Below are 138,454 nucleotides of genomic sequence, written 5' to 3'. Positions count from 1 at the left end.
TTAGAAATTGAACCTTTATAACATATATTTCTGATCTCTCACCTTAACATATAATCTGCTTGTGATAAATAAGATTTCAACTTTACTCCATAAAAGATATTTTTTCACACCACTTCTGCTAATGCTGTTAGTTCTTAATATGTATCTTAACCTTATATAGCTTATAAGAATAGGAAGTTTCATAAATTTTCATAAGTTCTAAATGGTTTTTAATTAGTTCCCCTAATTTAAATTTTATTTATTTTTATTTAATGCTTGACTTTAAAAGGATCATTATTATTATTACATTATTTCAGGGCTTGCAGCGATAGTGTCTTGTTTATTTATTTATTTATTTTTTGTTTTTTTAACTTAAATAAATCTAATCCTTATGCCCAAAATAAATCTAATCCTTATTCAATTAATATTCTTTAATTAGCCCATATTAGTCTTAAAACAAATTCATGACTAATTAAACTATTAATCAATTATCATGTTTCTGTATTGGATGTCCTTGTTAATTCCTAATATCCTTTTTCTTTTTTTGTCCATTACACCTTAATAAACCCATTATTATAAACTATATGAATCCTATACTAATTCTTCTTTACATTATAAAAATAAAGCTTACCTTTTATGTGTCTTCAAAATAGTATTATTATATGTATCAGCTTAAATTTTAAAATCATCTTTTAAAATAATTCAAAATAGTTTTCCTGAGCCCAATATATATAATATTCTTAGACTTTACACCTTATCTATAGCCTCTGAATTCAATATTGACATTACTTCATGTTTTTTGTATAAACTAATTACATTACATTTTATTATTATTAACATACTTCTTATTATTAAAATATTGTTTAAACTAATATTGATATCTGTAAAACAATATTGATGCTCTATTCAGACTAAAGAAAAAGCCCTGTTTGACCTATATACTTAGGTTTTAATTCCTCAACATTTTGATAGTAGTAAAAAAAACCCAACCTATAATCCCAAACATACAACCAGCTCGCTTTCCAACTCCACCACCATTTCGTACTGGAATCTCTATGCTAATAGAACCTACGACGAAGCTCCAAACTGACTGAAATTTGTCTCTAACTCCCTTTAAAAATTACGATTTTTAACTCTCATTTCTGTTATCGATCTAAACTTTTAATCTCACGTTTAAACACTGCTGTGTTTCTTTCAATTTTTTCCTAAAAACCTAACGAATTTGACCAGCATGATGTACTGCTGCCGGTTCTCCCTCTCCCTCCCTATTGTATTCTATCTCTCTCTCTCTCTCTCTCTGAATCACCACTTCTTCCACCATTTCCTCTTCGACTCGCGTGCGAATCCCAAACATATAACCAGCTCGCTTTCCAACTCCACCACCATTTCGTACTGGAATCTCTATGCTAATAGAACCCACGACGAAGCTCCATTAGCCCGCGGTACGCCCGCCCTCCCACCCCCTCCACCAGTACCGGAAGTCTTTTTAGATCATCTTCCGCGAACACTGCCTGTGACCTTATACCCCCCTCTTATCGACCTTATAGTGCATAAAGATTGGGTAGTATATGAAGGTTGTAGGTATTGTTTTTGTTTATGAACTCTGCCAAATGCAAGCTTTCTTTTCAGGTTCACGACACTGCTTACCCCCATCCCAGGGTCACACGGGCCCACTCCTCCCACACTGTCAGGATTGGCACTCTCAACATCGGCACGCTGAAAGGTAGGTCTGGTGAGATTGTTGAGATGCTTGAATGGCGACACGTAGATCTGTGCTGCATCCAAGAAGTAAGATGGAGAGGAGGTTCTGCGAGGTTCCTCACAGGCAAAGAACACAGGTACAAGTTTTTCTGGGCAGGGAACACTGACGGAGTCGGGGGCGTAGGAATACTTCTAGCAGAGAAATGGGTGGATAAGGTAATCGAGGTAGTTAGAGTATGTGACAGAGTACTTAAGATTAGACTAGTGCTTCATCATAGGCTAGCTACTGACATCTCAGCCTATGCCCCTCAACCGGGGCTCCCAGATGGGCTGAAAGACCAATTCTATGACACCCTCTTGCAAACTACCTCGTCGACAAGAGACAGAGACCTTCTCTTTGTGGCTGGTGACTTCACTGGTCATGTCGGACGTCGTGCTGGAGGCTTCCATGGTATACATGGGGGCTATGGCTTCGGTTCCCGCAACGAGGAGGGAACCAGACTGCTGGAGTTCTGTGATGCAACCGATCTTATGGTTTGCAATACCAACTTCAGGAAACCTGCCTGTCACCTAGTCACCTACCAATCCAGCAGACACTCTAGCCAAATCGACTACGTCCTCGCCAGAACTAGAGAAAGAGGGAGACTTATAAATGCCAAAACCCTCCCTGGCAAAGAATGTACACCCCAGCACAGATTAGTAGTTAGCGACTTCGAGATCAAGGCAATATGGGTGCCCAGAAGTAGACCGGCCTGGAGGAGAAGGGTATGGAAACTTAAAGACCCTGCAAATGGACAGAGATTTAGAGACAAGTTACTTGAAGCATTTGACGAAATAGAAGGGGATATAGCATCATACAACGTGGAAGACAATTGGAGATTTCTGCGGGACAACCTGTTGAGAGCCACAGACCAGATCTGTGGCTGGTGTAAAGTCCCTTCTCGACCCAGAGTAACGTGGTGGTGGAAAAAGGATGTAGACGGGGCTATTAGACAAAAGAAACAGGCTTGGAAGGACTGGAAGAACGGTGGTAGCAGGGAATTGTACCAATCTGCCAGAAGGGAAGCTAGGCGACAGGTTTATTTAGCCAGAGGGGAAGCAGATAAGAAAATATTTGCCAATGTTCTGCGCCGTGAGCACCAAAGACTCGAGGTATTTCGTGTTGCAAGACAGTGTAGGAGAGAGAATAGTGATGTTGTAGGAGAGAAATGTGTTCGCATGGATAATGGTACGCTTGCACTAAATGAGGCTGCAAAGAAAGAGGTCTGGAGATGCCACTACGATAGATTGCTTAATAAAGAGAATGAATGGGAGAAAGAGAGCCTGCCGTATGTCGACCCAACAGAGGGACCAGCTATCCGAGTTGACAGTACTAGGGTAGATAAAGCAATTAAGAGTATAAAGACAGGGAAAGCCCCCGGTCCATCAGGAATCACTGCAGAGATGCTCAAAATATCTGGCAGTGTTGGCTACAGCCTAGTCACCAGGTGATACACGAAGGAGTCATACCCAATGACTGGTGTAGCAGCACCATAGTCAACTGCTACAAAGGTAAAGGTGACGCTTTAGACACTAATAATTACAGAGGCATCAAGCTGTTAGATCAGGTTATGAAAGTTACGGAGAGGGTCATAGCCCAACTAATTAGGGAGCAAATCAATTTAGATGAGATGCAGTTTGGGTTCGTGCCAGGTAAAAGCACCACTGATGCCATATTTCTAGTGAGACAGCTGCAGGAGAAATATCTAGCCAAGGATAAACCTCTGTACCTGGCCTTCGTTGACATGGAGAAAGCCTTTGACAGGGTCCCCCGATCCCTTATCTGGTGGTCAATGAGGAAACTTGGGATAGAAGAATGGTTAGTGAGAGCTGTGCGAGCCATGTACAGAGATGCTGTCAGTAAGGTGAAGGTTGGAAATGAGTACAGTAATGAATTCCGGGTAGAGGTAGGGGTCCACCAAGGTTCCGTCCTCAGCCCCCTCCTATTTATCATAGTCCTCCAGGCGATCACAGAGGAATTCAAGACAGGTTGCCCCTGGGAGCTCCTCTATGCTGATGACCTTGCACTAATTGCGCAGTCACTATCAGAACTAGAGGAGAAGTTTAAGGTGTGGAAGCAAGGACTAGAATCGAAGGGCCTTAGAGTCAACCTAGCAAAAACCAAAATCCTAATAAGTAGGAAGGTAAATAAAACACAAACCCCTTCAGGTAGATGGCCCTGCTCAGTATGCAGTAAAGGAGTAGGTAGTAACTCTATAAGATGTACCCAGTGCAAGCTATGGACACATAAGAGGTGCAGCAATATCAAAGGCAGATTAACTACAAAGTTAGTTTTTGTATGTGGCAGATGTTCAGGTGCAATAAACACTGTAAACAAACAGGAAACAACTTCTATCTCATTCCAGGGAGAAAAACTAGAGGTAGTTGATAGCTTCCACTATCTGGGTGACCAAATTAGTAGTGGGGGTGGGTGCGCTGAAAGTGTAACTGCTAGAATAAGAATAGCCTGGGCAAAGTTTAGAGAGCTCTTACCTCTGCTGGCGACAAAGGGATTCTCACTCGGGGTAAAAGGCAGACTGTATGACGCATGTGTACGAACAGCCATGCTACATGGCAGTGAAACATGGGCTGTGACTGCTGAGGACATGCGTAAGCTCGCAAGGAATGAAGCCAGTATGCTCCGCTGGATGTGTAATGTAAATGTGCATACCCATCAGAGTGTAAGTATCTTGAGAGAAAAGCTGAACATAAGAAGCGTCAGTAGTGGTGTGCAAGAGAGACGATTGTGCTGGTTTGGATATGTGGTGAGAATGAATGAGGATAGCTGCGTGAAAAAGTGCCACTCCCTAACAGTTGAGGGAACCCGTGGAAGAGGTAGGCCCAGGAAGACTTGGGCTGAGGTGGTGAGGCAAGACCTTCGAACATTGGGCCTCACCGAGGCGATGACTACTGACCGAGACCTTTGGAAATGTGCTGTGCGTGAGAAGACCTGGCAAGCCAAGTGAGATCGTTGCCAGTGCCCCTGGACTGGCTCTTGTGCGGGTGGCACATAAGATGTACCATCCTGAGCGTGACCGTTGCCAGTACCGCCTGACAGGCCTTGTAGGGTTTTCGAGCGAGATCGTTGCCAGTGCCCCTGGACTGGCTCTTGTGCGGGTGGCACATAAAAGACACCATTTCGAGTGTGGCCGTTTTCGTGCGGGTGACACGTAAAAGCACCCACTACACTCTCTGAGTGGTTGGCATTATGAAGGGCATCCAGCTGTAGAAACTCTGCCAAATTAGATTGGAGCCTGGTGTAGCCATCCGGTTGCACCAGTCCTCAGTCAAATCGTCCAACCCATGCTAGCATGGAAAGCGGACGTTAAACGATGATGATGATAATAGTGTTGCCACTCTGACCAGAGAAACCTTTATAACCATATCCTTTATAACCATATCCATGTATAATGCTTACACCTTCCCTTTCCTTAGAAGTGATTGTCCCTTATACTATAACTACTAGAAAAGAGACAATAAAATCAGAGACAGTTAGAATTTCTGCTTAGAACCAATTACTAGCCTGCTAGCCTTGGCTATGTCAAGATGGATTTTTATGTATTCTTCTTCCCACTTGGATTTGAAATGTTGCCACAATTATAATATGTCTATTCTACTGTAATTTTCTACATTTTCGTGCAGCTGAAGATTGCTCTACATATTGCATTTAATGTAATGCTCGCATTACTTAAATAACTGGAGTAGCATGAAACGTGCGTACTGCAATCATCTTTGAAATCCGTGTTGCTTATTTTGATTTTTTGATTACCTCGTTTTTGGAATGGTTTTTGTATAATACCATATCATACTATATTCTGGTGCCTAAACATAAGTACCTTATTCAATTTTGAATCTAAATTTAAACCTTTTACATATATATATATATATATATATATATATATATACATACATACCGTCATCTCAGCCTATGCCCCTCAACCGGGGCTACTGGATGAGCTGAAAGACCAATTCTATGACACCCTCTTGCAAACTACCTCGTCGACGAGTGTCAGGGACCTTCTCTTTGTGGCTGGTGACTTCAATGGTCATGTTGGACATCATGCTGGAGGCTTCCATGGCATACATGGAGGCTATGGCTTCGGTTCCCACAATGAGGAGGGAACCAGACTGCTGGAGTTCTGTGATGCAACCGATCTTGTGGTTTGCAATACCAACTTCAGGAAACCTGCCTGTCACCTACCGATCCGACAGACACTCTAGACAAATCGACTACATCCTCACCAGAAACAGGGAAAGAGGGCGGCTTATAAATGCCAAAACCTTCCGTGGTGAAGAATGTACCCCTCAACACAGATTAGTAGTTAGCAACTTCGGGATCAAGGCAAAATGGGTGCCCAGAAGTAGACTGGCTTGGAGGAGAAGGGTTTGGAAGCTTAAAGATCCTGCAAATGGACGGAGATTTAGAGACATGTTACTCGAAGCATTTGACGAAATAGAAGGGGATATAGCATCATACAACGTGGAAGACAATTGGAGATTTCTGCGGGACAACCTGCTGAGAGCCACCGACCAGATCTGTGGCTGGTGTAAAGTCCCCTCTCAACCCAGACTAACGTGGTGGTGGAACAAGGAGGTAGAAAGAAACAAGCTTGAAAGGATTGGAAGAACGGTGGTAGCAGGGAATTGTACCAGACTGCCAGAAGGGAAGCTAGGAGACAGGTTTATTTAGCCAAAGGAGAAGCAGATCAGAAAAAATTTGCTAATGTGATAAGAATAAAAAATGATAATAACAAGAAGATACTGATGATAAAAATAACTAAAAAAAATAAAACTGTTATTCTATTTATTTAAAATTTTCAAAATTTGGCCCATTTTCATTAGAAATTGTCAATATTTTGATAATAAATCGATAAATGATAAGTAAAAACTTATTTGTTACTCATCATAAATGAATATTTCAAATTTGAAAAACAAACACTCATAACATTTTTTTTTTAAACTTCATCACTTGAGATTGATACCATGAAATTCCTCAGGTTGAGCTCTATCATTTAAGCTTAATTAAAATATAGTTTGTTTTTACAATAAAAAAGTTAATCATACTTAAATCCAATTTTTTGCCTTATATTTTTTCATATTTTACCTCACACCTTTTTTAATACAAATTTTTATTGCATGGGACCAAAACTATGAAATTCCTCATGCTTTCTTCTATCATTGAAGCTAAGATAAATATATTTTGCTTTTAAAATAAAAAAATTATTTAGAGCTAAACTTGATTGGAAGCATCACTTACTCTCCTATAACATTGCTACAAATTTTGATGTAAATTGCTGCCTTAAGAATATTATTCAACTACTACCATAGTTGAATGATATTCATATATGATATTTGTATATATATATATATTTATCAACATGCATATGTTGTAGTGGGATAACAGGCAGGCTATCAAAACAGATAGATTTTGTAAGGTGCAAGTGTCCCAGAGCAATGAGCATGAGTAGAAAAATGAAAATTAAGATATTAAAGACTTTACTGCCTTGTTTGACCACAAGATTTTATGTTCTTGGATTACAAACGCATCATCACTTAGCATCTGTACTCTATGCTGGCAGGAGTTGGGGCAGAGTTTGATAGGATTCAACAGGTCAGAGGAATATGTGGAGCTCCAATGTCCATTTTGGCATAGGTTTTATGGTTGGATGCTCTTCCTAATGTCAACTACTTTACAAAGTCACTGGATGCTTTTTCATATCACCTGTTCCTGTGAGATTGCCAAGCAGCTCACAAGTTAAGACCACCTTGAATGAAGGGAGTGTAGTATTGAGGGAGATGGCTTTTGCCAAGTGTTGAGAGATAAGAATGATAAAGAGACTGGAATTGATGTCTTGCTGTTGATGAGATACATGGCCACTCCAATTGAAAATGGAGAGAGGAAAACTGACTATGAGGTGTAAAGACATACCTTCAAGGTACAAAAGAGTGAATATGAGGGGAATAGAGATAGAGGATCAGGTAAATTTGCAAGAGTGTGAGGTGAGCAACAGATAGTTAGAGGTAGGGAATATAGGGATATAGGTGATGTAATGAATGGCAAAGAGGGGAGGGGGAAGGTTCAGTAGTGAATATCAGTTTTGAAGAAGGTGAACGAAATAGGAGTCAGGAAGGAGGTGATAAGTAGTAATACAAAAGTGGGGATGAAAAGCTGCATTGTAATAAAACTGTATAGACAAGATATAGGGAGATGGTGGGAAGTGCAGGAGAGAGTGAAGGCGGTTCATTCACAAGGGCAAGGATTAGAGGTAGGAGGGAATAAACAAGAAAGTGAAGGGCAAGGGCAGTGGGGTTAATGACTGATATGAAATGATGATCAATAATGTATAGAATGATACTAAACATGCTAAGTGGCTTCAAGGAGAGGAAGGAACTGGTAGCATAAAAATGTAGGGGACAAAATATGTGCACCTCTGCTCTCTTATATTTGCAGCAGCTGAGGTGCTGTGGTTAGAAGGGTCATGGAGGGATGTGTATCAGAAAGATGGGTTGTGAGTACAGCTTAAATGCATCGTCCAGCGTCAAGACAAAACATGCTTTTAGGACCTCATTTTTGCCAGGTTGGGCTAGTTTTCTCAAGCATGAATTACCAGTCTTCTCTCTTTTGTCCCATACCGTCCTCAGTTTTCCATCCATGTTTAGTGATTGACACTTTATGCAGCTGTTTTCATCTGTGCATATCACATACCCATACCAACACAGTTTTAAGAATCAAATCTGATACCTTCTTATGCCCAGTTTTTTTTCTCACATTTTTACTTTCTTGTATATGCACACTGTCAGTACACATCCAATAGAGCATACTATTTTCATTTCTTTCTAACATTCATATGTCCTTTGCATTCATGACCCAGACTACACTACAGAATCAAATAATTAAGATGCAAAAGATAAGACTTCAGTCTTATCTTTTGCATCTTAATATCTGAGTGTGTGTGTGTGTTGACATAAGTATAAGTGTGTCAATGGATGTCTCAGTATATCTTTATATGGGTATATGTGCATGAATGTAGATATGTCTGTGTATGACATATGTATGTGGGTAGTTACAGTTGCAGATGTACATATTTGTGTTGTTAAATATAGTTAGATATATGTATAGGAATATGTGTGGGTGAACAAATATGTTTGCTTATAAATGCATATGTGGGGTTGGTGTGTGTGTGTGTGTATCATTATCATCGTTTAACATCCGCTTTCCATGCTAGCATGGGTTGGACGATTTGACTGAGGACTGGCAAGCCAGAAGGCTGCACCAGGCTCCAATCTGATTTGGCAGTTTCTACAGCTGGATGCCCTTCCTAACGCCAACCACTCCGAGAGTGTAGTGGATGCTTTTATGTGCCACCAGCGTGAGGGCCAGTCAGGAGGTACTGGCAACGGCCACGCTCAAAATGGTGTTTTTTACGTGCCACCTGCATGGGAGCCAGTTCAGCGGCACTGGCAACGACCTCGCTCGAATGATTTTCTAATGTGCTACCAGCACAAGTGCTAGAAGGTAATGCTGGTAACGATTACACTCAAATGGTGCCATTTACGGGCCACTAGCACGGAAGCCAGACAGCTGCTCTGGCAATGAACACGCTCGGACAGTGCTGTTAGTGCTCCACTGGTGCAGGTGCCAGTCAACGAGTATGGTTCAATTACGATTTCGATTTCACTTGCCCCAACAGGTCTTCGCAAGCAGAGTTTAGTGTCCAAAGAAAGAGAGATTGGCATGGGTACCAGTCGTCGGGTTCGGTTGGATTTTGATTTCAGATTTCAAATTCCAAATTCACTTGCCTCAACAAGTCTTCGCAAGCAGAGTTTTTAGTGTCCAATGAAGTAAAGATACGAATAAGTGAGCTGGCTACACTTCTGGCAGAGGTCACAGATTATGTTCTCACTTGGCTTGCCGGGTCTTCTCATATACTGCATATTTCCAAAGGTCCCGGTCACTAGTCATTGGCTTGGTGAGGCCTAAAGATCGGAGGTCGTGCCTCACGACCTCATCCCAGGTCTTCCTGAGTCTACCTCTTCCACAGGTACTCTCAACTGCTAGGGTGTGGCACTTTTTCACACAGCTATCCTCGTCCATTCTTGCCACATGACCATACCAGCGCAACCATCTCTCTTGCACACAACTGATGCCTCTTAGGTTCAACTTTTCTCTCAAGGTACTTACACTCTGTCTAGTATGCACACTGACATTACACATCCATCGGAGCATACTGACTTCATTCCTTGTGAGCTTACGTATGTCTTCAACAGTCAGGGCCCATGTTTCACTGCCATGTAGCATGGCTGTTCGTACGCATGCATCATATAGTCTGCCTTTTACTCTGATTGAGAGGCCCTTTGTCACCAACAGAGGTAAGAGGTATCTGAACTTTGCCCAGGCTATTCTTATTCTAGCAGCTACACTTTCAGTGCACCCTCCCCCGCTACTAACTTGGTCACCTAGGTAGCGAAAGCTATCAACTACTTCTAGTTTTTCTCCCTGGAATGTGGCAGAGGTTGTTTTCTGCGCATTTACAGTGTTTATTGCTCCTGAGCATCTGCCACACACAAAAACTATCTTCCCAGTTAGCCTTCCTCTGATATTGCCACACCTCTTATGTGTCCATAGCTTACACTGGGTACATCTTATGGAGTTTCTACCTACGCCTTTTCTACAGATCAAGCAGGGCCATATACCTGAAAGGTTTTGTGTTTTGTCTACCTTCCTACTTATTAAGACTTTGTGTATCTATATACAGTTTATATAGAATATGCTGATAAGCAAGTATGAATATTCGTGTGTGTATATTGTATGTGAGTATATATATATATGTATGTGTGTGTGTACATTTATGAATTTGCTAAATCATTTGTTACATGAAAATGTAAAGGTGAGCTTAGGTCAACTTGAATGTCCGATTGTTTTTGTTCTATCCTGATTGCATGGTTTTATTTAACTGCATTTCATTACCAGTGTATAACATATTTGATTCATTTACTTATTTCTATATTTTTTTTATTCGTTGCAAGTCACCTTATTGCTTATATGAGAAGCATCCTACAATATAAACCAGCTCTTCACATAGACAAGTAACACACTACAACTACCAAAATGTATTCTAATTGAAATAAGAGAAATGGAGATGAAACTCATCCACTCCTACAATGCACCACAACTGTTTGTACAGTATCTCACCCGTGAGGCACCCTTGCACAATGGGTTGAAATGATTGTAGTGAATGATAAAGAATCTTCAGAATTCCATTTTTCCACTCATGATATATAAACTCTACAGACATGACAGAATTTCTGAAGTAAATCCAGTAGCTTATATCTGCGTACTGCTAATGAAATTAGATAGCCGAATATTATGAATGAAATTTAAACAGCATACTATAAGATGTATACCCATATACAAAATTATCTATAAATGTGAAATTTTGTCTGACCAGGACCTGTGTATCTCAGTCTACATTTGCTTTACATAGACATATTATGCCTTTTTGGAATTAGGATGATCCTGGGATTGAAATCTGCTCTTCATTTGATTCTTCAACATCCATCATCATCATCATTTAGTGTCCGTTGTCCATGTTGGCATGGGTTGGACAGTTTGACCAGGGCTGGCAAGCTGGAAGGCTGCACCTGACTCCAGTCTGATTTGGCGTGGTTTCTATGGCTGGACGCTCTTCCTAATGTCAACCACACTAAGAGAGTAATGGGTGCTTTCACGTGCCACTAACACGGATGCCATTTGTATGACATTGGTATCTGCCACAACTGTGATTTTACTTGGCTTGATGGCTCTTCTTCTCAAGCATGACATAATCCCAAAGGTCTGTCATTGTCTCCATGAAGCCCAACACCGGTCATATGAGGGAGGCCTCAGTGTAGTTGCTTGATATGCTAGAAACAACAATCAATTCTCTCTCTAACCATGCATCTCATGTCTTATAAATGAAAGAACACATTGGACAATAAAGTCCAGCATATATAAAAATATGGAAATTATGATTCTAAAATATAATTTTTTCCAAAATTTCTATTTTTGAAACCTACTTTCTCCAGCTTTCAGAACAACACCTCTACCTGATGGAAATCAGGAATGCATCAGCCCCACTGCTACTGAAATATTAACTTTTTTTTGCTCCCACTCATCACTCTTTATGCATGTGAAAGCAATGTTCAGTTTGCATCCATATAATCTTGTTCTCTATGCTATGGTGGAGATAAGTTTAAAAGTTTCAAATCATGATAATTTTTTTAAACACGAAATTCATCCACCCCTTTTTCAATTCTCACAGACCCATCTAAGGATGTGGGATGGGTTAATGAAACACACATTTAAAATTTTTTTGAAATTATGGTTATTGCACTTTTCTTCCAATCCTCCCATCATGCAAATATGCTCCAGTTTGACAACAATTTTAATTTATTGTTCAGCTTCAAGGTGGCAAGCTGGGTGGAATTGTTAATATGTCAAACAAAATGCTTTGTGGCATTTCTTTCAGCTTTATGTTCTGAGTTCAAATTCTGCCAAGGTTGACTTTGCTTTTTATCCTTTCAGGATTGATGAAATAAGTTCTAGTTGAGCACTGGAGTTGATGTAAACCACTAACTCCACTCCCACCAAATTTTTGCTAATGCAATAGTTCTCAAGATGACAAAGCCATACCTAAGCTCCTTTATTAATGAGAAAAGGAAATACAGTTCTTTCTTTGCAATGGTATTTATTGGACAAGTTTTAAACATTTTAAATATTCCTATTCTTTATTTTTGAACATGGCAAATTACCTAGCTCCTTTTCAGCCTTCATAATACCCCAGAGGATTCCCTTTCCTACTTGAAAAATGCTGCTATAATGTATCAATTCGAATGGAATCATAATTGAAAATAAAGAAACAAGCCAGCTGGAATCCTTTTAGCCAAATGCAGGAATTAATTGCAAGTCTATGAGAATTTGTATTTAGGAAAATTTATGAAATTTTAATTTTACTAATTCACATTAAATTAGTTTTAGTTTGAAGGTTTAAACAGTGTTTTCTTGTTGGTTTTGAGAGACAATGTCAGACATTTAAAACTTGTCCAAACTATGGCAAAGAAAGGAGACGTATATTGCAACAAATTTCAATTTCTCACCTTATTAATAAAGATTTTGCATTATAGTAAAATAGCATGATCTGTCACATGCTTCCATAGTAGAAGAAAGAAATATTGGGTGGTGCTAATGTAATGTTTCTCAAATGTAGGGTGCCCTCACTTAGGTGGATCTGTGAAGATTGAAATCGGGACAGACAAATTGTCAAAAAAAAAAACATCACAAAGAGTTAAAACTTGTCCATTATAGCAAAAAAGAATTATAGATACAAACTCTATTTCACCTTCTCATTAACAGAGGGGGCAAAAAAATTATCTAATATTTCAGTGGTGGTAGTTGGTGGGGAACAGGAATAATTGTACTGATGCATTCTCAATAAGTGTCTGGCAGATGTTGTCCTGAAAACTGGTGATGGGTGATTTAAAAATGTGTATGTTTGGAAAAAATTACTCTTCACAATCACAATGTCTATATAAAAAATTTTTTTTATTATAAACAGATGCAGTTGTGGCTGTGTGGTAAGAAGCTTGCTTCCCAACCATATAGTTCTGGCACCTTGGGATTGACCAAAGCTTTGTGAGTGGATTTGGTAGACAGAAACTGAAAAGAAGCCTGTTCTTTACAATATATATATATATATATATATATATGTATGTATGTATGTATGTATGCATGCATGCATATACGTACGTACGTATGTGTCTTTGTGTCTGTGTTTGTCCACACCACCAGTGCTTGACAACCGATATTGGTGTGTTTATGTTCCTATAACTTAACGTTTTGGCAAAAGAACTGATAAGTAACAGGCTTACAAAGAATAAGTCCTGGGATTGATTTGTTCAACTAAAAGGCAGTGCTCCAGTATGGCCACAATCAAATGATTGAAACAAGTAAAAGAATATTGGCTAATTTTTGTCCTCTTATAAAACATTAAAAATTTGGGTGTTATTTCTAGCATGCAGAACAACCACATTGAAAGCTACTTAGTGTTGTTGGATTAGCAGGATTTCATGCATGTGGAAATGAATACTGGTTGTGAGTGTGGGGATTGCAAATATCAGAATAGGAAAATGGGGGGGGGGGGGGGGTTAATTAAAAATGTTTCTTTCAGAATCGAAATGTGGAAGTGGATGGTTGATTGAAATTTTGAAAAGCTGTTTTGGGTGCAATTGTTTTCTCTTCGTTTTTGGAAACGGGAATCCAAGAAATTGTTGGAAAAGACAAAAAAAGGTTCAGAGTGAGTAGGAGTGGTTGTGTAGTCAGTAGCTTGCTTACAAACCACATGGTTCCGATTTCAGTCCTACTGCATGGCACCTTGGGCAAGTGTTTTCTAGTTTAGCCTCAGGCTGACCAAAGCCTTGTGAGTGGATTTGGTAGACGGAAACTGAAAGAAGCCCATCGTATATATGTATGCATGCATGTATGTGTGTGCGTATATGTTTGTGTGTCTGTGTTTGTCCCCCCAACATCGCCTGACAACCGATGCTGGTGTGTTTACGTCCCCGTAACTTAGAGGTTCGGCAAAAGAGACTGATAGAATAAGTACTGTAGGCTTACAAATAATAAGTCCTGGGGTTGATTAGCTCGACTAAAGGCAGTGCTCCAGCATGGCCACAGTCAAATGACTGACCGATTTTGTTGCCTCACGGCTTCCAGAAAAATAGATATTTAATGAAATTTTCTACTAATACGCTTCAGATGTAATTTGTGAAAATTTTGTGGTATGATGTCAGCGACTGGGGAGCTGACCGCTGACCGGAACCGGGAGCTGACCGGAAGAGGGCGAGGGGCAGTGTGTAGATTACGTTTATATGGGAATTTGAAATTTAAAAAAAATTGTAGGCTCGTACACATACATACACACTGGCCAATCACATACATCTACAAAATGAAACTTGAAATTTTGAAAAAAATTGGGATGTGTGTCTGTATGTGTCTGAGACCACCATTTTTTCTCTTGTATATTAAATTCTGCTATAATCATAATCTACACCGCCTGAAAGATATTTGTAGAAAATTTAAGGTTAATGTTTACTTTAACTCCCGGTCATCAAAACAAACCAAAAAAATCAGTCTAATAGGTTTTAAAAAAATGTGTAGTAAACGAATATGAAAACAACAATTTATGGGATAGGACTTTCGGAAAATTCACACGATCCGATTTTTCCCTCATAACTGTCAGGAAAATCAATATTTATTAGTGAAATTTTATCGAAATACCTTTCAAACGGCATAAATTATGATTATAAAGAAATTTGTGGGGAAAATGTTTTCCGAAGGGGTGGGGAGAGGATCTTGGGAAAATTCATACGGTCTGATTTTTCCCTCCTTTCAAGAATATGGGTATCTTTTAATGAAAGTTTATACAAATACTTTTCAAACGGCATAGATTATGATTATAAAGAAATTTATGGGGAAAATGTTTTCCATGAGGCGGGAGAGGAAAGTTTCGAAAAACGGAGTTTCAGATCAGAAAGACCACATCTGAAAAAAAATTTCCCAAAATTTTTGTAGTTAGAGTAGGGTTAGGGTTAGATGCTATAACAAAAATTTGAAAATTTATGATTTTTTTTTCAACCCCGGCCCTGTTTATAATGTAAAATACTGGAGAGCCTGAGGTCATTTCTGGCATTTATCCATAGTGATTTTTTAAAAGTAGTTATGTAAAAGATAATGAATTTTAAAAAGCATACTTTTCTGTTAGAAAATGTTTTTTCTTACATATACATACGGTCTCGCTTAATTAAGGTGGGGGTAAAAATTTAAATCATTCTTTTTTTGTTGATGCCTATATTCCACCAACGAAGCACGCGTTTGGTCCATTAGTATTAATCATTAAGGGGAGAGGAGACTAAAAAAAAATCGTAAATTTTTCAAACTGTTTTTTCATAAAAAGATGCTCCCCGTCATTTCGAAGGCTGTGGTGAAAAATAGTTGGAAAAATTCCCGTCAAAACGGAGAAATTCCATGTGGTTTTCTTGATCCGAAACTGCTCTCCCCACCACCTTGGAAAAAATTTTCCCCCCACAAATTTCTTTATAATCGTAATCTATGCCGTTTGAAAAGTATTTGTATAAACTTTCTTTAATATTATAGGCGTAGGAGTGGCTTGCTTACGAACCACATTGGTCCGGGTTCAGTCTCACTGCGTGGCACCTTGGGCAAGTGTCTTCTACCATAACGTCGGGCCGACCAAAGCCTTGTGAGTGAATTTAGTAGACGGAAACTGAAAGAAGCCCGTCGTATATATGTATGTGTGTGTCTGCGTTTGTCCCCCGCCTCCCCCAACATCGCTTTACAACCGATGCTGGTGTGTTTACGTCCCCGTAACTTAGCGGTTCGGCAAAAGAGACCGATAGAATAAGTACTAGGCTTACAAAGAAAAGTCCTGGGGTCGATTTGCTCGACTAAACGCGGTGCTCCAGCATGGCCACAGTCAAATAACTGAAACAAGTAAAAGAGTATATCTATTTTCCTGAACGTTATGAGGGAAAAAATCGGATCGTGTGAATTTTCCGAAAGTCCTCTCCCCATCCCACCCCCGTTCGTTTGCGCAAATTTTTGTTTTCATATTCGTTTTCTACACATTTTTTTTTCTATTTTTACACCTATTACACTTTTCTTTTCGTTTTGGTGACATTAACCAAATAGGTTCAATTTAATTAAAAATACCAATTTTTCTGAAAGACTACTCATATGAATTTTCAGAAATTTCCCACCCCACCACGGGATAAGTTTTTCCACATTAAATTCCAATACAATCGTAATCTACACCACCATCTGAAGCGTACTTATAGATAATTTCATTAGAAAATACAATCTTCTGGAAGATACAAGGAAATAAAACACTAACTTTTAACTGCTTGAAACAAATCTCACTCTACTATCTTACAAAGGAAGAACACATTGGTTAATGTAATCCTAAAAGAGAAGAAAGGATGGTCACAAATGGAAAACATTTCATATGAGAACAATTCAAACACGAAAGAGTTAGACAATGTATAACTATATACACTTGAGTACTTCCGGTTCACTCGCATTCGATCTTTTTGTAATTCAATCCTTTTACTTGAGTAGTCGACGGTTTCTGTTAATCTGAATAAAATTATATCCCTGTGTATCTTTCTCTCCTTCTGTCAACTATTATTCTCTCATGTGTTTCTCTCTTTTCTCTATCCTTTGCTTCTCTGTCCTTTCTTAACCTTATTTGTTTCGTTTGTCTCACTTTGCATACGCTTCCTGTGATGATAGGTCCGCAGACCAATTTTCTCACAGTTTATGTCCAGCTTTACCGGTGAGTTAAATATTTGCTATTAACTGATAACGCGCACACACACATAGCGAAAACAAAACCGAAAAGGTGACAAATAGAGTAATAAAAATTTTAGCGAAATATAGAATATAAATATGTTTATATTATATCAGCTTACATATAGGTTTTGAAGTAAAACAAAAGAGAGCTCCGAACAAGAGTGTGTGTGTAAGCTTTTTTGATCGGCAGAAGTTACGAAGTGGCTAAAGGACCGCATGAGGCGTGCATAGCACTTACCAAACTTAGAAGCCATGCTCAATACTCTCAGTCCTTGTCACTTTATAACTTCTGCCGCTTATGTCTGTATGTCTATCTGTAATTCAGTTTTATTTCAAGATATTTTGCCAATAAAGAAAGAGCCAGTTTCTAACCTGGATCCAAGGTTCTCCTTCATTGGAATTTCAACATTAACAGGGTATTTGTGTACGTATGTATGTATATGTACAGATTTGTATGTTTTGTTTAATGTATGTATCTGCATGTCTCGACATGCTCATATATACTTAAATGATAAACTTCTGAGGAAGAGGTAAAAGACATGGACCGCACCCGCTTTCGTTTTTTTTTTTTTTTTTCATCATCTACAGAAACCCACTTTTTCGACTGCGGAGATTCTGACCCGAGCAAAAAAAAATGATGCAATAGGTGTACAATAACATATAGTAAATGAATATGAAAAAAAATATGCGTGCTGGCGAACGTGGGGCAGCGGAGAAGACTCGGAAAATTCACATCGGTAATGTTCCGAGTCCTCTCACCATTTCCCCGTCCGTCGGCAAATTTTTTTTTCTTCATATTCGTTTACTACACATTATTTTATACCTAGTACCTAGTGCGGACTCGGATAATTCACACGATCCAGTAACCCCACTTCAACACCTGAAAACAACATGTAGTAAACGAATATGAAAAAAAAAAAAAAAAGGCACTATCATGCTATTTAGCTGTCAGAAGTGAAAGTGCTCACTGCTAGTGAAGTATCTGTCTGTCTGCCGGAGCGAGCTATATATCTGTCTGTCTCTCTCTCTCTCTATCTATCTATCTATTACTCGAAAGTTCGCGCGTCCGCGCTAGCTAGTCGTGAGTGGTCGATCCTATTATTTTTAAACTTCAAACTTCATTTGTTTTCTATTTTGATAAATTCTCTCTGTTGAAAATTATATTTTTATATTTTAAATAATTTGCAATTTCAGGAAATATGTTTTTATATTAAATTTGTGTTTTCTACTCACGACTAGCTAGCGCGGATGCGCGAACTTTCGAGTAATAGATAGATAGATAGAGAGAGAGACAGACAGACAGACATATAGCTCGCTCCGGTCAGTCATGGTATTAGCTGTCAGTAGCCAAAGAATCGACAGGCCAGCAACAGGCATGCAGGCAGACAGACAGATACTTCACTAGCAGTGAGCACTTTCACTTCTGACAGCTAATAGCATGATAGTGCCAAAAAAAAAATAACCGAAAGCGGGTGCGGTCCATGTCCTTTACATCCGCCAACTTCAGAAAAGTTTTACAGATTTTTACAGTTCAGGTGATGGCTTGGACCTGTAGTCGTCGAATCAGCTTTCTCCTTTCTGGTTTTGAGAAGCCCATTTTCTCAAAATTGGTACATAGGCAGTGTGTTACATATCCTAGTGCCCTAGTAATTACAGGTATAAGCCTGAATTTGTAATCTGGATAGAGTAGCTGTAGATATCTCAATAATTCAGTGTTCTCTTTTCCACTGATCTTCAACTTTGTTTACATCCACAAGGCTGCTGATTTCTACAACTGTACACAGTTTGTCTTCTCTGTACCAAATCATTATGTCAGGTCTATTGTGCTTACCTTTTATTGAGGTTTTCACTGGGACATACACACATTCGAACTAACACTGTCAACCATGCTTGTTGACAGTTCACTCAATTCTTATTTATTGTAATTGATTAGTCCACCTTCCGTCATGTGGGTGGGGGGGTCAGTATTCTCACATAACATCTCACATTTTTGAGAATTTAGCTCCACTCAGAACTTAATATCTTTTGGGTTTAGGGTCTATTTTAAATACTTCTATTCATTCTTTTTTCTCTTACTTGAACACAATCTGTTTAGGTGTTGGTACATCAAATGCATCATAAAAGACTTCCATTTGAATTTCGCTTCTTGCGAATGTTTCCTCTGTAAACCGTTTTATATGATGATTTATATGTCTCTTATGTTCGTAGCAGTGACATTTTACCAAAAATAACACTTTCCCAATCTGTTTAGTAATTACTCCATCTTCCTTCATTTCTTTACCGTTTTTATGCATTTTAAAGAATGTTGAACATTGACTTGTCTTAGCAAACATTAATTCCCCAGGTGACATTCCAGATGGAGTATTAGGATTTGGTGTCACTCGATATGCCTTCAAAAACTGTTGAAGTGTTAGGTCATCCATTATTTTGTTGTTTTGTTTTCATTAAAGCACTCTTAAATGTATTTACAAAACACTCCACTTGTCCATTTGACCTAAGATGATATGGGAGAGTGGTCACATGTATTTCAGGCCACTTAAACACTGTCTACCACAAGGTAATGTGAACCGTTAAGTGGACCACGGAATATCTGTTTTTTGGCCATGGTTCCCATTTTGTGGTAGGTGATTTTGCTGCTAGAGCACAGCCTTTGCATACTTTCACTAGTTCTTCAATCTCTTGGTCCATTCTTGGCCAATACACATAGCTTCTCATCACCAATTTCTTTCTTGAAATCCCCAGGTGACCAATGTGAAATTCTTTTAGTATTCGTTTTTGTAGTGTGGTTGGCACTACGACTCTTTGTGAGTACATTAGCACATTGTCAAAAATTGAGAACTGGTTTGAATTCATGTTGCACTCTGCAAAATGCATACTTTTATTTCTTTTTTCAACACTCAGAGTTCCTTTCATTTTTTTTTTTTTTAATTAATTCATCATTTTCCACTTTTAGTTTGATTTCTTCTAATGTAAAAGGTAATTCTCGTACAACATTACATAAAGTATTTAAAAGTTTTTTTCCTCCTTGCTGCAATCACAGTACCTTCAAACGGTTCAGTATTTTTTTATCAATCTTGATAAACAATCAGTGTGTTGTAATTTCTTAGATGGTATAAACTCCATCTTAAAATTGTAATTTAGTAATATAGTACCCCAGCATTGCAACCTATTAGCAGTATGGGTAGGGATTCCTTTCTTTGACCCATATATAAATAATGGATGATGGTCAGTCTGTACTTGAAAACTTCTACTGTGTAAGAATCTATGAAATTTTTTTACTGCAGAAATAATTGCTAGATCCTCTTTTTCAATTTGGCTGTAACTTTTCTCTGTTGGTTGCAGAAAATGCAAGACATAGGCAACAGCCTTCATGTTACCATATTTATACTTATGTAGAACTAGCAGTAATACCCATCATTGATTGGGTAATTACTTTTACTCAGGAACCACTTTCAAAGTATCATTATATATATATAATTTACTTCTCCTGTATGTGTGTATTTTATAAGAGAAAAATGTGTAACAATTGATGTAGAAAAAGGATCAATTTCTTGAATGAACTTCTGTTTGTTTATTATATGACACTAATAAGTGACTTGTATGTGTTATTTTATTTATCAATATACTAATGGCAATTATATGATACAGTTAATTTAAATAGGTAATTTACTCATTCTTGAATGTAATGATAGTAATGGCAAATTAAGTTGCATTAAGAGTGAATATTTCTTTATAAACAATATTTTTTGTTTTATTTCAGGGTGCATAAGCAAAAAGATTTGCTTTTGCTCCCACATGTGATGCCTCTACATAAGTTGGCCATGTGAAAAACATGGTTCAAGTTGCAATCCAGCAATTTTTAATGTTTGACCCTGACATTTATTAATGCTCAAGGCAAAAGAAATTTGGATAGGAAACTGTAACCACTTAAGTTGGAATGGGACTCTAGATGGTATAACTGGTATGCAAGGAATGAAGATGGTGTCACCTTTACCACAACTAGTGAGAATATTTGTCTCAATGCAGTTCCTCATAAGTTTGTGCTCTATTAGTCTTGTACCATTGCATAATTTTGGTTGAGACAGATTATGCAGTAGCATAATAGGAGTCCCTTTTTGTCAGGTGAAGACAACGAGGAGCTGTACCTGGTGGTTCTAGTGAGTACCCCGAAGGGGTAGTTAACACTCTCCTGATCATCAACAACACTATCAATTGAGTTACAAGTGAATACTTTTCCTGGATGTTTATTCAATAGCATATTATTAATGCTATTTACAGCAACATTTTTTGAAACCAGGATAGCTTGCCCACAGATCCAATCTGTATTGTTGTAATTATGAAGAAGATTTGGAAAGATTTCACCAAACCATCAACAGAATCAGCTGTATTACAAATTGGATTGAGTGTAAGAAACTGTTCTTCCTCAATTGCAACTCCCCCTTCACCAAGTTTCAAAAGCTACTCTGCAAATAGTTCAGCTGATTGATCTCTTGAAATCTTCAATCTCATATTTGTTGAAAGTTGAAGTGTTTTCACATGATGCCATAATACAGAAGACTTTATTGAAACATTGAGCTCATTCACTTTTGTTCCTCTTGGAACCTCATTGCCTTTTGACTGATCTTTCATTAACAATGTTGTCTTTCCCTCTACAATTGATTCTGGAACTGTACCATTATTATTATTATTATTAAAGGTAGTAAGCTGGTAGAACTGTTAACATATCAAATAAAATGCTTAATGGCATTTTTTCTATCTTCATGTTTTGAGCCCAATTCCACCAAAGCTGATTTTGCCTTTGTAATAATTTTGTGTGTTAGCTAAAATTGTTGCACATTCAATTTATAATTTCCAGTCATAACAAGTCTGTGCAATTTGTTTCTTTATGAGGTAACCAGTTTGTAACCGATGCTGTGTTATAGATACATTGGTGATTGATATAAATGACAAGAATTAGTTAATAGTTAAAATGACCTTTATTTACTGTTACTGTATAGAACAACTGCTTTGATTTGTTGTTGCGTAAAGATTAGCAGAAGTTCTGTTTTTATTTGTGTAGGTTGCCATGGTCATTTGTAGGTTACTGCTATGTAGCTGAAGGAAAGAGGAGAGAGAGAGAGAGAATTTATCTCTCTGGGTTGTTGAGTAGAGATAGTGAGAAATGCATGTTACCTTGGTAACAGCCATGAGTAAAGTAAGACAGACACATCTCTCTCTGACAGTGATGAGGAAATAAGGTAGGAATGTACTCAGCCAATTGCTTAGTAAAATAAAGGTATGTTAAAACTCCAGGTAGCCATTTTGCAAAGTTGAATATACACAGCACTAAAGTAGAAACAGACAACTGAGATGCCATTAAAATATCTATTGAGACAACTGATCATTAAAAGATGGATTTAATAAGCACAAACATTTATTTGTCAATCCTGATTAAAAATATGCAATGGTGTCAGAATCGACATGGTTCTTGTAGAAGACAAATACTCATGAATTCAAAATTACCTGGTTAATTGTAAATACTGCATGACCATCCAGGAAGAGTAGTTTCATTTCAGCTAGAAATTAAAAACTTCTGACTTAAGGTAGTACCAGTTTGAACAAAACAATGGAATTGTTAGTACCTTGTATACACCGAGTTATGTTTCTTTTGAGTGAATACCAGCCTCCTTGCTCAAGGAATAAATGTTTTGGAGTAAAATTAATACACACAGATATGTTGTTTTCAAGATATTACTTTTTTGAAATTATGATTTTCTTAAATATTTAGAATATTGCTTAAAATTATACTGAAACAGCAACACAATTTCATGAGGACAGTTCTAGAGTGTTCTTTTAAGACATTTGGAATATTTCCATGAGAGCCAAATATGAAATGAAATGAGCTTCAACCAGACGTTTTTGCATGTGTTGCTTTGCATGGTTTTTTTCCAAAGTTATATAGATAAGCATTTTCTTCATAGCTTTCATATATTTCCAAATATATATATTCAATAAACAGATATTTCTAAGGAAAAGCAGGCTCAGATTATTAGCTAAATGATTGTAAATGTGAAACTCAGAGTATTGGAATTAAGAACCTTTCATTTGGCAAGAAAGAGTTGCATGAATGTGTGTGCCAAATGAGATTAATTTTTATACTTATTTTCACTTTAAATAAGTACTAAAACTATAATTGTAAGTATCTTGCACAACAAAATGTACAATCTCATCATTGAAAAGATCTGTAAAATATTCACTTTCCTTTGTATCCAGCATGAGCATAAATCCATTTGAGATTTCCACCCAGATTGTGGTAGTGAAATGAATGTACTAATGGAGAAAAATCTGCATTTTTTGATTGAGAGCTAGTTGAAGCATCACTTTCTTCTGTGCTATCTAGAGCATTATCATCATCTACCTCATCTGATGATGAAAGAAAGTCAGGTGAAATTTCTTCATGGCTGTATAAATTTTCCACTTGTGACTTGATTTTTCCTTTTACTAAGGGTCACTTAAGCATATTTGTTGAAGTAGATGCTTGGATATCAACTGATGATGGCTGTATCCATGTTAAATTTTTGAAACATCACTTGATGAATTTTGCTGTTTAAAAGTTAAAGAACATTCTACATTTAAGTAATAAGTTCTGTAATTTATTGTTTCTAGGTGAATCATCAGAATCAACAGAAATATGTATACATGTGTGTGTGTGTGTGTGTAAATATGTACTAGTTATTAGTGATAAAAAGTAGTGTTAGTACTGAATAGCAATCTTTATACCCAACTTAATGTGGATATACTTTAAGTACACCATAAAATGGCAGTATTCTTCCTGAGAAATCATTTCATATAGACATACAGGGGTTGGACAAAATAATGGAAACACCTTAAAATTTCAAACAAATTTATTTTAATATGGGATAGGACCACTTTTGGCAATAATTACAGCTTGAATTCTACTAGGTATTGACTCGTATGGAAGTTTGAATTGTTTCCAAAGGAATTTTTGTCCATTCTTCAGCTAAAACAGTCTCCAGTTCTTGTAGTGATGATGGTGGAGGATATTGACTCTTTACTTGTTTTTCTAAAATGCACCATAAATTAGAAAATTACTATTTTTAAATCTCACAACGAGAGATGTTCAGCAACAGTACTTTGGAGTAAAGATTGTTTGCCAACATAACATGGCAGTCCTGGTTTAGGACGATTGTTGCTGTAATTTAGCCCTAGGAGACATCGTCTCCAGCTGCCTATATGACATGATCTGTGTACTTATATTTTCGAACAAGGGAATCTAGCATCCCAACTCAGCTCAAAACAATATCTGTGTATCTAATAATAAATAAAAAATCAAACACTAATAATAAATCAAAAAACATAAAAATAAATAAGATTCTGTTGGTTTTATAGATATTTCAAAATTATAATGCTAGGTGTATCCGGAAATCGCGATACACAAATCTTGTTTTGAGCTGAGTGGGGGTACTAGATTCCCTTGTTCAAAAATATAAGGACACAGATCGTGTTGTATAGCCAGCTGGAGATGATGTCTCCCAGAGCTAAATTACAGCAACATTCGTCCTAAACCAGGACTGCCATGTTATGTTGGCAAACAATCTTTACTCCAATGCACCATAAATAATCAATAATATTGAGATCTGGTTGACTGTGGTGGCCAGATAAGATGTTCAACTTCACTAGAATGTTCCTCATGCCATTCAGTAACAACTTTAGCTGTGTGAATTGGTGCATTATTATCCTGAAAGATTGTGTTTCCCTCCGGAAACAGTTCCTTAACCATAGAATGAATTCAATCAGATAAACTGCTTAAATAGTCTTCACTATTAATTCTGCCCTGAAGGGAAACCACTGGGCCAGCGGATTTCCACGATATAGCCCCCCCCCCCCAGATAGTCACAGATCATCCTCCATGTTTAACAGTTGGAAGAAGGCAGTCTGGATCAAATGCTTTTTTTAGCTGTCTTCACACATATACTCGGCCGGTGGTCGGAAATATGGTAAAGGATGACTCGTCCAAGAAAATAACATTCTCCCACTGCTCTAGGGACCAATTCTGTAGGTCCACTCTAATGCTTTGCAATGTTTGTTTTTGAAAGTAGTGGTTTTCTGGTTGCAGCTCTCCCGTGAAATCCAGCTTTGTGAAGCTTTTGGTGAACAGTTTTTGTGGAAACTGTGTTCTCAAGGTGGTCATTAAACTCTGCAGTAATTTTGGGAGCTGTACTTTTGTGATCCTTTCTAACAATTCGCGTGAGATTCCAACGGTCCTTATCTGAAAGTTTTGGTTTTCTTCTGGAGTTTTGTTTTGACAAGGAGGTTTTTCCCTCTTTCTCAAAGGCTCTCATTACTTTTGAGACAGTACTTCTTGATACACCAAATATTTTGGATGTTTTTGTTACACTAGCACCTGCCATATGAGCACCAACAATTTGACCTCTTTGAAAGTCCGAGAGATTGGTCATTTTAATGAATTTTAATTACCTTTTCTGATGATATCTGTAAAGAAACAGCAATTTTAGCAAAACATATTAAGCAACACTAATAATAAATCAAAAAACATAAAAATAAATAAGCCTTTGATGATTTTATAGATATTTTTAAATTATGAGGCTATGATGCTAGGTGTTTCCATTATTTTGACCAACCCCTGTATAGCTTAAAAGGCTCAGAATATCAGCAGCAGACATAAACTGTCCAGAATTGGTAGTGGAACTGCTTGATCATGTGGTTTTGTCCATTGCTGATATTATGTGCTTTTTAGCACTATATGTCTATACGATATGCTTTCTCAAGATAAATACTGCAGTTTTATGGCATTCTTAAAGTGTATCCATGTTAATTGGATATAAAGTTTGCTATATATATATATATATATATATATATATATACATATATATATATATATATATATATATATATATATATATATATATATATACATATCGGATATATTATCAACAAGCCATATAATTTTCATAATGCTGTTTTTCTTAGATGGTGACAAGCAAAGCCATAGAATGTCAACATTCACACATGCCAACACGCACACATATACCTGTATTTATACACAGACATGCTCTCTCTCTCTCTTTCTTTCTCTGTCTCTTTGTTTCACTCTCTCTCACTTACACCTCTACACATACATGCACACTGGGCTCCCATATCCAATTCTTCTCATTACATTGATCATCTTGATGATATAATAAAAGTTATGTGCCCAAGATGCTGTAAAGTAGGCATGAAGACAAACATCCCCCCAACTATATATATATATGTATTTATGTGTGTTTATATATCTTCTGCTATATGAATTTGAGTGTATATGGTTACATATGTGTGTTTAGCCTAAAAAGGCTCTGAAACAGTGCCTAGAGAAAAATGGTATTTGAAATCTGTGACCCACAAACAATGTTATTCATAAATAATAATAAAAAAATATAATTTGCTCTGAGAAATATCTCAACTATTAGATTGACAACTCCCCCACTCTCTGTCATCAACAATCTATCTCTATATTTATCATACTCTTTGACACTCTCAGTATATATATTCTCATGCTTGGCTTCCATTTTGTTTGAAACCCCTAATGTTTACTTTCATTTTATGACATAGTATGCCCAAATCCTGTTTTCTAATTGTGTAAAAATGATCAAACTTTAAACCTCTGACATTTTTCTAAAATTTTTCTGGAATAAATGAATCACAAACTTGGATTCAGAATGAAAAAATACATCAATGTACCAAATTTGAAAATTTTCACTTAATTATAAAATTTCAGAATCTGTGACAACAATAGATAAACTCTTTCACCCTCCATTTGACTGTTTCTTTCATTTTCTCTTAGTGAACTTTCTCTCTCTCTATAAAAGTGTACTACTCAAACTGAGTGTGTATGCAATTTGAAAAAGGTATGTACAAGATAATTCATTTTAATAACATACTTTTCTGTTAGTAAATGTGATTTCTCTTACACACACATGAACTTGTTTGATGCAGGGTGGAGTTAAAGATTTAAATAACAATTTTTTTTTGTTATTATTCCTTAAATCCCAGCAATTGACTACTGCATTGCTATTCCATTAAATGTGTTTATGGGGTGAAAAATATTGTAAAACATCAATACATATCAGACTGACAAATAAACAGGGAAGGTACCAGGTGGTCGTGGGATGTGAGAGAAACAACAGCTAAATTTTCCTTAAATCACCTTTGTCTGAAAATTATTTTCAAATTATAAACAGAAACAAATTGCAGATTTGGACAGTGGTAGCAGGGAATTGTATCAGACTGCCAGAAAGGAAGCTAGGTGACAGGTTTATTTAGCCAGAGGGGAAGCAGATATGAAAAAGTTTGCCAATGTTCTGCGCCGTGAGGACCAAAGACTTAAGGTATTTTGTGTTGCAAGACAGTGTGTGAGAGAGAATAGTGATGTCGTAGGAGAGAAATGTGTTCACATGGATGATGGTACGCTTGCACTAAATGAGGCTGCAAAGAAAGAGGTCTGGAGATGCCACTATGATAGATTGCTTAATAAAGAGAATGAATGGGAGAAAGAGAGTCTGCCGTATGTCGACCCAACAGAGGGACCAGCTATCCTAATTGACAGTACCATGGTAGATAAAGCAATTAAGAGTATGAAGACAGGGAAGGCCCCCGCCCATCAGGAATCACTGCAGAGATACTCAAAATATCTGGCAGTGTCGGTTATAGCCTAGTCACACCCGTATTGTTAACCAGGTGATACCCAAAGGAGTCATACCCAATGACTGGTGTAGCAGCACCATAGTCAACTGCTATAAAGGTAAAGGTGACGCTTTAGATACAAATAATTACAGAGGTATCAAGCTTTTAGATCAGGTAATGAAAGTCACGGAGAGGGTCATAGCCCAACTAATTAGGGAGCGGGTCAGTTTAGATGAGATGCAGTTTGGGTTCATGCCTGAGAAAAACACCACTGATGCTATATTTCTGGTAAGACAGCTTCAGGAGAAATACCTAGCTAAAGATAAACCTCTGTACCTGGCTTTCATTGACATGGAGAAAGCCTTTGACAGGGCCCCCAATCCCTTATCTGGTGGTCAATGAGGAAACTTGGGATAGAAGAATGGTTAGTGAGAGCTGTGCGAGCTATGTACAGAGATGCTGTCAGTAAGGTGAGGGTTGGCAATGAGTACAGTAACGAATTCCGGGTAGAGGTAGGGGTCCACCAAGGTTCTGTCCTCAGTTCCTTCCTATTTATCATAGTCCTCCAGGCTATAACAGAGGAATTCAAGACAGGATGCCCCTGGGAACTCCTCTATGCTGATGACCTTGCACTAATTGCTGAGTCACTATCATAACTAGAAGAGAAGTTTCAGGTGTGGAAGGAAGGACTAGAATCGAAGGGCCTTAGAATCAACCTAGCTAAAACTAAAGTCCTAATAAGTAGGAAGGTAGAAAAATCACAAATACCTTCAGGTAGATGGCCCTGCTCGATCTGTAGAAAAGGCGTAGGTAGAAACTCTATAAGATGCACCCAGTGCAAGCTATGGGCACATAAGAGGTGCAGCAATATCAAAGGAAGGTTAACTAGGAAGTTAGTTTTTGTATGTAGCAGATGTTCAGGAGCTATAAACACTGTAAATGTGCAGAAAACAACTTCTGCCACATTCCAGAGAGAAAAACTAGAAACGGTTGATAGCTTACACTATCTAGGTGACCAAGCTAGTAGTGGGAGAGGGTGCGCTGAAAGTGTAGCTGCTAGAATTAGAATAGCCTGGGCAAAGTTCAGAGAGCTCTTACCTCTGCTGGTGACAAAGGGCCTCTCTCTCAGAGTAAAAGGCAGACAGTACGAACAGCCACGCTTCATGGCAGTGAAACATGGGCCGTGACTGTTGAAGACATGCATAGGCTCGCATGGAATGAAGCCAGTATGCTCCGATGGATGTGTAATGTCAGTGTGCATACTAGATAGAGTGTAAGCACCTTGAGAGAAAAGTTGAACCTAAGAAGCATCAGTTGTGGTGTGCAAGAGAGACAATTGCGTTGGTATGGTCATGTGGCGAGAATGGACGAGGATAGCTGTGTGAAAAAGTGCCACACCCTAGCAGTTGAGGGAACCTATGGAAGAGGTAGGCAAGACCTTCGAACATTGGGCCTCACCGAGGCGATGACTTCCGACCGAGACCTTTGGAAATATGCTGTGCGTGAGAAGACCCGGCAAGCCAAGTGAGACCTATATCCAAGGCCTCTGCCAGGGGTGTAACCAGCCCACTTATGCGTACCTTTCATTCATTGGACACTAAACTCCGCTTGTGAAGACCTGTTGAGGCAAGTGAAATTGAAATCGAACTAAATTCGACGACTGGCACCCATGCCAACGTCGTCTCCTTCTTTGGACATGAAACTCAGCTTGCAACGACCTGTTGGGGCAAGCGAAAGCGAAATCGTGATGTCACCTGTACCCAGCGTCGCCTTTCTGGCACTTGTGCCAGCGGTATGTGTAAGGACTCTCAAGCGAAATTGTTGCCAGTGCCCCTGGACTGGCTCTTGTGCGGGTGGCACATAAAATACACCGTCTTGAGCGTGACCGTTGCCAGTACCGCCTGACTGGCCTTCATGCTGGTGGCACGTAAAAGCACCCACTACACTCTCAGAGCGGTTGGCATTAGGAAGGGCATCCAGCTGTAGAAACTCTGCCAAATCAGATTGGAGCCTGGTGTAGCCATCAGGTTTCACCAGTCCTCAATCAAATCGTCCAACCCATGCTAGCATGGAAAGCGGACATTAAACGATGATGATCTGTATTTTAAAACAATGATTTAACATTTTCAGCTCGGCTGGTACATATTTTGTACCAGTCAAAAATTTTACAACCTATGTGATGCAGTATAGTACTGCTCCGGTTTTTCTGGTAAGTATGTAGCACCAGATGTATGATTGGATTGTATGACACTAATGACAGCTCAAAAGGCCATTATCAACTTGAGAAACAGTTCTTCAGAAAAAATTCAGGGATGAAAGGGTAAAAAAAAAGCAGAAATTTTAGGATTCATTTTTAATGAAAATGTTTTTTAAATTTCATTATTGTTTTAAAATTTATTTCATTTTCTGTTTGAAAATGAAGGATATGGCGACTGTAATTGTGATTGCCGATTTTCAAATTCATATTTTTTAACCTTCAATGCTTCTATCATTTTTAAGCGAGAGAATGGGTGTTTGAAAAATTCATAAATTTTCAAACATTGATTTCATGTTTATATTGCACTTGGCGACGACTCATCTGACATTCTGGTTGGAAGCACATAGCTTCTTTACTGATGGCGGTAAATAGTTTTGGTCAGTTTAATGGTGAAAAAACAAAACAAAGAAAAACCCTTTTCTTAGTGGAAAAGAAGAGTTGCTTCCCCTTGTTCAAGTCCCACCTTGGCTGAAGTAGATCAGCTGTGTTTACATACGTTTTTTCTCTTCTCCAATCCACAGTATCTTTTTTTTTACACTAGATGCACAGTTGAAGGAAACCCATAGATTATGTCTATTGAATTATCTTCTATGGAACTGTGTGAAATGCTTATCTACTAATCTAAGGAAGACCCTTCCCACTCAGATTTTGTAAAACTCTTTACAATGCTTTCTTTTGTGAATGTTAAGTCCTGGTATAAAGGTGATGCAGTCCTTAAACCCGCTGGCTTCCAAAGCTTTGTTTTAATAGGGGTCCACTGTCAAAAACGTCTTTTCAAGTTTCATTTTTTTTTTCACCACCAAACTAATCAAGACTATGCTTATCTCCATCTGTAAAGAGGCTGTGTGCTCTCAGCCAGCATGTCAGATGAATCTTCAATATTGCTAATTGCAATAGTAGGTATCAAACCAATGATGACTTTCTGACTGGTTTTATGCTGTAACCAAGAATGTACTACTCAACTATGTAAAAGTACAACTGCTCAAAATTTCTTTTAGGAAAGTTGAATTTTCTCCGTTTTAACAGGAATTTTTCAAAATGTTTTTTTTACCACACCCCTGATGATGGAAAAATGTTTCAGAAAATTTATGGATACATGTCCCCACTTCCAGTCTGATTTTGTCCAATTTTTTGTGTGCTATGCACTTAAAAACAATGGGAGAAGCTTTTCAGTAAAACAAAATATTTTTGGGAAAGTTTTTTATAATTTCAAAATATTGGAGAGCCTGAGATCATTGCTGGGATTTATTCACAGTGATTTAGAAAGGTATGTAAAAGATAATGTATTTTAACAGCTTATTTTTCTGTTAGTAAATGTTTCTTTTTCCACACACACACACACACACACCGAAATAATAAGTCTTGGGGGTTAATCTGTTTGACTAAAGACGGTGCTCCAGCACGGCTGCAGTCAAATGACTGAAACAAGTAAAAGAATATTATAATAAATTCTTTTACATACCATTTTTAAATCACTCTCTTGCCCTAATGAAATTCCTTACATACATGCTCACACATACACACACACATGCACTCATGAGCAATAGACATATATGGAGAATGAGAGAGTGTGGTAAATATATATATATAGAGGGGAAGTGTACAACAAAGCAAAAAATGAAAGATAGACAAATAAAAAGAAAGATCTTTTCTTTATTATCTCAAAATTTGAAATTTCAAAATTAAGTGAAAATTTTCAAATTTGATATATTGATATAATTTTTCATGCTGAATCCAATTTTGGGATTCATTTATTTCAGAAAAATTTTAGTAAATTGTTACAGAATTTTTAAGTTTGATCATTTTTACCCAATCAGAAAAGAGGATTTGAAAGCTAGCATTTTCTGTGTGATAGCTGTGTATCATAAAATGAAAGTAAACATTACGTGACAAAGTTTTTAAAAAAATGAAAGTGATTACATTATGTGAAGAGAGAGAGGGAGAGATAGTACATATACAGACAGAGAATGATAAAGAGTTTGGTAAATATATAGAGAGAGGGGAAGGTGTAAAAGAGAGAGAACCTGATGGTAACAGATAGAGATTGGAAATTTGTTGATCTAAAAGTTGAATTATTACTCATATAGCAAATTGTGTTTTTTTATTATTATTTAAGAAAAACCTCCTTGGGATACAGATTTTGAAAATCAAATCCGTTTTTCTCAAGGATGCACTGTTTCAGAGCCTGTTGAGTCTAAATACACATACATATGCACACTTTCATTTATATGTTAGATATGAGTTTGTGTGTGTATATATATATATATATATATATATATATATATATATATATATATATATATATATATAGTTTTAGGGAAAATAACCAATTTTCAAGAACTCATCGATGAAAATCCACTATCACATATAGAAAAATTAATAATTAAAAGCACAATAAATGAGTATAATATAAAGTAAAGTAAATATCATAAGATAAATATAATAAAAAGATTACACGTGTTTCATAACCAATTTTCAAATAGAAAAGAAATTTAAATCGATTAAAATCAATTGAAATTATCTAAAATAAGTTCTATTCAAAAATATAGCTACTCGTCAGATCGTAAGTAGAACAATAATTAGATATATATCTCAACCAACAATAAGTACCAAATGAATTAATATGATATACTTATTATATAAAGATAGAAAAATTATTTTAAAAATATCATAATATCAAAATAATAACCATTCAATAATCATCCCTTCATCCATAATAATAACATGTATATTATATACAAAAAACATCTTACCTAAATTATCATTGTTTTAAATTATCATTGTTTTAAATACAAGTTGAACGAAGTTTAAGTTTAAAATAATAATGAAGATAAAATTAGTACATATTTAACCGGTGTAATAGTTAAAGCTATACTATTTAAAGCTAAAGACGTTTATTTAATTATGATTAAAGATCAATTGAATAATAGAAAAATACAAGATTATTTATTTCTACAAACGTAATAATAAAAAATATGAATGAAAAAATTATGAATGGAAAAAATTATGAATGAAAAAATTAGGAAAGAAAAAATTATTAAGAATAAAAGGTTAAACTTTATATATATATACAAAGTTTTGATTTAAAAAAAACTTTAACGATATTATAAACTATAAAGATTAATAATTAATCAAATAATATTAATCAAAAATTATCGAAAATATATCAACAAGAACTTCGATTGGAATAGTGTTGATATATTTTCGATAATTTTTGATTAATATTATTTGATTAATTATTAATCTTTATAGTTTATAATATCGTTAAAGTTTTTTTTAAATCAAAACTTTGTATATATATATAAAGTTTAACCTTTTATTCTTAATAATTTTTTCTTTCCTAATTTTTTCATTCATAATTTTTTCCATTCATAATTTTTTCATTCATATTTTTTATTATTACGTTTGTAGAAATAAATAATCTTGTATTTTTCTATTATTCAATTGATCTTTAATCATAATTAAATAAACGTCTTTAGCTTTAAATAGTATAGCTTTAACTATTACACCGGTTAAATATGTACTAATTTTATCTTCATTATTATTTTAAACTTAAACTTCGTTCAACTTGTATTTAAAACAATGATAATTTAAAACAATGATAATTTAGGTAAGATGTTTTTTGTATATAATATACATGTTATTATTATGGATGAAGGGATGATTATTGAATGGTTATTATTTTGATATTATGATATTTTTAAAATAATTTTTCTATCTTTATATAATAAGTATATCATATTAATTCATTTGGTACTTATTGTTGGTTGAGATATATATCTAATTATTGTTCTACTTACGATCTGACGAGTAGCTATATTTTTGAATAGAACTTATTTTAGATAATTTCAATTGATTTTAATCGATTTAAATTTCTTTTCTATTTGAAAATTGGTTATGAAACACGTGTAATCTTTTTATTATATTTATCTTATGATATTTACTTTACTTTATATTATACTCATTTATTGTGCTTTTAATTATTAATTTTTCTATATGTGATAGTGGATTTTCATCGATGAGTTCTTGAAAATTGGTTATTTTCCCTAAAACTATATATATTTTATATATACTTTATCTATAAGGCTCAATTTAATTTTTTATAAATTGATTTTAATTGAGTTTTTTACCTGTAATTTTGGATTTTGTCCCTAATAATATTATTATATATATATATATATATATATATATAGGCTAAGTAAAAAGTAAGCAACGTTTTGAAACATGAAATTCATCACAATATATTTCAACAATGCGGAAATTTTATTCATCAAAGTACGTACCATTACAATCAACACATTTTTGCCAATGGGTTACAAGTTTGTTTATTCTGGTAAAATAAAAATCTGGAGTTCTGAAGCTGATGAACTCTTTGAATGCACTTTCAAGCATTGGTTTGACTTTTTGAATTCCTTCTCTTGCAAGAAACCATTAAGGTGCTTTGAAAAAGCGAACCAAGTTCCTTCAACTTCTGGACCATCATTAATGAAACGTGTGCTCGAGCATTGTCATAAAGAATGATTGACCCTCTTCTGTTGACCAGTCTGGAACAGAAGAGTAGCAATCTTTCATTAATTTTGGCAATTTCATGGCAATATATTTCTGCAGTAATGGTTTTTCTGGGTTTTAAGAAGTTATAGTAGATGAGTCCAGCAGTACACCACCAAACCTTCTTTTTGAAGAGCTCAGGTTTAAGGAAGGTTTTCAGTGCTTCATTTTGGTCCAACCACTGCAAAGAACATTTTTTATTATTGTACAGAATCCACTTTTCATCGCAAGTTACAATACAGTCAAGAAATGGATCGGTCTGGTTACAGAGTGGAGGCCATGAGCAAATTTCATATCTGTGCATTTTCTGATTTTCATTCAAATTGCGTGGCACCCATTTGTTGAGCTGTTTTGATTTTCCGATCTCATGCAAATTTTCTGGCTACCTTGAAGTTCTTTTGCCAGTTTTTGAGTGGTTTTACATGGATCTTTCTCAATGATGGTCTTTGATTGGCCATCATCAATGACAGATAAGCGTCCACTACACTCACAATCTTCAAGGCTCAGGTCTCCACTGCAAAATTGTTTAAATCATTTTTGAGCTGACCACTCACTGGTCATTTCCTCACCAAACATTTCGTTGATATCGCAAGCAGTTTCAGCTGCTTTGCATCCTTTTTGAAGTTGAATAGCAAAATTGCTCGAAAATTGCACTTTGACAGTTCTATTTCAGATGATTGTAACAACAATGAAAAAAATATCAATGTTAATTTATTGATTTATTTGGGCAAGTCTATGTCTGTATTATCAGACAATTGCAAAAATTGTTTAAAAAAATTTAAAACTCAGTAAAAATCCGATACAAACTCTTCATGGTTCAAAACATTGTTTACTTTTTACGTAACCTGATATATAAGCATGTCTATATGTATCTGTTTATATTTTATTTTTCAGAAATTAAAATGGTTATAAATTGGAGCAGCTTCAACTTCCAAAATTCTAAAGGTTAATAGAATAGACTGGATGTTATCTGTGATATCCTTTCAAAATATCTTTTGGCATCATAAGCTTGCGACCTCAACATTTGCAAAGTTATTATATACTTCAAATTCTGTATTTAAAGTGTTACGATTGCATAGCAGCTGTGATAAGCATACCATGGCAAAAAGTCGGTTTGAATATGTTCGTGATTTTGAGTTGGATGACAGATGTTTGCCCAACTGCTGGTTAGTTGTTCGTATTGATGGCCATTCTTTCCACAGGTAGTGTAATATTTTTTTTACCTTTTTTTAAAAATTAGTTACCATTGATAATTTTTCTTGATATATTAATAATGCTATTGTCCCACTTGTGAAAAGATGAACAGATGTAGTAAATACCAGAAATATAATTAGACATGAGTAGCTAACACAGAGCAATTGATTTCAGTGTAACTTGCAGAATATAAAAGATGTAGCAGATCAGGATACTCACAAAACTTAGTAACAGAGCACTATAATAAATGTATAAAGAATATACTTCTGTATTAATTATTTTTGCCCTTTTTTGTAGACTCAAATGTATTTATCCTTTTCCTCCGCCTCTTCTTCATCTCTATCGACATTTTCTTCCTCCTCCTCCCCCTCTCATTGTCATCATTTGTCCACTTTTCATATTTTAATAGAGCCAGAAATGTAAGTCTGAGAATCCATGAGAGGGAAACAGTGGGCAGATATGGTGTTTTTAAACCTTTACCATAAGAGAATTTTTTCTGCATGGTAATTGCAGTGAATTTGCCTTTAGAAAAGTTAAAATATATTATAAACATATTTTAACTAACCTAGTGTTTACATTATTTACAATCGATGGATATTTGTCCTCATCTTGTTTGTTGTTAACACAACGTTTCGGCTGATATACCCTCCAGCCTTCATCAGGTGTCTTGGGGAAATTTTGAACCTGGGTTCTTATTCCTTAGGTATTTTTCGTGGTTGTCATCGCCATTAAAGGCATGTTTTGCCTTAGTATAACCTACCACAGCTGCATGGGATGGAGTACACGCAGTTCTTAGTCATATTCTCTTCTATTGGTGGTTTTACTCGAAGGAGATATTTGCGAAGTGTTGTATTACTCTTGAATACTGTCCTGATGTCATATGGGCTGCATATCTTTTCTATCTTTTCAGAGAGGCCTTTCAAATAGGTTAGATAGACTGTGGACAGTTTATCAGTTTCCTCCTCTCTTTTCTTCATAATTGGAGTGGAGAGTATGCTTTTGGGGTAGTTGTTGCTTAATAGATTGTTATTGAGCTTGATCATTTCTTTGTGGTGGGTATCACGATTGCTACTTATATTCATTGCTTGATGTTTTAGGCACTGAGAATTCCCTCTCTTTACACTGTATGGATGGTGGGGGTTGAGGTATTGTCCAGTGATGGTCGGCTTGCGTCATATGGATGTCCTGAATCCATACTTGGTGCATGTTATTAATACGTCCCGGAATGCTAGCTGATTGTCTTTTTCTTTTTCCATTGTGAACTGTATGGTGTGTACATGCACCAAGTATGGATTCAGGACATCCGTATACCACAAGCCGACCTTCACTGCTTTCCCTGCAGTTGCCTTACTAAGAAGATAGTATTGGTGGTGTTTTCACAAACAGAAAACCAAACTACATCACATCTAGGCTAACTCTCTTCCCAATTAGTTGAACTATGATCCTTTCTGTAACATAATTTGATACCTCTGGATTTACTTCTGTCTAAAGCTTCTCCCTTACCTTTGTAGCAATTGATTATGATGCTGCTACACCAGTCTGGTGTACAACCTGATTAACTATATGGTCGACCAAGCTGTATTCCACTTTACCATATATTTTAAGCTCTCAGAAGTCATTACTGAAGGACCAAGGGCTTTCCTTGTCTTCATATCCTTAATTACTTTATCTAACATGTTGATGTCAACTAGGATCCTTTTTTGGGTCCACCTTAGAAATACTCTCCTTCTCCCATTCATTCTTCACATTAAGCAGTCTTTCACAGTGACACTTTCCAAAATGACTAAGGGTAAGTGTATCATCATCCATCTGTACACACTTCTCTCCTAATAATGATTTTCTCTAATACATTGCCTTGCAATTCAAAATTGGACCTCACAGTATACAACATTGGCAAACCTCTTCCTTCCTGTCTCTCCCCTAGCTAGATGGATCTATCACCTAGCTTCTCTTTTAGCTACCCGCTACAGCTCTCTTCTACTCCAATTCTTCCACTCCTGTCAAGCTTGTTTCTTTACTTTTAAGGTTCTGTATACTTTACTCTTCCAACATTATGTCACTCTTAGTCAGATTTTGTGAGTAACCATCAGTAGGTTGTCCCATATGAACTTCCAGTTGTCCTCTATGTTATATAGCTCTGTCTACTCCTCCTTCTTGCAAATGCTTGAATTAGAATGTCTCTAAATTTCGGTTCTTCTACATCCTTTACCAGATTGGTTTGCTTCTCAGAGTCCTTGTAGCCCGACACTAATGGAAAAAATACCAATATTGTAATCTCTCCAATCCTGTTATTAATACTGAAGAGAAATTTTACTTAACTAAGATATTTATATATTAAAAACATTACAGCACACATACACATAAGATATGTATGTACAGATGTACATCCACATTTTTGTGTGTGTGTGTTCATAGGAAACGTCAATTAGATCTATGTTTAGAGACCAACTGCTGCTGTTACATAAACACTAGGGAATTGGAATGGGTTAACAGGACCTACATAACTGGACTTTTCTTCGACTATTCTTTTCTTCTAAAGATGGGCCTAGAATATAAAGGTTTTATTAAACTTCCCACATTGTCAGAAACTTTCTGCTTTCTGTCTTTTACCTTCTCTGATATTACAATGCTTCAAGTGAACTACAACACTCTTATATATGTATATGTAGATATATAAACAAACATTAGGTTCAGTTCTATATTTAAGAGATGAGGAGTTATGTACATTATTTACAATTGACAGATATTTGTCCTCATCTTGTTTGTTGTTAACACATTTCGGCTGACATCCATCATTACGACACACACCTTCACTCACTCTCTCTCTCTCTCTCTTTCTCTCTCTCTCTTTCTCTCTCTCTCTTTCTCTCTTTCTTTCTCTTGCTCTCTCTCTTTCTCTCTCTCTCTCTCTCTCTCTCTCTCTCTCTCTCTCTCTCTCTCTCTCTCTCTCTCTCTCTCTCTCTCTCTCTCTCTCTCTCACGCGCACGCGCATCCATTTCATATACACATAAATCTTATTTTTACGGAATGACCAAGTGAAACACAAAATGAGAAAAAGACAGAGAGACAAGAGAAAGAAACAGAGACAGAAAACAAATTATTATAGGAGAAGATGACAGACAGGGATTGTGGGTGAGAGTGAAATGCTGATGTTTCATACCCTGTGTATGTTCTATAGTTGAAAGTGAAAGCCAGCTCAAAATTGATACTGTATGTTCTATAGGTGAAGATGAAAGAAAGCAGCACAAAGAGAGAAGAAAGCGAGAGAGAAGGGGACGCTGAGAACCCCAGAAACGAGGTCGTGTCATACAATTTTAAGGTCCTTTTCACTTTTGTGCTATGTTTCACGTGTGCATAGAATTAGGCATTATCTTTCTCTTCCAATTCCTCATTATAATTTACAAATACCTTCTGCTGTTAACATATTACAACTTCATTACATTTCCTTCTTTTGGAATTAAAGGTATGCAAAAACAACTTCATTTGCCCCCCCCCCCCTCCACACAGACAGAAAGACAGACTTAAAGTTCTGTATGAATTATGTTATTTTTTGCTGTGCACTAAATTACAGCTCAAATCCTATGAGAATTACCTTTTCCTATTCTGTCATTCCTGTTTGTGAGGAGCCTGATCTTCCATTTAAACTTACTAGGAAGTTATCTCAGAAATCCTGTCCTTTACCTGTTGTGTCTAGCATGTCAGAGAAGACATTTGCATCCCCCCACACTTATTTCTTTCCTCAATTTACTCACATTCCTATGTTTTCCATACGGATTTGCATTTTTCCCAAAAGCGGGTAGCCAATGGGTGGTTGAGGTGGGGGAAGGGGCATTTGGTATTTCGTTCAGAAAAATTAAATTTTCAAAAGCAAATTATATTTCCCACATCTGTAATCTTCGTATTTTTCCACTTGCATAAAAAGCAAAATTTGAAAAACAGTTAAAAATTAGGAAATTTTGGCAGGGAGGGGGAAATTATAATTTTGAAAACAAGATTTCTGGGAAAAATCATATTAACCCCTTTTTATTTCATGAAACAATACATAGTTTGTGATCCTTCTTAAGAACATAAATCACTTTCATGCAAATTGTTCCCCACCCACTTCACTTCTGGACAAACAATAACTTCCATTACGCCAATAATCCACTCCACTATATATCAGCTAACAGAATGCATTACGCTTATCAAGACAGAGCATAGCCAAATCATTCACAGTTTACCGTTTCTTCTCAAAATAACGGTATACAAATTGACATATGAATTTTTCCACATCTTTTCATTCGTTACTAAAAAATCAAATTATACAATGCACAACTTCAAATTGCTATGTCTTCCATCTTATATGTTCCTTAATTATTTGCTCTTTTGAGCCATGCCACCAAAACAAAGACATTCTCATTTATTTCTGCAAACAAGGGCCACTAAGAAACTGCCTCTATTTGTACTCAAGAAAACTCACTTCAGCAATGCCCAAATGTGTAATATTTCAAAAACAGTCACTGATGGGAAAAGTTCTGCTCTAAACTACACTTTATTGTCTGGGATGAATGCACGATGGCACACTGTGGTGCACTAGAAATCCAAGGTAGGTCACTAAGGGATATTAGAAACAGTACTGCCATTATGGGGGGCTTAACTGTTGTCCTCACAGGGAATTTCCATCAAATATTACCAGTCATACCACGAGGTACACGAGCTGACAACATCTATGTGTGTCTGAAGTTTTCACCTCTGTGGAGGTTTGTTTGTCAGCTTTCATTAAGAAACAATATACGAGCTCATCTCTACAATGACCCTTTAGCTGAGGAATTCTTTCATCAACTTCTACTAATTGGAAATGGCACTTTACCGTTGAATAACACCCTGCAACTGCATGTACTGCAATGTGGGCACATGGTGTCTACATTGGCCGAGCTTAAAGAAAAGGTATTTCCCACATTGCAAGACAACTTCAAAAACATAGCATGATTCACAAAGAGAGCTATTTTAGCACTTTGGAATGAATGCGTTGATAAAGTAAACCATGAATTCCTCTACATTTTACCTGGAGATGCTTCAACGTTTGTCTCCATTGATACTACCATCGACGAACATGCCACTGTTGACTATCCAGTTGAATTTTTCAACTCTCTACAACCCACAGGACTGCCACCGCATTAGTTTTTCCTAAAGAAAGGCACAGCTATCATGCTCTTGAAGAATTTCGACCCAACATGACTATGCAATGGTACAAGATTGACTGTTACTAGTGACAAGTCATGTCCTACAAGCAACCATTATTGCTGGCTGTCATCGAGGAGAGATTGCATACATTCCATGCATGCCCCCTTATTCACTCTAATGTGTCATTTCAATTCAACAAAGCCCAGGGTCAGACTTTAAAAATTGTGGGTCTCAGTTTACAAATACCCTGCTTTTCTCATGAACAACTATACATCGCATGCTCTCAAGTTAGCAGTGGGGCTGAGGGACATAGCCCGAGATAATGGTTGCTAACCCATGATGAAGGACTAATCTAATCTTAAGTCTTCTATCGCATACTCTGACTACCTTGATTACCTTATCCACCCATTTCTCCACAAGAAGTATACCCATGCCCCCGACCCCATCTGTGTTCCATGCCCCAAAAATCTTGTACCTGTGTTCTTTGCCTGTGAGGAACCTAGCTGAGCTTCCTCTCCACCTCACTTCTTGGAGGCAGCAGATATCGACACATCTCTGTTCAAGCATCTCAACAATCTCAACAGATCTACCTTTTAGTGTGCTGACGTTGAGAGTGCCAACCCTGAGGGTGTGGGAGGCATGGGCCTGTGAGACCCTGGGATGGGGAACAGCAGCATCATGTACCTGAAAAGAAAGCTCATATTTGGCAGAATTCATAAACAAGCAGTAGCCTTCAATTCAACCTGCATACACTACACTATCATACTTATATATATATATATATATATATATATATATATATATATATTTACACACACACATACATTTTTTGTATATATATATATATATATATATATATATATATATATATATTTTAAATTTGTTTACAGGTAACATTTTGAATATGCAAATAAAGCTTCCATTGCATTATGCCGGCCGCAGCCTAATGATACAGGCTGGTGAGCCAGTTTTGGGGGTTGCATCAAGCCATACTGATAGAATGTAGGATAAATATAGTAATAATAACAATAATCTTTGGATGGAATTTATAACCATTTAATGCATCATTTTGTGCATTTCTGTAAATCACATGTCTCATAAGATCACAGTCTATATTTCTGGGATGAGTACAGTGTAGTCCGTAGTATCCATAGGCATCAGGTTGATCATCTTCATGGATTCGTTTCTTCAGACGATATAACATTAATGGATGTTTACTCCTTTTGACCAGTGCAAAGGTTGGTTGAGTTGACTATCATGAGTTCCCTTTTTCTTTGATGGGCCTTCTTTGTCATCCCACAGTGTCCAAAAATCACCCTCCTCACTGGTTTAGTCAGTGATGAACTGACCATACAACAAGTTATGCTGGGTTATATGTTACGTGTAATTTACAGTTCAGCTCGGCTGAAACTAGCTCTGGCTACAAATGCCTTGTTTTCATAAGTTTTGAATTAAAATCTTCCACCAACCTTAGTCATAATTTATGTTCCTAACACTAGCTTAAGTTATTTCACTAAATTCTTTGTTATATTTAAAGTAATTGAAAGAAATACAGAGCATCTCAAAATAAATACAATAACGAAAGGGTTAACAGACTTTTGTATACTTTTATAGAATTTTTTTGCAAAGGGTTTTGTAAGGAATATTTTTTAATATAGGAAAATTTAAAAGAAAGTTCTCTTTTCCAATTTGCTTATCAAGCTTAACATGAGCTAATTTTTACCTTGTGCATTAGAGATTAATCAGCGATGTCTGGAAAATGGTCAGAAGAATAGTTTTCTTTGGCGTATTATATAATTATAGACTTGCATATATATATATATATATATATATATATAATGTGTGTCACCATCTTCACCATATAATGTCTATTTCCCATGCTGGCATGGGTTGGACAATGTATATACTATGCATGCACTCATGAATCAGAGTTGATGATATAACTGAAAGTAGATCATGAAATAGCTGTAACCTCATGGAATTAAATCTTATTTTGCCTCTCACTTACTCTGGATTTTATAATTATGCATACACACACACACATGCCCAAAGTAATTCCTTTAGCATTAATTTAGACGAATTAACAACTAAGGTTAGTTAAATTTCTTAACACACATCTTGTCTCCCTCATTTTTTATTCCTCCCTGACACTGCTCACCTCCTTTGCTATCTCCTCACCATGCTCATTAAACCCTTTGATCATAGTCTTCCCTCTGACTGCAACAGCTCAGGGATTTCAGGATACTTGGTCTACTGCCCTACCATTCATATTGCCAACCATTTTGATCACCCAGAGCAATTAACTAGACATGACAATCAAAGAGGATTACCATTAAATTATGAATTTTTTTGACAATGAGTATTCTCTTAATTTTTTGATAGTGACATTTTCTAAAACATATAAAGTAATAAATATATCATAAGATGTTCACAAAAAATATCTAAGATAATGATCAAAATATATAACAAAATTATACTAAATAAGAATAAAATTTTATATTTCATTTAAATGCTAAAGGGACATCCTCAACACCCTGTACTTTTTACCCTGGACTTTTTACCCATATTGTATTTGTGAATTCTCCATCTTCTGCTCCTCTTATCTATTTAATAGCCTCTCATCTTTGTAGTGCTCCCTCTACTTTGCTACCTTGTACCACCCTTGTTATAGAGGATAATTTTAGATCTTTCATACTCAGTTCCCACTACCACCATCATCTACTGCTTCCTATTACTCTATTCACTTTTTCATCATCTATAACACACTTTCTTTTCACAGCAAACACTTCTATATAACTAACCACCACAACCTCTCCTCTAGGTCACTCACTGCTGATGTCCATCACATTCTCTGACTATTTTTAAGGCTATTCATTACACACACACACACTCTCTCTCTCTCTCTCTCTCTCTCTCTCTCTCTCTCTCTCTCTCTCTCTCTCTTCTCTCTCTCTCTCTCTCTCTCTCTCTCTCTTTCTCTCTCTCTCTCTCTCTCTCTCTCTCTCTCTCTCTCTCCTGTTAGCAAACATATAGCTACCATTAGTGTCTCTCCTGTTAGTCTCTGCTTTTATGTATTTCTCATTACTGTCAATTTATTTTCTCCCTTCTTTCATATCCTCATCACTCTTTTCCCACACCTTCTTGACATACTCTACTCTTCTTTCTCCATCTCATCCTGGTTCATCTTCTGTAGTTGCCCTCCTGTCTATTTACTCTGTAGTTTGCATTGAAAGAAACAAATAGAGATAACATGGAATTGTGAAAACTCTTTAACCTTTTCGATACCAACCCGGCTGAAACCACCTCTGGCTCTGTAGTACAAATGCCTTGTTTTCATAAGTTTTGAATTAAAATTTTCCACCAACCTTTGTCACAATCTATGTTCCTAACACTAGCTTAATGATAACTAAGTTATTTTACTAAATTCTTTGTTATATTTAAAATTAATCGAAAGAAACACAGAGCATCTCAAAATAAATACGAAAGGGTTAATCTTGTTGAGGATGTGACAACCTTTCTAGAGCTGGTGCTACAATAAAATGTACCCCAATAGCCTTTGTAAAATGATTATTTTTATGAAGGGCATCCAGCTGGAGAAATTATTCCATTAAATTCTGTATTATAACAATTTAATTCTTGTCTTCCATTTTGTGGTTTGACAACTCACCATAGTATTAATGTTAAAATGAAAGTTGGCATTTAGAGGTTGTTACACAATTGAGTAACATTCAAATTTTTGAACAAATGATCCAGCAGGTTAACCTTACAACTATTCTTCTTTGAAATTATTATCTGTATTTGTTCATTAAAATATTAATAATTAACCCTTTATTGAAATATTTTTCTCTATTTAGGTTTTCAGAGATTCATCATTTTGCAAAGCCAAATGATGATCGAGCATTACAACTGATGACCTGTTCTGCCCAGTCAGTTATGGATGAATACAAAGATATCATTTTATGTTATGGACAGAGTGATGAATATAGCTTTGTTTTCAAGAAAAACACAAAACTTTTCTGTCGGCGTGCCAGGTAAAATTTATAGCCATTTTAATGAGTTTTCTTTTAAAGTATATCAATGTAGGTGGTGTGTTTTTCAGATTTTGGAAAGTTACATATGAATTTCAGTGTTGTTTGTTGTTCTTGTACTTTATTTATATTTTGATTCAGTTTTTTTTTCCTGCTTTTCACATGTGCTTTCTCTTTTCTGGTGTTTATTGTTTTGTTTGTTTTCACAGATCTCAAAATTTTTATCTTTACTTTCTAACACACATTTGTACATTTTACTGCATTAATCTGTATTCATTTTATGTGTGTCCTTCATTTTTTTTGTCTGATACTCTGTATCACCATCCTTTCTGTACTGTCAGTCATCACTCCTTCTTTTAGTCATATGTTATTAATACCTATCACTTACACTTTACTAATCATTGTTTTCTCCACTACCATCTTTTCACTCTGATCACTCAGTTTCTACCAACATATTCTTGCTACTTCCATTCACCTACCTTAGTTGTTTTCTGACACTTGTCTTGAGCAAAGGAACACATTGTAATTTAGTGTGGACTCTTTAACTTCTTACTACACAGTCAAGCCTGTGCCTATGATATATATATATATATATATATATATAGTAGTAATGGTTCAATATTCTGGGTGCCCAAGAGGTTCAACACCATGCTGGGTTTTAAGACTTCTAGGGACAGAAAGTGGTTTATGGTTTGCACCCTATTCTCTCTTCAGGTTAAATCTTTACCCAAGCTATTTTACAAATTAAGTTCTAATTTCCCACTACACCATATATTACCCTATTCTTAATAAATCTTGTATTAAAATCTCATACTCTACAATCTCAAACTTGGGATCTATAATTGCCTCTTTCAGTAGGCACAAACTTGGCTGCTTTATTGCAGGCTCTGAATTTCACATGTGGCCCCCACCCTAACCTAGTAGACACTAATACTATAAGCTTCAAGGGTCCTACCCACTTTAACAGTAGCAACGTAAGTATCATTGCCCCTGGTACTTGTAACTGTAACACTTGTGATTATGGTGATGCCCCCTCCCAACTTCATGCTAGAACCGATAACACCTCTGGTCCTACTTTGGGGATAACTGTATGAATCAGTAGAGGTATCAGCACAATGGTAGTAAGAAGACCTGTAATTGTCAGGTCTCCTAAAGTGCCACTACCAAGCTCACATGAGCACATTCTCAAATATAGCCTCTACTTCCTTAGTTACATATAAATATACCACCTCAAGTCCCACAACATTCCTATACATTATCCTGGTTTATAGTTTGTGAAGGTATCCCATACAAAGCTAGCCATCACATTTGTAATTTATTATCATCATCATCATCGCTTAACGTCCGCTTTCCATGCTAGCATGGGTTGGACGATTTGACTGAGGACTGGTGAAACCAGATGGCTACACCAGGCTCCAATCTGATTTGGCAGAGTTTCTACAGCTGGATGCCCTTCCTAACGCCAACCACTCCGAGAGTGTAGTGGGTGCTTTTACGTGTCACCCGTACGAAGGCCAGTCAGGCAGTACTGGCAACGGCCACGCTCAAAATGGTGTATTTTATGTGCCACCCGCACAAGAGCCAGTCCAGGGGCACTGGCAACGATCTCACTCGAAGGTCCTTACACATGCTGCGGGCACAAGTGCCAGAAAGGCGACGCTGGGCACAGGTGCCATCACGATTTCGATTTCACTTGCCCCAATAAGTTTTCGCAAGCTGAGTTTCCATTTCCAATGAGGGAGACGACATTGGCATGGGTGCCAGTCGTCAAATTTCACTCGATTTCGATCTCACTTGCCTCAACAGATCTTCGCAAGTAGAAGTTTAGTGTCCAATTTACCTCGATTTCGATTTCACTTGCCTCAACAGGTCTTCGCAAGTGGAGTTTAGTGTCCAATTTAACTCGATTTCGATTTCACTTGCCTCAACAGGTCTTCACAAGTGGAGTTTAGTGTCCAGCTTAACTCGATTTCAATTTCACTTGCCTCAACAGGTCTTCGCAAGTGGAGTTTAGTTGTCCAATGAAGGAATGTATGCATTAGTGGGATGCCTGAGGCCATAGATTTAGGTCTCACTTGGCTTGCCGGGTCTTCTCACGCACAGCATATTTCCAAAGGTCTCGGTCAGAAGTCATCGCCTTGGTGAGGCCCAATGTTCGAAGGTCGTGCCTCACCACCTCATCCCAGGTCTTCCTGGGCCTACCTCTTCCGCAGATTCCCTCAACTGCTAAGGTGTGGCACATTTTCACACAGCTATCCTCATCCATTCTCGCTACATGACCATACCAGCGCAATCGTCTCTCTTGCATACCACAACTGATGCTTCATAAGTTCAACTTTTCTCTCAAGGTACTGATACTGTCTAGTATGCACACTGACATTACACATCCATCGGAGCATACTGGTTTCATTCTTTGTGAACCTACGCATGTCCTCAGCAGTCACGGCCCATGTTTCACTGCCATGAAGCATGGCTGTTCGTACACATGCGTCATATAATCTGCCTTTTACTCTGAGAGAGAGACCCTTTGTCGCCAGCAGAGGTAAGAGCTCTCTGAACTTTGCCCAGGCTATTCTAATTCTAACAGCTACACTTTCAGCACACCCACCCCACTGCTAATTTGGTCACCAAGATAGCGGAAGCTATCAACCACTTCTAGTTTTTCTCCCTGGAATGTGGCAGAAGTTGTTTTCTGCATATTCACAGTGTATATAGCTCCTGAACATCTGCTACAAATGAAAACTAACTTCCTAGTTAACCTTCCTTTGATATTGCTGCACCTCTTATGTGTCCATAGCTTGCACTGGGTGCATCTTATAGAGTTACCACCCACTCCTTTTCTACAGATCGAGCAGGGCCATCTACCCGAAGGGGTTTGTGTTTTGTCTGCCTTCCTACTTATTAGGACTTTGGTTTTAGCTAGGTTGACTCTAAGGCCCTTCGATTCTAGTCCTTGCTTCCACACCTGAAACTTCTCCACTAGTTCTGATAGTGACTCAGCGATTAGTGCAAGGTCATCAGCATAGAGGAGCTCCCAGGGGCATCCTGTCTTGAATTCCTGTTATAGCCTGGAGGGCTATGATAAATAGGAGGGGGCTAAGGACAGAACCTTGGTGGACCCCTACCTCCACCTGGAATTCTTCACTGTACTCATTGCCAACCCTCACCTTACTGACAGCGTCTCTGTACATGGCTCACACAGCACTCACTAACCATTCTTCTATCCCTAGTTTCCTCGTTGACCACCAGATGAGAGATTGGGGGACCCTGTCAAAGGCTTTCTCCATATCAACGAAAGCCAGGTACAGAGGTTTATCCTTGGCTAGGTATTTCTCCTGAAGCTGTCTTACCAGAAATATAGCATCAGTGGTGCTTTTCACAAGCACGAACCCAAACTGCATCTCATCTAAACTGACTTGCTCCCTAAGCAGTTGAGCTATGACCCTCTCCGTGACTTTCATTACCTGATCGAAAAGCTTGATACCTCTGTAATTATTTGTATCTAAAGCGTCACCTTTAACTTTGTAGCAGTTGACTATGGTGCTGCTACACCAGTCATTGGGTATGACTCCTTCATGTATCACCTGGTTCGTAATACTGGTGATTAGGCTATAGCCAACACTGACAGATATTTTGAGCATCTCTGCAGTAATTCCTGATGGGCCGGGGGCTTTCCCTGTCCTCATACTCTTAATTGCTTTATCTACCATGATACTGTCAACTCGGATAGCTGGTCCCTCTGTTGGGTCGACATACAGCAGACTCTCTTTCTCCCATTCATTCTCTTTATTAAGCAATCTATCGTAGTGGCATCTCCAGACCTCTTTCTTTGCAGCCTCATTTAGTGCAAGCGTACCATCATCCATGCGAACACATTTCTCTCCTACGACATCACTATTCTCTCTCCTACACTGTCTTGCAACACGAAATAACTCAAGTCTTTGGTCCTCACGGCGCAGAACATTGGCAAATTTTTTCTTATCTGCTTTCCCTTTGGCTAAATAAACCTGTCTCCTAGCTTCCCTTCTGGCAGATTGGTACAATTCCCTGCTACCACTGTTCTTCCAGTCCTTCCAAGCCTGTTTCTTTTGTCTAATAGCCCTGTCTACCTCCTTGTTCCACCACCACGTTATTTTCGGTCGAGAAGGGACCTTGCACCAACCACAGATCTCGTCGGTGGCCCTCAGCAGGTTGTCCTGTAGAAACGTCCAGTTGTCCTCTACATTGTGTGATGCTACATCCCCCTCTATTTCGTCGAAGGCTTCGAATAATAAGTCTCTAAATCTCTGTCCATTTGCAGGATCTTTGAGCTTCCATACCCTTCTCCTCCAAGCTGGTCGTCTTCTGGGCAGCCACTTAGCCCTGATCCTGAAGTCACTAACTACTAATCTATGTTGTGGGGTGCATTCTTCACCTGGGAAGGTTTTGGCATTTATAAGCAACCGTCTTTCCCTTTTCCTGGCAAGGATGTAGTCAATTTGGCTAGTGTGCCTGCCAGAACGGTAGGTGACTAGGTGACTGGCAGGTTTCCTGAAGTTAATATTGCAGACCATAAGGTCATTTGCATCACAGAACTCCAGCAGCCTGGTTCCCTCCTCATTGCGAGAACCAAAACCATAGCCTCCATGTACGCCATAGAAGCCCCCTGAATGTTGTCCAACATGACCATTGAAGTCACCAGCCACAAAGAGAAGGTCCCTATCATTCGTCGATGAGGTAGTCTGCAGGAGGGTGTCATAAAATTGGTCCTTCTGTCTGTCGGGTAGCCCGGGCTGAGGGGCATAGGCCGAGATAATGGTTGCTAACCCATGGTGTAGGACTAATCTAATGTTAAGTATTCTATCACATACTTTAACTACTTCGATTACCTTATCCACCCATTTCTCTGCAAGAAGTATACCCACGCCCCCGACCCCGTCTGTGTTTCCAGCCCAGAAAATCTTGTACTTGTGTTCTCTACCTGTGAGGAACCTAGCAGAACCTCCTCTCCACCTTACTTCTTGGAAGCAGCAGATATCGACACGTCTCCGTTCAAGCATCTCAACAATCTCACCAGACCTACCTTTCAGTGTGCCGACGTTAACAGTGCCAACCCTGAGGGTGTGGGAGGTATGGACCCGTGCAGGGAATTGCTAATATCTCATTATAATACCTCTTTGCTAATACAGTAGGTTTTCTGACATAACCTCATATAAACATGAGTTTTATTCCACATTTATTAATGATGTAAAGTTTTTAGAATTTAAGTATGGCTAAATCTCTTTATTTCTTGTTTTAATATGTAAACACAATTTTACTGTCTTTTTGTAGCATATTCTCTTTCTCTCAACATATTATCCTCCACTGCTACTCCTGTCCTTTTCCTTTTCCTCAATGCTTATTTTTCCACCCTTTTGTCTGATCAGTTGACGTTGTTAACTGATTTAATGTTTGCTTTAATGATTAACTTGACAACCTGTGAAAGAAAATTAGATAATGAATTAAAAGCAGGTCTAATAAATTTGTCATATAAATGAAACTCATACATTGTATGTGTGTCTGATAATGTGTACATTACTAGAGCTGCGTTTACAATGGTGGGCTGAAAAGTTCATAGGCTGACAATGAAGGAGTGATGCTAGAGCTGTGAAATCTTGCTTGCATTAACTTCACCTCTCCTTGTTAATAACTGTATTTTTTTTTCCAAATAAACTAACATCAAAGAAAACTTCAAAAGTAACTAGTAGCAACTTCTCTTGAAAACGGACAAAATTTGGCATCATGGTATTATCAAGTATTTGCAGAAAAAGGGTTTAGCCCACAAGTACGTTCATGCTAATATGGCTGCTACACTAGGGGACAATGCTTCAGCTTTACCAATATTAAATTATCAGTATTTCTTTATACAGTTGTCCTAATCCATACACATCACATGTCCTGATTCTTTTTATGCCCAGTTTTTCTCTCATCACACACGTACTTTGTTGTTCATGCACATTTATGTTGCACACCCAATGGAGTGTGTTAGTTTCATTTCTTTCCAATCTTCTCAAGCCCTCTGCATTCAGAGCCCATGTGTCATTACCATGCAGCATAACTATTCTAATGCAAGTGTCATACAGTCTGCCCTTCACTTTGAAGGAAAGACCTTTGTTGCCAGTTGTGGTAGCAACTTCCTGATTTTCCAATTTGTTTTTACCCTGGCTGCTATTTTTCAGTGCAATCACCCACTTCTAATTACATCTCCTTGGTAATAAAAGCTATCACTTTTGGGTTGTCAGTTGAATTTGTTCATTTCTTTTCAATGTTATTTGAATTAATACAAAAAATACTTTTATCATTGTGTTTTATGGCTCTTTTCTTCATCAACAAGTTTTGATCATTTTTGACATGTGATCATAGAATACCAAAGACGAGCACTTTCAATCTCCAAGGCATATCATTCCACAATGTCATAGAGCTGAAAACCTGGTGCAATGAATTCTTCAAGTCAAGACCCTGTGATTTCTACCATCAAGGTATTGACAAGAGAGTGGAAAGTTGCAAGGAAAAATATGGAATAACATATATTAAAAAAAAGATGAATGAATTTATCTGACAACTAAATACTTCTAGTGAACCATCTGAGCATTTAGCAGAATCTATTTCCAGTGTGCTCAAAGTCCATAGTGCTCCAGTCTGTCAAGTACATGCAAAGCTTATGTTCTCAGTTAATTGTCTGTGAAACTACAACACCCCTTATGTGTCCATAGCTTTCAGTGAGTACAGCATATGGAGTTTGTGCCTATTCCTTTTCTGTATATCAAGTACGGCCATTTCCTTGAAGGTACCCGGGTCCTGTCTTTTTTCTTACTTATTAAAACATTCTTGATTCTAGGCTTAGCTTCCATTTCTTGCAGATTCAGCTATGTGAACTAGATGATCAGTATATCAGAGATACCATGGATAGCTGTCTTAACTACTTTGTGATGGCTTGTAGCAATATGATGAATAGGAGAGGATTGAGGACTAAACCTCGATGAACCTCCTACCTTGATGTTAGTCTCAGTTTAGGTAGTATACAGTCCTTACAAGCCATTCATCTACATTAGTTTCCTTAGTGACCATCAAATTACTGAATGTGGTACCCTCTCAAATGCCTTCTCCAAGTCACATGAATACCAGGAATAATGGTTTACTATTAGCCAAATACTGGCACAAAGCCATACAGCATGTCATCTAGGTCTACTATGAAACCAAATTATTGTGTGTTTTAGTGGGGTGAGGTTCTAAAACAACCATTTTAAAGGAACCTTAATTCTACAGTATGCACTGAGTTTCAAATAGTATTTTAAATAAAATATATGAAAATTAGGTTTATGTGTCCTCCCACTGCACCCCTTGCATACACCCCTTACAATTAAATACCCTATTTTCTATATTAATCATATAATCTCTAACACATATATAAATTGCTTTGGATATGAAACATTTGATCATATTTCACTGTAGAAACCTTGTTTAAAACACCTGATGAGTAAAGATAGCAAAAACATCGAGATATAAGACAATTGGTAGGTAGGTACCCTTCCAACATGGTAAAATTACAACTTTTCAATATGTGTTAAATGAATTTTCTTTTAGAAAATCTATACATTTGTTAAATGATTTTTTTTTTTTTTTTCAGATAATTTCAGAGCTAAATTGTATTATAATGTTACAAAAATATCTACATAAATGTAAACTAATAATTTAAGTATATAAAATTATATAATGGCAACTAGTATATAAAATTATATAATGGCAACTAAAAGCCGTAATTCAGTATTTAGATTTTCTACCTATCAAGCTCAGAGGAGATAGCTTTGATAAGAAATTAGAGGAGTTCAATGAAATGTTTGATATGTGCACCTGAACGTGTTATGACACAAATAAAAAGATCTGACTTTAGGTGTAACATAAGAATACCAATAATGGAATGGGAATCATTTGTTGGAAAGATAAAATGATTTAATCAGTTAGGACCTGTAGATAGAGAAATAACTTCAGGTAGAAAAAGAACTGCAAAAAGAGCGCAAAGATTTGAAAACAGGAAGGCAAGGATGTGCTAAGACATGGACGTTGCTTCAACTAGTTATCAGTACCTAAGTGATATTAATGAAGATAGTTGTCATTCATGTGACAATGATGACGATGAAATCACTTTGTTCCTGACAATGAACTGAGAGAAAACCAACATAACAGATTTACTTATGAGATCTAGCCATCACAGCAGACGGATATCAGGTAAGTTGCAGAGCTGCTGCTGCCATTGTTAATGCAGCTTTGAGAGATATGGGAATTTTAAATGATACAAATATGCTAGATAAGAAAACTGTTGAAAGAGGAAGAAAAGGAGTTGGAAAAAACACTTATAAAAATGAAAACAGAAAATACAAAGCTCGACTGCATTGGTTTTGATGGCAGAAAGGATAAAACTAAAACAGCAAGAGGGATGGAAAGTGCAGAGCACTATGTCATTGTGAAAGAGCCTGGTGTGAGTATCTAGATCACATTTCCCCAGATAATGGAACAGCTTGTTGCATTGCAGAAAAAATTATTACTTTTTTAATTGATTCTCACAGACAATAGTTTAAAGGCTGCATTATATTATTTACATTATTTACATTTGACGGATATTCGTCCTCATCTTGTTTGTTGTTAACACAACGTTTCGGCTGATATACCCTCCAGCCTTCTTCAGGTGTCTTGGGGAAATTTCGAACCTGGGTTCTCATTCCTATCGATGTTACTATTATTATTGTTATTATTATTATTATATTATTATTATTATTAATCAGGTCGCTGCTGTGAATCGAACTCGGAGCCTTGGGGTTAGTAGCCCGCGCTCTTAACCACTATGCCATAATAATAATAGTAACATCGATAGGAATGAGAACCCAGGTTCGAAATTTCCCCAAGACACCTGACGAAGGCTGGAGGGTATATCAGCCGAAACGTTGTGTTAACAACAAACAAGATGAGGATGAATATCCGTCAAATGTAAATAATGTAAATAATTCCTCATCTCTTAAATATAGAAGGCTGCATTATGTAATGGCACTCCAGTAAACACTGGTCATTTAGGAGGGATAATTAAAATAATTGGATTATACGTAAACCTTCAGTGGTTGATATGCCTGCTACATACAAATGAGCTTCCGTTCTGACACGTATTTGAATCTATAGATAGAAAAACAACAAGACCACGAACATCAAAAGGCATAATTGGCAATAAAATTAAAGACATAAAAAATTTTCTCCAGTAAAAACTAAAGTGAAGGACTCACCATAGGAAGTTGTTGATACTTTAAGCTCAGATCTAAAATGTCTGTATGAAATCATCATCATCATCATCGTTTAACGTACGCTTTCCATGCTAGTATGGGTTGGATGATTTGACTGAGGACTGGTGAACCAGATGGCTACACCAGGCTCCAATCTGATTTGGCAGAGTTTCTACAGCTGGATGCCCTTCCTAACGCCAACCACTTCGAGATTGTAGTGGGTGCTTTTACGTGCCACCGGCATGAAGGCCAGTCAGGCAGTACTGGCAATGGCCGCGCTCGAAATGGTGTATTTTATGTGCCACCTGCACAGGATCCAGTCCGGCAGCATTAGCAACGAACTCGCTCAAATGTCTTTTCATGTGCCAGGATGGCGACGCTGGTAACGATTACGCTCAAATGGTGCTATTTACATGTCACTGGCACGGAAGCCAGACAGCTGCTCTGACAATGATCATGCTTAGATGGTGCTCTTAGTGTTCCAGTGGTACAGGTGCCATCACGATTTCGCTTTCACTTTCCCCAACATGTCTTCGCAAGCTGAGTTTTGTGTCCAATGAAGGAGACGTTGGCATGGGTGCCAGTCGTCGAATTTAGTTCGATTTCAATTTCAATTTCACTTGCCTCAACAGGTCTTTGCAAGCAGAGTTTAGTGTCTACTGAAGGAAAGGTATGCATAAGTGGGCTGGCTACACCCCTGGCAGAGGCCTTGGATTATGGTTTCACTTGGATTGCTGGGTTTTCTCACGCACAGCATATTTTGAAAGGTCTCGGTCATAAGTCATTGTCTTGGTAAAGCCTAATGTTTGAAAGTCATGCTTCACCACCTCATCCCAGGTCTTCCTGGGTCTACTTCTTCCACAGGTTCCCTCAACTGCTAGGTTGTGGCACATTTTCACACAGCTATCCTCATCCATTCTCACCACATGACCATACCAGCGCAATCGTCTCTCTTGTACACCACAACTGATGCTTCTTAGGTTCAACTTTTCTCTCAAGGTACTTACACTCTGTCGAGTATGCACACTGACATTACACATCCATTGGAGCATAATGGCTTCGTTCCTTGCAAGCTTACACATGTCCTTACACAGTCACGGCCCATGTTTCACTGCCATGTAGCATGGCTGTGTGTACACATGTGTCATACAGTCTGCTTTTTACTCTGAGTGAGAGGCCCTTTGTCACCAGCAGAGGTAAGAGCTCTCTGAACTTTGCTCTGGCTATTCTTATTCTAGCAGCAACACTTTCAGCGCACCCTCTCCCACTACTAACTTGGTCACCTAGATAGTGTAAGCTATCAACCGTTTCTAGTTTTTCTCCCTGGAATGTGGCAGAAGTTGTTTTCTGCACATTTTCAGTGTTTATTGCACCTGAACATCTGCCACATACAGAAACTAAATTCCTAGTTAACCTTCCTTTGATATTGCTGCACTTCTTATGTGTCCATAGCTTACACTGGCTACATCTTATAGAATTTCTACCTACGCCTTTTCTACAGATTGAGTGGAGCCATCTACCTGAACGGGTTTGTGTTTTGTCTGCCTTCCTACTTATTTGGACTTTGGTTTCAGTTAGGTTGACTCTAAGGCCCTTCGATTCTAGTCCTTGCTTCCACACCTGAAACTTATCCTCTAGTTCTGATAATGACTCAGCAATTAGCGCAAGGTCATCAGCATAGAGGAGCTCCCAGGGGCATCCTGTCTTGAAATCCTCTGTTATCGCCTGGAGGACTATGATAAATAGGAGGGGGCTGAGGACTGAACCTTGGTGGACCCCTACCGCTACCCGGAATTCTTCACTGTACTTGTTGCCAACCCTTACCTTACTGATAGCGTCTCTGTTCATGGCTCGCACAGCTCTCACTAACCATTCTTCGATCCCTAGTTTCCTCATTGACCACCAGATAAGGGATCAGGGAACCCTGTCAAAAGCTTTCTCCATGTCAACGAAAGCCAGGTACAGAGGTTTATCTTTGGCTAGGTATTTCTCCTGAAGCTGTCTTACTAGAAATATAGCATCAGTGGTGCTTTTCCCTGGCATGAACCTAAACTGCATCTCATCTAAACTAACTCTCTCCCTAATTAGTTGGGCTATGACCCTCCCCATGACTTTCATTACCTGATCTAACAACTTGATACCTCTGTAATTATTTGTATCTAAAGTGTCACCTTTACCTTTATAACAGTTGACTATGGTGCTGCTACACCAGCCATTGGGTATGACTCCTTCGTGTATCACCTGGTTCGTAATACGGGTGACTAAGCTATAGCCGACACTGCCAGATATTTTGAGCATCTCTGCAGTGATTCCTGATGGGCGGGTGCTTTCCCTGTCTTCATACCCTTAATTGCTTTATCTACCATGGTACTGTCAACTTGGATAGCTGGTCCCTCTGTTGGATCGACATTCGGCAGACTCTCTTTCTCCGATTCATTCTCTTTATTGAGCAGTCTTTCATAGTGGCATCTCCAAACCTCTTTCTTTGCAGCCTCGTTTAGTGCAAGTGTACCATCATCCATGCGAATACATTTCTCTCCCACGACATCACGACTCTCTCTCACACGCTGTCTTGCAACACGAAATACCTCAAGTCTTTGGTCCTCATGGCGCAGATTTTTGCAAATTTTTTCTTTTCTGCTTCTCCTTTGGCTAAATAAACCTGTCGCCTAGCTTCCCTTCTGGCAGTCTGATACAATTCCCTGCTACCACCGTTCTTCCAGTCCTTCCAAGCCTGTTTCTTTTGTCTAACAGCCCTAATGTGTCTCAGTATTCTTTTCTACTCTAGTCACAAGTCCTGAAATTTTGGGGGTTGGGGCCAGTCGATTAGATCGACCCCAGTACGCAACTGGTACTTAATTTATTGACCCCAAAAGGATGAAAGGTAAAGTTAACCTTGGTGAAATTTGAACTCCGCCCATAAAGACAGATGAAATACCGTTAAGTATTTTGCTCAGCGTGCTAATGTTTCTGCCAGCTCGCCACCTCAGTATTGAGGTAGGTTTGTTTCTGAGCAGTTAGCAACAAAACCACCTGGTAAAATCCATCATGCAAGGTGGTTAACATATGCAAACAAAATTCTTTGCTTATGTTTTGGAAAAAAATCTCCAAAAGAATATTATGGATCTTATTAAAATCATGACGCAAGTTTATGCTCCAAGCTGATTCTGGATTAAATCTCACCCAAAGTTACATGATGGAGCAAGTAATTTTTGATATATGGCACAATTAATGCAAGATATGAACCAAGATCATAAAGAAGTTATGGAGAAATCGCCCATCTGGAGAATATTTTACTGACTATGCTGACTGATGGAAGAAGACAAATTAGGGAAGTAACAATTCAACAAATTATTAAAGCAAGAACTTTTCCCTGAATGTCACATGAAGAATTAAGAAATTTCAAACTGCCAAGCAAAATTAATTTTGAACCACTGGGAAAATGCAGTTATAACATCCTCTCCAGTTTTACGGAACTTTACGAATGTTAGTCTTCTTAAAGCTTGTTCAAGACCATTAACAGCAATACCTCTTCCCTTCATAGCCAAGGAGTTGAGCATGCTATCAGTTTAGTGACAAAAGTTTCAAAAGTCAGAATAGGATACAAAAGTAGGCACAAATTCATATTAAATGTACAAAAATCAAGACAAAGTTTACCTCACTTTGACTGGAAAGGACAATGGTCATTTAAATAGTAAATACTATTATGTTCACGTTTTTTGTTTGAGGTTTGTGCATAAATTTTTTTATTATATATCATAATAGTCATTAAGAATTTACATTTTTTTATGTTGAAAGCGCTTTACTTATTATAAGCTTTTTTTTTTTATATAAAAAAATTAATACAAACTATATAAATAAATAAAGATTCCAATAACTGTTTTATTATTTTTTTTCAGGTAAGTGGGGTTTGCATATAATTTATAAAAAGTTATAATATTTAACCAATACAAAATTAATAACATTAAAATAAGTTTACAGTTCCTTAAATTTTCAGTATTCAAAATGCAGAATTGGGTGGTGGGTGTATGCGATGGGTAGGGGTGGTCACATACTTTTTAAAATTTGTTAATCTATTTCACACATCAAAATGAACACCAAGCAATATGTGGAATAAGAATATAAAATTTCAACCCAAGATAATGAAAAAATATAGATAGAAGTTATGTAATCACCTTCATCAGCATACAGCTATTTCAACTATAAGGAATCATACACCCATAGTTGATTGCCATTGCAATGTTTTATAGCTTCTTAAGAATCATTCAATGAATATGCATTTATTTAAATATGCAGTTGGACACATCTAGACACACATAGTTAAATAGATATGCATGTATAAACACATTGACATACATGCACACAAATACATCCTACACATACACACATGTAGGTATATGTATTTATTTAAGTATATGTATTTATATATTTATACATATCAGGGTTGTACCTTTAGTCTCCTGTCATCTCCCTAATACATCTATCATTTGCTCTTATTATTACCCTGTCTACTATCCATGCCATTGTTATCTATGATTAAGATGATAAAATTTACAAATAAAATAGTCATTTCCCTCTTTAAGAAAAAGAAAATCAAGTTGAAAATGTCCATATGTGGCGGTTATACCATCTGTCCTTTTTTCTTACTTCCTTTATTTATCCCTCAATCATTTATACAACTTTTGGAGTGCTGTGGAGTGAAAAATAGAAATTCTCCTTATATATTTATGAGATATTTTTAATAGGAATTTATAAGAATATTTTTCCCAAATGCCACCAAAAAGGCCTTCATTTGAAGAGCAGATGAACCTCTTCTCAAAGAACTGCATATTAGTCACGAAGAATGACATCTTAAGAGCCATAAATAAAGAATGTATTAAATTATTTCCAGGAGAGCTGAAAGAGTACAGATCTTTTGACAGTCTATATGGAGAAGCTAATGTTACACTTTTTCCATTAGAATTTTAAAATTCCCTGGAATTTTCTAGCATACCCTCTCATAAGCTGAAATTGAAAGTTGGCTCGCTAATTATATTGTTAAGGAATCTGAATCCACCAAAGCTTTGTAATGGAACTAGATTGATTGTACAAGAATTAAAAGAGAATGTCATCATTATAATAATTAATTCTGGAATATTTGCTAATGAAGTTGTATTGATACTCAGAATAAAGTTGAATTTAAGTGAAAAAGAGGGCATACTTTGAAGAGGAAGCAATTTCCAGGATTGTTGTCATTTGTCATGACAATTCACAAATTTTTAGGGCAAACTTTGGAGAAGGTTCCTTCATTTATGAGTCGGCACTTCAAAGCAACATTTTTCAACTTGATTTTTTTCTTAAAGGGAAAATTACTATGCATTCTTTTTCCCTCCCTTAATATGTAGTTGCATTGCGAAAATTTTGGACTATGTTTCTTCCTTGTGCTGTCATATGGTTTCTATATGTATAACATGGAGTTTGAAATAAACTCACAGAAGGGTCTCTTTGTCTGTTTTTATGCCTTTTAAATAAAACATTTTAATAAAATAAAACTTTTTCCTTTGCCACCATGCATCGACATTTTCAACCTGGAGTGGTTGTGACCCAACAGGTCACAAGTACATCTAGTATATTAATAAATTATGAAAGACCAGAAGTTATGTAATTATATTTATTAGTTTGTCTCAACACCCACTCAGTGCTGTAGGAACTGGATCAGGCAGCTCCTACCTGGTTGAAAATCATGCTGGGTATCAAAAGGCACTTTTGAACTGGTCATTCAGTGATTTTGATTGGGTTATCTGTGAGGGAGCCATCCTTCTGGAAGAGAGGTCCTATTTTGCAGTGTTCTGAGGCTGTTTCTTTGGCATAATGAAGGAAGGCCTTTGGGTTTGACTTAATGTTTTTTATAACCTAGGCTTCTTTGTCTGCTCTCTCCTTCACATAGGATTTTTGCAGGCTGTTTTCAGTCTCTATCAGTGTTGCTTTTAGGCGGGACCTTTCTCTACTTTTGGGATATTGATTGAAGCAATTTGCAACCTTCATCTGTTGTCTCATGAGGATTGTCCTCTCCCTTGGAATCTTGTTCCTTTTTGTGTTAGCCTTGTGCTCTGGGACATATTTCTGGCATATGGTTTGCATAACAGACATGAAATATCCTAGTTTCATGCCAGTGTCTGGTGTGGAGAGACATTTCAGCCAGTCCTGTTTGAGGATCTCTTTTTGGATCGATTTCCAGTCTGCTTTGTGGAAGTTCAGATGGAGAGATTTTGGGTGCTTCCTTTAGGCTGTATGTTACTGGTTACTTTTGGTCCATACATAGTCAGCTCTATTATGTTGTGATCCATAACTAATGTTGGCGTTGCTTTCACATCATGAAAGATGTCCATATTGTTTGTGAAGCAGAGATCCAATATGTTATTCACCCTTGTTGGTCGGTGCACAATTTGCTCCATGAATAGGGCATTGGTGAGGTTGAGCAGGAACTCCATCTGTAGTTATTTGCAGTGAATCATTCCTGAGAACATGAGGCCCTCGGGCCATTTAACACTGGGGAAGTTGAAATCACCCATAGAAACACACTCATGTGATGTTCCAGTTTCATGAAGATTTCTTTTATTCTTGTGAGGAATATTCTTTTATTCTTGCCCTTGTGGTTTAGAGCATCTGATGGGTGATATGTATTGCATATGACAATATTGTGATGTTTTATGTATACAACTAGACTGAATTTGAGTATGACAGTAGGACCAAGGGTGTGAGGTCCTCATGGATGTATACAACAACTCCACCATGACTCAATTCCCTTGTCTGTTTGCAGTATGGTATATTTTGGTACGTGTACTTCTGCTTCTACTATATCAGGCCTCAGATGAGTTTCCACAAGTGCTATGCATAGCGCTTGATTGCATGCAGCAAGGTTTCTTAGGAAAAAGATTTTGCTTTTGTCGTGATGCACTAGGCCTCCAATATTTAGTAAAAATATTGGCATGATGACTGTGTTGGCATTAGGGGAGGCCATCCCATGTCTGTTGATTGTGGTGGTCTTGATGTAGCCAGGTCGGCTGCTGCACAAACTTTTGTGGCATGCACAAAAGATGCACAAAAATATATATGTATACACAACATATATGTATGTGTGTATATATATGTACGTATATATGTGTGTGTATATATATATATATATATATATATATATATATATATATATATATATATATATACACACATATATATATACACACATATATATATATATGTATATATATATAAATATACATATACAGGCATACTTCACCCTATGTCATTAATTAACTTATCTCTAGACTAGGCTAGGCTGAATTTACTTGTCTCTAGGCTAAACTGATAATAACCATTTCCAGTTTAGTACTTTATTTATGAATGCATTTTCAATAATACCCGTTTAAAAAATCCTATTTTAAGCTTACAAACAAGCAATTTTTATTTTTTAGTACAGTAAAAAAAAAAAGTAATCTAAATTTACGAATACAGTTTGGTGGTGTTTACCATACAACACGGACACTTTATTTATGAATGCGGTTTGCAATAAGACATGATAAAGTAAAAGCCTTTTTTAAGCTTAAAAAACAAATTCAGTAATTATTATTTTGCAATAGTAAAAAAACAAAAACAAAATTTTTTAATTTACGGAAAACGTACATACAATTTGGTGGTTTACATCGCGGATGTAGATGGCTGTAGACCATCAACATCAACAGCTGATTCTGGCTGTTCTTGTTGTTCGATGTGCTTAAAAAACTGGTTGAGAGTTCCTTGAACTGTCTTCTTTTCCTCAAGGATTACATTCTAAGGAGCAAAAGCTTCATGACAAGTGCCCATAATCTTGGAAAAGCATCGGGCATTTGTATACATATCCTTGAACATAGAAAGACCTTTTTCGAAATAATGCAAAAGCTTGCTGCATTTTCTTAAAGGTAAAGTGATTTGGCTTAGGTTCAACTTCCTCTTCTTTACTTTCCTGCTCATGAATCTCTATCAAATCCTTGTTCGTCAGTGGCTGCTTGTCTTTTTCAAATAAATCTGTGAAATCCTCCTCCTCCAAATCCATTTCCAGTTCTTTGCTTGTAGTCACCAAAGTTTTGTTGATGGCAATATTATAAAATCCCTTAAAATCATTCATGAATTGCGGGTAAAGCTTCTTCCATACACCATTCATAGCTGTGCTTTATACATCATTCCATGCTGCTGCTATGTTCAAAAACAACAACAGTAACCCATGCTTTTGAATTAGTCATCCATATAACAGGGAGAGATGCCTTGGGTATGTTCTTCATGGCATGGGGGTTGTGTGCAAGATACACTAGCAATGACTTTAACTTAGAATCTCCTGCACCATTACTTTCCAACATAATGGTCACACATTCTTTTGAGACCTTATAGCCGGGAATAGTTTTCTCCTTGGAAATGAATGAACGGTCTGGCAATTTTTTCCAATACAATCCAGTTTCATCTCCGTTAAAAATCTGTTCGGGAAGAAATTTGTTTTCTTTGATGATCTTCTTTAATGCAATAGAAAATTCCACTGCTCCTTGTTTGTCAGCTGATGCACTTTCACCAAGCTTTTTAATGGAGTGATAACTTCTTCACTCCTTAAATCTCATGAACCATCTTTGACTTGCCTTGAACATCTTTCTCATTCAGATATTTTTTCTTCAGGTCCTCAAAGAAAGACAACACTTTCTCTTGAATGATTTCTTGACTAATAGTAGCACACTGACAATTCAACCTAACAATCCAAAGAGAAAGAAGACTTTCCCTTTCTTCAAAGATTTTGCCTCTTTTCTTATTGATGACAGTGTAGTTCATATCTGGGGCTTCAGATTTGATATGTGCTAAAATCTTGACCTTATTATGTACAATCGTCGATACAATTGTGCGACTCATCCCAAAAGATCATGCAATTGCTACCACTTTTTCACGTTTTTCATGGCGTTTTATCATAGCCAGTTTATCTTCCAGCGTTATAGCATGATGCTTATCACTTTCAATATGAATTTTCTTAGGAGCCACGAGGGCAAAAAATAAAGTCATAGATCAATGCGAATGAGAAATTAGCCAATGAACACATGTAAATAAATCTGAATTCAAAACAAACGCGGGTATCACAAGTGACAACGACGCCTAACGGTAGATATTGGAACTACAGTGCAAAATGAGCTCCAATAGGCCGATAAATAAGACAACACGTCTGATTTCATGATTTCTTTCACTAAGCTATACTACTTTATGGTGTGTTTCTTAACATTTACTGTAGATATTTTAAGATCATTTTATATGCTTTTATTCTTATTTATTGTACAGTAACATGATTTTATGGTTTTCTAGTGACTTTACGATTCCAATATTTGTGGCAGGCAGACTGTAAAACCAACTAAAATGACTTAACTTGATTTTTATTTTTCCATATATTATTTTTGAAAACTGACATATAATCAAAACTGACTTAAGTCAAAATGACATAAGTTGAGGTATACCTGTGTGTATATATATGTGTATGCGTACGTGTGTGTGTATGTATATGTGTGTGTGTGTGTGTGTGTGTATATATATATATAATGTACTGTTCCATGATGGTTAGATCAAAAAAAGTACTCCATCTGGTGAAAGATAAATATTAATAAATAGACATACATGTTTTCATATACTACTAATATATATATATATATATATATATATATATATATACAGGGTGAGGCAAAAGTTGTGCACCATAGGGATAATTTATTAAAAGTATAATTACACATGAAAATTTTATTTGCTAGTTATTTAATTGTATCATGTGCAGTTTGAAATGCCCCCTTCCTTTTCATAACACATTTTAATTCTGTACCTGCATGATTCATTAACATGTCGAAGTGTTTCTTCTATTATTTTACTGCATTCATTTTCAGTTCTTTCTTTAGGTTCCTTGATATTTATAGGGTGTGTCTGATAAACAACTGATTTCAAATGGCCCTATAGATAAAAATTCAAGTGTGTGAGGTCTGGTGACCTCAGTGGCCTATCCATTTGTTAGGGAAATGTTCATTTAGAAAGTCATGTGCAATCAAAGCAAAATGTAGTGGCACTCCATCCTGTTCAAAGAACATGTTCAATCTTTTTGTTAATGGAACATTACACATGTAATCCAGTGAGAGTGCCAATAGTATATGAAGGTATGTTTCACTTGTGACATTACCATCAAAGAACTAAGGATTGATTAACCAATCTTCCCATCTTTCAGCCCATACCATAATTCTAGGATTGATTTGCACATGGCTATCTTGCAGCCATCTAGGGTCATTATCAGACTAATAGCAACAGTTGTATCTATTGATGTGTCTACTTAGATAAAACATGGCTTCATCACTGAAGAATATGGAATAATCACTGTTTTGCAAATATCACAAAACTCTTTTGTGATCAAGGTTGTTCACATGCATTCCTGCACCAGATGAACTTCTTTGTAAGGATGGAAGTGATGTCTGTGGAAAATATGTGAAACTGTCTCTTAACTTCCTCTTGATTTTGGGGGCTGTTTGTAAGGGTTTCTAAAACAACTGCTGTTGATGTTGGATTGGTTGCACTTTTTGGTTTGCCACTTCAAGGGTGGCCAGCAACACTACCAGTTTCTTTAAAACAATTAATTAGATGTCCAACAGTTGACATATCAATTGTAAGTCAGTGTGGATTCTTCTGCCTGTTGAATTCCTCTGCAGCAGCATCTGCTTTCCCACACATAAACACTAAGGTAACTCATTCATCCTTTGTTAGTTTTTCACCCATTTTACTTTGTCAAAATTGTTTCTGAAAATAAAATATCAGAACAAATTAGATACTTTAAACATTACCAATTAATTAACTCCTATGATGTGTGACTTTTGCTTTACTTTGTATATATATCCAAATTTGGGGAATGGGGTTGATAAAATACTGGCTACATATGTTTCATAACTAGCAGAACCTTGGAAGTAGTAATTACTCAAATGAGGAGTAAACTGCTTGCTACTTGTCAGGCCTAAGATACTTTAGTCAAATAAAGGTACATTGTCATCAAGGTTAACTTGCAAGGGATATGATTGAAAATGTGTGGAAAGCACAGTAAGAGAACAAAAAGGAAAACATTTGCGACGAAATAATATATGGGAGTGGGTAATTGTCTAAATTTGTTAAGGAAACGAATAAAGAGAGAGAGAGGGGGGAAAGAGTAAGGGGTAAAAATTGATATTAATGAAGCTCTGGTGGTCTATATAGGGATGACACTCTGTTTGCAATCCAGGACTCTGGTAACTGTGAAATAGAACAACTTTGGAAAAGAATCATATTTTTTTTAAAACATGGGCCTTAGTGTCTCTTTCAGTCGCAACATTAAAACAGTTTATTTCCTAGATGTCACTCTAGATTTACAAAGCAACACTTTCAACCCATACCATAAACTCAGTGAGAACCTTAACTATGTTACCTTTTCCTCCAATCACCCTCTGTCTGTCCTAAAATCTATTGTGGACAGTGTATCTTACAGGATTTCATCCCTGTCCGCCAGTAAGGAAATATTCAAGCAATATGCTGAATATTATAACTGCACCCTACAATGCACTGGATATAAGAATCCAAATGAAATATCTTCCTATATGGAGTGAACCTCCATCTACTAAACCTGGCACTATGGATACATCTGCCCCTTTATATAAAACACAAAGTATTCCTCATATTCTACCACCCACCTATCCACCCCCTTCCCCAAAATTTACCAAACTAAAAAATCTGATAGGTACTCCTCCCACTCTGTGATCCTTGATCCCATATCCACCACTGCTCATTGAAATCAACAGCAGTGTGCACTTCCATATCCCAAGCTATATTTGTGTAATGCTTTTAATCAGAATAAACAGATCAGAGTATCCAAGCTCTTCTTCGCCCTACTCCTGTTCCCTTAGAAAAATCTTCAAACCCCAATCAATTAAATTTTGTTACTCCACCACTACTAACATTGCTGGTGTAATCCAACATCTGAACAATAAGAAACTTAGGAACCAGCAATTGGTTATCTTTAATCATAGTAACACAACTCACCCTAAGCCTCAGCCCCCAACCCATAACTTTAGGACACCTTTAAACATTCTTACCAGTACTGACCCTCACACCACCTACCCTAATTTTGTTACTAACACCAATACCCTAATCCTACCTTACAACCCCACTATACCCACTACTGAAATAAGGAATGATGGAAATAATATCATTAGATACATGAACTACCATAAACTACATACCCCAATGATTTCCTCAACACCCTAAAAAATACCCATTCTAACACCACAACAGATAATAAATATAACACTAGATAACCATAACCCGTAAATTCATCTTTAGCACCTTCTAGAATCCTATGCAGCTGTAGATACCCCTTCTACTGTCCCTTACATAGTTGATGCCTCTCAAAAATATTGTATACAAATGTACAGTATCAGTTGAGAATTCCAATTATGTATACATTAGCTCATGCAGCATCACCTTCAAAGCCAGAGTGAGCAATCAATATTCTAGCTTCAAATCCCAAGCAAAAACTAACAGCACTTCTTTATCTCAGTTAATCTACAACCTAAAACAAAACTCAATTCTATATAATTTAAAATGGTCCATAGTTACCCATGCCAAACTATAACAAATGCAAAGTCTTTTAATATGCAATCCACCAATTGTTTGAATGAACGAACTCCCTAAGAGCGGGAATTTAAATCTAGGGAAACATCTAAAATGTTGAGTTCTTATCCCATGATGCTGATCTATATCAAAACAATGAGTTGGGAATATCTCATTCCCTGGATTTAAACTCTCACTTTTATAAGCCTATCATAAGCCGAACAAGAAATTCACATACATACATAAACAGTCCTGTTACCCTCCTGTAGTCTTTAAAAATCTGAAAGGATATCAAATCTATCTTCTAAACAAATATTTGAGAAGGCAGATCCCTACTATAACAATGCCATAGCTAACAACGACATCAAAGATAAAATATATTACAACCCTTTAAGTAAAAATATGAATTGTGAAGATAGACCAAAAATTACACCTAGGAAAATAATTTGGTTTGACCTGCATTTCTTTCTTACTTTTAAGACTAACATAGGCGAGAAATTCCTATCTCTTTTAGATAGACATTTTCCAATAAATCCTAACTACAGGAAAATTTTTAACAGATGCACAATAAAAATATCGTACAGCTGCTACACCAATATGAACATTACCACAAAGATCATCAAGAAACCACTCTCGGTTGTAACTATTGAAAGCCTGAAGCTTGTCCATGTGATCAGGCATGTATGATAAACTCCATCATATACAAGGCTGAAGTTACAGCTATGCTTCAAGACAAATCAACTGTAAAGAAGAATTACATTTTTACTTTGGTAAAATTTGGTGGTGGGTAGATAGGGGATGGTAGAATATGAGGAATACTTTGTTTTATATAAAGGGGCAGATGTATCCATAGTGCCAGGTTTAGTAGATGGAGGGTCGCTCCATATAGGAATTACAGGGTGAATTCAAGAGACGTTATGCAAACTACCTGTCTTCTTTCTGGCACATTCTTTTATACTCTTTTACTTGTTTCAGTCATTTGACTGTGGCCATGTTGGAACACCGCCTTTACTCAAGCAAATCGACCCCAGGACTTATTCTTTGGAAGCCTAGTACTTATTCTATCGGTCTCTTTTGCCGAACCGTTAAGTTACGGGGACGTAAACACACCGCCGTCAGTTGTCAAGCGATGCTGGGGGGACAAATACAGACACACAAACATACATATATATATACATACATACGACAGGCCTCCTCCAGCCTCTGTCCACCAAATCCACTCACAAGGCCTTGGTCGGCCTGAGGCTATAGTAGAAGACACTTGCCCAAGGTGCTACGCAGTGGGAATGAACCTGGAACCATGTGGTTGGTAAGCAAGCTACTCACCACACAGCCATTCCTGCGCCTAAGTTGTATTTAATGTGCTTTCTGCAATCAGGGAGGACATTGATAAAAGTAATGCAACTAGGTTAGCCACATATGGAATTTGAAGAGCGGCTCTACACCACATACAATTAAGTGGAGAAATCCAAGCCATATGTTAATGGATCTAAGAAATGCAACTTGTGTATAACAGAAAGATCTCGTATTCTTCTTAGATCCAGCAATTCCGACATACTGCTTAATTCGTGATCTGAAATTTTTAGCAGGTGTAGACACATGCACAGGTTTCTTTTATTGAATTATAAGTGCACCAATAATTATAAGTTCCGGATAGAGTTACTATCTTGCAGACTTTGACACATTTTCACTTATTTTGTTCTAAATCAGTTGTATTTAATGTGCTTTCTGCAATCAGGGAGGACAAGGATCTTAGATTCCTTGAGTTTGTTTCTTTTTCTTATTCCACTTTTTGCTCCAACATTCTCTTCATTTTTTTACTGTCCAGCATCCTTGTTTTTAAAAATATATATAATGCATAAACAGATCCTGAAAGATTGCTTTAAGATACATCACGTATTTTATAAATATGTCTGTTCAAGTATCATAAAAGCATGAAACTATTCGTAGCTCTTTCGGTCGTGTATTTAAATTGATATTTATCTCTCACTGGATGGAGTACTTTTTTTATTGATCCTACTTCCATTGGATCTTTAAACTATATATATATATATATAAATAAGAAAATTAGATGACAAAGGAATAATCAGTTATCTCATAAACTTCAAATGAACTACTAAAATATAAAAAGAACACTGATACAGACAACAGAATATATGAAATTGTTACAAATTTTGAAAACACGGATATTTTTGAATACTTGAGGAGTGTTGCTCATAATTACCAAATGAAGAACTGAATAAAGTTGCATTTTTGAAAAATAGCATAGTAATATTTTCTTTTATCAATATATATTTAATATGCTACATGTATTTGTGTATATACTTTTTACTTCGTGAGTAACCATTTGAAGCTGTTGAATTTGTTCTAAATTATTCAACATGAGCTGGAATCATTGTTTTTTTTGTTTTTTTGTATAGAAAAGTTAATTCTGTCTCAAAATGTTCAAATAATGCTTTTATGTTAATAAATTCTGATGATCAAATTAATTTTCTCCTTTTTCTTGTAGGTAAATCTAATCAGTATATATATAATATGTTATGTGTCATCAATATATATTTAATATGCTACATGTATTTGTACATGCACTTATTTTCCTATTAATTATTCTACTTCATATATTCCACTATTATCTTTCATAGTCAACTTACTGAGAGGTGTCATGTATTCAACTTAAGCCTATTTACTTACTATATTGCTTGCATGTATTTCTTGCTTTAAGAAAAACAAAAATCATTTGAAATTATAGATTGAAAATTGAGAAGGCCAATGTATGTTGGTGCCTCCACATATCCAGGAAATATTGTTCTTCAGGAACTTTTGCAATGAAAGTGAATAATATTGCTTATGTGTATATGTAGCTTCTGCATGGAATGTGACATTGCTATTTTGTTAATATGCAGTTTTATCTTAAATTAAACCCGCCATTCCTTTAAAATCTTTAGAAAATAATGTAACCTATTTGTAAGATCATGTACCCATGTGTAAATATGCATATATATGTATGTATGTGTGTATATATGTTTGTGTGTCTGTATTTGTCCCCCAGCATCACTTGACAACCGATGCTGGTGTGTTTATGTTCCCGTAACTTAGCGGTTTGGCAAAAGAGACCGATAGAATAAGTACTAGGCTTCCAAAGAATAAGTCCTGGGGTTGATTTGCTCGACTAAAAGGTGGTGCTCCAGCATGGCCACAGTCAAATGACTGAGACCAGTAAAAGAGTAAACGTGGTAATTTTTGTCATGCTGGTGAAGCTTCATGTGAATGGAAATTTAACATCTTACCAACTTTCCAGTTTTTGTATGTAGCTTTGCTTTGCATTGATTTTTCTGCTCACAACCCTAAAATTTCAATTTATGGTTGGTTTTGCTTACTTTGACAAAGTTGTATAGAAATCCATTGAAAGAAAACCTTTTCTTTTCCATATTTTGTTCAATATTTCACCAACCATCATATACACAAAGTAAAGCAAAATGAAGTAATAAGTTTGGTATCAAATCAGCACTGACAAATTAGCAGGGGCAAAATGACTATGAAAATGTCACATACCTGTGATATATTGGCATAGCAGATCTATCCTATATATTCCAGCATAAAATATAAAGCATAGGTGTTCAAATCAGAGTGACAACAGGGAATAACTCAAGAGACAAAAATGATAATCAGAAACTAAGATTGATTCATAAATCTAGTAATTTAGGATATAGGATGAACATTATCTGAATCAACACTGAAATAAAATTAGACAAAACAGCAGTGCCTTGTAAATTCTTGAATTAAATGAAACAGATCCTTTGTAAAAGACATTATCATAGAAGTGGTTAATTGTTTACCTCTTTTTTTCCTTCTTGTATTTCTTTATAGCAAGCTTATGACTAATGTTGTGAGTTTGTTCACATCAACATTTGTGTTCACATGGTCTCGATACTTTAGCACTCAAGATCTTCAATACCCACCTTCTTTTGATGCCCGAACTATATGTTACCCATCTGACCAAAATCTGAAAGACTATCTCAGCTGGCGGCAAGCTGACTGTAAGTTAGAATTTCTTTGATCAAACTTTAATGCTTTGAATATATAGCTTTGATTATATATAAAATATGTCATCTTAAAGTATATTTTCTTTCAGAAATTTGGAAATATTATATAAAATATCTTTAGTGTGTGTTGTTTTAAATTTATTTAATAGTATTCTTGGGAACATTTCCAAGAGGCAGATCATGTGAAATTTTTTGGTATCTCTTTCTTGTTGTGAGCAGTATATGTCATACTCCCATACTAACAATTCTGCACAAGTGTATATACTTTGAGGAGAGGGGCATCTTGTACACATACTGTCATGGTGTAAAACAAGACTCCTTTAATGGAGATGCACATGGCACCATAACAAGATGCTCAGACACTCACTAATACACTGGAAGAAGAGAGATACAAGTAATGCTAACCACAAAGGAAATTAACGTCATCAACCAATTTCTTAGGGGAAGGTGAAAATCTGTTAACTACTGCAAAAACATGCAGTTTATAACAAATGATCTAAACATGGACTTTAGAGGATCCACTATCCAATCATTGGAATTAAAGGAAGGGAGAGAAAGGCAACTGCTTACAGAATGGGAGAGGTAGCAGAAAGAATCTCTTATTGGTTATGGAGCAAGGAGAGAGATGAACTAAGTTGGAGATTGGCAGTGAGTTGGTTACCACTGTCAGCAGGTGAGTATTATGGTTCAGGATCAGAGCACCCAATGATCATGAGACAATCTGGTGACATCATCTTCTCCTGGTCAAGGCTATTCTCACCAAAGGTGAATGAAGAAGAAATGCCATTTTGATATAATCATACTCTAAACAGAAAATTGGTGCTTTAATTTGTATGGAGTGATTGTAATTAATGCTATATGAAACAGATTTCTAGGACAGTTCCTGTAATTTTAAGTACCTAAAAATATATTACTCTTTTATGCCTAACTATTTTTTAAAAATCATTTTAGGTCATATTAATAATCTTTACAACACCTGTTTCTGGAAACTTGTCCAAGAAAAGAGTCTCTCACCAGCTGAATCTCAAGCAAGATTAAAAGTAATTAATTTTTTTTCATATTATAATTTTAACCGCATATATAATGAATGCTATTTTGTTTCTTTCTTGTAGCTATAACCCAAAATTTGATTATATTTCTTATCAGGTCCCTGTCCAGTATTTTCTTCACATTAGTGTATTTGTATTTTCACTAATATCTACTGCTTTTTCAGGATCATACCACTATGACCTATCACACAAATTATCAGTCATTATCATTTTGAACCAATACCATTATTTCCTAGTTGTAATCTGATTATATATGAATATTTCAAGCAATAGATGATGTTCTGTCCAGAGAAAGATTTATCATAAACTTTTTGGCATAAAAGTGGAACTAAAAGCTGATGTTTTAAATTGACTCTTTGGGCTGAGGAGGCAGACATTATAATTATATGACAAAACTGTCTAAATTTTCAGCTTTTCATACAATATTTGACAATGATGGGCTATTTTACTCATTATTAATGAAATTATATGTAATTTATTAAATTTTTGAAAAGTATAGTACACACTTGTTGTAAAGTGTTAGAATTTTTTAAATGTATTCTGTGTAGAATGGTGGTTTTCAGAACTAAAATGGTAGAACTTCCAGCATCTGTTATTGTTATTGTTACTCATAATTTGTGATTTGAGGTGTAATTATTTGAAAGTGGCACATTTGTGGAGACTTTTGAGCTGAACAAAATGCCTTACACTATTTGTTCTAGCATTTTACATTCTGATTTCTGTTGTCACTGATGTCAAATTCACTTTCCATCTTTTTGGGCTTGGTGAAAACATGTTAATCCATGAAGGTAGTTTGGCAAAATTGTTAAAACATTGGAGGGATGCTTTTTAGTATTTGCTCTGAGTGTCTGCATTCTAAAATCAAAGCTGTCAATACAGTGACAACACCAATGTGAAGCTATATCAGTTCTTGTCTTTCCCTTAGATAAATATCAATAGCATGGAAAGCAGGGAGACTTGTATGCATGGGCAACTTCTGGTCTTCTTTGAAAAAAACTTTGTTCAGACCTGTACCTTGCAGAGGAACCTTCCAGGTGTAGAAATCTAGTCAGACATAACCAAATAGAGTCCTAAAAAGATGTTTAAAGTTTAGGTAAATAGCCTAATGTTTCAATGAGAATTGTGCTGAGAAACTCCTAACTTTTTTACAGATTTTAGTCTTTTTTCATTTAGAGTCATTTTCAGATTTCCTCTGCACAGACTTTTAAATAGCATATTTCTTTGATCATTTCTCTGTTGAATTAAAATATTTTTTTACAAATTGTCTAGCCAAGACCATTCTACCTTCTTAATTGGTATATGCTAGAGTACTATATCCAGGCTAGTTTTATTAATTGTTAAGAAAGTTGAAAATAGTAATCCTAGTTTGGTGGCTATTTTGGCAGGTTGGGTGAATGTAATGGCTCCTTCATTGGCTTGTGTTGTGAATTGTGCCGTAGGGTGAAGTGGAGATTGACATTTTAGATAGTGTCCTTCTTTGGAGGACAAATGCACCTGAGGTTGAAGAGTATGTAGATGATGTGAAGGAAGATAACCAGGCAGAGAATTTGGTGATAGAAATCTGAAGTTCAGAATAATCAGAATAATAATGAGAAAAGGGGTTGAGGAGGTGAAAGGCGAGTTATAAGGTCAATATATATGAAATATATATATATGCAGGTCATATATATACATATACATACAGAAACAGAAAACTCACCTACACACTCTCTCGCTCTCTCCACACACACACACACACACACACACAACCCTGTGGTTTTGACTTTAGTCCTACTGTGCAGTGTCTTGGGAAAGTATCACCTACTACAGCTACAGGCTGACTGATGTATCATGAATGGAATCAATTAGTAAACACAAACTGTATGGAATGTATATTTATTTGTGTGTGTGTGTGTGTGTTTGCGATTACACATACATGCATATGAATGTTGATATTTCACTGCTTTGCTTATCAGCATCTCAGTGAAACAGAAACATGATGTTTACATTCTTTGTTGACAATATTGTGAAAGGTTTGTAACTTTTCACATAATGTATTACAAGCATATCTTAACTTACATTGATACATGGTGTATTATCCTTCCATTTTTAAGATAGAATATGGTATGATGAAGTCCCTTCATGGCTTTCTTAGATGATATATTTACTGTAGGGATTACACCTTCAAAATTATTTTAGTACTAGAAAGATATTGTTATATAGAATTAAGGTACTGGATTATAAATGAGAATCTGCTACATCAAATACAAGTTTTAGATGTATTGGCAAAAAAATCCATACACTTAGTGAAATGTATTTAATTGGATGAAATGATATCAAATGGTTTGAAGTTTAGTGCTTATTCTTCTTTCCCTTTGGGAGATTAAAGAGATGAGAAAGGGCAGCAACACTGACATTTTCCAGTGTCTTTGTGGCCGGATGAGGAAGAAAGTAACATATTAAATTATCAGATTATTCTAAAACCAGAAACTTGGAACAAATGCTTACAACAAAGTAATTCCCAATTAAAATATTCAAAGTCCACTTGGTAGTGGTGGCGTTAAATCTAGTAATGAAATAAATCTAACTCCAAAAAAACATATATGCTCTAATGGGTTTCCATACTTTCTATCTACTGAATTTTACTCACAAGACAAGGACTAACCTGAAGCATGTGTTAATGTGCTGGGCAGTGAATCGAACCCATAGCAATGAAGTTAACTCATTAACCATTAGGCAATGCATCTTCTCTAACTTTAAAGTTAGAGAGTTATTAAATCAATTATATTCATTATATGTTCCAGGGAACTCTTTCAAGTGACAAGAATGAGATGTTATTCACAGAATTTAATATAAATTACAACAACCTTCCTGATATACATAAAAAAGGTACAATTCTCATCCGGCAGAAGGTAAAATAATTTTTATTTCTATTCTTTTTCCATTTTTCAATGTCATTTATTTGCTCTTTTTGTTTTTAATATTTTATAAAAGTAATATATTTAACTTTAATTCAAGTTTGGGTCATATGACGAAATGTAAAAAAGCAAAATCAAATGACCTGAAAATCAGAATATTGAAAGTTTGAAAGACTGAATATTCTCAACATGAAATTTTGAAATATTTCCTTGTAAAATATCTATTTACAGTTTTAAAAGGAAATTTGTTTACAAGAAACATATTGTAATATATCAGCTTGTCTTTTTTCGTTTGTTTTTTTTTTTTGAAGCTACATCAGAATAACTATTTTAGTAGAAAAACTGCTGTTTTAAAATGGAGTTTATTTGAGAAACATATATATACATTTATTTTAAGCCCTATCAGAATAACTATTCTAGGGAAAATAAGAGGAATGTGATTTTAAAAACATTTTAAAGCAAAGTTTATGGGATTAACATTGTAACATTTACTTTTTTATTATGTTCTGTGAAAATAACAAAGCATGTGAGATTAAATGGTTTGTTTACTTACAAAATAGTTGTAGGAATACAATATACAAGAGGGTATCCAAAAGCAACTGGAAAAGTTTTCTGTGGGACAAACCAATTGTAGTTCAGGCTTCTGCTGATAGAAGCCACTTGATGTGACCCTCAGGCATCAGTCTGCCAGCTGGCAGCATCAGGTGAAGTCTTACTGCACTTGGTGCATCTTTTTGCCGTGCTTCTTCCATGCGCATTGATTTTTGCAATGGCTGAAACGAAGGAACAGTGTGTTTCCATGAAATTCTGTTTTCTGCTGGGGAAAATGGTAGCCAAAATAGTTGTCATGCTCAGATAGCTTACAAGGACACTGCTATGAACAAAACACATATTTATGAGTTGTTTCCACGCTTTAGTCACTTGTCACTTGAAGACTGACCTTGTTCAGGATGAGTGTTGACCCCCACCCCCAATGAACAAAAACATCATGATAATTCATGAACTTATCTTGGAGGACCATCGCCAAACAATTGACAAACTTGTTGATATGACTGATGTGTCCAGAAACTCCTGCCAATGCATTTTAGGTAAGGAATTGCAAATGAAAAAACTTGCAGCCAAATTTGTGCCTTGCTTGCTCACGGAAGATCAAAAGTAGTCACAACTGTATCATGAACTGAAAAACAGTTGTAAGTTGATCCGGATCTTTTTTTTAAAGTCATCACTGGTGACAAAAGCTAGTGTTACGGAATTTGCAGATGTGGAAGGGGTGAAGGCAAAAATGACAGAGGTGTTAAAAGACATCACTTTGCAAGAGTTCCAGCACTGCTTGAGATAGTAGAAAACGCACCTGGACTGATGCATTGCTTCAAATAGAGAATACTTTGAAGGTGATAAAAGTGTAAACATGTAAAACTAAGTGAATAAAACAATATTGCAAAATTCTGGTTTCTTTTGGGTACCCCTTGTATTGAAGGCATAAGTGAAGATTAAAAAGATTTTTATTGACTGCTTTGTTCTTTCATTAGATATTTTTCTTGTTTTCATTTAATGCTAAACATGGTAAGAAGCTTGCTTCCCAACCACATGGTTTTAGATTCCGTGTGTGTGTGTGTCCTCCACCACTGCTTCACAACCACTTGATGGTGTGTTTACATTCCCATAACTTAGCAATCCAGCAAAAGAGACTGATAGTACAAGTACCAGGCTTAATAAAACAAGCAAATTACAGCAAAGTTGCATGCAAATATTTTTTTTTTATAGTAAAAAAACTTTTGTCTCATAAAATGCACTCTGTGACTGTCTTTCCATGGACGTATATTTGATTTCTGTACAGAAAGCAGTTACTAATTGGTTAAATCAATGTACTTTGGTGTCAGATGTGGCATGTAGACCATCATATAACTTGTTAAACATATAGCTTATTTGATGTCTCAATTGAGCATCTTTCCTGTTCTCTTTTTTAAGGTCTTTAGCAATACATTGCTGCCAGGAGACTGTCCATGAACCCAATAATGTAAAATTTTAATTTTTAATAATAATTTCAGTTATATAATAAACATCAGATTCGATATTGGCTGTGGGAACGATGATAAATCCAACAACTGCTGATGGGTTGGTAGATTTAATAGTTGAATTGAAATTTTTCGATTTATGAATAATATCCTCAGTTATGAGAGGTGAGATGTGATCATCACCAGACAAACACACAGGTTCTGTATCTGGGATTCTGTGAAAATTCATCTACTATTTTCAGAGAATTATGAGAAACTAAAATGGTTCACTTAAAAAACCAGAAACTATGGGAACAGTAGTTAGTAAGTATCAGATCAGTAATAGGAACATATATGTGTTTACAAGGGTGTAAAAATTATGAAATATAAACAAACAGAAGTATTATTTTATAGAACTTTCTAACTGATATACATTTATTCATTAAGAGGTTGCTTCAGAAGTTCATAGGACAGCCAAGTCTTTTTTATCGTGAATCTTTAATAATTGCCATTGTTTCTATATATAAGAATAGTATTGTCATCTTGTTGTGTAGCCTTTAATTTTCAGACTATTTTCTAACTTCACTCTGACATTTCCAGTAGGTGGCAGTGTAGTTGCATAGAAATGGGGATTTCCTTTGCCATTATAAACAATTCTTTCGTTTTTCTACTATTTAAAATTTTTCTCCACTAATGCGGAAAAAATCGAGAAGACAGATATAGAAACATGGTGTTATCTGCCTAATTAAAACAGAGAAATAAAACAAGATGTAAGATGTGCATTGCGTTTTCATTCTTCTCTTCCATTTTATGAATCCTGTGTGCATATACGCATTGCGTGTTCATATTTCTTTTTCTGGTTCCTGCTCAAAACTGTTTACAGGTCACAACCATCTCATGGACCTATGGTCATGAGGAGTGCTTCACACTTCAATGGTTGTGTAAAATAAGTACTGGGGTTGATTCATAGCCATAATCTAATGACTGAAACAGCTAAAAGAATACCAAATGATTTACAAAATGAATTTTTATAAACTTGTGCACTTACTTATTTCCCTTCATACTATTAATATATAATTCAGTTTTTCTATCCTTTGATTTAGATCTGTATCAAAAAGAAAACTTTTAGATAATGAGAGAATTTCAAGAATGGAAGTACTCCATAAATAAACATTTTATTTATGCTCTCTTCAGTATTGTATCTTTGTAATATATTTACATTGTTATTTTTATTTTGTACTTGAAATTGCACACTATATTCCATTTCATTGGCATAGCATAGTAAAAGTAGACATGTTATTATAAATTCCATTTCAAAGCCATAAGTAAATGTCTTTTAAGATCATTTTTCACATTATTTTCCCCTAAAATGTTTCAATATTCAGAGTTTTGACTATTCCGTCTGTCAAGCTTTCTCACATTTGTCTACTTGCATTTGGTCTCATGATCAGCACCCTTTTTGTTCATGTTTGTTTACTTTTTAAAATTAAGGAATTATATTCAAATGTAGGCAAACTATTTAGGTATCTATTATGAAGAAAACTTGAAGTGTCAGATAATTATTGGCTGAGGGTGTCCATCTGCTTTGGTTATGTGTTCAAAAGAACTTGAAAAATTCATAATAATTGAGAATATTGAAGTAACTTGATTTGTAATTATTTGAACCAAAGTAGCTTGCATTTCTATAGGACAACAGAGATTATTTAAATTCCAAAGTCATAAGGATGTTAAACAATTGAATGATAAGTTCACTTCTGTATCCCATCTTAATTGCTATATTGTGTTCTTGGTCATCATATTTAATTCTCAAACAGCTGAATTAACATTGTAAATCTATACTATATATAAAACAGAGATGTGTGTGTAATCGCTTTTCACGTGAAATCGACTTCACCAAATGCTTCCATACTTGTGATGCGTGAATAATTTGACCTCGGATAAATCTTAGGCTCTTCATTTGATTTTTTTAATTAAAAATAAATAATATTGCTTTATATTTAAGATTCACTTCTTTAAAAAGGTTCCTCAATGTCAACTTCCGGTATTGACGTAACAACAGCAAAAAGCTTCACTCTCTATTTTGTGTGTGAGTGTGTGTGTGAGTGTGTATGAGAGAGAGAGAGTAAATACTACATACACACCGCTCTCTCACTCTGTCTCACACACATACACACACCCCTTGACTCACTCACACTCTGTCTCTTACAAACACACACATACATAAATGTATACAAACATATTTACAAAGACACACGTGTGTATGCGCACGCACGTACTCCGGTATTGACGTAACAACGGCAAAAAGCTTCACTCTCTATTTTGTGTGACTGTGTGTTCGTGTGTATGAGAGAGAGAGAGAGAGAGAGAGAGTAAATACTACATACACACCGCTCTCTCATTCTGTCTCACACACATACACACGCACACGCACACCCCTTGACTCACTCACACTCTGTCTCTTACAAACACACACATACATAAATGTATACAAACATATTTACAAAGACACGTGTGTATGCGCACGCGTGCGTGTTTGTAAGAGACAGTGTGAGTGAGTCAAGGGCTGTGTTGTCATATGCATACATCCAAAGATGTATGTATACATGACAACGAACCTCTCTCTCTCACTCACACTCTGTCTCTTACAAACACACACATACATAAATGTATACAAACATATTTACAAAGACACACGTGTGTATGCACGCGCGCGTGCGTGCATGCGTGGAGAGTTCCTTTGGGTGCATACTTAATGCAAATTGGAAATTAAACAAATTCAGTGATGTTGCAGGTAGAGTTGTTACTGGCATGTAAAAGTCCACATATATGTTTAAAAAAATGACTCCAATGTGTGCTGCATTATGAATGTATGCTGCAAATAAAGAAAGTTCACAAGTTCACAAAGGCTGGTTTAAAACACAACATTATAATTTATTCAAGCTGTAATAAGTACTGGTAACATGCAATAAGAATTTGTTCTTGTATGTGTGTATGTAAAACGGTGTAATGAGACAGGAAGAAATTGCATGACTTACTATATATATTAGTTCGTCATATAAAACAGAGTGAAAACTGATATTTATGAATTGAGTCGCATGGCATAGGTGGTGTGCACTGAAATAGTAACATATTATAGGAGGCGATGTTGTCACTAGATCTGTTGACTCTTTAAGCTATTCAAAAAGGGCGCACTATACTGGTATCTTTCTACAGCCAGCTCTGATTAGTTGAGGTGGGCATTGCATGACTGTACTATGCCACCACAATAAAATAGTTCTTTCATGTCTCACTACAAATATATCTTTATTACCATTTATGCTTTGCTATTTTTTCTGTAAAGCTCAGCATCTCCAGAACAATATCACCATTCATTCTAGGTTTTCCTTAGTTTACCTTTATCACAGCTGCACTCCTTTATCAACTTTCAGCATCTTTTCATCTAAAATTCCTTCTCTATTTGTATTATATGCTCCCTCCAATGTATCTGTTATTTAAGTACATCATTAATCTTTTTCAGGCTTAGCTGTTTCATCAAAACATTTACACCCAAACTTGTGTATAAATTAATATTACACATCTAACAGGCATTCATTAGTTCTTTTCTTTCTTTCTTACCAATATATCTTCTCTTATCGTAGGCCACCTTCAGTCATGACTGACCATGGGTATCACATCTATCCATTTATTGTCTAGGTTGTGCCGCTCAGCTTGAGCAGTGCCTCCTGTGACTATGGAGACCAATGCGAGAATGACAGTCTCAGTCACATAGATCACATCTGTGTGTGGATTCTGGTCTGTCAGCTGTCGATCCCTTATGTTGGGCTTGCTTTTCTGCAGTTGCAGCTGACAGCTTCTCTTCACCGATCAACACTGTTTGAGAAGTGTGCTTTTCCACCTGTTGCGGTCTACTGCCAGGTCCTCCTAGGAGTTGATGTCAATGTTGAGCACCTTCATGTCCCTCCTGCACACGTCCTTGTACCTCAGCTGTGGGTGGCACTTGTTCCTCTGTCCTGCTGTGAGTTCTCTGTCGAGAATATCTTTTGGGATTTGACCATCCTCCATATGGCGAACGTGGCCTAGCCAGTGTAGTTGATGTTATCTCCGCAAGGTGTACATGGAAGGGAGGCCAGCACAAGTCAGAATGTTGGTGTTGGTCACTTTGTCCTGCCAGGAGATGCCGAGTATGCATTATAGGCTTCTGAGATGGAAGCTGTTCAACATGTTTTCCTGACGGGCATATGTAGTCCATGTTTCACTGCCATACAACAAGGTACTGAGGACACAGGCATTGTACACAGCCATCTTTGTTTCACAGTCAACTTTGGGTTTGTCAGACCCTTAATGCGAGGCACGCGAGCGTAGTGGCTGCCTTCCCAATTCTCTTGTTTACCTTGGCATTGAGAGAGGTTGTTAGTGATGGTGAATTGATGAACAATGATAGTCATCGATAGAGACAGCTGGTTGTGCTGGTATGCCTTGCACCAGGACATTTGCCTTCTTCAGGTTGATAGTCAGCCCAAAGTCCTTGCAGGCCTGGGAGAAGCGGTTCATTAGCAGCTGCAGCTCCCAATCGGAGTGGGTCGTAACTGCAGCGTCGTCAGTAAATAGAATGTCTCTGATGACAGCTTCACAGAAGCTGTACTGTTATTCTAGGTAGTCATGCTCAGCCAACTTCTGCAGACGGGTCAGAAGGACCCAGGCGTAGACATTGCCACTGATGTTGAGGAGGGAGATGCCTCTATAGTTGTTACAGTTGCTTCGTTCACCCTTGTTCTTGTACAGGGTAACAATCTTTGCATCTCTCATGTCATATGGTACAGCTCCCTCTCTCTAACACTGGCAGAGGACTTTGTGTAAAGGGTGCAGCAGGGTAATCTTGCAGTGCTTGATGAGATCTGGTGGGATGTTGTTCCTGCCTGAAGCTTTGTCTGTTGCTAGGCTGTTGATGGCCTTACTGAGCTCTTCCATGACTGGCATACACTCGATGGCGTCAAAAGCTGAAGAGGTCACTGTGTTCTCTCTGGAATAGAGCTCAGAATAGTGCTCCACCCATCTGTCCATTTGTCGGCCTTGATCAGTGATGACTTCCCCAGTGTGGAATTTGAGGGGTCCGTCTTGCTCTGCATTGGTCTCAGCACCTTCTTCATGCCATCGTACATCCCTCTGTTGTTGCCAGTTGCAGCAGCCATATGGATCGACTCACTAAGCTCTGTCCAGTACTCAATGGCGCAGCGCCTGGTGGTGTGCTTGACCTTGCTACTGGCAGCCCTTAGAATTTGCAGCTTTCTTTCAGTGGATGACTGCTTGTATTCCGCCAGTGCACCTCATTTGGCCTCAATTACAGGGGTCATCTCAAACAACTTGGCCTTAAACCAGTCATGTGACTTTGAAGTCTTCTTTCCGAAGATAGACAAGGCTGTGTGATGGATTGTATCTCACAGAGTTTCCCATCTCTCTGAGGCAGTATCTCTGAACTGAGTTGCATCATACTCCTCCTCAAAAGCCTCTGCAAACTGTTCTACAAGGTCAAGCTGAGACATCTTGTTGACATCGATGTGTGGGGTCCCTGGTTTCTTTGCGCGGTGGAAATTTTTGGGTCATAACCCAATCATGCAGCACACCAAGGAGTGGTCTGTGTTGCAGTCTGTGCTGTGGTAAGACCACATGTGGAGGACACACTTGATGGTAGCATGCCTGACCAGGATCAGGTCCAGTTGGTGCCAATGCTTTGTGCATGGATGTCTCCAAGACACTTTGTGTTGGGGCTTGGTCTTAAAGAAGGAGTTGGTGATGCACAGGTTGTGAAAGGTGCAGAGCTCAAGCAGTCACTGTCCGTTCTTGTTCGATTTCCCCACTCTGAATGGACCGATACAAGAGGTCCACAAGTCGTCAGCACCCACTCTGGCATTGAGGTCGCCCAGGAGAACAAGTTGTTCGCTAGTGGGGATGCTCTTGATAGTAGATGCAAGGTTCTCGTAGAACTCGTCCTTGGCATCTGGGGCGGCGGACATTGTCGGAGCATACACACTGATGAGGGTGACAGGGCCTTCGGTAGTGTTGAAACGGAGAGTTAGGAGCCACTCAGAGCTGCCAATGCCTGGTTATACCATCCTCAGCAAGCTGTTCTTTATTGTAAAGACTACTCCATGTTCTCTGGGCTCATCAGAGCTCTTTCCTTTCCAGAGGAATGTGTAGTCCCTCTCTTTCAGTGTGCCTGCATCAGCTAACCATGTTTCCTGCAGAGCAGCAATATCGATGTTCAGTCGCTTGAGGTCCTCGTTGATGACTGCTGTTTTCCTGGCGTTACTGATGTCCTGAAGGTCCTGGGAGAGGCCAGGCATCATTGTCTGGACATTCCAACTTTTCTGTTTTTCTGCTTTTACCTGGTTCGGTAGTTGACGATCTGCTTGTCGGATGTTCTCCTAATCCCCATGCACCCAATGAGGAAAGCAAGCCATGGCAGGACAACACTTTACTGGTTGTGATCTGCCTAACTTGAGGCGGATGGTAGCTGTCCAATGAGACTTGAAGATCTCTCCCACTGTCGGAAGAAACCCCTGGCACCACACTCTATGCCAATTGAGTAAAGGCTTATAATCGGTATCTGCTGCTTCCCATGTTGTGTCAACACCAAATAAATGGTGAAGCTGGAATATCCTCTCCAGGTGCAGGTGTGCATGTTTAATGATAACGTGGACGGATGTGAGCCTGGGCAATGTCGTATGGAGAACAGCTTGTTGCCTATGCAACTTGTCCCCCTTCTCCAGCTCGCTGATGAATCCAAAGGAACAGCGGGTTGCTACAGTTTGGTGTCAGCGTGGTTGCAGGAGCTGCCATGACGAAGTTGAAGTCAACTTCAAGCTGCCTTAGGGGCTCCAACTCCTGGTTTTTCCTCAAGGTTTACTTCTGAAGCCTTCCCTGTGATCAAGTATCCCGCAAGATGGCAGAGGTTTGAAATCAGGGTTTCCCTTCCCCCAGTTGGGCTGCCCTCCTGGGTTGATGAGCCCCACCTGCCCGAAGCAACTGGTTTTGAGGTGCCAGATACCTGCCTTTGCCCCTTCTCCTGTCAATGGTAGCAGTTCCACCGGGCTTAGAAGCTAAGCTGCCATACAATATATATACAATTTAAAAACACAATATACAATACACACACACAGAGTTTAAAATGCAATATTTACAATACACACACATAAACATTCCATGAACGCACATAGTTGAATGGCTGTTGACTACATTGTAGTTCCTCCGCCCTTTGAAGTTAATAGCAAAACTACAGCCGCTACTTCTAACTTTAATATTTTAATATGGCCTGCCTTAATATCCAATATTATATATTATTATTATTATTATTACTATTATTATTATACTACAATTAGTTTCAATATATTAAACCTTCTCTTTATAAACAAACACAAGAAGAAGCAATTCGGTTGGGCTAGTTAGCCATTGTTTTAATTATGTGGAGATTGTATAATGAGTCATTTACGCACGTTTCAATTTGCCAAATGGTTTGGCAGATCTCTTCAGAATGTTGAGGAGTATGTTAAGAGTTCATGGTGTGAGAGATGTAGGAGGGACAATTAGTGGATATATTAATGAATATGGTGGTATAATAATAGCGTTAGGTAAAGAAAGCCTTACGTTTTAGTTGAAGTTGTGTTGGTCTTCCTGGAGGGGGATGTAGGATGGGTGCTATTTAAGCTCATAATTTCGATTTTAATCAGATGCATTTCCACGTGATGTTGTTAGAATTGAGGTATGCGTCGTATATTTTTAGCACCGGCGGTGTTAGTAAAGGGAAGCAACCCTAAATTTAGGTGAAAAGGGGGCTAACTCTGGTCTTTTTACTATTTAATTGTAATCAATTATACTTAGAAAAGGAAAATTCTTTTTTACATATTTAATTATACTTAGGAAGTGGAATGTATTACATATTTAATTATACTTAGAGAATGAGTATTTATTAGCGTGAAGACAAATTAGGCTACATTCATATCTCCTGTTTAAAAGGTCATTCCTAGCCATTAGGATTTTGAGGCGTTCAGTTAGACAGAGGTCACAGCATCTGTTAGTTGGGTTATAGGAATTAGCTACTTTTAGTATGTGCCACTTTAGTTTATATTCTATCTTATTGTCGTTTAGTTCCCAGATATACCTACTAAGTCCTGTTGAATTTGCCTTATTTCTATTTCTAAAGCTAGGTAGGTGCTCATTATATCTGAGGTGTATTTGGTTTTTCGTCCCTCCAATGTAAGATCTAATATGTACTACATATATATATTATATTATATTATATGAGTGTTGTAGTTCACTTGAAGTATTGTAATATCAAAGGAGGTAAATAGAAAGCTTCTGACAATGCAGAAAATAATATGAAAACATTGATTACATTTACATTTGGAGAGTGACTGCTGCTACTACATAATGCTAGGGAATTTGAATGGGTTAATGGAACCTACATAATTGGACTTTTCTTAGACTGTTTTTTTCTTCTGAAGATGAGCCTTTGCACCTGAAATATAAAGGTTTTATTAAATTTTATGTATTATCAGAAGCTTTCCATTTTCTCTCTTCTTCCTATCATATTATTTATATTGTGCATATATATAGAATAGTGGTACAACAATGCACCAATATTTACTGGAAATTACAGTCGATAATATACGATGCTATAGTAAAGCTTCACTATATATATACTGGCAAAGATGTTTGCGGGTGGCAAACATAAAAAATTTCATCTTACCTGCAGGAGGAACATTAAATAAATGTACAACCCAGATGTGGATAATCTAGGACCTAGGTTTCGAACTTTCCAAATTATGTTTGTTAATGTAAATTTGATTAGTTCTCTTCAGCTAGATACACCTAGACAAAATTTCAAATGTTGCTACATCAATGCCAGTATTACTTGTCTGAATGCCTGGCCGTTAACAGACTGAGAATAGTGAAAAAGTTTTCAAAGAAAAAATTATTAAATAGTGCAATACAGTAGTACTGCTTCCCTGTAAAACAAAGCACCATCAGTGTAAATATATATATATATATATATATATATACACACACACACACACACACAATTTTATATATATATATAATATAATAATAGGCAGAAAACACTCATTATACTCTGTAGAGTGGTTTGTGTTATGTAGGGTAGCTCGCTTTAGAAACCATGCCAAACAGATTGGATCTGGCAGACCCAGATCTTTGCCATCATGAAAAGTGAATGTTAAATGATGGTGATAATAATGGTGATGATAGTGATACACATATGTGTGTGCCTATATATATATATATATATATATATATATATATATATATATATATAGCTTTCGGAATTACAGAGATGTACTTGCATAGCAAGATCATGTGCTGGAACGGAAACAATTGCAACGTGGAAGGTATTTATAAGCCATGTAAAAACACACAAAAATCATCAGATTCACTTCAACATTTAAATTTAATTTGCCAAAATATTTTCATTGCTTTGAGACTGCAACCTATTCACTGGCAAAATTCTGTGCAGCACAGAATTTTGTCAGTGAATAGGTTGCAGTCTGAAAGTGACAAAAATCTTTTGGCAAATTAAATTTAAATGTTGAACTGAATCTAACTGTTTTTTTGTGTTTTTTAATGACTTATAAACACCTTCCATGTTACAATTCATCATCACGATCACCGTTTAACGTCCGCTTTCCATGCTAGCATGGGTTGGACGATTTGACTGAGGACTGGTGAACCAGATGGCTACACCAGGCTCCAATCTGATTTGGCAGTGTTTCTACAGCTGGATGCCCTTCCTAACGCCAACTACTCTGAGAATGTAGTGGGTGCTTTTAGGTGCCACCGGCACGATGGCCGGTTGGGCGGTACTGACAACGACCATGCTCAAGATGGTGTATTTTGCATACCATCTGCACAGGAGCCAGTCCAGCGGTACTGGCAATGAACTCGCTCGAATGTCTTTTCACGTGTCACTGTCACAAGTGCCAGGAAGGCGACAGTAATGATCATGCTCAAATGGTGCCATTTACGTGCCCCCGGCATGGAAGCCAGACAGCTGGTCTGGCAACGATCACGCTCGTATGGTGCTCTTAGTGATCTACTGGTACAGGTGCCATCACGATTTCACTTTCACTTGCTCCAACAGGTCTTCGCAAGCCGAGTTTAGTGTTGAATGAAGAGACGTTGGCATTGGTGCCAGTCTACAAATTTAGTTTGATTTCGATTTTGATTTCACTTGCCTCAACAGGTCTTCGCAAGCGGAGTTTAGTGTCCAAAGAAGGAATGTAACGCAGAAGTGGGCTGGCTACATCCCTGGCAGAGGCATTGGAATTTGGCCTATCCCTGGCAGAGGCCTTGGATTCTGGTCTCACTTGGCTTACCGGGTCTTCTCACGCACAGCATATTTCCAAAGGTCTCGGTCAGAAGTCATTGCCTTGATGAGGCCTAATGTTCAGAAGTCGTGCTTCACCACCTCATCCCAGGTCTTCCTGAGCCTACCTCTTCCACAGGTTCCCTCAACTGCTAGGGTGTGGAACTTTTTCACACAGCTATCCTCATCCATTCTCGCCAAATGACCATACCAACGCAGTTGTCTCTCTTGCACACCATATCTGATGCTTCTTAAGTTCAGTTTTTTTCTCAGGGCACTTACACTCTGTCATGTATGCACTCTGACATTACACATCCAGTAGGGCATTGTGGCTTCATTTCTTGCAAGCTTATAAATGTCGTCAGCAGTCACGACCCATGTTTCACTGCCATGTAGCATGGCTGTTCGTACACATGCATCATACAGTCTGCCTTTTACTTAAAGTGAGAAGCCCTTTGTCGCCAACAGAGGTAAGAGGTCTCTGAACTTTGTCCAGGCTATTCTTATTCTAGCAGCTACACTTTCAGAGCATCCACCTCCACTACTAACTTGGTCATCCAGATATCGGAAGCTATCAACTACGTCTAGTTTTTCTCCCTGGAATGTGACAAAAGTTGTTTTCTGTACATTTTCAGTGTTTATTGCACCTGAACATCTTCCACATACAAAATCTAACTTCCTAGTTAACCTTCCTTTGATATTGCTGCACCTCTTATGTGTCCATAGGCAGGGCCATCTACCTGAAGGGGATTGTGTTTTGTCTACCTTCCTACTTATTAAGACTTTGGTTTTAGCTAGGTTGACCCTAAGGCCCTTCAATTCTAGTCCCTGCTTCCACACCTGAAACTTCTCTTCTAGTTCTGATAGTGACTCAGCAATTAGTGCAAGGTCATCAGCATAGAGGAGCTCCCAAGGACATCCTGTCTTGAATTCCTCCGTTATCACCTGGAGGACTATGATAAATAGGAGGGGCTGAGGACAGAACCTTGGTGGACCCCTACCTCTACCCGGAATTCTTCACTGTACTCATTGCCAACCCTCACTTTACTGACAGTGTCTCTGTACATGGCTCGCACAGCTCTCACTAACCATTCTTCTATCCCTAGTTTCCTCATTGACCACCAGATAAGGGATCGGGAGACCCTGTCAAAGGCTTTCTCCATGTCTATGAAAGCCAGGTACAGAGGTTTATCTTTAGCTAGGTATTTCTCCTGAAGCTGTCTTACCAGAAATATAGCATCAGTGGTGCTTTTCCCTGGCATGAACCCAAACTGCATCTCAGCATCTCATCTAAACTGACTCGCTCCCTAAGTAGTTGGGCTATGACCCTCTCCATGACTTTCATTACCTGATCTAAAAGCTTGATACCTCTGTAATTATTTGTATCTAAAGCATCACCTTTACCTTTATAACAGTTGACTATGGTGCTGCTACACCAGTCATTGGGTATGACTATTTCGTGTATCACCTGATTAACTATACGGGTGACTAGGCTATAGCTGACACTTCCAGATATTTTGAGCATCTCTGCAGTGATTCCTAATGGGCCGGGGGCCTTCCCTGTCTTCATACTCTTAATTGCTTTATCTACCATGGTTCTGTCAATTAGGATAGCTGGTGCCTCTGTTGGGTTGGCATTCGGCAGACTCTCTTTCTCCTATTCATTCTCTTTATTGAGCAATCTTTCATAGTGGCGTCTCCAAACCTCTCTCTTTGCAGCCTCGTTTAGTGCAAGCATACCATCATCCATGCAAACAAATTTCTCTCTCACGACATCACGATTCTCTCTCACACACTGTCTTGCAACACGAAATACTTCAAGTCTTTGGTCCTCATAAATTTAAGTGGAAAACTTGGCATCGTATTTTTTTTTTCTTTTTCCCAATTTTTACAGTTATTTATGATGTTGGACCTCATAAATTGTCTTTAAGATGTTGACCCAATTTTCAACTCATTTTTATTCTAGAAAAATATTTGTTTTTATACATACTATCAAACATGATGGCATATCTTCTAGCAAAGTATACTAATTTGGGATATAGTTTACTTCAAGGAAAAGTTTCATAAAACTGCTTTAAACATTTCTCTTTACATGTATGCTGAAGAAATTCACCCCTCTGGTGGGATTCTGGTTTAAGCATCCCATATTCACAAAAATTTCCTGGAATTTTCAGGAAATTTTTGTGAATTTGTGTTCAAAAAATTTGGATTGTCCATATTTTAAACTTTGATTTAAAAATGGAAATTCAAAGAAGTGTGGAAATGAAGGTAGTATATGGTCATGGTTTTTATTCAGTGGTGACTCCAGCACTTGGGCTGTTCGAGCTTAGACCAAGTATTAATTTAGTAAAGTGAATGTGTATTTGCAAGCTGATTTAATTTCTGCCAACACTGACTTCAAGTATGTAATAGCAGCCAATAACTCAGGCTCCTTTTATTAAGCCTCGTTGCAGTTCATTTATTTTCATTGAGTGTCTGGTGGTCATCTTAGAGGTGCATTGTGTCAAAAAATATCATTTGTAACAGACATTTTCTTGACATTGTTCACATGCACCTGACTCTGGCTCAGAGTTTCAGCCCAAGTTGTAATCTATAATCATAAAAATTAAAAGTAATTCAAATTCAATGTTTTCTTGAAACAATAAATTTTTATAGAGATTAGGATTTAAATTCCAATCTATGAAAAGTTTCTGTTCTACAATATTCTTTAAGGAACAAAAGATTATCCAGCAACTCGGGCTAATATGAACAAGTCTGGTAGGTGTAAAAGACTAACTGGCATCTCTTGTCAAGAGGACAAGCAACAACCAGATCTCTTTTACTCTTTTACTTGTTTCAGTCTTTTGACTGTGGCCATGTTAGAGCACCGCCTTCAGTTGAGCAAATCGACCCCAGGATTTATTCTTTGGAAGCCTAGTACTTATTCTATCGGTCTCATTTGCCGAACCGCTAAGTTACGGGGACGTAAACACACCACCATCAGTTGTCAAGCGATGTTGGGGGGACAGACACAAACACACAAACATATACATACATACATTTATATATACATATATACGACGGGCTTCTTTCAGTTTCTGTCTACCAAATCCACTCACAAGGCTTTGGTCGGCCTGAGGCTATAGTAGAAGACACTTGTCCAAGGTGCCACGCAGTGGGACTGAACCCGGAACCATGTGGTTGGTGAGCAAGCTACTTACCACACAGCCACTCCTGCACTTATAGATCGCTGATATTTGTTGTGCACTCTGCCATCATTATTTGATTGCTGTTATTCTGTGCATCAGTTGTGTTTTGCAGGATTGCTTTATTTTTACCCTTAACTTAGAAATGGAGAACGACATAATGCTAGATATAAAAAAATAAGCCATTTAGTGCTAGAAATAAAGCAGAAAAATGTGAAATTCTTTGAGCAGGCATTTCTTATGTGAAATCTATGATGAGCCTGATTGACGCTGATGACCTGGAGTCACTTCTGTTTCTATTTTTTTTAATATTTCAGAAAATTTTTGTGAATTTGTGTTCTACAGATGGGAATTCATATGATTATGGAAAAATAAATTAAAAAAAAAAAAAAAACAAATCCTAAAATTTTCACTTTTTCCAAATATTTTTTAAAATAGAGTTTAAAATATGAACAGTCTGAATTTTTTGCTTAATGGACCACTCTTGGGTGCATCATCATTCCATTGAATGTGTTTATAGGGAGAAAAATATTGAAAAACATCAATACATATCAGAGTGACAAAGAAACAAGGAAGATGGTTGTGGGATGTGCTAAGAACAACAGCTAAGTTGCCCTTAAATCACACAAAAAATTTTGTTTTCTTTTGCATAATCTTATGAACCCCTGTGTGTAGAAGACAAATTCACAAAAATTTTCCGAGAATTGTGAAGAATGAAAACGTTATGGGAGCTTAAACCAGAATTCCACCCCTCTGACTAAGAAAAAATGCTGACAGTTTTCTGTCTTATAGCTTTAATCCATTGCCACAGTATGAAGTGAAACCAATGCATCCTGTATGTATGGATGTGCTGTCAAATGATAACATGAAGCCAAAATGATAACACAAGCTTAAAATCCATTTGGAGACTAAACTTGAAGGCAAGAAAAACAATTCTGTAGAATATTTTAGAAAATTGTGCAATGAATTTCAAGCAAGGAAAATGGTGAATCAGTTATTTAGTAACCAATTATGTAAAAATAATAATGGTTTACTGACATCCTATGAAATTTATAAAGTTATAGCAAAGGCTGGGAAACTCTATGATATTGGTGAAACTAATTTTACCTTTGGTATGTGTCATAATTTCATCACTGATGAAACAAAATGCTAATGAAATTACTAGTATGATCAGTGTTACAGTGCATTGATGAAATGGCTAAGGATGTTGAAAAGCAATTAATAGCCAAATTCCAAGTACAGAAACTTCGTCTTCAACCTAATAAATCTACCCTGGGAGATAAAGCTAATTTATTGGCATATGTTCCATTTTTGGATGGTAATGGATTCAGAGAGGAAATGAATTTTGCCAGACATCTTAAAACAAACACTAAAGGCAAAACAATTTTCAAAAAAGTTGTAACCTATTTCAAGAAAAATAATATTTCCCTTAGAAACATTATTGTGCTAATGACAGTACTCCATCCATGATTAGCAGGAAAAGGGGTTTTATTGCTTATTTGAAAAATGCTGTGCCTTGAAGGATTTTACATAAACTATGTAATACAATAGCAACACTTAGTTGCAAAACAATTAAATGAATGTCTGCAAGATGCTCTTAGTATTGTAATAAAAGTTCATCATTATCATCATCATTTAACATCTGATTTCTATGCTGGCATGGGTTGGACAGCTTGACTAGAGCTGGTAAGCCAGAGAACTACACCAAGTTCCAGTCTGAATTTGGTTTGGTTTTTATGGCTGGATGTCCTTCCTAATGCCAACTACTCCAAGAGTGTAATGTGTGCTTTTTACGTGTAACCAGCATGGCTGCTTTTATGTGTCACCTGCATGGGTATTTTTATGTATCACCAGCACAGAAGCTGTTATGTGTCACCAGCACTGAAGCTGTTATGTGTCACCAGCACTGGCTACAACTACGATTTCACTTGGCTTGGTGTATCTTCTTAAGCACTTAAATATATTAAATGAAATTCTTTACAAGACCACATCTTTCATGAATTCTGCAATCTGCCCTGTAACTCACACAGAGGTGAGATGGTTATCAAAAGGTAATTGTTTAAGAGTTTTGTTGCATTTTGGGACACTTGTTTCATTTCTAGCTAACAACAATCTTGGCCAACAGATGGTTGCAGCTAAATGTGATATATTTTATTTATCAGATATATTTGATAAAATTAATTTGTTTAATAAACAGCTTCAAGGAGAAAGCTCAGATCTCATATCATCCAAAAGAGCTATTACTGCTTTTTCTAGGGAAAGTACTGCTCTAGAAAATGAATATTGTAAATTGTGTATTATTAGTTTCTTAGTTTGGAATCAATTAATAGTAATTTGCATGTTGTTGATATGCAAGCTCAGTTTAATGACCTACTGAAGTTAAATATACCACGTTGGGTGACACTTCCTTTTGAAGTTAATGTTGCTGATATAGATATCTGTTTGCAGGAGAAGCTCATTGAATTGCAGAATGATGAAATATCTCAGGCAAGATTTTAAAGATGAGGAACATAACGTATGGAAAAGTAATGACACTGTTACAAAGTATCTATTACTCTGGAAGAAAGCGCAATTGTACTTTACTGCTTTTCTTTCATCTTACCTTGTTGAATATGATTTCAGCTGTGTTACTAACTTACTTTCAAAAGCTCGTACTCAACTTGGCATTGTAGAAAGAGGTGATCTTTGATTATCATTGACATTGGTGGAGCCAAATATTGCAAAACTAGAAGAGCAGTATCAACCACAAGGCTCGCATTAAATAAAGTAGCACTAAAGTAGTCTTCTTTTAATGAATATGTCCTTGTTTATTTATGACTCATTTTATTTGTAAACATTCATTTTCCATAGAATTTAGTTGTTATAAAATAGGAATCAAAGGGATCCACAAGTAAAAAATGGTTGAGAACCCCTGTTCTAGGGCTTTCATTTCTCTTCACTTCATGTCATAAATGTAGCCTCCATGTATATCAGTTTAGCTTTCACAATGTTTTATTTGTTCATTGAAGTCATAAGCTACGATAAAGGAGTAGCTGCCATCTATTATTTAGATAATTTGAAAAAGGACATAAATAATTGGTCCTTTTGCTCATCTGTCAGTCTTGATTGTGGTGTGTATGCAGAGATCACTGTTGCTGTTGCTTTGCTTATGACAACTAATCTATTCTTAATTATTGTCATTTTTTCTGAACGCCTACTTTCTGCCAACAATCTGTCTACCCTATTTGCATCCTTAACAAGGTGTAACCCTGTATATGCAAATAGAGCTTTCAACTATATTTGATTGTCGTTTCTACACATTTTTTCTTTTTTTTAAAGCTAGTTGCCCTTCTTATCACAAACCACTTTTGTATGGATTGAGTGCATTTTATCATGCCATCCTCATAAGAGAGGCTTTCTAACAAAAATAAAAATATCCCATCTACACTTAGTTTTTATTTAGTGTTATTGCCTCCCTGTATATAGTTTTTATTTAGAGTTATTGCCTTCCTGTATAGATTGCTTTCATTTCAGCTTACTGAGTCCACATTTTTTTGATGTAGAATTTTATTCATATGTAATTCTCTTCCAGATAGGTTTGTCTTCTCTACAACCTGCTAAGTTTGTGTTTCCCTGTGTAGAATTTTATTCAGAGTTCTATTTTGAACAGTTGCTAGAGAGTTGTGTCCTAGACAGATCGCTTTCATTACAGCTGTAGAACCACGTCTAACAACTTCTCAGAAGGGCACTTACATTGTAGTATCATACTGGTCACATTGTGGTAGAAAGAAGAGGTAGAGTAGATTTGTTTGGAGTATCTATTCATAGAGTAGTTGTATTTCAGGAACTACTATGCTACCAGTATATCATGTTTTTCTCTCTAATATCTACTATAGTTAATGTAGAGTATTTAATTACTAGAGTGATATATTCTCTTAGAACTATCACAGTCTACCATTTGTAGCTCTTGCTATTTAGGTTAGAAGCATGGAAATGATGCTGTCTGTATGGTATTGAAAGGGAAGGGATTGGCAAAAGCTGTTTCAGTGACATTCTGTAAGAAGAGTTGCTAAGAAGCTGAGCAAAGTGACTTCATTTTGGTCAGGATAGTCTGAGTAATGCAGTCACACTTGTCTAGATTGGGGTCTCTGCCACAGTTCATTTATATCACACACTCACACACATAATTCATGTTGTTGCTGGTTGGTTGATATCTATACTATAATGAAGAAAGCTGCTTAGTAATTAATTGGGAGCATACAACTGTTACTAAAAGAAAGCAATTATTAGTCTACACTGTCTAGTATGATATAATGCTATTATTTTGTATAGATGATTTTAAATGATGCGAAAAACAATGTTTTTAGACTGATAAATGTTTCCTGAATTGAAAACAGTTAACAACATTTGAGTATTTACTATTCTTTTAATTATTCTTAATGGAGCATATAAAGAAGATACTTAATAATTCATTTCAAAATGTCTTGTACGGTTAAATCCACAGAGCTAATTTCTGTTTTTTCTTTGCATTCTTTTAAATATTATCTGACTTATAACATTTCTAAAGAATTATTAATTCGCACTGAATTTTTATTTTCCTTCACCAGTGTGACCAACATAGCAGAATTATAAGTGATACATAAAGTGAATATTTAATAACTGTCAGTGCAAATACCTTTCGAAATCTATATTCCTTTGGAATAAAATATGGAATAAAGGTGATGATATTTGTTGTAATAAATGCTATGAAAAAGAACACCTTTAAATTGTCAACATATCTTTGTAATACAGTTATGGTTGAACATGTGATATGTGGTTTGAATTTAAAAGGCAAATATAAATTGGTGTCAGGTATTATAGGCACATCTTGTTTGTTATATCCAATATCACAACCAAACTGCCTTAAAATATTCCAGTAGTTTAAAGCTGAAAGTAACATAAATGAATGAAAGTCAAAGACAATTAATATGATATCATAATATACTTCTTGCATGAGAGATGGTGAAGATTTCTTGTCTCTTTCAACAAGATTATTCTCTGCCATCTTTGGTAAACGAAATTTTTTCTAAAATGATCTTTAAAGTGACATCATGACATCACAAGTGTCTGCTGAGGTCATAATGAGGTGTATAAAATTCTTCTTGTCTTCACAACAGATGTAGATTAGTTGCTTAAGAGTAATTTGTATAATTATACCTTAGCTAGTGTAATTATCTATTAAATAGGACCATTATGGTCTATGTGGTGCATAGACTTGTGGATTATTTAATATCAACACAAGTTAGTTGTAGCCATGTATTAATTTAAGAAAATTATGAGTTTCAGGAAAGAGTTGTGGATTAGCTAACAGTGTTATGAATTAAGATACAGCCTTGAATTATTCAATATCTCTATCAAAACATTTGAAATTAAAGATTAGCTGGTGCAACTATGCATTGTTGACTAGCAACAAGCAACTATTATAGAACTAACTTCAGTTTCTACTACAAATGTTTACTGTGTATATAATGAAGTCACATTTGCTTATCTCAGTAAATTTATCTGAAAATTGTTGTTTGTCTTATTTTTTCAATTATAGTGTAACTTGAGAACAGACGTTAAAAGGTTTAGTTCTTTCTGAGCTACGTTACCATTCTCAGATAAAAGAAATGTCATAGTTACTGGTTCAACAGCAAAATTCTAACTGTTTCACAAAAAAGACCATCCAGTTGATTAGTAACACACAACAGCCATTTATATATAAACATGTTGGCTTTTTTGTAACTCTTCAGTGATTTCTCTTAATTAGCAACCTGTGTACAAAGATAGACTTGATTCTTTTTGTTGTCTTAAACATATTTCAAGGGAATAAACATCCATAAAATTAGATAAACCATGAGCACTAATCTATTCCTTATATGAAATAGAATTATTGACCTTTTTTTTTTTCCATTTAATTTTGAAAATAATGAAAAATGTAACAAAATAACTTCTGACATTGTTAAGCTGGTGTTTAGAGAATGAATTAACATGAAATTTTGATGGAAGGTTTAATTTAGGTTAGTTTTAAAAAAGTTTATATCATAGAATCAAGGATGATCTCAGATAGGTTGGTATCAAAAAGGTCAATAATCATAAGAACAAGTCTACAAATGTAGTGGGAAAAAAATTTAGTTGACCTTGATTCAAAAAGTAAACAGTCAGAACATACACTGTATTGCCTTTTGTTCAACAATCTAATAATTTTACTTATAAATTTAGATAGAGAAAAAGGTCACAGCATTTTGGTAACCATTTACTTTTACTTTAGAAAAATAATATCTAATTTTTCCTTTTATATGCTACAAGTCCTATGAAGTATATCAATTTGGGCACTCTATTCTAATCAGATATTCATATATGATTAAAAAGAAAACAACAACAAAAAAGTCAAGATAAGCACCAAATCTCTATTTTCTAATCTTTTCATTTTTATCATGTTCATTCACTACTTTGCATTCTAATGTGTTACAGCTGCTTTCTCTTTAACTTTAATATGGCCCTGTTCTCTTTAATATTAATATTTTTACTATTAATATTTCTTCTCTCTCATGGAAGTTTGGTGCTTGCTTGCAATGCACCCACCCAATCCTATCCCATCACCTATATTGGGAGTCTTTTCTACTTTCCTCTGATAAATAAAAGTCTAAACTCCCAACCTCTGTGACTGTATACCACAGAGATCATATGCCTCATAGACCAGATGAAGGTATCCCCACTGTGCCCCTCTATATCAGTATCCTGCCAATGATACTAATAAAAAGATGCATAACATTGATAATGTTAATGGCAATAGGAATATTTACTGCTTATTGAGTGTTGAAGAATGAATAAATTACTGAGAAGATAAATGGAGTCAGGTGTGTAAATCTACCAACTGTGCCACAAATCTGGCAAACTGTGCCATAACTTTTTGTATCCCTCAAAAGTTCAGATGTCATCAAACAGTAATGAACTAACATTCAAACAGCCTTTGCCTTCTTTCTGCAGCTTTCAAATATTTGGGGCTGCAACCATCAATGTAGATGTGATAAAAGATATGAGTGAATGTGTAAAAGGGGTGAGGTGGAAAGGATCTTCAATCAAACTCCTCACTGGTTAGAGACAGCAATACAAGCTGTTATAGTGACAATAAGTGTGGAGTAGGCATGCTGTTAACTGAGAAATAGATTGAGAAAGTCATTAAAGTTGTTAGGTTGTGCAATAGGATAATTAAGATGAAACTAGTTACAAGCAGCTCATATGCTTTTAGTTTCCAAATGTTTTGGTGAGACCCTTCTGCAGACTATGTCAATAACAATTGACAGCAACTTCACTATTGTGGTTGGTGACTTCAGTGGACATGTTGACAAACACAATGATGACCTCTGTGAACATACATGACATGATTCATGAATGGAGGGTGTAAGGTTCATGAAAGTCTGTAATGTAACTGATCTAACAATTTGCACTGTACACTTTAAAAAAACCAGCCAACCACCTCATTGCTTACCAATCTGGCAAGTACTCAAGTCAAATAGATTTTATACACACCAGGAAACGGGACAGACGGATTATTGTAAATACCAAAACTTTTCCTAGCAAAGGATACACTTCACAGCATAGATTAATTGTTAGTGAACTCAGAATCAGAGCTAGGCAGACAAAAATGAAAGATGACATGGAGAACAAACATTTGGAAACTAAAAGACCCAGCAATTACAAATAAGCTTTGACTAGAGAAGAAAATATAGATACCTGTAACAACTGGGAATTTATACAAAATAACATACTTAGGGCTACAGATCAAATATGTGGCTGGAGAAAAGTCCCAGTCAAACTGAAACTGATTTGATGGTGGAATGATAAGGTTGATAGAGCAGTTAAGCTTAGATACAAGCTTGGAAAATCTGAAAGAAAGTGGGTAGTAAGGGGCATTACAAATTGTCTAGAAGGGTAGCCAAGTGACAGCTGAACTTGACTAAGAGTAAGATAAAAAGGAAGATATAAAAGTACACTGCAAAGTTTGCAAATGAGACAATATGTATGGTTGTATAATGTACAACAGATGTTCTGGGTAATGTGGTATTGTGACTTAGACACAATGATGATTGTAGTGTTAGTAATATAGAGATAGATGTTGCATCAAGGGTGAAACACAGCGTGCCTGTTTGTGTAGGGCTCAGCACTATGAAGTGTCCTATTAAGAAGTTGCTGAGGTTATATAATATCTGGTACAGTAAATCAGCTGATCACAGTCATTTCATTAGCAGATTATATAGGTGTCATATATTTCCTGCATCAAGGTAATTTAGGATTACACAAGTATCATCATCCCACGGCATCACCACCACAACACCACCAACAACAACACTACCACCACACCTCAACTACCACTACCATAACTATCAACATTATCACACACTTCTACAGTTCAACTTTCTAGAAGTTGGCTGTTCGTACACATGCGTCATACAGTCTACCTTTTACTTTAAGTGAGAGGCCCTTTGTAACCAGCAAAGGTAAGAGCTCTCTGAACTTTGCCCAGGCTATTCTTATTCTAGCAGCTACACTTTCAGAGCACCCTCCCCCACTACTAACTTGGTCACCCAGATAGCGGAAGCTATCAACTACGTCTAGTTTTTCTCCCTGGAATGTGGCAGAAGTTGTTTTCTGCACATTTTCAGTGTTTATTGCACCTGAACATCTGCCACATACCAAAAATTAACTTCCTAGTTAACCTGCCTTTGATATGGCTGCACCTCTTATGTGTCCATAGCTTGCACTGGGTACACCTTATAGAGTTTCTACCTACACCTTTTCTACAGATTGAGCAGGGCCATCTACCTGAAGGGGATTGTGTTTTGTCTACCTTCCTACTTATTAAGACTTTGGTTTTAGCTAGGTTGACTCGAAGGCCCTTCGATTCTAGTCCCTGCTTCCACACCTGAAACTTCTCTTCTAGTTCTGATAGTGACTCAGCAATTAGTGCAAGGTCATCAGCATAGAGGAGCTCCCAGGGGCATCCTGTCTTGAATTCCTCCGTTATCGCCTGGAGGACTATGATAAATAGGAGGGGCTGAGGACAGAACCTTGGTGGACCCCTACCTCTACCCGGAATTCTTCACTGTACTCATTGCCAACCCTCACCTTACTGACAGTGTCTCTGTACATGGCTCGCACAGCTCTCACTAACCATTCTTCTATCCCTAGTTTCTTCATTGACCACCAGATAAGGGATCGGGGGACCCTGTCAAAGGCTTTCTCACATTTCTCTCCTACGACATCACATTGTCTTGCAACACAAAATACTTCAAGTCTTTAGTCCTCACGGCACAGAACATTGGCAATTTTTTTCATATCTGCTTCGCCTCTGGCTAAATAAACCTGTCGCTTAGCTTCCCTTCTGGCAGTCTGATACAATTCCCTGCTACCACCGTTCTTCCAGTCCTTCCAAGCCTGTTTCTTTTGTCTAATAGCTCTGTCAACCACATTATTCCACTACCACGTTACTTTGGGTCAAGAGGGGACTTTGCACCATCCACAGATCTGGTCAGTGGCCCTCAGCAGGTTGTCCCGTAGAAACATCCAATTGTCTTCCACATTATGTGATGCTATATCACCTTCTATTTCATTGAAGGCTTTGAGTAACACATCTTTAAATCTCTGTCCATTTGCAGATAAAAATATATACACACACACATATATATATGTGTGTGTGTATGTATGTATTTATAGGTGCAGGTGCAGCTGTGTGATAAGAAGTTTGCTTTCCAACCACATAGTTCTGGGTTCAGTTCCACATACATTCCTACGCACACGTATATAAACATACATCTCCATGCGTAAGTATGTGGTAATACTCACACTTATATACCTTATATATGTCTAACACACACAACATTTGCTGTCGTTTGTAAAAGAAAGAAGAAATGAAAAGAAAGAAAAAAGAAAACCATATAAGTTGGGGTGGAGAAAAGAGAAAATAGAAAAACATTTCAATTTTGACAGCGTAGCATCTATAAAAGTATCAAGACGGAAAAAATAAAATAAAACGAGGAAAAGAGAAGGATAAGTTGTCATAATATAATCGTGTGTATATACCCATGCTCATATACACATACATGTAGATAGACATGTATATACATAAATACATACATATATTTATAAACATATACACACATATATATAAATATATACATACATACATTATACATACACAATACATATATACATATATAGATATATATATATATATATATATATATATACACACACAAATGTATGTCTGGCGTGTTGAATATAAATACAAAAATTAACATCTCTCCTTCCCATGTTCCCTCCCACATTTCTTTCCTAGTTATCAGGGTTGGCACTGTAAACGTAGGCACACTGAAAAGTAGATCTAACAAGATTGTAGAGATGCTTGAAAGGAGCCATGTTAATATATATTGCATCCAAGAGGTTAGGTGGACAGGAGCTTCAGCCAGTTTTCTCACAGGCAAGACACATAGGTTTACTCCATGTAGGCAGTGTGGGCATACTCCGAGCCAAGAAATGGGTGGATAAGTTCATAGAGGTAGAGTATGCGATAGAGTACTTGAGCTCAGGCTAGTCTTGCAGAATAGTATAGCTACAGTTATATCTGCCTACACCCCACAAACAGGCCTGCCAAATGAACAGAAGGACCACTTTTATGATATTCTGCAAACTACCTTCAACACGAGTGATAATGATCTCATCTTTGTGGCTGATGATTTCAATGGGCATGTCAGATGGCAACCTGATATCTACCATGGTGTTCATGGGGGGCAGGGGAATCAGTTCCCGAAATGAAGAGGGAACAAGGCTACTGGAGTTCTGTAATGTGAATAATCTTTTGATCCACAACACCAACTTCTGGAAGCCAGCCAGCCACATGATAACGTATCTGTCAGGTGACTCTGCTTACCAGATAGATTTCATTCTCACAGGACAGTAGAATGCATGGTTGCTCTTAAAAGCAAAGACCCTCCCTGGTGAAGAATGCTCCCCCCCCCCCTCCCCAAGCATAGACTAGTCATTAGCAATTTTAGACTCCAGGCCAGAAGGATGCCAAGAAGCAGACTAATCTGGAAAATAAGGATTTGGAAGCTTAAGGACACTTCACGTAGTCTGAAATCCTAACTGAGAAATTTGATGAGAGGGAGGATCAGCTACAAACTTGTGACACAGAGGGCAACTGGGAATTCCTGCAGGATAGCTTGCTGAGTGCCACAGACCAAATCTGTGACTGGTGCAAAGTCCCTTCCAGACCTTGGGTAACATGGTGGTGGAACAATACTGTTGACAGGGCCATAAGAGCAAAGAAACAGGCCTGGAAAGCCTGGAAGACTGGGAGCAGCAGAGAACTGTATCAGATAGCCAGAAGGGAAGCTAGGAGACAGGTATATCTAACCAAGGGAGTAGCAGAAAAAAAAAGTTTGTCTAGGTTCAGTGCCATGAGAACCAATGAAATGAAGTATTTTGGATTGCAAGACAGTGTGTGAGAGAAAATTGTGATATCATAGGAGAGAAATGTGTCCACATGGATGATGGTGTACTTGCATTTAATGATTCTGCAAAGAAAGAGGCTTGGAAATACCATTATGAAAGACTGCTGAATATGGAGAATGAATGGGAGGAGGAGAGTCTGCCAGAGTCTGCCAAATGTTGACCCAATTGAGGGACCAGCTACTTGAATCAACAGTACTCTGGTATATAAAGCAATTAAGGACATGAAGAGAGGGAAAGCCTCCGGCTCATGAAGAATCACCACTGAGATGCTTAAAATATTCAGCAGTCTTGTCATCCATATTGTAAATCAGGTGGTTCATGAAAGAGTCATGCCCAATGACTGATGTAGCAGCACCATAGTCAACTGATACAAAGGTAAAGGTGATGCCTTAGATAGAAATAATTACAGAGGAATCGAATTGTTGGATCAAGTTACAGAAAAAGTCATAGCCCAACTAATTAGGGAGAGAGTTAGTTTAGATGAGATGCAGTTTAATTTTGTGCTAGGGAGAAGTGCCACTGGTGCTATATTTCTGGTAAGACAGCTGCAGGAGAAATACCTAGCCAAGGATAAACCTCTGTGACTTGGAGAAAGCTTTTGACAGAGTCCCCTGATCCCTTATCAGGTGGCCAATGCAGAAACTAGGGATGGACGAGTGGTTGGTGAGAGCTGTACAAGCCTTGTACAGGTATGCTACCAGTAAGGTGAGAGTGGGCAACAAGTATATCGGTGCTCAGCCTCCTTTTGTTCATCATAGTCCTCCAAGCAATAACAGAGGAATTCAAGACAGGTTGCCCGTGGGAGCTCCTCTTTGCTAATGACCTTGCTCTTATAGCTGAATCACTACCTGAACAAGAGAAGTTCCAGGTATTGAAACAAGAATTAGAATCGAAGGACCTTAGAGTTAACCTAGCAAAAACCAAAATCATAGTAAGTAGGAAAGCAGACAAACCATAAATCCCCTCAGTTAGATAGCCCTGCTCAATCTGTAAGCTTTGGACACAAAAGGTGCAGCAACATTAAAGGAAGGTTAAGAGAGAAACTAACTTTTGTATGTAGAAGGTTCACAGGCACAATAAATGCTGAACATGTGTGGAAAACAGATTCCTTCAAATCAGGTGCAAGCTAGAGGTAGTAGATAGCTTCCGATATTTAGGCGACCAAGTTTGTAGTGGAGGTGGATGTTCCAAGAGCATAGTTGTGAGAATAAAATTAGGTTGGGCAAAGTTCAGAGAACTCCTACCCCTTCTGGCAACAAAGGGCCTCTCTCTCAGCATGAAAGGCAGATTGTTTGATGCCTGTGTGTAAACAGCTGTGCTACATGGCAGGGAAACATGGGCTATAACATAGGCTTGAGAGAAATGAAGCCAGTATGCTTTGCTGGATGTACAATGTCAGTGTGCATGTTCAACAGAGTGTAAGCATCTTGAGAGAAAAGTTAGGCATAAGAGGAATCAGATGTGGTGTGGAAGAGAGATGACTGTACTGGTATAGTCGTGATGTGTATGAACAAGGACAGCTGTGTAAAGAAGTGCCAATCTCTAACTGTGGAGGGAACCTGTGGTAGAGGTAGACCCAGGCAGACATGGGATGAGGTGGTGAAGCATGATCTTTGAACTCTGAGCTTCACAAAGGCAATGGCTAGTGACCAAGACCTTTAGCAATGTGTTCTACTTAAGAGGACCCATTGAACCAAGTGCACCTATGCTGGTGGCACATAAAAAATCAACCTTTGAACGTTTGACCTCAGAGAGATAAAGTGACTGAGTTCCTTTCAAGTGTTGCCTCATGGAGGCAAAGTGGCTGAGTTCTTTTCAAGGTAATGATCAAGACCTTTGGCATTATGTTGTGCTTGAGAAGAAGACCCATCAAGCTGAGCAAAATCACAGTCATGGTAGATACAAGTGTCACACAAATTGGCACATAAATTCACTCTGGTGTCATGCAAATGGCACCCATACTGCTGGCATGTAAAAGCACCCATTACTCTCTCAGAGTGGTTGGTGTTAGGAAGGGCATCCAGCTGTAGAAAACCATGCCAAATCAGACTGGAGTCTGGTGTGAGCTTCCAGTGTGCCAGCCCAGTCAAACCACCCAACCCATGCCAGCACAGACAACGGACATTAAATGATGATTTTAAAAGTAGGAATGAAGTAATGCAATTTCAGAGATGTAGATTAACTAAAGAAAAATGAATTATAAAATTAAAGTACTTAAACATTATTTTATGGAATATGAATATGAGTATTCTTTATGCCTAACCAAGATATATATGTTAGGTAAGTGATGTACATGCTGCAACAATGAGCATTGAATTGGGTGAGTGTAAAAGTACTAATCTCATTATAAAGACATTTTATGAAGTGCTATAAAAATATTGATAAAAAATAATAATTTAAAATTTTGCCAGAAGGGCAGCAAACAGGAGTGGGGAGAGGTGGGGGTTAGGGGGATAAGTTGATCATATCAATCCCAGAGTTCAACTGTTACTTCTTTTATTGACTCCGAAAGGATGAAAGGTAAAGCTGACCTCAGAGGAATTTTAATCGGAACTTATTGATGGGCCAAATACCACTAAACATTTTGTCCAGTTCATTAATGGTTCTACCAGCTCACTCACTTGTTAACAATAATAATAAAGTTGATAATAAATATAATAATAATAGTAATAATCATCATCATCATCATCATTTAACATCCACCTGCCATTCATGCATGGGTAAGATGGTTGACAGGAGCTGGCCAGGTAGAAAAACTATCCTAGGTTACTGTGTCTGTTTTGGCAGAGATTTTTACGGTTGGCTGCCCTTCTTAACACCAACCACTCAGCGGAGTGTACTCGGTGCTTTTTACATGACACTAGCACAGGCAAGGTTAGTTTCAACATGATTTTTACAGCTGGATGTCCTTGCAAATGCCAACCACATTACAGTATGGACTGGATGCTTTTTAGCATGACACCAGCACTAGCAAGGTAACCAAGTAACTCGCAAGACAAGGAATTATGATTGGGGCAAGGGCATGTGAGGAGGGGAACTTGTGTCAGAGGAGGAAAGGTTAATGTGTGACAGAGAGTCAGAAGCAGGTGTCTTGCTGCAACAGAGGGGGTATTAGAGGAGATGATCCAGTATCAGATGGTGAAAGGTTAGAGTATAACAGAGGAATAGCAAGGCAGAAATAGGTGTCTTGCTATAGAGGAAATACCCAGTGAGAGAGGGTTACAAGAAAGAGGCCAGATGTAAAGGAGATACTTAGTTATCTAGTCAGACGGAAAGCAAGAGGAGAGAGAGTGGGAAACAGCAAAAGTGGAAGAGAGATGGTGTAGTGCTAGGGTATACTCAGAATATGAGTGTAGAACCTGGGTAAAAAAATAGGGTGTGGGGAGCAGTGATACAGTGAGCAGAGCAGTGAGGGCAAGAAAGGGGATTGGAAAGCAATCATAGTTTATGAAGAGGAAATGTGAGGAAGAGAAAGATGCAGTTGTAGTTCAGTTTCTTAGGGTAGGATGGGTGAAAAGTGTATTGTTACATGTGGATGGGACACAACTAGCACTCAGTTTCGTGGATGGGTTTTCTCTAGATCCTCATATTACCAAACATCTCCGTCCACTGTCATTTCCTCCGTGAGCCCCAACATCCTAAGATCATTCCTCACTACTTCATCCCATGTCTTCCTGGGTTTCCCTCTTCCACAAGCACCATCCTTTTCAGTGACAGGCACTTCTGTATACAGATGTTTTCACTCATGTGCACCACATGTCCAAACCAACGCATTCTCCTCTCCTACATACCATATTTAATCCCTCTTATACCTAACTTTTCTATCAACACAGTTGCACTTTGTCAGTCATGCACACTGATGTTGCAAAGCCAATGGAACAAACTACTTTCATTCCTCTCCAGCCTATGCTTGTCCTCCACAGTCAGAGCCCCTGTCTCACTACCATGTAACATAGCCATTCTCTCAGAAGCATCATACAATCTACCTTTCACTCTGAGTCTTTTTGCTGCCAACAGAGGTAGTAGTTCTCTGAATTTCCTTCACCCTGTTCTTATTCTAGAAACAATACTTTCAGAGCATCCACTACCTTTACTAATTTGGTGACATAAATAGCAGAAACTATCTATTACCTCAAGAAGGCCTCCTGGGCATTTGAGAGAATTTAAGTCCTTTGTGCTCTTAGTACTTACTGTTCCTGTTCATCTGCCATACATGAAAGCAACCTTATCTGATAACCTTTCTACAATTCCACTGCATCTCTTATGTGTCCATAGCCTACACATGGTGCAGCAAATGGAGTTATGTCCTATGCCTTTCCTATATATTGAACAGGGCTATTTACCAGCCAGAATGAGAGTCTTATCTCCTTTTGCGCTAACAACAACTTTAGTCTTAGCTAAGTTAACGTTAAGGCTCTTTGATTCCAGGTTTTATTTTATTATTATTACTATAATACCTGGAATAATAGTAATAATAATAAAATAAAATAACTAAGAAAATCCATTTGGACAATGATAGATGTTCTTTCTTGAGTGTGCATTTAAAATCATCGTTGAAAAGTTCTGTAGGCAAAATTGCAATATATAAAAAAGTTTTCATATGGTTTATGAAGGGAAGCATGTAAGTAAAAAAATAAAAATAAAAAATGTAGTTTGTACACAGTCAAAGGTTTTTTTGAAAGGTGAAAATGTGAAATGAATGTTATGCAAGGTGATGGCAGTTAAAGTGAAAAATCAAATTCAAATATGAAATCAATGTTACCTATATGGTATTTTCCCATTAGACATTCTAGTTTTCGAGGCATGTCTGCAAGAATTCAAAAGTTCCAACCTTTGGTTCAAGGTGTATATAAAATGAAAAATTTGTCAAAAACTGCACCTCATTGGGCCTCTATGCACTCCATATCTATATAGTGCTGTTCTCTGGGCATGGGTATATACACATGATTATTTTATTACAACTTATCTTTCTCTTTTCCTCGTTTTATTTTATTTTTTCCATCTTGATACTTTTATAGATGCTACCTTGTCAAAACTGAAATGTTTTTCTATTTTCTCTTTTCTCCATCCCCACTTACCTGGTTCTTTTAATTTTTTCTTTCTTTAATTACAATTAAAAGACAGCAAAAACACTCTAATGGACAATTCAACCAAGTAAGTGCAATCCACAGCCATCAAAATTCACTTTATTACATCTCAAACACATACAAATTGAAACCCATTCATGTCCAAGAGAGTCCCTTGTCACCACAACATACAACAATAAAATAGGTGTGTATATATACAGGGGTTGGACAAAATAAAGGAAACACCTAGCATCATAACTTTGAAATATCTATAAAACCCTCAAAAGCTTGTTTTGGGATTTATTATTAGTGTTGCTTAATATGTTTTGCTAAAATTGCTGTTTCTTTTCAGATATCATCAGAAAAAGGTAATTAAAATTCATTACAATGACAGATCTAGCGGACTTTCAAAGAAGTCAAATTGTTGGTGCTAGCATAACAAAAACAGCCAAAATGTTTGGTGTATCAAGAAGTACCATCTCAAAAGTAATGACAGCCTATGAGAAAGAGGGAAAAACCTCCTCGTCGAAACAAAACTTCAGAAGAAAACCAAAACTTTCAGATAGGGACTGTCAGACTCTTATGCAAATTGTTAGAAAGGATCACAAAAGTATGCTCCCAAAATTACTGCAGAGCTTAATAACCACCTTGAGAACCCAGTTTCCACAAAAACTGTCTGCCGGGAGCTGCACAAAGCTGGATTTCATGGGAGGGCTACAATCAAAAAACCACTACTTTCAAAAACAAACATTGCAAAGCATTTAGAGTGGACCTACAGAATTGGTCCCTAGAGCAATAGTAGAATGTTACTTTCTCGGACAAATAATCCTTTACCTTATATCTGACCACTGGCCAAGTATACATGTGGAGACAGCCAAAAAAGCATTTGACCCAGACTGCTTTCTTCCAACCGTTAAACATGGAGGAGGATCTGCGATGATCTTGGGGGCTATATCTTGGAAATCCACTGGCCCAATGGTTTCCCTTCATGGCAGAATTAATAGTGAAGACTATTTAAGCATTTTATCTGATCAAATTCATCCTATGTTTGAGGAACTGTTTCCAGAGGGAAATGTAATCTTTCAGAATGGTAATGCACCAATTCAAACAGCTAAAGTTGTTATTGAATGCCACGAGGAATATTCTAATAAAGTTGAACATCTTATCTGGTCACAACAGTCCCCAGATCTTAATATTATTGAACATTTATGGTGCATTTTAGAGAAACAAGTAAAGAGTTGATATCCTCCACCATCATCACTACAAGAACCGGAGACTGTTTTAGCTGAAGAATGGACAAAAATTCCTTTGGAAACAATTCAAACTTTGTATGAGTCCATACCTCATAGAATTCAAGCTGTAATTACTGCCAAAGGCTGTCCTACCCCATATTAAAATTAAATTTGTTTGAAATTTTAAGGCGTTTACATTATTTTGTCCAACCCCTGTATGTATATAATTAGTATCTATGTCTTTCCCTATTTAGAACTGCAACAAAAAAATATATAAACAATTAAATCTTCAATACAATAACTCTTCTATTTATTTAAATTATTTGATAGAAAAAAAATTATTGTTTAAATTAACTAATACTAATCTTCTATATTTATTGTTTTCTTGGAGGGATAATTCCATAGTAGATATGAATAGAAACCTAATAAAAATTTTCCTTGTTTACTTAATTTATTGTAGGGAGAATTCCGTAATAAACATTAATATAGACTTAAGGCTGTAAATGCAATACCCCAAATACCCCATAGATACATATTTAGGTTATAGTAATGGAAATCAAATTTGCTAATTTTTTAGGGGTAACCAGATTTGAAGTTACTTAAATAATGATATATACATGCATGTGTATGCACACACACACACACACACACACATGCACACAAACAAACAAAAAGAACGCAGTGTGAATAATGGACAGAGTCAAAACTATTGAAAAGGTTGCAAGACGCAACAAAAATTTTAGAAAAATAAAAAAGAAATAAGTGGAAATTTTACCAGTGTGTTAAATTATATGGTACTAAAAGAGAATGACTCTCCCCAGACTCAACAGAATATACTTCAACACATGAACTCACATAAAGAATCTTGCAATCCAAAAACGAAATCAATAATAATCGTTATTCATATATTATGGAAGAGTAGAATTTAGTGGTCCAATAGAAATCAATAATATAAATCAAACAAGTATTAAGAACTGTTCTCAATGACTAATCAATATTATTATTTACAAATTGAAGGACCATACATAGTGCATATCCAAACTCTATCAATACTTTCAGAACTAACAAACAACATTGTTGTACTAAGAATACAATTTATAAACTGTACAATACTATAATAATTATTATTTTGGTTATTAAATTTATTTAGTAAGTTAAATGAAACTATTTATTATCATCATTATTATTATTATAATTATCATCAATTAATTGATAAATCAAATAAGTGTGTTTATACACATATTTATTTAGTAAAATGAAGATACCTTATTTGTGATATGTAATTAATATTAGATACTAATATAATGATAAATTTAACATTAACTACAATAATGTGCACTAAAATGAAGCAATTCAGAATTGGTCCACTGATAATTTTTCAAATTAAGTTATTATATAGATTGAGACAACAAAACTCAAATATATACATATCTACACAGACTCGCACGCACGCACACACACACACACACACACACACACACATATGTATATAATATATATATATAATATATATATATAATTTCAATATTAATAATAAAAGGGTAAAATTAATTAATTAATAATTTTACCAAGTAGATCGGTATGTTAAAATAACCTCTTTAGGTAAATTTACACAAATATTCTATAATTATAAACATAATTATAATTAGGGGTCAACTAATTGCTTCACCACATACTGAATTTAGAAATAGGAGTTAAAAATTCCTTTTCTACTACCGTAAGAATATCGCCTGCTGATTCCTACAAGAGAGATAGAGCTTCCCATCATCATGTTTGGCTGGCTGTGCTTTGGCTCCAGCAAAACCTCCATGGGGATTTCTCCAAATGGGTCAATTGCCTTCAAAAGATTCCCAGATAGCTTGCTTTCATTTTCTGATTTATTTTCGGCAGTTTTTCCCTCAATGCCGTCACCATCAAATAGTTTTGAGCCTTCAATGTTGTTTGCACACTTGACCCCTTTTGGTGGAATTAAGTTCTAAATGATTCTCTGAATAGTATTTGGGCAGGGTTTTGACATCATCTCTAGACAAAACTCTGTCACCGACAGACCGACGAGATGCATGATTTGATCGAAAGCATTTGTGGCCCACATCAACTTGAAAGCAGCTTCAGCATCAATCTTGTAATCTGCATGTGCTTGATGTAGCATTTGCATCATCTTGGATTGATTGGGCGTGGGTATTTTATTTAGAGTTTGAACTAACTTTTCTAGCTTCCTTGCTTTTTCTATTTTGCTTTTAGTTGTTTGTGCAAGTGCGTGTTGTTAACTTGAACAAATCCGGTGACACCACACCGATGATGACTAGCACATAACCTCTTTTCCAGAGGGCATTTCTCACCTCTGGCATCAAATGCACCATGTAATCATTGAGCATATAAATGGCAAAGTTTGCATGTGAAAACATATTGACTCGGTTTGGAAGGTTTTCAATAGTACAGAGCAGCTGTCCTTTAGGAGACCATTGATATCTCATTCTAGGCAGGGCATTCAGTAGTGGTGGTCTTTTTCCAGTTCCTTTAAATACAAACTCTGGGGTAAGATTGATTTTGGTATCATTGCTAACCTGGGTGAATACTGTGATACATTTCCAAGACAAACGTATCTTGATTTCTGAATAAGCTAGCTTGTCTTCTACTTTTATTCTGATGCAAGGGCATTTGATCTCCATTGATAGTAGGAGGATCTACACCAAATTTGTCAAGGAAATAACAATGCACACTCAATATGTTCTTCAAATAATCTGGAATGCACTCAATACATTGCTCTTTGGGGATTGAAGTGCATTTGTTTGGAAATTTCAGTGATACCCCATACTCTTTTTGCCAACCTTTCATCTAGCTTTTTGAAAAACAAAGCTTTTCCTCAGTTTGTGTGTCTGCAAGTTGATAAATCCACCCCTCACAAAATTTCTCAGCCTTTAATAGGAAAAGAGTTTGTGGTAATCTCGCATGCAGCAGTGTTCTAACATCCACAAACCGTTCAAATAAAGCATTTCTCATACCTGGTGCTTTTGTTTTACAACCTCTTCTAACAATTTTGAAACGTTTCTTTGGATTTTTTTCAGCGCTGTCAAGTTCACCATTCAGATATTTTTCATAGCAGCATTTGGCTACTTTAATAGCAGAATCAAATAGTTGATCAAAGTTTTTGACACCAGCCAAATTCGAGTAAAAAAACGAACTGCTTTGGCAAGATATCCCTGTTTTGGGGTGTCTAGGACATAGCGTTTCCTTTAGCATCCCAATGAGTTTTCCCTTTCATTCGCTCTAATTCAGAATCATACTCCTCTTTGCATTTGTTCACCATGATAGCAAATGCTTGCTTTTCTTCTATAGAAATACTCTTTTCTCTGCCATGATATGAAAAAAGTTCAAAGAGAAATTACTTGAGTTGTGTTGATGTTGTTAAATGCTTATTCTGTAAAAAGCTTGTCCTGCAAGGATAAAAAGTTTGTCATTGAAGTTCTTAGTTTGTGTAGAATTTGTGTTGGTGATTGATAGAGAAATCGTAGAGAAATTGAAAATGTAAATTTGCTGACTACAGTGTGGAGTAGCAGTAAACTCGTGTGTATGTTACAGACTGGGGCAGTTTTTATAGCCTCTGGGTCATTGCAAAGTATATTTTCTGACAGTAATTTCCTTGTTTTCTATGTGTCCTGAAGTAGATATGTTGTGTCTTGAAATGATTGATCTTTGCCCTAAAATATTGAAGGCTCATATGCATGAATGTTGGCTACATATATTGTGGATAAATATTTTCCTTCCAAGCGTTATGAAAAGAAATAGAACACTTCAGGTTTTCTTCCCATTCCTGTCATGTTTTTTTTTTTGTCATGCTGATTTACAATTTGTGTCAGTCAAAACAATAATGAATTCCCCAGAGTTTGTTGTTTTGTACTAGTAATGGGAGTCAGTTTACTCGACTTTCCCCTTCCCTTTAAATTGCTGGCCTTGTGCCTAAATATTGGGCAATGTGCCTTGCAGCATAGAGTTATGGTCCATTATGTTCTAAATTCAATCCTACTGAGGTTAGCTTTACCTTTCATCCCTACAGAATCGATAAAGTAAAATACCAGTAATGTACTGGGCCGCTTTAAACCACTTATCCCTCTCCACAAATTGTTGGCCTTGTGCCTAAATGAGAAATCGTTATTTAAAATTTTCTAGGCTGTCACCCTTGCTTTTTTTTTAAAACCAGAATTAGTTATTTAGTTTATATACCTTATTACTTGTAATGTTCTTTTTTTTGTCATATCATCATCGTTGTCGTTTAATGTCCGCTTTGGTTGGACAGTTTGACTGAGGGCTGGCGAGCCAGAAGGCTGCACCATGCTCCAATCTGATCTGGCAAAGTTTCTACAGCAGGATGCCTTTCCTAATGCCAACCACTCCGAGAGTGTAGTGGCTGCTTTTATGTGCCACTGGCACAAGGGCCAGTCAGGGGTACTGGCATCGACCACGTTAAAATGGTGCTTTTTACGTGCCACCTGCACAAGAGCCAGTCCAGCTGCACTGGCAATGACCATGCTTGAATGGTGTTTTTTACATGCCACTGGCACAGGAGCCAGTCAGGCAATGCTGGCAACGATCATGCTCGAATGGTGCTTTTTATGTTCCACTGGCATGGGTGCCAATCAAGCAGTACTGTCATTGGCCAAGAAAATGATTTCACTTGCCTGAACAGGTCTTCGCAAGTGTAGTTTATTGTCCAATGATTGAAAGGTACTCTTAAATGGACTGGTTATACAGCACTGACATAGGCCACAGTTACTGTCTCACTTGGCTTGTCAGGTCTTCTCAAGCATAGCATATCTCCAAAGGTCTCAGTCACTAGTCATTGCCACAGTGAGGCCTAATGTTCGAAGGTCGTGCTTCACCACCTCATATCCCAGGTCTTCCTGGGTCTACCTCTTCCACAGGTTCCCTCAATTGCTAGAATGTGACACTTTTTCCCACAGCTATCCTCATCTATTCTCGCCAAATGACCATACCAGCGCAGTTGTCTCTCTTGCACACCACATCTGATGCTTGGGCACTTACACTCTGTCATGTATGCACTCTGACATTACACATCCAGTAGGGCATAGTGGCTTCATTTCTTGCAAGCTTATAAATGTCCTCAGCAGTCACAGCCCATGTTTCACTGCCATGTAGCATGGCTGCTCACACACATGAGTCAAACAGTTTACCTTTTACTCTGAGCAAGAGGCCCTTTGTCACCAACACAGGTATGAGCTCTCTGGACTTTGTCCAAGCTATTCTTATTCTAGCAGCTACACTTTCAGAGCATCCACCTCCACTACTGACTTGGTTACCTAGGTAACAGAAGCTATCAACGACTTGTAGTTTTTCCTCCTAGAATGTGATGGAAGCTGTTCCCTGCACATTTTCAGTGTTTTTGCTCCTGAGCATCTGCCATATACAAAAACTATCTTCCTAGTTAGCCTTCCTTTGATATTGCTGCACCTCTTATGTGTCCATAGCTTACACTGGGTACATCTTATGGAGTTTCTACCTACGCCTTTTCTACAGATCGAGCAGGGCCATCTACCTGAAGGGATTTGTGGTTTGTCTGCCTTCCTACTTATTTAGATTTTGGTTTTAGCTAGGTTAACTCTAAGGCCCTTCAATTCTAATCCTTGCTTCCACACCTGAAACTTCCCCTCTAGTTCTGATAGTGACTCAGCTGTTAGAGAAAGGTCATCAACATAGAGGAGCTTCCAGGGGCATCCTGTCTTGAATTCCTCTGTTATTGCCTGGAGGACTATGATGAATAAGAGGGGGCTGAGGACTGATCCTTGGTAGAATTCTACCCGGAATTTTTCACTGTACTCATTGCCAACCTTCACCTTACTGACAGCGTCTCTGTACATGGCTTGCACAGCACTCACTAACCATTCTTCTATCCCTAATTTCATCATTGACCACCAGATGAGGGATCGGGGGACCCTGTCAAAGGCTTTCTCCATGTCAACGAAAGCCAGGTACAGAGGTTTATCTTTGGCCAGGTATTTCTCCTGAAGCTGTCTTACCAGAAATATAGCATCAGTAGTGCTTTTCCCTGGCACGAACCCAAACTTCATCTCATCTAAACTGACCCTCCCCCTAATTAGTTGGGCTTTGACCCTCTCCGTGACCTTCGTTACCTGATTCAAAAACTTGATATCTCTGTAAATTTTTGTATCTGAAACGTCACCTTTACCTTTGTAGCAGTTGACTATGGTATGACTCCTTCATGTATCACCTAGCAGAACCTCCTCTCCACCTTACTTCTTGGATGCAGCACAAATCTACATGTCTCCGTTCAAGCATCTCAAATCAGACCTACCTTTTAGTGTACCCATGTCGAGTGTGCCAACCCTAAGGGTGTGGGAGGTGTGGGCCTGTGAGACCCTGGGATGGGGGAGAGCAGTGTCATGTACCTGAAAAGAAAGCTCGCATTTAGCAGAATTCATGTATGTACAATAGTCTTCAACCTGCATACACCACACCATCATTTTTATGCACAACATGATCACTACCTTACGTAGGAGATAAACCCTAAGTAGGGATGGGGAAGCATTAAGCCTTTAGAAGTGTTCATAGGAGACATCCAATAGAGGTCAAAGGATAGAGACTTCCAGTACAGGTGGTGGAGGTGGGAGGGTGGCTGCACTGCGAAACAGCAGAGACTAAGTCTGCCAGTGTCAGAGAATATTATGATAATAGGGAGATAGAATTGGGCATTTGAAAATCTCAACTAGAGCTATAACCAAGAGTTTTCGGGCAGCCAATCTGTGACAAAATTAGATAAATGAATGAATAAGTGACAATAATAAATGAGTGTGGAAGAGAAGGAGAATGAGAGAGAATTGGATCGAGTGAAGGGATCTTACGTTTATTTTTTTAAACATACAGCATGGAAGACGAAACTATGTTTACATAGGTAATGAAATAGATGGAATAATGAAATGAACTAATAAGGTAATTATGATGATCTGCGCTGAAAGAGGATTAGATGTACTAGACTGAAAGGCATAACTACAGAGTTGTACCCCCCAGACTTTGGAAGGTCATAACTTTCAGAAAAATGAATATTTTTTTAATGAAATTTTCTATGCATTTAGTATTTATTATGTAGATTCTGAATATACAAAAATTTCTGGTAAAAGTGTTTTGGAATGGGGGTGGGGGACAATTTTCGGAAATTCCAACAGAGTCCACTTAAATTCTTCTTAACTTCCAGGAAAAAGAATATTTTTCAAGAAATTTTCTACATATTTATCTTGATGTATGTACATTTCGAGCATGTAGGAATTTTGAAGGAAACAACTGCAGGTTATTTTTGAGAAGCGTTAGAGAAAAATGAAACAATTATGGACGACTTGCTCCGAAACACCACCGAGTGGGGAACACTTCTCAAAAATAACCTGCAGTTGTTTCCTTCAAAATTCCTACATGCTCGAAATGTACATACATCAAGGTATATTTGTAGAAAATTTCACGAAAAAATATTCATTTTCCTGGAAGTTAAGAAGAATTTAAGTGGACTCTGTTGGAATTTCCGAAAATTGTCCCCCACCCCCATTCCAAAATACTTTTACCGAAAATTTTTGTATATTCAGAATCTACATAATAAATACTATATGCATAGAAAATTTCATTAAAAAATATTCATTTTTCAGAAAGTTATGACCTTCTAAAGTCTGGGGGGTACAACTCTGTAGTTATGCCGACTGAAAAACAATATTGCTTATCTGAACATCTGGTTTTCTATTCTTTTGGTGAGGTGATTAAAATGAGGTAGGAGTGAGCTAGTTCATATATATTTATATGTGCATGTATATATATATATGTGTGTGTGTGTGTGCGTGTGTATGTATTATATATGTATGTATGTATGTATTATATATATGTATGTATGTATATATATATATGTATATATATATATATATGTATATGTATATATATATATATATATATATATATATATATATATATATGATGTTTTTAACATTGATAAGTGGGACGAAGATTATTCAAGACCCCAGAGTATATATGTATATGTATGTGTATGTATATATATATATGTGTGTGTGTGTATATATATATATATATATATATATATATATATATGATGGGCTTCTTTCATTTTCCCTCTACCAAATCCAATCAAGGCTTTGGTCAGCCCAAAGACAAGGTACCACACAGTTGGACTGAACTTGAAACCATGTTGTTAGGAAGCAAACTTCTTACCATGTTGTCACACCTGTCTTAATTTACTAATTAGATACAGATCTTCCTATTTCTTATCTCCCTCTCATTCAATGTTATAAATAGTAGCCAAATCTCAAATGATACCATAAGAAAAGGATATACTAGGCAGTATATTTCTTCATAGACAACAGGACAGGATGGTCATAACTAGAATAACTTTGTTTATAAATATGCTTGATCTTCTCACTCAGCCCAGACAAACATATAAACATATGCACACCAATAGCCTCACTAGTCCCAAACACTGTGCTTGATGCAGACTATCACAATAAGTACAGAGAAACAGCAACTTGCCCAGTTTCACTACAGTCACCAACAAATTTAGAAAGGTACACAGAAATAAATTCAACAGTGGAGATGATGTGACATGTCCAAAATATCACACTGCACTTTATATGATTCATCACTGCATGTTGGTGTGTGTATATTGTAGAGACATGGAATACTACAAAAACAGATTTATGAGTTGCAGCTTATCATTTGTCAACTTTATATATATATCATTGGACTGCTTGATAACAACTAAATTGCACAACCATTATCATTGTCTGTCAGTTATCTATCCTTTCTGCAGATCCTAGTTTTGGTGAATTACTTTTGTCTTGGAATTACTTGTTTTTGGTAGGTAACTTCAGTCTGCTCAGCTAAAGCACACTAAAAATGGTTTCATTTTCAATGGATAATGAAGTGTTTAAGGAAGGTGTTACATTGAAAAAGTTAATAGATTATAAATAAGGTCCATAGTTATTTCATAATACCCTTTTACCCTCAATAGCATTATGAGTTGTTGATAATTATGTTAATTTGATAGAATGTAGAAATTATATCTTTCCATCGAATCTGACTAGCAAGATAACAATTTCTGATAACAATTTTAGCATTTTAGCAATGACTTATTCAAGTTATATCTTTCTTATATTTTATATCCATAATTTGTCTTTCTCACTTTATGTTATTGTTACAAAGGAGAAATATTACGTGATTGATCAAGTGACTAATTTGAAGCATGCTGCACATTTTTCTTTGTTTTGTGTGTCTTTGCTGTGAGGTGGATGATTTGAACTGGTAAAGGAATGTGCAGTATCAATTAGTAACATAAAGAATGCAGAGTGTGAAGATGACAGCATAAACAAACAAGAAAAAGACACTCAGTGTGAAGTTCGCTTCAGAAACAGTAAGTGTGAATTTGGCAACGAAGACAGTTGACATAAAGATGTGATGTGACCTGTCAAAGTGAACCCTGATGATGAAGAAGACATCCAGCCAGGTACAATTACTTCTTGCACACTAAGCAAGTTGGCTTACTGGGTTATCCTGCAGTTTCCTAGTAACTGACTTGACTGTTGGAGGTCACATTTTACAACATTTGGTGTCAGAAATTCAGAAATGGGATTTTTATTGCTGCTGTGAGCCAATTATTTGCTATGGGAGTTGGAAGACAGGGCGCACTCAAGAAAAGAAGTGCGCCCTTCTAAATAATGTTATTATGCCCTTTTCTCCTGGAATTGTATTCCCTTCTGACCTTGTGCCCTCCTTTGAAAAATTCCGGGAAGGAGTGTGCACGAGGAGGCAGGCAGGGAAGGAAGTGATATTTCTGGCTGCAATCATGAAAATATTACAAAACCAAAGTGACAGACTGACTGAGTTTAAGGAAGAGCAGAAAGCACAGCACACACATTTGCAGGGACAACTGGACATATTCAAGAGAAGAATGGAGAAGGATCAACAGCAGTTGCAAAAGGGATAACAACAGTTCAAGAAAAAGATATGTGAAGAATTACAACAGTACAGATGTAAGGTGAGTGATGATATTACATGGTGTAAGCAACATGTAGATGAACAGTTGAAAATGTTTAATGAGAGAATGGAAGACGTAGAACAGTTTTGTGCTGCTGAGCCACAGCCTGATGTGCAGAGAGTGTTTGGAAATGATGGACAACGTGTATTGAATTTTGAAAATATCCAAACCTCTAGGGGTGCTCTTCCAGGAGTGGGTGTACCTGCTGGTGGTCAGGAGGCAATTTTGGATACCGGACTGAATCATGAGGCTCCAATATTTAGGCCTCAATTAGCAAAGTGCAAGGCTGCAGTAGAGTTCCCATTAAGAAGAAGCCACAAGAATTTGATGGCAAAGTATCATGGAAGGCCTACTGTGTCCAGTTTAATCTGTTGGCTGACAAGAATGGGTGGACAATAGGTAAAAATAGTTCAGCTTGCTAAGGGTGCTGCACTAGAGGTGCTTGGCCAGTTGTCAGTGGAGGACAGAGGCCATTATTTTTCACTAGCTAAAGTGTTAGAGAGGAGATATGGCACTATGTGCCCAAGTGAAATGTATGATTTCGGATTCATGTAATTCACTACAATAGCTTGTCACTACAACAGCTTGCACAGGACCTACAGAGTGTGGCACATAAAGCATACCCTACGGCAACACCTGACCTCTTGACTCTTCTGATGAAAGAGCAGTTAATTGTTACCCTGGGCAGTGCAGAGCTTAAAGTTCAAGTTGAACAGGCACAATTGAATATTATGCAAGAGGCACTGGCTAGAGCTCTGGAATTTGAGTCTAGCACAAGAAGTTCCCAGGTGGTCTACAGTTCCAGATTCAAAGCAAGTATGGGAAGCAGGAAGATTCAATGAAAGCTGTTTGAAGAAGAAAGAGCAAGAGATGGTTGGAAGAAGTTGCTGGCACCGTGGGAAGCCAAGACACAAGAAGCAAGATTGTTACAGCTTGAAAAGAGAACAAAAGTAGAATGATAATAGAAAGTTTACATTTAGGAGAGAGTACTGAACATCTGACTGCCGTGCTCATAAAATAAAGGAGAGTCAGGAAACTGGAAGGAGCTGATGTTAAGGGGCAACAGCCCCACATCTGAGAGGATGTAAAATGACTGTGATTGACAGCATAAAAGTGGATGGGAAGATTGACAGCTATTAGTGTTCCTTTGTGATTGATTTGGCCTTGAGATTTACCAGAGTTATCACAGCAGTTATGTAGTGTTTACTGGTCATTATACTGAACTGAGGGCACCTGTTGATGTCCCGACTGAAGCATGACCTCTTGCAGGGCAAGAGGTCATGCTTTCTGTCCATGTGGTGGATATGAAGGATCCTTGTCTCTTGGGTGTGGATTACTTGGCTAGGGGTGTTAGCTGGACTTCTGCTCCATGAAGCATTGGGTGAAAGGAAGATCAGTCCCTGTCAAGATGGTAAAGTGGACCACTACTGGTGGTGAGGTGAGGGCATTGCGGATGACAGTGATTCCACTGAGATTGGATCGACTGCTCCAATGTAGTGTGAGTGGCTCATTTGATGGCTATCTTGGGATGGTGGAGCTCGACAGACAATGCAAGATGAAGGCTGGAGTGATGGTGGGGCAAACCCTGGAGGAGACAAGTAGTGATGAAGTGCTAGTTGTGGCGGCTAATTTCTCATGGGAGACAGAAGATTTGCAAAGAACAAATTGTGGGACTGTCAGGAAGTGAACCAGGAGTAGTGTTGGCTGTGTACCTACAGAAGGAGTGTAGTCGGAGGAAGTGGGAGGTCTACCGGTACATTTACAAGATTTGTTTGCACAGAATTGTCAGTGCTTGGATGACACTCAGATGTGGTTGAGGCAGCTGCTTGTGAAGTATGCTGATCTTTTCTGTGCATGAGACCTAGATCTTGATTGCACAGATCTGGTGGAGCACCATATTGACACAGGATCATCGCCCAATCAAACAACCAGCTCAGCAACAGGAAATGGAAGACTATCAATGTTAGGGGGTAATAGGAAAGTCATGCAGTCCCTGGGCATCAGCAGCTGTTTTGGTGCAGAAGAAAGACAGCTCACTGAGGTGTTGTGTGGATTATTGAGCTATGAATGAAGTAACAGTGAAGGATGTGTATCCCATGCCCAGAATTGATAACACACTTGATGCTTTAGCAGGGGCCCAGTGGTTCTCTACTTTAGATATTAAAGCAGGATACCATCAAGTCAAGGTTGCCAAGAAAGATAAGGAAAAGACTGCATTTTCATATGAACGGTTTGTGGTAGTTCAAAGTCATGCCATTTGGTTTGTGTAATGCTCCTGCAACATTCGAGTGCCTCATGGGTTGGGTACTGGACGGCCTACACTGGCAGACAGCTCTCATCTATCTTGATATCATCATATTTGGATGGACTTTCAATCAGGGGAGATAGAGAGGTTGTCAGAGGTATTCAAGAGGTTTTGAACTGCATGTCTCAAGTTAAGCCTGAAGAAGTGTTATCTGTTCTAGAAGGAAGTGAAGTATCTCGGACATGTTTTGGACGAAGATGGCATCTATACTGATCCAGAGAAGTGGCAGCTATGAAGGATTGGCTACTTCCTACCTGTGTGAAGTAGTTTAGGAGTGGCTATTTGACTTCACTTGTTAGTTTGTTGCTTATAAAGAAGAAATCAAATGTTTCAGCTGGTGATTAAGTGAGGATATGAACTAATGCAGACAATTCAAGATGACAAATTCTTAAGGTTCTTTGCAAGCCAGTATTGTTGGTACAATAAATGTACAAGACCAGAGTTGTTAGTTGTGTGCTTTGAAGCTACAATAAGTTCAGAAGGAAGTGATGTAATATAGATGTCCTTTAATCTGGTCAAAAAATAGTTGAACAACTATTGAAAGCATCCAAAAAACAATTTAGAGAAATGAAAACTGGGACTTGGAGTTTAGGCCCAGAGTAGATATGACTGAGCAGACCTATCTAGACCAGATTTTTTTTTTTTTCTGCAAGGAACTCAAGGACGTTATCTAACATGTCTTTTTCTAAGATGATAGGAGCTATTTCTATTAGGTTAAGAAACCACATAGAGGTTCATTCATTGCTTCATAGACAGGAAAGTCTTTATTACTGTTGCAAGTGGATTCTACATCAGGCTGACAGTGGTGATGTATGATTAACATGTAAAATAGGGAGTAATCTTTTTTTTTTTACCACAGTTTATGTATGTTTATTTAAACCCTGGAAAATATTATTCTTTCAGTAATTGCTTCAAAACATGAATTCAGATCAAAACTTTATTTTTTTCAGAAAAATGAAGAATCAGAAACTTTTACCAGTATCACATCATCTAGTACACAACCAAAGAAATACCAACCAAGGATTTTAACTCTTAATGTTGATATGATTGCCAATAAGTTCTGGACTGAATATTCTTATCTTCTTGAAAGATAATATTTCTTGTTTTTTATATATAAATAATTCTTAAAAATTAATGGTGGTGATTTACAATTGCCAACAATTTATTTTATTTTCGAAATAAAGTATATTTCCATTTCATTCCTCAAATCTGTTCAGTAAATTATATTTTGCAATAAGTATTGTAACTTCTGTATTTTTTAAAATTTCTATTGCAAATTTTTTTTCTTTACTTAGGTACAAGTCTCAATTCATAGAGGAAAAGTAAAGTTGATAAAATTTTACTCCAATATATTGCTGATATTTATTTTAAACAAATTTTTAATTTATGTCATAATACTTCTCTCATTTTTTAATGATATGGAGCATTGCAACATCATCAATTTCTTGATATTATGCTCCATCACTACAATTGCAAACCAGTATAATTGTTGTGAAGGAAGATTGTTGAGCATAAAGACCTAGGTTACTAATGACTTGATAAGTGATTATTTAGTCATTGTCTTCAGTAAAGCTCTAATCTTTTTTTTAACTTTTTTTATGTGCTGAATGTAGAGGCAGGAACAAAGCTCATGGACCCTTGTAGATCCTCCAAAACTGGTGAAATTGATGCTGTTAATGTTTTTTTTTTAACTGTTAGATGTCAACACCTACGAGAAAGATATAAGCTGGAAAAACATTTTTGAGGGCCAATGTTGTGGGGAGGAAGGATCAAGAATAAAAGTTAGGGATGCTGAGAACAGGTGGGAATGCACCAAGAGTGACATAATGTGGAGTGCTAAGTGGGTCAGGGATGCCTGAGTGATGAGAATACAATACAAGCTCTAAGGAGTAATAGATAAGCAGTAAAAAGAGACAGCATACCTGTGGAGCAGGAACTAGAATGTGTCAATTAGTCAAATAACTTTTATTGGATGAGATCCAGGATGTCTTTGTGCATAACAGCAACACCATTCCAGATGTGGGAGCACTTCTCCATTGTGGTCCTCACTTAAGCCTTGTAGAGTGTCAGCAGCTGTTGCAGGCTGAAATATCTTCTGGCCCTAAAGAATATGGTGAAGAGAGAACCTCAGTGATAATGATCATTTCTAGCAACTGTGAAGGCTGTAACTGGGTGCTGTTCATATTTAGTGAGGTTGTGGTACAGTGATGTTTTCTTGATATGAGTAGTGTTTGAGGTTTTTTTTTTTGTTTATTTTTGCTGTTAAAAAAGACATGGTCAGCATGATTCCAATGGGGATCTTATAATATTCATTCATAGAATCAATGCAAGTTGGGTTTGTGCAGATGATACATGGTTAAGGAAGGTCAGAAAGAAATGAAGAGTCATGCCATTTACATAAGAGCAAGCAACATTGGATGTAGCAGCAAATAGGTCATTGATATATAGAACAGAAAGTAGGACAAATGTGTACTCTGGGGAACATCAGTTGTCTGAGAATGGAACAGAAAGAGTTCCATCAAAACATGCCATAATGGTACAATTTGATAGGAAGCTACCACTCTAAGAGATGAAAGATGAGTGAAGCCCATAGGCAGGAAGTTTTAATAGAAGATATGAATGTCAGACATGGTCAAAGGACTTGCTGATATTTACAGCAAAAACATTGCTTTTGCCAAACTTTTCTAAAGTGAGAACCTACTGGTAAGTAGTAGGGTGACCAGTGGATCTGGCTCTGTAGAAGCTGTACTGGTGGTCATCGAGGAAAGAGAAACTTTTAAGGTGATAAAGAGCATTATTGTTTATGGCTGCCACCATTAAGTTGGATATGTTAGAATGGAAAACAATAGTGTTGGCGAGGCCAGAGGAGTTGATTCATTAGGAATGGGTCATACTGAAGTATGCTTCCAAATGTCCAAGTATGTCCAACTTTATCTTTTATTGGTTAAGTGACTTTAGGCTCATAGCCAGAAGGATCCAGAGATGCAATCTGATATGGAAAAGGAGGTTGTGGAAGCTCAAAGATCCTTCAAACAGGCAGGGATTTAGAGGTGTTCTTAATGAAGCTTTTGATGAGAAGGAAGAGATAAAGACATATGGAAGTTCCTACAGGACAATCAATCTACTGAGGGCGACAGACCAAATCTGTGGTTAGAGCAAAGCTTCTGCCAGACCAAGGGTGACATGTTAATGGAATAGTGATGTTTACAGGGTCATAAAAGAGAAGAGACAGGTTTGAAAAGAATGGAAAAGAGGTAGGTACCAAAGGACCATACTAGAAAGCTAAAAGGGAAGTTGTCAGGTTTATCTAGCTAGGGTAGAAGCAGAAAAAGAAGAGGTTTGCCAATGTCCTATAGCATGAAGATCAGAAACTTGAAGTGTTCCAGATTGCTTGACAGTGTGTGCAGATGGATAATGGTATGCTTGCACTTGCAGACAAGAAAGAGGTGTGGATGAGTTACTATGCAAGACTGTTGAATGTGGAGAATGAATGGGATAAAGGGAATCTCCTACATGTGAACCTAACAGAAGGACCAGCTATGCTAGTGGACAGCAGTATGGTAGATAAAACAATTTAAGACATGAAAACAGGAAAGTCCCTGGTCCATCTGGAATCATTTCTGAGATGCTCAAAATATCCGATTAGGTAGGATACAGGCTAGTCACCTGCATAGTTAATCAGATCATTCAGGAAGGTGTAATATTGGCTTAGCAGCATTATTGTTAGCTGTTGCAAGGGTAAGGGAGATGCTTTAGATAGAAACAATTACAGTGGCATCAAACCTATGGACTAGGTAATGAAAATTACAGAGAAAGTTATAGCCTACTTAATTAGGAGCAGAATTAAACTAGACGAAATACAGTTTGGTTTTGTCCTGGGAGAAGTACTACTATTTTGATAGTCAGGCAACTGCAAGAGAAGTACTTAGCTAAGAATAAACCATCATACTTGGCATCCGTTGATCTAAAGAAAGCCTTCAGTAGAGTACCCCACTGTGTGATATGGTGGGCTCTGATGGGGCTAGAGGTAGATGAGTAGCTTGTGAAAGCTGTACAGGTCATGTACAAAGATAACTGTCAGAAAGGTGAGAGTTAACCACAAATACAGCAAAGAATTCGGTTTACAGGTAGGTTTCATCAAGGCTCGGTCCTCACTCCCCTCTTTTTCATCATTGTCCTCCAGACTAAAAAAGAGGAATTCAAGACTGGCAGCCTCTGGGAACTACTATATGCTGATGATCTTGCTCTCATAACAAATTCCATATCAGAGCTAGAAAAGAAATTCCAGGTGTGGAAGCAAAACCTGGAATCTAAGAGCCTTAAGGTTAACTTAGCAAAAACTAAGGTAAGCAAGAAGACAGGCTGGATCTTATCCCCTTCAGGTAGGTGGCCCTGCTTGATTTGTAGGAAAGGTGTAGGCAGGAACTCCATATGGTGTACCCTGTGTACGCTATGGACACACAAGAGGTGCAGTGGAATAATAGGAAGGTTATCAGAGAAAGTAGTGTTCATATGTGGAAGATGCACAGGATTCATAAAAACTACAGATACTTGGGAAATTTATTCTCTCAAATGCCCTGATGGCTCATTAGAGGTAGTGGAGGAGGATGTACAGAGAGTGTAATAGCTACAATAATAGGATAAAGGAAACTCAGAGAGCTGTTACTGCTGTTGGTTATGAAAAGTTTCTCTCTCTGAGGGAAAGGAAGATTGTATGATTGTACATGGTAGTAAGATGTATGCCCTGAATGCAGGGGACATACAAAGGTTAGAAACCCATATTCCATAGCAGAGGTTTTAAGGCTGCTCCCCCTGGTGAAGAGGATTGCAAGAGCCCTGTGTCAGTGCCATGGGAAAGTACTCCCAGCACACTGTAAAGTGGTTGGCATTAGGAAGGGCATCCAGCTGTGGAAACCATGCCAAATCAGTCTGGATCCTGGTACAGTTCTGATCAAACCATCTAACCCATGCCAGCATGGAAAATAGACATTAAATGATGATGATAGTTTCAGAGCTGCTGTTCTTTGTGTTTCCTGCCATGATGCAGGATCATCTAGTATCTCAGGTAAAAATTTGTCCAGAAATTTTTTGAAGATCTCCACATCAGCACATTGCAAATCTCTGAGTCTGTTTGACAGAATGCTGAATAGTTGTGGACCCTTGAAACCCAAGCTTTTACAGTACTGGGTCCTTATTCTAGATAGAAACTTTGATACTATGCAGTGCCATCCAGTTCAATGGTTGGTATAGCTTTCAATTCTGTAGTTGGGAGCTAAACCTTCCAGGATCTTCCATAAGTATATCATTGCATATATTTCACACCTTCTCTTTAGGGAATAGAATTTCAGTTCCTTTAGCCTCTCTGAGTAGCTCATCTCTTGCACCAAGTTGATCCTCTTTGTGTAGTGGCACTGGATTGCCTTCAATCCTGCCACCAGTTGTAATGACCACAGTTAGGCACAGTAATTCAGATGAATGAAAATGTAAGTTCTACATCAGATAGTATGGTATCCTTTTCCTTGGTTCTGAATGTTGGTTCTCAGTCCAACTAATCACTTGCCTGTACAGTGTTACCATCTTGATGAAATGTTGCACCATTACTTGTGTGGATCTGTATTATTTCGAGATTTTGGCCACTAGCTATTTCATTCACTGTCAGTCATATCCAATGACAGGAAGAGCTATGTAGACAATCAGAATGAGCACAGCTATTTTTATTATGCTGGTGATTTGGCAAGGCTGACAGGACATCCAGTAAGTTCTGGTGATGGCTTCTTTGGCACATGTACAGAGAGACATTACAATTTATTAATTGAATATGACTGACAAACATTTTCCCTCTCCTCATACACATAAAAAGAAATATGATCTTACACAAAACAGAGAGAGAGAGAATGAGAGAAACATGAAAATGTACTGAATTCCTCCAACTGCTATAATCATATCCTCTCTTCATATATACATAAAGAAAACAAATAAAAACGGTGAGAGATGTAGCATTTGAGGTCATTCAATACATCTTAATGTACGAGGGGGTACCCAAAGAAACCAGAATCTTGCAATATTATTTTATTCACTTAGTTTTACATGTCTATGATATACTTACATGTCTATCACCTTCAAAGTATTCTCCATTTGAAGCAATGCATTGGTCTAGATGCGTTTTCCACTGTTCAAAGCAGTGCTGGAACTCTTGCAAAGTGATGTCTATGATATACCTCTGTCATTTTTGCCTTCACCTCTTCCACATCTGCAAAACGTTTTCCATTCGAGGACTTTTTTCATTAGGGGGAACAAAAAGGGTCCAGCTCAACTTCCAGCTGTTCTTTCAGTTCATGACATGCATTCAGTCATGACTGCTTTTGATATTCCATAAGTAAGTGAGGCACAAATTTTGATGCAACTCTTTGCATCCACAATTCCTTGCTCAAAATTCATTGCAAGAGCTCCAGGACATACCAATCATACCAATAAGTTCGTCAATTGTTTAGAGACAGTCTTACAAGGTCAGTTCATGAATTTTCATGATGTTTTCATTTGTTTGGAGGGTTGACAGTTGTCCTGAACAAGGTTGGTATTCAAGCGACAAGTGACCATTTCTAAAGCATGAAAACCACTCATAAACTTGTCTTGCTCATGGCAGAATCCTTGTAAGTTATTAGAAGCATGATAACTGTTTTGGTTGATGTTTTCCTCAGTAGAAAACAGAATTTCATGGGAGCACGCTGTTCCTTTGTTTCAGCCATCACAAAAATTGATGAACAGTGGAGAAGCACTGAAAAATAAAGATGCACCACAACTTCAACAGAAGATGCTGGTCGGCATACTGATGCCTGAGAGTCACATCAAGTGACAGAAGCTTGTCCCACAGAGAATGTTTCTGGTTAATTTTGGATACCCCCATTGTATGTGTCTCATTACACTAAAGTTTAGATTCATCCTGAATTCTAATTTGTCAAAGATGTACAAAAATCTATTGAAAGAAAATTTTCTTTTCCTCATTTCATTAATATTCCATCAACCATTATATACATGAAAAAGACCAAAGGATCTTTCCCAAGCCATAGGCCCATAACTCAGGAAAATATACTTCCAGAAGGAGGGAAAAGGACATAAAATCAGGCCTCCAAATAAAATATACGAGATAGACGAAAGATGGAAGGGATACAGGGATTTGGGAAGTCTAGTAATTTTTCCACTTATAAAAACAACAAAAAGACCAGACTTAGTCATATGGGACACAGAACAGAGAATAGGAATTTTGCTAGAACTGACAGTACCATGGGAAGAAAACATCGACAATGCAGAGAAACGAAAGGAGAAGAGATACGAGAAACTAATCGAAGAGTGCAGAGAACAGGGATGGACTGTCGAGTACTACCATCTGGCAGTGGGGGCTAGAGGCTTCATTGAAAGAAAAATGACAACGCTATTCAAGAGAAGATTTGCGTTTTCAAGCTCAGAACTGAGAAAACTGATAAGGAGGATACAGGAGGCGGTTGAAAAAGCCAGCTTCTATATATGGCTGAAGCGGGAAGACCAAATATGGCTTGAAAGTCATAACATGCCGGCAGGAAAATAACATTATTAAGTGAGACAGGCTGACACTGAAGTGGCTTCGCTGATTGACAGGTGACGGTCTCAGTTAGAGCATGCGTGGGCTAAGATTCAGACAAAGCCACTGAAAAATAATGAAATTTGTTTTCCGAGACAAGTTCATCAACATGACATCAATTTTATGATGATATACAAGCTTGTGTCTTAAGAATTTGCAGCACTTTTCATTGTTGGCAATGGTGGGGAACAGGGTTGTGTTATAACACACTCTTCAGCTTGATGTTCAGTGCAATGCTTCATGATACATTCTCCCATGAAATGTCAGGCATTTCATGGGAGATACAGATATAATGGTAGTCTTACCATTAGATCAGATACAGATATAATGGTAGTCTTTTCATTACCAGTCACCTGAAAGTAAAGGCTAAAACCAGGATTACTATCATAAAGGAACTCCTTTTTGCAGATGAATGAAAATTCTGAAACAAATCTTCAACAGGGCATAGACAACTTCTGATAAATTCAGTTTCATAATCAGTATCAAAAGACAGAAGCTATGTACCAGCTCACTCCTGGAAAACCTTATATTTAACTTCTCCTAAAAGTCAACAATCAGCCTCTCCAAGGTGTAGAGAAATTCACCTATTTGGGAATATACTGTCAAGCAATGTTCACATTGATGATGAAGTGAATGCAGGTAGCAAAAGTCGGTTTTGCCTTTGGATGCCTTCATTACAAGGTTTGGCAAAAATCTGGGGTATACACAAATCTTAATGTATACAAAGCTGTTGTGATGACTACACTACTTTATGAATTTGAAATCTGGACAGTTAAACAAAGATATTAAAAAAACCTTCACATTTACCAAACCTCCTGTGAAAAATTTTCAACATCAAGTGGAAGGATGAAATTCCTAATAGAACTGTACTAGAGAGAGCTAATTTTCCTAAGTAAATTCCAGCTGCAATGTAGTGGACATGTAGTATAAATGCCCAGCACCAGACTCCCTAAACAGATTCTCTTGGTTGAAAAAGCACTGGATCTCAATCATGAAGAAAAGATAAAACACTCTCAAGATGACTTTGAAAACGTGTAACTTAAGTCTACTTGAGAACATCTTGCTCATGATCACTTCACTGTGACACAGTCTGGTGTACTCTGGAGTAGAGCACTCAGAACCAGAAATGATAAAAAAAACTAGAGGAGGGCCAAATGGAAAGTAAGAGTCTCACTATGTCCAGATTCTATTATTATGTTCCTCCACTGTAACAGTGGAATTTATGTCAATATTGGCCAAATAAACCACTTCAGGACCCACAAAGAATAAAGCTGCTAATCTGCTCATCTTCAGGATATCACACGCATTCATATACACACAAATGAACATATATATGATAGGTTCCTCATTTTCTGTCTACCAAATACACTCCCAAAGCTTTGGTTGTCCCAGGGCTAATAGCAGAAAATATTTGCCTAAAGTGCCACACAGTGGGACTGAACTCAAAACCACATGTTTGGGAAGCAAACTTTTCAGCCACAAAGCATACCTGCACCAAGTATCTTGATCCATCATCACCACCTTCAACTTTTGTAATGTTCTGTTATTGGTGGGATCAATAAAAAAGTACTCCATCTAGAGAGAGTAATAAACACAGGAATTAAATGTGAAATGACTGCTCTTTGAGAAAGAAATGTACGGAGGGAAGGAAGATAAGATTTGTGTTCATTTAATCCATTAGAATGATTAGTGTGGATAATTTGATGGGGAAAGGTTCAAGCTTCTGAATGTATGTGCCTCTAATTTTCTTCAAGGCAACTGCTTAAATACATGCAAAAATTGCCAGTTTTCTTATACTATGGATTCAAAATATAGCTTTTTTTTTCAACTCCCTGCAATGCAAATTGGCAGCTGCACTTTATTCAGATTCACTTGAATATTGCACTTACATGTACATGCAATTTCACTATTCAGATGCATTTGAATATGCACTTGTATTCACATATACCACAATTCAGATTCTCTTTCCTGGTACCTACAATGCAGCACATCCAATTTTTAAGTACAACGTTTGCATGCACTTTAAAACCTGCCACACTTATGTATTGATTTGTTCATTATGTAACCAACTCTCTGATGGAGAAGTAATCTAGCAGGTCTCTGTCTCAATTTGCACCTGGATTTTTTCAATTGCTTTAGTAAACAATAAAACAAGATCTTTCAAACTGAGTGGCGATGTTATGAAAAATCTACCTCGTGATACCCAAATTCTTTGTTATCAGCAAAAATTCTAATGAATTCAAAATTGTATCAGTTAAGCTAAGCTAAACAAGGCATATAAAAAGTAGCAAACAACAAGCAGCGTATCAGATAATCAGTTGTTTTGATCAGCATGAACATTCTGCAACGTCTAATGATTAACATAAAATCAACCATGGCAAAGGGACACAGTTGTATTTATTCATTCACCCCATCTCTTTACCTATCTTTCATCTACATACACACTCATGTACAGTGTTTAACTAAATGAGTACAAACAGGCCACAATGTTAGTTTCTATTTTTGTAAATGCATATTTTTATTTTCGACTATTAACAATGAAACAGCTACTGAACTTAAGAGACAAACAACTTTTATTTTCTTTGGATCCTTTCACAGTAGTACAATTAATCTATTTGGCAATTATGATACAATATATATATATATGTAGTGAAACTACCTATCGTCTCTAACACCTCGATCGCCATTACATACAAAACTACCTCCCGCCATTAGATACAAACTACTATCGCCATTACATACAATCTTCTCATTTAAATATAAATAAATGCGAGCGTAGTAGAGAACCCATTCCTTGTCATCACGTGACTGATTATTATTCGAATCGGCAACTTCTTCGAACTGTTCCCGCCAGAACGCAAACTGACCAATCACAGCCCCTAATAAGGTCATGTGATAGAGTATTAAACTGAAGCCATCGGGAGCCAATAGTTTGTTATAAATAGCTTTAACTCATACCCAACAAATTTGTCTCGGTCCAGTTTCTCTTTGAGAACTGTTCCGTGTACCACACGACAGCAGCAGCAGTTCCAGCGACCACTTCAACAGCTTCGTCCAGCCAACGATGACCACCGCCGTCGCCATATCAGCAACACGTTTCTACGACTACTATCCAGCATCATCGTCATGACCAACACGATTACTACCAAGCAGCCTCTACACCACCAGCGTCAACACGACTTACTATGTACACCAAACCAAACCTCCGCGGCACATCTCTCTCTTCGATTCTGTTAGGTGACTCAGCTTCATCACGATAAATAAACAGACAAGAGTTCTTAAACAGACAAGAAATTCTCAGCCAGCGACGAACATCTGTATAACAAGAATCACGGCCCGGCATCGATGCCACGACATCACAAGTGATCAGCTCTGCCACACTCAGCCCCCTCACTTTCACATACAGAACTTTTCTTATAGTGTACTAAAGAACTGGTATAATTGCTCACGTGTTATTGACTCTCTTTCTCTCTGCTGTAATAACTCACATACACACTTTTCTTTGTACGACGGCCTGTCTTTGATTATGTTCTTATATGTCGCATTCACACTCTCACACAGACATACATCTTTAACGCTACAATAAATATCTCTGTTATTCATCTTATACGGTTGTGGTCTTTCATTACTGGTCATCTATGTTATCGTCGTATATCATCATTGATATATATTTGTGTATTCGACCGTGTGACACGTTTAAATAAAAGGAGTCCTCTGTTTTTCCATGTGTCACCATTTCTCCTTTTTGAGTTTGCACGGTCGTTCCTTACATATATATACCATCATAATTATTATCATCGTCATTTAACGTCCGCTTTCTATGCAGGCAAGCCAGAAGGCTGCACCAGGCTCCAATCTGATCTGGCAAAGATTCTACAACTGGATGCCCTTCCTAACACCAACTAGAGTGTAGTGAGTGCTATATATAATTTCAATACAGAGCAAATAATTCACAAGAAAAAAATTCCCGGGAAAATGATTTGCGAAGATATTGACACTATTATTATCTAGTGTTAACAATTTAAAAATGATAATAACAAAATCAATAATATAGGCGATTGCAGGTCAAAAAAAAAAAAAAAAAAAAAAAAAAAAAAACCTGAAGGATTAAAATTAATCAAAGGACATAATAAGTATGTCTACCTGCTGGAAATAAGTCAAAAACTCTTATTTAAATCACTAAAATACACTGATAATAACTACCAACCGTCCAAAGGCAAATGGGCTAAGACAATCTCTCAGCATACATTCAAGTATTTGAAATCACATGGACTGGCATTACCATGATAGAGAGCCTCAACCCATCATGTTGATGTCTGTGCTGCAACTGATTCGTTTTGTACTGAATTATGGCTGCCACCAGTGTGATTAATTTTAATCCATCAGCTATTTAATGTTTTTTTTGGACCTGCAATTGCCTATATTATTGATTCTATTATCATTTTTAAATTGTTATACTAGATAATAATAGAGTCAAATTATTTTCACATGACTTATTCGCTCCATATTGAAATTATTTTCGCACTGGTGGCGGCCATGATTCAGCACAAAATGAATCAGTTACAGCACAGACATGGTAACATGAGCTGAGGCTATTATGCCAGTTCAGAAACTGGTCCACATGAGTCCAGATACTTGAATGTATGCTGAGAGATTGTTTTGGCCCATTTGCCTTTGGACGGTTGATTTCTGTAGTTATTATCAGTGTATTTTAGTGATTTAAATAAGAGTTTTGACTGTTATTTCCAGCAGGTAGACATACTTAGTATGTCCTTTGATTAATTATATATATATATATGAGTTTGATGGTTTGACTGGGGCTGGCAAGCAGCACCAGGCTTCAGTTTGATTTGGCATGGTTTCTATGGCTGGATGCCCTTGCTAATGCCAACTACTTTGAGAGTGAAATGGGCGCTTTTACATGCCACAACTGCAATTTTGCTTCGCTTGATGGGTCTTCTCAAACATGACATAATGCCAAAGGTCTTGGTCCTTGCCTTCGTGAGGCCCAACACTCGAAAGGTGCTTTTTACGTGCCAGTTATGTGACACCAGATCAGTCATGACTACGATTTCACTTGGCTTGACGAGTCTCAAGCACAACATATCACTAAAGGTCTGTTACTAGTCATTGCCTCTGTGAGGCCCAAAGTTCAAAGATCATGCTTCACCACCTCATCCCATGTCTTCCTGGGTCTACCTCTAGCACAGGTTTCTGACACAGATATCAGCACTTCTTTACACAGCTGTCTTCATCCATATCAATGCATTCGTCTAAGATGCTTACATGCACATCCAGCGAAGCGTACTGGTTTCATCTCTTTCAAGTCTATGCATGTCCTTGGCTGGTACAGCCCATGTAGCATAGCTGTTCACATAGAGGCATCATGCCCTTCACTCAGAAGGAAAGGCCCTTTGTTGCTAGCAGAGGTAGGAGCTCTCTGAACTTTGCCCAACCTATTCTTATTCTCTCCAAGCATTCACCTCCACTACTAATTTGGTCACCTAGATAACAGAAGCTATTTACTACCTCTAGCTTAGCCCCTGGCAGTTGCTGAAGTCTATTTTCTGTACATTTTCGGTGTTCGTTGTACCTGCACATCTTCCATATACAAAAGTTAGTTTCCCTGTTAACCTTCCTCTGATATTGCTGCACCTTTTGTGTGTCCAAAGCTTATACTGGGTACATCATACGGAGTTTCTACTTACGCTTTTCTACAGATTGAGCAGGGCCATCTACCTGAAGGGATTTGTGGTTTGTCTTCCTTCCTACTTATTAAGACTTTGGTTTTAGCTAGGTTGACTCTAAGGCCCTTTGATTCTAATTCTTGTTTCCATACCCGGAACTTCTCTTGTTCAGGTAGTGATTCAGCTATAAGAACAAGGTCATTAGCATACAGGAGCATCCTGTCATAAATTCCTCTGTTATTACCTGGATGACTATGATGAACAGGAGGGGACTGAGGACTGATCCTTGGTGAACCCCTACATGTACCCTGAATTCTTCACTGTACTTGTTGCCAATCCTCACCTTACTGATAGCGTCTCTGTACAGCTCTCACTAACCACTTGTCTATCCTAGTTTCTGCATTCACCACCAAATAAAGGATTGGGAGACCCTGTCAAAGGCTTTCTCCAAGTCAACAAAAGCCAAGTACAGAGGTTTATCTTTGGCTAGCTATTTCTCCTGCAGCCGTCTTACCAGAAATATAGCATCAGTGGTGCTTCTTGCTGGCACAAAACCAAACTACATCTCATCTAGACTTTCTCCCTAATTAGTTGGGCTATGACCCTCTGTAACTTTCATCACCTGATCCAACAATTGATACCTCTGTAAATATTTTTAAGGCATCACTTTTACCTTTGTATCAGTTGACTATGGTGCTGTCTGAACCACCTGATTTACAATACGGATGACTAGACCATAACCCACACTGCCAGATATTTTAAGCATTTCAGTGGTGATTCCTGATGGGATGGGGGCTTTCCCTCTCTTCATATCCTCAATTGCTTTATCTACCAGAGTACTGTTGATTCAAGTAGCTGGTCCCTCAATTGGGTCAACATTTGGCAGACTCTCCTCCCATTCATTCTCCATGCTCAGCAGTCTTTCATAATGGCATTTCCAAGCCTCTTTCTTTGCAGAATCATTAAATGCAAGTGCAGCATCATCCATGCAGACACATTTCTTTCCTATGACATTACAATTTGCAATCCAAAATACTTCAGTTCTTTGGTTCTCATGTTGCTGAAAGGCCAACTTCTTTTCTGATTCTTGCTTGGCTAGATATACCAGTTTCCTAGTTTCCCTTCTGGCTATATGACAGTTCCCTGCTACCTCCATCTTCCAGGCCTATTTTTTTTTGCTCTAATAACCCTGTCTACAGTACCATTCCACCACCACATTCCCCTAGGTCTGGATGAGACTTTGCCATATCCGCACATTTGGTCTGTAGTACTCAGCAAATTGTCCTGCAGGAATTCACAGTTGCCCTCTATGTCACAAGTCTGTAGCCTCTCCTATCTCTCATCAAATTTCTCAGTTAGGATGTCCCTAAATCTCTGACCATATGAAGGGTTCTTAAGGTTCCAAGTCCTTTTCCAGATTGGTCTGCTTTTTGGCATCCTTCTGGCCTGGAGTTTAAAGTCACTAACAACTAGTCTATGCTGGGGGGGGGGGGGGGGGGGGTACATTCTTCACTGGAGAGCATCTTTGTATTTAAGAGGAACCATGCATCCTGCTGTCTGGTGAGAATGCAATCAATCTGGCTAGCACAGTCACCTAATAGATAGGTTATTAGGTAGCTGAAATTGGTGTTGAAGATCAAAAGGTTATTTGCATCACAGAACTCCAGTAGCCTTGTTCCCTCTTGATTTCGGGAACCAAATCAGTGGCCCTCATGTACATCACGGAGGATATCAGGCTGCCATACGACATGCCCATTGAAATCCGCAGCCATGAAGAGAAGATCATTGTCACTCGTATTTGAGGTAACCTGCAGAACAATATCATAAAAGTGGTCCTTTTGTTCATTTGGTAGACCCATTTGTGGAGCATAGGCAGAGATAACTGTCATTATATTATTCTGCAAAACTAGCCTGTGCTTAAGCACTCTATCGCACATCTGACTACCTCCATGACCTTATCCATCCATTCCTCTGCAAGAAGTATGCTCACCTGTCACTGTTACCTTCCCATATTTTATACCTATATGTCTTGCCTGTGAGGAACCTGGCTGAAGCTCCTCTCCACCTTACCTCATGAATACAACATACATCAATATGCCTCCGTTAAGCATCTCAACAATCTTGCTAGACCTACCTTTTAATGTGCCTACATTTACAGTGCCAACTCTGAAAACTGGGAAAAGAGATGTGGGAAGGAATATGGGAAGGAGTGATGATATTCAGCACCTGAAAAGAAAGTTTTTGTGATCATTTGATAACAGACGTGTCACATCAGTTGTTCTCTAACTTATCATCATTCAAACATGTTAAAATTGTTGCCCCCATAGGGGGTGAATGCACTGTAAGCATTGTAAATATAAGTGTTATGCGTGTTGTAAATAGAAGCATTACTGCTGCAAATGTAAAATAAGTCAATGTTTAAATTAAGTAAATGAGCTGCTATTGGTTAGCTCATGATATATATAGAGGGAAAGAGTAGGTGGTTTGGAGGGACGGAGGTATGCAAGTCTTCTGGTACAGAGGTGAGACAAAGTCCTGTAAAGGTTCCAGTATAGGAGAAGAGATTTCTGGTATTGGTGATGGGGGTGAGTGGGCATATCACAGACAAGCAATGGCCAGCTTCACCACAAGAAATAGAGATAACAGTAAGAAGCCACTAGTGAGGTAGAGAGAGAGAGAGAGAGAAAGAGAGAGAGAGAGAGAGAGAGTTGAAAGACTTTATAACTGGGGAAATCATGACAAAGAATGAGAAACAGGACAAGGAGAGAATCATGGCTAAGTATGGGAACATATGGGGCATGAAAGAAAATCCCTATGGAACAATATAGTGGAATTGGTAGATAGAAATTACACAACAGCTGTATGTGTGTGTGTGTGTACATGTGTGTGCATTTATATCCTGACATTATTTCCATACTTTGTGTAAAGCAATGTCCGCGTTCAAGTTCTGATGTCACTGTGTCTGTAGTAAAAATTTGCAGCTGTTGAGCAGATTGTCAAGCAAAAGAATACAGGAATAAGTGTCTTATTTGGAAATAAGAATTAGCAACATGAAGAACATCTAGCCATAAAATACGGCTTCAACAAGTCTAATCCTTTTGATACCAACCCACCTGAAATTGTCTGTTTCTATGAAATAAACTCCTTTAAAGTGATCTAAATAAAAATTCGCCATCAAAATTTCATGAAAATCTGTTCCAACATCAGCTTAATGATGACAAAGTCAATTAACTAAATTCTTCATTATTTTCAAAATTAACTGAAACAAATGTAGTGTGTATCAATAGAAATATGGTAACAAAAGGATTAAAGAAAATACTTAAAAAAAAAAAAAAAAAAGAAACATTCAAAGACAAATTTTAAAAAAGGATTTGTAAAGATTTTCAATGTTTCTTGGAAGTTTGAAAGACAAGTCAAACACATTAACTATCATGTAAACTTTAATATTTATGAAATTACATCATAATACATTTGCTGTACTGAAGATTAGAGATGATTGACAACTTGAGTAAATGTTCAGAAATACAGTAAGATTAAATAATCAGATTTCAAGAACTTTCAAGCAAATAGTTTACCTTTTATATGCAATATTTTCATAATTTTACTTAAAAAAAGTTTTTATTCTCAAAATCATGAACTGGAATTAGGAATGGAATTAATAAATGTTCTAATCAGGAATATGATAAACATAAATCCAAACAATTTTCTTGTCAATGACAGTACCTATAGTCATATTTTAACAAGTACTATCTTAATCTTCTTTATAATTAGTAAAATACCACGAGTTAATCTTAAAAGCTTGACAATGTTGTAATACTTCTGATGAATAAGACTACAACATCATAAGGAATTGTTGTAAAAAGACAAACTAATATTTAAAATAAGAATAAAACTTAGTAAAGTAAACAAACAGTACAATTCCAAGTTCATTCACATATTTACTATTTTACATCTATTTTTCCATGTCTGTGCATTCCTATCACTATGAATTGTGTGGGACTTCTATTCTTCAATAAGCTCACGATAGATTAATGTAACCAAGTTATAGTTCGAGTAATATTTAAAGTGTAAACTTAATTCTTGCATAAAAGCATTAATTTTAATTTTTTCCTTGTTTGTGCTGTAACGATTAATTTTATGTTTTGGAGAACAGCTACTTCTATTTAGATACAAATATAATGGTATATTAGAGATTTAAACAAATGTATCTTCTTGAATATATAATAGGGATTCTCCATTCTATCATTAGAAAAGAAAATGTATATGTTGACCAATATAAATTTAATTCAGATAAATTTTAAGATGGATGACAATACAACTTCAGTGAGAAGATAGTATTATCTTTAAGGTATTATCTTATACTTGAAAATTATATAAATACAAAATAGAAGAAATGCTTCAAACAACATGCAATGAGACACCAGTCAGATGATGATACAATTTCAATAAGCTCAAAATAGTCAGCTTTCCTAAACCAAGGCCCAAAGACAACCTAAATAGCAGATAGCATTTTTATAAAC

At 37.1% G+C, this 138,454-nt stretch overlaps 3 protein-coding genes across 9 annotated transcripts in view; 2 read left to right on the top strand and 1 right to left on the bottom strand.

The window, feature by feature from the left end:
- LOC149132182 (uncharacterized) overlaps nucleotides 1-11,449 on the top strand; it is a 12,221-nt gene extending 772 nt beyond the window's left edge. The window contains exons 1-2 of the mRNA XM_089364984.1: nucleotides 1-3,924; nucleotides 10,404-11,449. The exon at nucleotides 1-3,924 is cut by the window's left edge and continues 772 nt beyond it. Coding sequence (XP_089221110.1) covers nucleotides 1,576-3,171 — 1,596 coding nt within the window. The 5' untranslated portion in view covers nucleotides 1-1,575 and the 3' untranslated portion in view covers nucleotides 3,172-3,924; nucleotides 10,404-11,449. The remainder of the gene's footprint in view (nucleotides 3,925-10,403) is intronic.
- Nucleotides 11,450-16,867: 5,418 nt separating this feature from the next.
- On the top strand, nucleotides 16,868-121,840 carry LOC106880761 (putative tRNA(His) guanylyltransferase). Of its 6 annotated transcripts, none has more exons than XR_016244723.1 (8): nucleotides 16,869-17,108; nucleotides 35,505-35,812; nucleotides 44,822-44,998; nucleotides 70,789-70,958; nucleotides 71,916-72,004; nucleotides 74,797-74,904; nucleotides 117,578-117,796; nucleotides 121,583-121,698. XR_016244723.1 is itself a non-coding variant. In XM_089364986.1 (7 exons), exons 2-7 carry the CDS (start codon nucleotides 35,574-35,576, stop codon nucleotides 117,574-117,576), a joined length of 864 nt encoding a protein of 287 aa, XP_089221112.1. In that variant the 5' UTR covers nucleotides 16,868-17,108; nucleotides 35,505-35,573; the 3' UTR covers nucleotides 117,577-117,618. The 6 variants fall into 6 exon arrangements, 4 of the variants coding, with proteins under 4 accessions (XP_089221112.1, XP_014786345.3, XP_052829648.2 ...); XR_016244724.1 differs by having other exon boundaries at nucleotides 117,578-117,703; nucleotides 121,583-121,696; XM_089364986.1 differs by lacking the exon at nucleotides 121,583-121,698 and having other exon boundaries at nucleotides 16,868-17,108; nucleotides 117,496-117,618.
- A 15,521-nt stretch (nucleotides 121,841-137,361) lies between these two features.
- LOC106880763 (uncharacterized) overlaps nucleotides 137,362-138,454 on the bottom strand; it is a 39,875-nt gene continuing 38,782 nt past the window's right edge. For both annotated transcript variants that reach the window (XM_089364983.1, XM_089364982.1), the window contains exon 3: nucleotides 137,362-138,454. This exon is cut by the window's right edge and continues 917 nt beyond it. The gene's annotated coding sequence lies outside the window, so the exon portion shown is untranslated.

The sequence above is a fragment of the Octopus bimaculoides genome, chromosome Z, assembly GCF_046866305.1.
Source record: "Octopus bimaculoides isolate indiv1 chromosome Z, ASM4686630v1, whole genome shotgun sequence".
NCBI classification, from domain to species: Eukaryota; Metazoa; Mollusca; class Cephalopoda; order Octopoda; family Octopodidae; genus Octopus; species Octopus bimaculoides.
This window is presented reverse-complemented; position numbering and strand designations above follow the sequence as displayed.

Excerpts from the sequence above, each read along its gene's own strand:
- LOC106880761 (XM_014930859.3), top strand. The coding sequence starts at position 35,574 with ATGTTATCTGTGATATCCTTTCAAAATATCTTTTGGCATCATAAGCTT. Across the intron at positions 44,999-70,788 it reads CTTTTCTGTCGGCGTGCCAG|CAAGCTTATGACTAATGTTG; the intron begins GTAAAATTTATA and ends ATTTCTTTATAG. Across the intron at positions 72,005-74,796 it reads AATCTCAAGCAAGATTAAAA|GGAACTCTTTCAAGTGACAA; the intron begins GTAATTAATTTT and ends TATATGTTCCAG.